The sequence below is a fragment of the Cibotium barometz genome, chromosome 54 (assembly GCF_041138505.1).
Source record: "Cibotium barometz isolate CiBa-2024 chromosome 54, ASM4113850v1, whole genome shotgun sequence".
Taxonomy (NCBI): domain Eukaryota; kingdom Viridiplantae; phylum Streptophyta; class Polypodiopsida; order Cyatheales; family Cibotiaceae; genus Cibotium; species Cibotium barometz.
In genome coordinates, this window is record NC_141099.1 from 40,164,790 (window position 1) to 40,308,968 (window position 144,179).

The following is a 144,179-nucleotide window of genomic DNA, read 5'->3' on the forward strand; positions in this document are numbered from 1 at the left end:
CTCGTCCTCTTCACTTGGTCCTAAAGAATTTGAGTCGTCTGATACGCCATGCTTTTCCATCCATCTTTCTGGTTTCTCAACAAATTCATAGGCCTCATCTCCCTCCATTATGTAAAAGGTGGGATAATCCACTTGTAAAGTGCTAAAGGACATTGCATTGGTCACCTTTTTCTCTTCTTTGTCAGCAACCAAACCTAGCATCCTTGTCTTTGCCCCCTTCACTTTCTCCTATAGAATTTGAGCCATTGACAAGCCATGCTTGTCCATTCATATTTCTAGTTTCTCAACAAATTCATAGGCCTCATCTCCCTCCATTCTGTTAAAGGTGGGATAATCCACCTGTAAAGTGGTAAAGAGCATTGCATTGGTTGCCTTTTTCTCTTCTTTGTCACCAGGCCAAATCCTCTTCTCTTGGATCCATGTCTCTACATGTCCATCATTGCATTTTTCATGGTAGTTGGTTCTATGAATCGGTTAACATCCAAGATTAGTTTATCAACCTATAAATAAGGGATTTTCACAATGGCACACTATGCACAATGATAATTAGACACCATGGGATGGATGTACTGATTATAGGTGTCTGCAAGGTTTTTCTAGGTGATCCCCGTTGAATATCATCATATTTACAAACTGCATGTAGTCTGCCTTGGAACACTCCTGTAAAGTTCTATGAACATAAGTAGATTTAAGGGCTGGTTGAGGGAATATCCCTGAAACATAAGCATTAGGGACACATGCTAGTAAAGTCAAGTGGAGGTACACAACTTGATAAATAAACATTAGGGACATAGCTTGTAAAGTGCATTTCTGCTCACATATCTGTTACGTGGAAATACATGCTTTGTTTGCTTTCCAAATTGGCATGCTTCACATATTTTATGCATACCTTCAACTTTAAACTTTGGCAACCCTGTCTCACAATTCCTTTAGTCTGCATAGACTTCATTCTCTGCACATTCACACGTCCAATTCTTTTATGCCATATGTCTGTGTCTGCAACAATTCCTGAACCATTTGCAAACATTGTAGCACTCACTTCAGGCATGTTTACATTCAATGTAAACCTTCTGCCCACTCTGTTGCCTTTTGCAACCAACCTGCACTTGTCTTAAAAGTCTTCAACATAACAACCATCAAGATTAAACCGAACCTACAAACCCTGCTCAATCATCTGGCCAACTGAAACCAGATTCTTTGTTATATTTGGAACATGAAGTACATCTGCAAGGTACTTCACTTTGCCATCGTGCATAGACAATGGCACATCTCCAACATGGGCAATTGGATGAGTCATCCCCTGTTTCCGCAAAACCTGGTCTTTCAAGGTTTTTCATTTCCTTGAACCACTCCCCATGACTTGTCATGTGGTTCAAAGCACCTGAATCAACGTACCATACATCATCTTTATGTGCTGCTTCAACATTTTCAGACATGGCATTAACAACATGCTACATAACAAACAACCTTTCATTATCCTCATTGTTTCTGCTCGAGGATGCATAGTTGTTTTGCTCCAATTTTCCATTTTGCATGTCAGCCTGCTTCTTATAACAATCTACCTGCACATGTCAGCCTGCTTCTTATAATCTGCCTGCACATGTCCAGGCTTACCACAATAAAAGCATCCACATGTATCATTATATTGCCTTTGCTAATTTCCACGACCTCTTTGACTCCCCCTGCCTCTGAATTGGCCTCTTCCACCTGCATGTTGTTGTTGTTGTGAATTCTGGGACTGTTGTTGTTGCTACTACTACTGACCATAATTATGATTACCTGTTCGGCCACCTCCTTGGTCGCGTCTACGGCCTCCTCTACCTCGTCCTCTTCCTGAACTTGTGTAGAAGGCCTATTGCTCTGGAACTGTTTTTGTTTTGTGAAGACTGTTGGTCTTCACCCAAGCTCTTCTCTTTTATAATTAGCATAGACACACAATCTGTGAAATTGGTAATGTTTTCACGAGTCTAAATAGACGTCTTGAACGCCTTGTATTGTGGCTCGAGACCACGTATACAGACTTTCACCTTATCATCTCATCATCTATTGAAACACCAATAGATTCAAGGGATTCAAGGGATTCCACAATACCCTTTATCTTCAATGCATAGTTATTCACATACATACTCTTTTTCTCGACAGTATGAAGTTTATTCTTCAACTGTATCTTTTGTGCCTTGGTATTTGTTTCATAGAGTTTTACCAAGGTGTCCCACGCCTCCTTGGGGGACTTGGCATCCTGTATGTGCCCAATCATGGTGTCCTGTATACTGATAGAGAGCCAATACATAACTTTTCTGGCTCCTTGGTTCCAATCCTTGAACTCTTTCACATCTGCAGCAATCGGATTGATCTCCGGTGCCTCTTCATGCTCACCTTCTATGTAGTCCCAATAACCCTTTCCCATCAGGAAATTCGTCAACTTGAACCTCCAAGCATGGAAGTTGTTCTTATCAAGCTTCTCAGCAACAATCTGGTTTATGCCCCATCATTTGACATCTTGGCAGGCACACAAATTTACCAGAAACAGCACTCTGGTTTGTCCTGCACAAGCTGTTGTATTTTCTGCAACGGTACTGTACTACACTCAAATGTCACAACCAGTGACAGCACTCTGGTTTGTCCTACACGAGCTGTTGTATTTTCTGCAACGGTACTGTACTACACTCAAATGTCACAACCAGTGACCTCAATGTGCATACATACACCCAATGGTAACTGTTGACCTCCTTGCAGCACACACAATGTCTGCACAACCAATCTGTCTTCCTGCAGTTCTTAAAACAGAGTTCTGCAGAGAATCGATGACTTACCCGTAGTGCTCGAAATCGCCTGCTTTCTGAAAAACGGAGGTCGTAACGCGCCCAAAACACATTTTCGGCCCAAAAATTGAGGTCCTATAGGATAGTATAGTTGCCCTATAGCTTTACTCCCGCGAAGAAAGCTCCTCAATCACAGATCGTTTGTCGGTGCCTCCCGTAGAGCTCTCAACAAGGGTGTAGTCGCCAACACAAATAGGGAAGAGTAGATGAAGCTCTTACCCTCGTACCGCTTCATGTGCTTCTCTTGCTTGCAGCTCAGCCCTTAGCATGAACTAGGCTCTAATACCATGAAAAGATGCAGGGGAGAAGAGAGCTTGAGCTCTTGCAAGCACACACACACTCACAAAACCCTAAAAGAGAACACGCAAGGTGAGAGGCTGAAAATCTTCTTCTTCTTCACTCAACACTCAACACACCATATACAAAGATAAGAGTACACGCATATGAAAAGGTACTCAACCAAATACATACTAGGGTTCTCTATAGTGTAAACCTAACTAAATGAGCTGGCGCTATAACTATGCCAGAGTCTCTAGAATGGCTGTCACACAGCCTGTCATCCCGCTGGCCGCATATCACCTATGATCTCACCAACCATGCCAGTGGTGTAAGTGTGAGGCCTATCCTCCATGCGGGTCATCAGTGTCCACCGCCTCACAAGATGAGCTCGATATCTCAACACCTCAGAGTTAGACCCTGATTCTGCCAAATTCCAATACTTTCCAAAGAAAAGATCTGTACTGCATTTTTCCCTAAGTGAATCGTACAAGTTAAGAGTAATTTTTGTGAAGCTAAGTTCGTTAACTTCACCTACTTCGGCTCAATGCATCAGCAACACAATTTGAGCTACCTTTCTTGTATTTAATCATCATGAAATCAAAGTCTTGCATCAACTCAGCCCATCTGGCCGCCTTTCTACCTTTCAAGTCCAGCTTATCACAAATGCATAAACACACATAATCTAGGCATATACTCATCCACCCGACCACCCCCGAGCGAAAGGGTGCACACATCAAAGTAATGAAGAACCACATACCTATCCTTGGTGTCCCATACCACCAAGAGGTATGTCTTCAATCCAGCAACACGTAGCTCTAGTATGAAATGGCAATAGAGTAGATACTATGCTCTACACAAGAGAACATCCCTTGAGAGTGCCCCATGCTCCTATTATATAGGAGAGCTCTCAAGTGACTCTTGACTCTCCATTTCCATGTGAGACCCTTGGTTTCTTAACCCTAACCCCAACCTTGGTTAGGTCTAACCCTTGTCCCACTAGAGCATGTTCCCATGATCCCATGCTCACATAGGGTGGGTTAGCCTCCTAGTATATGCACATAATATGACATGCACATAACAGAAATGTCGAGCATACCAAGAGGCTCACCAACCTTCTCTTTGCCTTTCCGTGATGTACCAACTGCATTTTTAGGACTGGTATTTTGACGCAGTCTGCCACACTCCATGGTCTATCAATAAACTCAACACAAGAGGACTATCCAGGTCCACTCAATGACTATGTTGCTGACTTGCATTCTATGCAATCACATTTCCAGTTACATCAATCCCAATGGCATCTTTTTCAGCAGCATACCAGCTATTCATTTCATCAAACACAGCATCTCTACTTACCCTCAACTCACGTGTAGAGGTTGTAGCATCTATATCCCTTTTTCTCAAGGGAGTATCCAATAAACACACACTTTTCTACCTTTGTACCTAGCTTCGTACGCAACTCATCTGGCACATGCACATAGGCAATATATCCAAAAACTTCCAAGTGAGACAAATCAAGTTTCTTGTCGTTGAATTTCTTCTTTGGTGGCGTTACATCATGTATGGCTGCAATAGGAGTCTTGTTCATAACATAAAGCTGTAGAAACAGGGTTCAGCCCAATAGTTATGAGGCATATTCTTATCTGTCCTCAATGCTCATGCTATCTCTAAATGTGCCTATTTTTCCACTTAGCAACGCCATTTTATTGCGGAGTGTATCTACATGTAAACTCTCTCTGAATGCCATTCTTCCGCAGCAAGAAATCATAGAACTCATTGGAGAAGTATTGTCCCCCTCCATCTGACCTTAGGCACTTCACATGCTTCCCTATTTACTTTTCAACCATCACTCTAAAATTTTGAAAATGAGTGAAAACTTCACTCTTCTCCTTTATGAAATACACCTACACTCAATGAATGTTACATAATACCTGCAAGCCATCCCCATGGATGTAGTTTTTATAGGACCCCATACATCTAAATGCACAACATCTAGTACATTCCTACTCACATTTTTGTCATGTGAAAATACATGCTTTCTCTACTTTTCAAATTGACATGCTTCACATACTTTGTGTATACCATCAACCTTAAACTTAGGCAGCCCTGTCACAATTTCTTTAGTCTGCATAGACTTCATTCTTTGCACATTTACATGCCCAATTCTCTTATGCCAAATGTATGTATCTGCAACAACTCCTAATCCATTTGCAAACAGTGTAGCACTCACTTCAGGCATATTTACATCTAGTGTAAACATTATGTCCACTCAGTTGCCTTTTGTAACCAACTTGCAATTATCTTTAAAGTCTTCTACATAACAATCGTTAGGGTTACACCGCACTTGCAAACCCTGCTCAATCATCTGGCCAACAGAAACCAAATTCTTTGTAATGTTCGGAACATGAAGTAGATCTACAAGGTACTTCACCTTACCATCCTGCATAGACAATAGCACATCTCCAACATGGGTAATTAGATGAGTAGTATCATCCCCTGTTTCAACAAAACCTAGCTTTTCAAGATTTTTCATATCCTTGAACCACTTGCCATACCATGACTGGTCATATGGTTCAAAGCACCTGAATCCACATAACATACACATCATCATCGTATGCGGATACGTCATTTTTCGACACAGCTAACCACATTTCGCATAACAATCAACCTTTCATTGTCCTCATTACTTCAGCTAGAGAAAGCATAATTATTTTGCTACACTTTTACACTTCTCATGTCATTTTGCTTCTTATAGCAATCTGCCTGCTCATGCCCAGATTTGCCACCCACAATAAAAATAGTCTCGTGTATCATTTTTTTGCCTTTGCCAACTTCCACGACCTCTTTGACTCCCCCTGCCTCTAAACTGGCCTCTTCCACCTATGTGTTGTTGTGATTCATGGGACTGTTGTTGCTGACCATAATTTTGATTACCTATTTGGCCACCACCTTGGCCACGGCCACGGCCTCGGCCTCTACCTCATCCTCTACCTGCACTTATGTAGAAGGCATGTTGCTCTGAACTGCCTTTGTTCTGTGAAGACTGGTTTTCACCCAAACTCTTTTCTTCAATAATCAGCATTGACACCAAATTTATAAAGTTGGGAATGTTCTCCCGAGTCTAAATAAACATCTTGAATGCCTTGTATTGTGGCCTGATACCACATAGAAATACTTCCCTATAGGACAGTATATTTGGCCTGCGGCTCCACTCCTGCTGCCTGCGAAGACAGCTTGTCAATCGGAGTTCATTTGTCGGTGCCTCCCGAAGAGCTCTCGACAAGGGTGTAGTAACCAACCAAAGAAGGAAGAGTAGATGAAGTTGTGTACCGCTTCCTATGCTTCTCTTGCTTGTTGCTCAGCTCCTAGCATGAACCAGGATCTGATACCATGAAAGGATGCAGGGAGAAAGAGAGCTTGAGCTCTTACAAGCACATGCACACACTCTCACAAACCCTAGAAGAGAACACACAAGATGAGAGGCTGAAAATTGTTCTTCTTCTTCTTCACAAAAAAAAGGGTTCTAACAAAAGATAAGGAAAATACAACATAAGTAATAAAGTACTATGTACATGCGATCCATAATGTGAACATGCTAAGTGGAATGGGTAGGTGTGGACTAGTTGGTGTAGTCCAGCTATAGAATCTCTGGCAAAGATATGTCGATGCCAGCTACCAAACCTGCCACAGTGATGTAAATGTCGAACGATCACACAGGTGCCTTGTGAGTGTCAGCTCTCATGTTAAGCTTGACATTTCAATAGATTACACCAGCTACTAGTCCACCATTGAGTTATGGCATACTTATCTTACCAGCTCACTCACTTAGCGTATTCACATTATGGATTGCATCATGTACATAGTACTTTAGTACTTATGTTGTATTTTCCTTATCTTTTGTTAGAACCCTTTTGTTGAGAAGAAGAAGAACAACAATTTTCAACCTCATCTTGTGTGTTCTCTTCTAGGGTTTGTGTAAGTGTGTGTGTGCTTGCAAGAGCTCAAGCTCTCTTTCTCCCTGCATCTTTTCAGGTTGTAAGCTCTAGATTGTTTTATCACTCGATGAGCTGAGGAATTGGAGATGGATGAAACTTGGGATGCTGAGGGTTTAAAATTATTGTTGTTCTTATGATGAATTTCTTTCTATGTGTGTGGAATGACTTGATTGGAAACGAATGTATTCATTAAGGGATAAAGGAATCTATGCACAAGAATAAATAAATGCTCATGTTGCAATCTACATCAGTGAAAACAATGTAATTAGTAACTTAGGGAAAACCTCATAGATAAACGATTCTAGTCACTGGGAAGCGGGTGGTTAGGTGGACCTAATGAGAAACCAAAATGAGATCCTTGACATATTGGGTAGGACCCCCAACCTGTGGAGATCGATTATAAATTAGATCGTCTAAAAGAGGCACCGATGAGATAGCTCTCACAATGGGTTGGAATTAATCTTACCAAGTGGGATGCCTCCGTATCCTTGGTGATAGGACGAGCGGGTATCTTACAATTCCAAGCTATTGGGATCACCCCCAATATTGTTCGGTGTTGATTAAGAAGTCATGCACATATGGTTTTAGAGCATTGGATATGTTTAGTTTTTGGATTTAATTTTGATTTAGAGTTTATTTTACATTAGAGCATTTTATGTTCATCTATTGGTTGGGTAAAACCCTGTTTTTTGGTGATTTGCATAAAATCGGAGCCAAAAGGCTTAGATTTGATTGCTTTGATTCAAGAATCAACTTATCAATTATTATTTAAGAGTGGAATACACTTCAAAAACATGAGCATCGAGATCCATAGTAGAGGAGAAGCATGTTAAACCTTCAAGAAACACTTAATTAGTTGCATCAAAATTAATTAGGATTGCAAACATTAAACACACCCCATCAAGTCCAAAAAATTCACAAAAACTACAAAAAATTAGATGAAACTAGCTCTTGGGTAGGAGACATGAACCCACAGTCCTACACAAAAAGACGTGTGGAAGGCCCAAACACACCACTTGGCAAAGAGGAAACCACGTAGATGCTAGCTAGCACAAGACCCAGCTCCCGTTGTCAATATCACGAGAGTTGACTATGTAGAGCTTAGGAGCCTTAAGAGAGAAGAGACCATGCTAGCCTCTCAAGACACTGATCCTCTCTCACACTCTCTCACACATCCACTCATATGTAAGCTAAACAAGGGCGAGAAGGCAAGTGGATCACACACATATTCACACACTCTCACACAAGCAATAGCATGCGCACAAAGAGGAAGCAAAAACAGACTCTCATTCAACACTCAAGGGATTCTCCTCTTCTCATTAGAGACATTAACTTACATACAAGATAATTTGAAGCTTGGGTGTCCACACCTAATAACTAGTTGGGTGCCCAACTTATTGCCTAACCATATCCAGGCTATTCTAAGCACATATTGGGCTCAATCATCCCTTGAGTACATCATTAAGTATAATCACATAGGAATTACAATGATTGGAAAGAGTTATTAATTCCTGCTTGGGTAAACAACACATTCTTGAGGGTGGAAAAGGTCTTTTAGGCAATGCCCATTTTGTATGTAGGTCCTTTGGTGACTCTCAAGTGTTTCTACCTATATTGTTAGCACGTTCTAGAGGGCTCGTCTTCACTCATGGCCAATAAACAACACATTCTTGAGGGTGGACAAAGGTCTTTTAGGCAATGCCCATTTTGTATGTAGGTCCTTTGGTGACTCTCAAGTGTTTCTACCTATTGTTAGCACTTTCTAGAGACGACTCGTCTTCACTCATGGCTAGTGAACATATCCATTGTGATGGTGTAGAACCATTGTTGATACATGTAGGTGATCCTCATTAATCTTGGGTTAACAACATGAACCTAGACACATGTAAGTCTGTAGAGCCTGGAGACGTGAGCTATGAGCTTGGACACGTGAGCCATGGGCGTGGACATGTGAACCTACATGAGCCTACGAACGTGAGCCTATAGGATGTAAACTTGTAGACATGAACCTGCGGTTGATGTGATTCTAGAGGTAGGTATACCTAATATCATATGGACCAATTATTACAACCATAAAGACTCGTATAAACACACCTATCCATGCTTTTATAGCAAAATGTATGCTCATTAGGCATGTTTGATACACTCCTATCTTTGTAAAATGCAAAGCATAGCCATATGTGGAGCAAATTGTTGAGATGTCAAGCTCAACATGAGCTGACACTCATGAGGTGCCTACATGACCATTCGACATTTACATCACTAGCGGATTTGGTAGTTGGCACCGACGTATCTTCACCAGAGATTCTATAGCTAGACTACACCGACTAGTCCACATCTACCCACTCCTCTTAGCATGTTCACATTATGGACCGCTTGTATATACTCTATTATGTGTGTTAGTCACTTTATCTTCTTTGTAGACCTCTTTCGTTGTGTGAAGAAGAAGAAGAATTTTCAGCCTCTCACCTTGTGTTTTCTCTTCTAGGGTTTATGTGAGTGTGTGCGTGCTTGCAAGAGCTCAAGATATCTCCTCCCCTACATCTTTTCATGGTATCAGAGCCTGGTTCAAGATAAGGGCTGAGCGGCAAGCAAGAGAAGCACAAGAAGTGGTACGAGGGTAAGAGCTTCATCTACTCTTCCCCCTTTGTGTTGGCTACTACACCCCTGTCGAGAGCTCTGAAGGAACCGACAAACGAACTCCAATTAAGGAGCTCTTCGGGAGGCGCTAGGAAACAAATTTTGACAAAAACTTTTGGGCCGAAATCACGTTTCGGGCTCGTCTGGACCTTCGTTTTTCAGTTTGTAGGCGTTCACGGGCATTGCAGGTAAGTTTCAATACTCTATAGAACTCTGTTTTGGGAACTGCATGAAGGGAGATTGGTTGTGTAGACATTGTGTGTACTAGAAAGAGGTCTCAAAGTTGCCATTGGATGTATGTATACAAATTGAGGTCATTGGTTGTGATAGTTTGGGTGCAGTATAGTACCGCTGCAGAGAATAGAGCAGTTTGTGCAGGTCAAACAAGAGTGCTGTTTTTGGTAAATTTGTGTTGCAGAAGACAAGATGTCAAATGATAGAATAAACCAGACAGCTTGACAAGAATAACTTCCATGCTTGGAGGTTTAGATTGAACAATTTCCTGATGGAAAACGTTACTGGGACTATATTGAAAATGAACATGAGGAGGCATCAAAGATACCAGAGATTAATCCAACTGCTACAGATGTAAAAGAGTTCAAGGATTGGAATCAAGGAGCAAGGAAAGTCATGTATTGGCTTTCTACAAGATGCCAAGTCACCTAAGGAGGCATGGGACACCTTGGTGAAGCTGTATGAAACTAACATCAATGCACGAAAGATTCAGTTGTTGAAGAGTGAGCTTCATGCTGTGGAGAAGAAGAATATGTTTGTGAATGACTATGCCTTGAAGATCAAGGGTATTATGGAATCCCTTGTATGAATTGGTGTTTCTGTTGATGATGATGATAAGGTGGAAGTGTGTCTATGTGGTCTCCGGCCACAATACAAGGTGTTCAAGATGTTTATTCTTCAGACTCGAGAGAACATTCCCAACTTCACAGATTTGGTGTCAATGCTGATCATTGAAGAGAAGAAATTAGGTGAAGATCAACAGTAAAACAAAAAACAATTCAGAGCAGCAGGCCTTCTACACAAGTGCAGGTAGAAGTCGTGGACATGGCCAAGGTGGTGGCCGAATAGGTAATCAGAATTATGGTCAGTAGCAGCAACAGTCCCAGGATTCACAACAATAACACATACGTGAAAGAGGCCAGTTTAGAGGTAGGGGGAGTTAACGAGGTCGTGGTAATTGGCAAAGGCAGCATAATGATACACAAGGGTGTTTTTATTGTGGTAAGCCTGGACATGTGCAGGCAGATTGCTATAAGAAGCAGAGTGACATGCAAAATGGAAAAGTGCAGCAAAACAACTATGCATCCTCTAGCAGAAATAATGAGGATAATGAGAGGTTGTTTGTTATGCAACATGAAGTTAATGCTGTGTCTAGAAATGATGTAGCAGTATGTAAGGATGATGTATGGTATGTTGATTTAGGTGCTTTGAACCACATAAAAAGTCATGGTGAGTGGTTCAAGGAAATAAAGAGTCTTGAAAGACCAAGTTTTGTTGAAACAGGGGATGACATTGCTCATTTGATTGCCCATGTTGGAGATGTACCATTTTCTATGTAGGATGGTAAGGTGAAGTACCTTGCAGATATACTTCATGTTCCGAAAATTACAAAGAATCTGGTTTTTGTTAGCTAGATCAGGGTTTGCAGGTCCAGTTTAACCCTGATGGCTATTATGTAGAAGACTTTAAAGATAAGTGCAGGTTAGTCGCAAAAGGCAATAAAGTGGGTAGAATGTTTACATTAAATGTAAATATGCCTGAAGTGAGTGCTATAATGTTTGCAAATGGTTAAGGAGTTGTTGTAGATATAGACATTTGGCATAAGAGAATTGGGCATGTAAATTTGCAAAGAATGAAGTCTATGCAGACTAAAGAAATTGTGACAGGGCTGCCTAAGTTTAAGGTTGATGTTATGCACACCTTGCTTTCTGAACTGTATCCCACAAATGCATATTTAACTACCTTATCGGCAAGCTTAATACCTTGTTGCTTAGGCACAAGAGCATAAGCAAGACAGCCAAAAACATGCAAATGAGCCACAGAAGGCTTCCTACCATGCCAAGCTTCATAAGTAGTTTTAGACTGCAAGGCCGTGGTAGGGCATTTGTTCAACACATAGTTTGCGCACATAGTTGCCTCTAACCAAAAACCATGAGGTAAATCTTGGGCTTTCACCATACATCGTGCCATCTCTATGAGAGACCTATTCTTCCTCTCAACCACACCATTTTGGTGAGGTGTGTATGGCATTGTACATTGATGCCTTATACCTTTTTCAACCTTATATGCATGAAATTCCTTGGACATATACTCCCCCCCTCGATCTGAATCAAGGGTGCCAACTTTACATTCACATGCATTTTCAGCCATGGATACGAAGTGTCTAAAGCACATAAAAACTTTTGACTTCTGCTTTAATGTATACACCCAGCTATATCTGGAGTAATCATCAATAAAAGTGACGAAGTAGAGATATCCCCCAATAGATGGTGTCCTCATAGGACCACAAAGGACCACATACATCACTATGTAATTTCTTAATAGCTCTCATAGATCCATCCTTTGGAAATGATGCTTGATGCATTTTACCAAGAATACACCCCTCACATACATGTCTAGTAGGGGTCTCAAGAGTTGGCAACTCAGACACCATATCATGCCTTTGAAGGCGTAACAAACTGCCATAATTCAGATGGCCAACTCGTGCATGCCATAATTCTGCATCACTCATAGCACGAGTCGTAAAGATTGAGCAAGCATCATGCTGCAACTTCTCAAATACATCCATCTTGTATAGGCCATGAAATAAGGTACCTGAGGCAATGATAGAATAACCATCATTTCTATCTTGAACTGTACATCTGTCATCCACAAATTTCACCGTCAAGCCTCACAAGGCTAAGGCTGAAACTGATAGCAAGTTCTTCTTAATGCCTGGCACATCTAAAACTTTCGAAAGAGTAAATGCGCCCCCATTTGCTGCTGCTGTAGTGACACAACTCTCCCAACTCCTTTGACAGGATATGAGGAACCATTTGCACATGTGATGGTTCCTGCACTTGGGACAGATTCGAGAGATGAGAACAAACCTTTTTGTGAAGTAATGTGCTTACTAGCACCACTGTCAAAGTACCAAGCATCTGATTCTACCACTGACGCATACATCATGACAGAAGGGTCATAACTGCAATGCACAATCCATGCCCAATCATCTTGAGCAAAACTTATAGATTCCTTCTTCTCTATACTTGGTGCAGATGCATCAGCCATAGCCATGCTTGATTCTTTCTTTTTCTCCTTCTCTAGCCTTTTCTTGCACTCATGTATGTAGTGCCTTGGTTTCCTGCAATAGTGACACTTGCCCTTCTTTTTAGGCTTATGACCTTCTTTCTTTGCATCCTTACCTGAGGATTCTGATTTTGGCTTATAGCAACCATGCGAAGAAGCTTTACCTTTGCCTTTCTGATTAGCAACTCGCATATTAGATCTATTTTGCCTAGACTGCTCTTCTTGCAATAGTACTAAAACCAGCTCATTAAATGTAAGGGCATTTGGATTTCCCTTCATCATGCATCTAAGGGTAGAGGCAAAACTCTGATAAGAATCCGACAATGCATTGAGAATTATGGGCACCAATGTACTATCAGGTTATATCTCATCCACACTAGCAAGCTGCTCCTTAAAATCTTTGATCTTGGTCAAGAAGTTGTCCATTGGGTCTCCCTCAGTCATGTGCTCAGACTCCAACTATTTGTGCAGATATGCAACATGTGCTTCATTGCGCACCTGATATAACGCAACAAGTGGATCCCATGCCTGTTTTAAAGTCTTACATGACCGAATATGAGGAATAATGCTTCGCTTCACAGAAAGTGCAAGTAATGCATGTGCATCTCTTCCATCCCATATCGTTTGAGTAGCAGTGGGAGGAACTAGTGGTGCATGTGGAGGAGCCACATTTGTATCAAATTCTACTTCAGATGTACCTACAGCACCTGGTTGCACTAGTAGTTGTGAAACAGGACGAGTTTCACTACCACTGACTACATTCCAAAGGCCTTTAGCAATCAATATGTGCCTCATTATATAGGACCACAATAGGTAGTTAGTCCCATTAAGTTTATCCTCAGCAGACAACATGTTGAATACATCACTACTACTAGCCATGACTTTCTACCAAATGCAAAATCTTTCAACACTACTGCAAGTACTCAGTATTCACTAAATGCAACCTTGGATGACTGCCAAACTGATTAAATCACTTGTAAAGTGTATGAAAATTAACACAGAGTAGAGAATAAAGTGTTACTGGTGAAAGTATGATGGTCGATGTTGTTGAAGACACTGTAGATGGTGCTGCACATCAAATCTTTGCCACTACATAGCCCAAACACCCAAAATTGAGCAGAACCAATCTAAAATGATGCCTCTCTAGAATGTCTGCAGAAACCTTGTGGTGCCCAAAACGTGCCCGAAACGTGTCCGAATCGCACCGTGGACCCCGAAAATGTTGTATACTTTATATACGGCACACTACAGTATACACCTTCTTCTCCTAAGAGGGTATCTCAATTGGAGACAGAAAAATAGGGTTGTGAGGAGGGAGGCAGACTACTAGATCAAGTGTTAAGGAATCTCAGCAGCCTGTAGAAAACGAAAGGGCACCAGCAAATTTAGGGAAGAGAGAAGGTTATTTGGTTTTTTTTTTTCCTTTAGAGATAAGTAATAAAGTTCTAATGTAAAGTGAATCAAATAAGAGGCTTTTCACATTGGATTTCCTTTTGGGCTTAATCATTACCATTCAAATCTTTCACACTGGATTTCTTTTTGGGCTTAATCATTAACAGTCAAATCTGAGCCAAATCGTGTCCAAATTATTGTAAGGGAGTAAACACTAGTAAATGGAGATGAGCTTAATGAAGTGAGTGATGAAGAAGTCAAATCATGGATAAAAAAGAATAGAAAAGGCATGGCCATCATTAGGTTAAGTCTTGGGGATAACATCATTCATCATATCAGCAGGAGCATGCCAAAGAAGCTGGGATAAACGAGAAGGTATTTGGAGCTAGGGCAAAAAATTCAGAAATAAATATGAAAATACAATTCTATGAACTCGATATGGAGTTCAAAGGCTCATTTGTGGAGCATGTAGGAAAGATGAAGAGCATTATGATGCGGCTTGTAGGTATCAAGGCACCTGTGGATTAGAAAGATGCAATTGCAGCCTTAATCAAGAGCATGCCTCAAGAGTTCTCTTCAATGGTAACAACTCTTACTAATCTTCCAAATCTTACTCTTGAAAGTGTTGAATCTTCTTTGTTTGAAGAATATAAAAAACTAAAAGGTCCACAACAAAACTCAACAAATAGCAGGGAGACTACATTCTTTAACAAATACAATATCAAATGTAGCCATTGTGGAAGTATGGGGCATGTAGTGGCCAATGTCATCATCGAAATAAGCCCAAGCTTTGTATGTGATGCATGTGGCAAGGTAGGCCACCTTGAGAAGAATTATTGATCAAAGGAGAAGCAACAATGCAAATTGGTGGAAGCAACTCATGAGGATGCTCCATAAGAGCACCTTTTCTAGGTGTGATGATGATTTATGTCATGTCTTATGTTGATGTCAACCTTGGGATTGGGCAATCCTCAATGAAGATGTGCCCATATGTATGTGGATGTGATGATGTCTCTCTTCATAATGTCATGTCATGTTGATGTAATCACCTCTAGCATAAGTGATGTATGTATTTGTCTCCGTTAAGGGGGGGCAAATGTCATGTCTATGTATGTTACCTTACCTTCTTTGGGGATGAGACCCATTTGGGCACCAAGGGGGGGTGTTGAAATGTAGTGCATGTCATGTCATGTATGAGGCACATGTATGTGGAAGCAAGGTAGATGGAATCTAGGATGCTATGAAATTGAAATGGATGAAGTCTAAGGTTATTAGGAGATGTGAATGGATGAATGTAAAAGGAAATTAATGGTAAAAAAGAAGGCACATGGAAGGTGTAAGGGTGCACAAGACATGTGGGCATTTATGAACACATGGATGGCACAAGGGTGCATGGAGCATATGGATGACAGCTCTATGAGAGCTACAAATAGTTATATGCAAGCTCATTTTCAAATATATGCTAGTTGTGACTTTTTGATTAAACCTGCAATGAGCCCAAATCTGTCATATCAAATGACACGTGTAATTCAGCCTTGAAGGTTAAAGTCTTTTTCTTATTATTCTTATTAGGGCCTATGAGTAGCATGTCATTAACATATAAAATAATGACCAAAAAATAATATTTACTCCTCTTTACATAGAGGGTACTCTTAGTAGGAGTGCTGCAAAAACCATTTGTAGCATTTATCTTCTTAACTTGCATACTTTAGACTCGTATCCCTTCTCAACAAAACCATGTGGCTGAGATACATAAACCTCCTCATGCAAATCACCATTGAAGAAGGTATTTTTGATATCCAACTGATGTACATTCTAACCATGATGCATTGCTAAAGCAATAATACACCTGATCATAGTCATAATCATACGAGGCATGGGAGTGCTAAGGTCTTATCATAATCTATGATACGTTGCTAAGGCAATAATACACCTGATCATAGTCATACAAGACATGGGCGCGCTGTGGTCTTATCATAATCTATGCCCTTCTCCCCTAAGCATAACCCTTTGCAAAACAAGCCTTGCCTTGTAGCATTCAACACTACCATCAGCTTTATGCTTAAGCTTATATAAACCCACTTTGTACGAGTGGCCTTTTTACCATAAGGCAAATTTAATAAGGGGTGTGTTTTTTAGGATTAATCCTACATGGCCTGCATCATCATTTTCCCATGCTTTCTCAAAGGAAACCGGTTCCTCTTTATTGCATATATTGTCAATGAGAGCATGATCCACAAAAGAATAAGATGCATGATAAGAACCTATAGTGTCTTGATAGGTAAAGGAGTAGCTAATTTGTTGTCCCATAATGTCTGCACCAGCCATCTTGGCATACTCTTGAATGCCTATATGGCTACCCTTTCCTTATCCACTACATCATCCACAAATTGCCTCATTAATAGGCTGATCTTTGGGCTGAAATTTGAGATGATTTTTGGCCGGCATGTATTGATTTGCATCAACTTGTTAAGAATTCATTTGTGAAAAGATGTAGAGGAGGAGAGAGCTTGAGCTCTTACAAGCACACACACACTCACACAAACCCTAGAAGAGAACCCACAAGGTGAGGCTAAAAATTCTTATTCTTCTTTACACAACAAAAAGAGGTCTACAAAGAAGATAAAGTGACTAACACACATAATAGAGTATATACCAGCAGTTCATAATGTGAACATCTAAGAGGAGTGGGTAGATGTGGACTAATCGGTGTAGTCCAGTTGTAGAATCTCTAGCGCAGATATGTCAGTGCCAGCTACCAAATCCGATAGTGATGTAAATGTTGAACGGTCATGCAAGCGTCTCGTGTGAGTGTCAGCTCATGTTGAGCTCGACATCTCAACACTCCCCCTCAAGCTTAACTCCATCTCATAAACTCCAAGCATATCTCGAAATCTGCAGAGCTTCTCAGCTCCGAATGCCTTCGTGAAGATATTAGCGACCTAATTCTGTGTGCTAACACGTAGGCCAAGTCGATGTCACCTACCAAGACTCTCTCCCTAATGAAGTGGTAATGTACCTCAATGTGTTTCGTCTATGCATGAAAAATTGGGTTCCTGACCAACTGTATACTGTTAAGATTGTCACAATATATGACAAACTTTCTCTCCACATGCAACCCCAAATCAGCATGTAGCTTGCGTAACCAAGCTACCTCACACGCTGCCACCGCAACTCCTCTGTACTCGACAAGGCATTTGTGGGCTGCTTCTTGTTGCTCCATGTCACAGCAGTGCTCCCCAATGAAAACATAAATCCATTGGTAGATCTCCTGTCTGAGATGCTACCTGCCCAATCTGCATTTGTGTACCCATATAGCTCCATCTGATGTAAAAACCAACCTTTAAATGCAGCCACCACAATCACAACTCTCACAGTTGCCATCTTTGCAACCGGGGTAAATGTCTCCTCATAATCAGTCCCACGTGTCTGCGCATATCCTTTGGCTACCAATCTGTCCTTGTACCTGCTTATGCTACAATCACTATTATGTTTCACCTTATATACCCACTTACAGCCAATAGCTTTCTTGCCTTCAGGCAACGGCACCAAATCCCAAGTCTCATTTCCATACAATGCATCCATCTCCTCATTCATAGCTTTCTCCCAACACACATTTTCCATAGCCTCATCAAAACATGTGGGTTCTACAACGTGCACAACTTTTGCCATATACATAGTGATGTGCCACATAACCATCATAAGTCAACCTCTGCACAGGGTTTTTGACTCTTCCAGATCTTCGTAGCTTTGCATTCATGGATTTCATAGCCTTCTTCACACCATGTGTTCTCATTGCTTGAATCCTAAGCTCCTTGTGTCAAGTCTCATCTCTGAGCCACTAGAATCTCCATCAACAAGAGAATGCCCTGCAGAAATATCAGGCATACCAAGGGGCTCAACCACTTTCTCTTTGACTTTATGTGATATGACTATAAATCTCAATAAGACCCTCCTCATGAGCAATGGCAACCCAAATCTTAGTGGATAAATTTACTGGTGAAGGATTTCATACATGGCAAACAAAGGTTATGTATCTACTTAAGGGCATGTTTGATTGATTTGCTGCTCCTTGCTTAGCACATCTACTGCTGCTCATAGACGACATCCATGATAGTCCTAATTTTACGGTGAAGGTATTCTGTGTAGGTCGTCACAACAACCATGACAGTCATGTTTTGTGTAGGTCACATCAACCCTGATGTGCTTCACGCCACCCCTACAAGTCAGCCTGGATTGGACCTCACAATGCCACTTTGCTGTTGAGAAAGAATAGTGAGATCTTTTTTTTCAAAGAAAAGTGAGATCTTGTTTTTTTTCAAAGAAAAGTGAGATCTTTTTTTTCAAAGAAAAGTGAGATCTTGTTTTTTTTCAAAGAAAAGTGAGATCTATTTTTGAAAAAAAAGGGCAAAAAAGAAAAAGAAAAACATAAGGCGGTCTTGTAATATACAGATATCACGTCAAAAGAAAAACATAAGGCAATATACAAATATCACGCCAAAAACAAGAGGACGTCTCACTGTGTGCACCTAGCAACGCAATCATGTTGCCCACCAGCTCAAACAGGCATCGCCCGCCTGCTGTAGGCTTTCACCAAAACTCGTTGTTGACGCATTACCTCAGGCGAATCGTCAAGGTGTGTGCTCTCTTCCTCTCTTTCTCGCATCAAATTTCCTATCGGAAGTCTCTTGGTTAAAAAACACAATTTTTATGATCACAAAAGGCCATCGTCGGGCAAGTTAATGAAAATCTTTATATCTGAGAGAGGGTCTTTATATCTGAGAGTAACAAGGGCATTAACAATAATAACAAATAGAAAACGTTTTTAGCAGCACCACAAGACACAGATCAGATTGGCATACATAATTTTTGTACAAGGCATATCACAACATGAACACACTAATGCTGGTACACCTGCCTGTGGGAGGGATCATTATTGCCCATCTACTTCTAGCCCATGGTGATCTTAAGTGCTTTTATCTCCGATGCGGGTTGTGCATCCTTGAACTTGATGATGAGGGGTGTTTCCTTTGTAGGGTCTCTAGTGACTCTCCACATTTTGAATTGTGATTTTTGCTCTAGATCCTTGATATTTTCCATAGGAGACGTCCTTCTAGTCTTCATGTTACCCTCGTGTAGGATTTTCTACTTCTTCTCCTTTCCACACAGAGAGAGAGAGAGAGAGAGAGAGAGAGAGAGAGAGAGAGAGAGAGATATTAAGCGTCTACTAAAGACCCAATGGGCCTATGAGACCAAAGTGGTACAATAATGTCCATGGCATATCTCATCATGGAATGGAAAATAAAACAGAATGAAAACATAAATATAGCTATCTCACTGGGGTGATACAAAACTGTCCATGGAAACTCGTCATGGAATACTAAGAACATAAAAACATGGGAGCAACATCAGCTCCGAGTAGATGGTATACCACTCTCCAAAATGTCATGGCCGAGAGGTCTCCCTCAGCTATGTCACGTGGAAGGTTAGCTCGATGGCGGTGGAGCATGTCCTGGATCTGGAGCTGATGAGGTGATCGTGGCCGACGGGGGGGTCGAGGGCGTCGGGCATGTTGGAGTGCAAAGGCTCGGTCCGAGGTAACTCCTCTCGGGCGAGGTAGGTCCAGAGCAGCCCGTGGAGGGTCCACAAGATCCACTATGTCGGTGTCCTCCACCTCCTGGGTCCGGAAGAAACTGGTGATGGTTGGCTGCTGAGGGAAGGGGTGGGGTGGCTGGGGCCTGTGTCTCAACGAGGTGTCCCTGTGTCTGCGGAGCTCAAGCAGGAAGAGGCCCAGGCAACGCTGGTCCTGGAAGTCAATGATCCTAGAGAGTGGACCAAATCCCTCACGAAATAGATAGTGAAACCTCCCGCGGATCTCATAGTATACTGGGCAGTGGCATATGTAATGCTCCTCCGTCTCAACCTCTGTGTGGCATAGTCGGTAGATCCTCTCCTCTCTGGGTGTCGGGCCGCTGTGACATGGTGCTCAAGGTGGTAAAACTGAGCTGGCGCAAGAAGGTCCTGTGATGATGGGAGATGGCCCGGATCTTCCTGTGGTGGCGTGGCCATGGGCAGGGGCCATGGGGTCTGGGGCGTCGAGCTCTGCATAACTCAGTGGCTTTGTCGAGTGTCACACCTCTCGGCCAAGCTCCTACATTAGCTTGTGGTGTGGGTATGATGGGTGGATCGGCCCTTGGAGTGCTGGTATGGAAGAAGTCGGTGAGAGCTCTCTGTGGTGGTCCTCGAGCAAGTTCAGCTGATCTGGATCTCACTTAGGACTCCCTGTGTCTACGGAGCTCTAGAAGAAAAAGTCCCAGGCATCTTTGATCTGGGAAGTCCATGATCCTGGAAAGTGGTCCGAACCCAGCTCGAAAGAGGCAGTGGAACCTCCCCCGAATCTCATAGTATACAGGGCATCGACAGATGTAATGGTCCTTTGTCTTGGGCTCTGTGTGACAGAGTTGGCATATCCTGTCCTCTGGTGCGGCCGCCCTGGGCCCGTATCTGGCAGTCTCCACTCTCAGCTGGTGGGACAAGGTGCGGATATGGCCGATCGCACATCTCACCCCAAAGGATAGGTGTATGACCATGTAGCATGGACGGATGATGAACCCATCCTCTGTTAGGCATAGGAGGTGATCTCTGTAGAAGGCAGTGGACGACTAGGTGAACTCCATGTCCTCTGAGTATCCAGTCTGACAATGTCCTTCCTGATAACCCTGTTCTGCTCTGTGCGGTTGAGAGCAAATGACGGGGCCTCTATGTTGTACTGGAAGGGGGGGAGTGCCTCCATCTGCATACTGTGCATGCCAAACCAAGTGCCTACCTGTGCATACCAGCACTCTGTATCTCCCTCAAGTGTCCACTGTCTCGAGGACTCCAGGGCTAGTCGGGGGTATCTATCAAGTGGAAGCTCCCATAGCCTATGCTAGTATGTCACTGTTTGGAATAGAGCCTCTGTCACTATCAGTGCAGCCCCCATCTCTGCCGGCACAATCTCATGTGGCATTGATGGTTTACTCCTAATCATGTGTGAGATCATCGCCACTAGGGGCCTCTCCATCGGCTTCCACCCATCATATACCTCCTCTGTATCTGTCTCAGCTGGCTCTCTCCTCTTTCTCCTCTTGTGGTATAAGCTAGGACCCTAGATGGGGGCACCATACAGTAGTGCAGGTGTAACTAGAGTATCAAGTAGCGAAAGCTTCGTCCTCAGTTCCTGAAACTGTATCTGTGAGCATTGCCTCTCTAGCGAGCCAAGGGCTGCTACTGAAAAGGTGGCAACCGCTCAATGTCTATCCCATGATGTGAGAACCACTGTAGCATCTGTGCATACCAAGATCCAGTGTGTCCAGCCTCGGCCAGGTGTCTGGCTGCCTCAAAAGCTCGGCGGGATAATCTCTCCGTGGGCATCTCCCTCATCCTGTATATAAAGGAGATCGTTTGGAACAATGCCTCCACTACCATAGGTGGTGCAGCAAACTCAGCTCGAACAATGTCGTGCGGGACGGATGGTTTGCTACGTATCATCCTCGAGAGCATCAAGATCTGTGGTCTCTCCAGCTGTACCCATGTGGAGGTTGCAAGCCCTGGTGCCCAAACCGCTGCTGCATACATCAAGGCTGGCGTCACTAATGTATCAAAGAGCCACCCCTTCGTGCGGGGTTCCTGAAAATGTGCCTGATGACACTGACGCTCAAGGCCAGCAAGAGCTGCATACCCCGGTCCCCCAGGTCACTCTGTCTCGGACTGCCTGAGCCATGGAGAAGCATCCAGCTAAGCTAGTAAATGTGATGCCAAGGTAAACATAAGAGCTCACCACCTCGACCCACCCTCCTGCTAATGTGAGAGTAGTGTGGCTCCTGACTGCGGGTGAAGTGTGGAAGATCATAACCTTGGTTTTCCCAAGGTTCACTGTGAGCCCCTGCTGTGCGCAGAAGTCATCAAGAGCCACAAGGTGTCTTTGAAGCCCAACCTGCGTGTCGGATACCAAGACGATGTCATTAGCATAAAGCATAACATGGACAGTAATACCTGATAGCTCAACCCCAGAGCCTCCTCCCTGTGTGATGTAATCGACCACCTCATCAATATAGAGCCCAAAGAGCGTGGGGGAGAGCGGGCACCCCTGCTTCACACCAATGGTGCTAGCAACTGTGTCGGACAAGCCTCCTGGGCATCGGACTCTCCCAAAGACCTGCTCATATAGCCTGTATATGCCCCACATCATGTCTGAAGGTATGCCTAGTGTCTGTAGTCGCTGAAAGAGGCGCTCTCTGGGCACAGTATCAATTGCCTTGCGGAAATCCACAAAGCAACAATAGAGCCGTTGCCTCCGTGCCTTGGCTTGATCAATCAGGCACCTCAATGTAAAAATGTGGTCGGAAGGCTCGACGGAAGCCTGCCTGGCCTGCTGCTCTCAATCCCCCAACCTCTGCATAAGTGCTCAGCTCTGCCTCCAAAACTACCCTGTATAGTTTGGCCAATATATGGCCAATCATAATGGTCCTGTAGTTCCCGGGGTCTAGTACATCTCCCGCTTTATGGATCGGCACAATATCGTCCACTCAGCCGGAAACCCCTCTGACAGAGCTCTGTTGAAGAGATGAGCAAGAAATGGTGCCAATGTATCAATAGCATAGATGAGATGCTCTCCCTGTAATCCTGTATGATCCGTCGCCCGTCCATGTTGGAGGCCCGTCCATGTTGGAGTCGGCATATGGCCCTCCTAACCATAGGTGGGGTGAAGAAGGTGGAGACTGTGGAGCATGGCTCTGTGGGCTGTGGTATAGGGGGCTGTGTAGGCACATCATAAAGTCTCTCTGCATATGTCTGCCAGGTCTGAGGATCGGCAATAGGTGTGGGAGGACGGGGCTCTTTGAGTCTCCTCCAAGCAGCAGCAGCATCTCTGCTCATGAGCATGTGATATGTGTCCCAGTACTGAACCTCCTCATAAGCTCGCCGCTTACGGCGGGTGAGAGTATGCATCCTCCTACCTGCCTGCCTCTGGGTGATCTCCCCGCGAGCCCTCTGCACTCGGAGACTGCGGTAAAGATTTCTGCACTCATCATCATACCATCGGTTCTGGGGCATGCTCCCAGATGTAGGTGGCCGTCCTGTCTGTATGTGGTATGGGAAACTCCTCGCGGCTGCGGAGTGCAGTACATGTGAGAGCTGGGAGGTGAGCATGGCCATGGGTGCCGATGGATCTAAGGCAAATAGCTGATCATGAACATGATAGTCGTACACCTCGGCTAGGTCTTGAGTGAAGTGAAAAATAGTGCGTGGTGGCTGTATGATGGGTGGGTGGGTCTCCAGTAAGCTCTTGAAAGTGAGGGATAGGTATGTATGATCCGCCCCAATGGGGCATGGTGGTACGGTGAAGTGAGACACCATATCTGTTGCCTCCCGGGATCCCATCACATAATCCACTGTACTACTGCCACCTCCCACTGGAAAGCAAGTCAACCCACCTGAATCTGGCCACTGAGTCATCCCGTTATAAATAACGAGATGGTGTCGGGCCCCAAGCTCCAGCAAATGTTGCCCATATCCAGTGCTGTCAGCTCCTCCATCAGCGGAGATCCGAGTGGTCCTTGTATCCTCTGTAGCTAGCGGCTCTAGTCTCAAGGGATCCTCAAAGTCATAGATCTCGCACTGTCTACTTTCCTCCGAAGGGGTCATGGTTTGCCACCACCGAGGAGCCGGGTGGAGGAGAGGCTAGTGAGTCTCCATACTCTGTCTTATCTAAGGAGATCTTACACTATTCGACACTGGGAGAAGTCTTCTTGACCTATGAGACCAAAAAGGTTACAACAATTGGTGGATCTGATACAATGTCTGTGTAAGAAAAGCTAAAAACAACTAAACAACTAACTGAAACTGAAACAACTATGAGGAAAAGTACGATACTAGGAGCTCCTAATGGATAACATCTGGGAGGAAAACTCCAACAACAAAGGTAAGCATCATACACATCACTATCCAAAGATGTCTCTCATTGGTCGATGGCGGATATCCTCAATGTCCTCCATGGTGAGTACTTTGACTGGACGTCTCCCATGCCGTGCTAGTATGGTCTTGATCCTCTGTTGTAGTCTCCGCCGGTGCCGAGATGGGCCTCTCATCTTGGGGCGCCTGGACCGCCCCAGTTCTATAGCCCGATCAATTAGTGTACCTCTGGTGCGGCTATACTATGGGGCTAGCTGCAATGCCTGTTGGCCTGATTGCTCAATCTCTGGTCGAAAGAAGTCTGTAATCTGCCTCTGTAGGTGTCTCTCCCTCTCTGATCCCCTCCCTCTCAAGAGACCCTCTCTATGTCTACGCAGCTCCAACAAGTATAATCCGAGGCATCTCTGATCTTGGTATCTCATTACTCTAGAAAGTGGTCCAAAACCCTCTCTAAACAGGCAGTGAAAACGGCCTCGTATCGCATAATATACTGGACAGTGATATATGTAATGTAACTCTGTCTCTGGCTCCATCTGGCACAGCTGACAAATCTTGGCCTCAGCTGGTACTCCTTTGAATTTGCCAGTCTCAATCTCTAGCTGGTGTGAGGATGTGCGCATCTGACCAATAGCACACCGTACCCCATGAGAAAGATGAGTATCCATGTAGCTGGGTCTAATCACAAACCCATCCTCCGTGAGCTGGAGAAGATAATCTCTATAGAAAGCCATCTTCGTACCTAGCTCGTGTGTCGGCTGTATCCATGTCCTCCTAGTGTCCAGCTGAGTCAAGTCCTACCTGATAAGTCTGGTAATCTCTACCCGTGTGAGAGAGAGGGAGGGTGCATCCAGGGAGTACTGAAATGGAGGTAGCCTGTCCATACTAAAGCCATGCAGTTGGAACCAAGCTGTCATCTGTGCATACCAACATGATCCGTCTCCCTGTGATGCCAACTGTCGTGAAGACTCCAGGGCTAAGCGAGCATATCTGTCTCTAGGGAGAGCCCAAGTGCTATGTATAAAGGAGACTGATCGAGTGAGTGCCTCTACTACCAATGGGGGGGGTAGCCATCTCTGCACGGATAATATCATGTGGAGGCCTTGGCCCTAATCATCCGGGAAATCATAGAAACCAAAGGCCTCTCCATACGTCTCCATCCATCAGTGCTACCAGCTCGGCTGTGGTGATCCACTGAGGGTCCCCATATCTCCACTCCATACAGCATGGCTGAAGTGACCAAAGTGTCAAAGAGCCAGAGCTTTGTTCGAGGTTCCTGAAACTGAACCTGCGAACACATCCTCTCTAGTCTCCCCAATGCTGCATAAGCTCTGGTCAATCTGGTCTCCGCTGCTCTCCTCAAGGAAAATAGTGGGCCACTAAAAACCACACCAAGGTAAGTATATGCATCTGTATACTCCACTGTCTCCTAACCATATGTAAAGGTGGGTACTGACCTCCTAACCCACTGTGCTGTGGTGTTAAACACCATCACCTTGGTTTTACCAAGGTTAACAGACAATCCAATGTCCTGTGCAAACGTGTGCAATGCATCCAAATGACGCTGCATCCCCTCTGGAGAATGTGAGATCAGCACAATATCATCAGCATACAATAACAGCGGAATCCATGTCCCTGTTAGCTGTGCTCCTCTGTCACCCTCCCACTCTACATAGTCCGAAACCTCATCCACATACATCCCAAATAAGGTGGGAGAAAGGGGGCAGCCCTGTTTCACCCCAATAGTGGAGTGAACCATCTCAGATATACCCTGAGTAGTACGTACCTGCCCCACCTGTATAAAGCCATGATTCCCCAAATCAGCTCTGTGGGCACTCCCATCTCCTGTAGTCTACGCATCAGTCTGGCTCTCGGTTGTCACGATTGTGACGTGTTTATATATCAGATTCTCTCTTCATTGCTGATTACTGTTGCAGATGCAAAGAGTTACCAGCCAAAGGGAACCCCTACCCTCGACTGGTTGCGACTCTTCGTCAAAGGATGTACCTCTTCATCGAATAGCCACATCTCTTCGACGAATAGTTGTACCCCTTAATGAATGGTTGTGCCTCTACATCGACTAGACACATCCCTTAGCCTAAAAGTTGTACCCTTTCGTCTAAGGTCATGTCCTTTCATCAAAGGACATGCCTCTTCAAATGTGTCTCTTCATCTCTTATATAAGAGACCTATTGTACTCAGTTTAATAACAACAAGTCAATTCAATCTTGTCTCAAGTGTTCTCCTGAAGGTTCTTGTTCTAAGTTAATTACTTGAGTAGTAATTAGTACACAATATGCAGGATTAACCACATAATCCTCACAGTGGTATCAGAGCAAATTTTTTTCCTACCCGTGGGTTGTGAAGCCCTCACCCTCTCCGCGGCACTCCCTCATCCACCTCTCCTCTCGGTGTTGTATGGAAGAAGCAGAGCGATGGCGGACTTGGCGTGAATCTTTGCTTGTAGTAATGTAAACAAGTACACAAGGTCTCACACCCGTATACACGTGTTGTGTGTATAGCAGAGAGGGACCCCCTGCAGTATTTCCGGAATGCCCCCCCTCCCTGCTGCCGGTGGCGTTCCCAACATGGCAGGAACTGCCCCCTTCGCTGCTGACTATGGAGCCCCCCTCTCTTCGCCTTGGTTGCTGCCAACCGGCGCTCTTGTTTGCTGAGCGTGGCTGCCTACTATATGCTGAGCGTGGCGACGTGTCACCTCCTACTTTGTGTGCTACTGGTTCAACACTGTTCGCAGCACGTTCAACACTGTTCGCAGCAACCCATTCGACGATTCAGCCTTCGTAGCGCCGCACCCCTACAATCGGCGAAACGGCGAAGCGTCAACTTTTCAACCAAAAAAAAAAACACGCCTTATGAGTTAAGGCTCATACACTTAAGCCTTTTTTAAATCCACGTGGCTTTACCAGCCACGTGAGCAGTCGGGCGCCAGCACCCAACGGCCGCCAGCGCCAGGACACCCGCCGCCAGCTACCAGCGCAAGGAAACCAGCCGACCAGCGCTTATTAAAAAAAAAAAACAAAGGAGTACCCCACGGCCAGCGATCAGCACAAGCTTTTAAAAAAAAAAGAAAAACCAATGGGCGTGCGCTAATGTGAACCGGCACCCCCCTTTCCGTTGGCGATTCGGCAACCCCAGGAAGCAGCCCTCTTCATGTATGCCCCTCTTGTCTTGGCAATGACTTTCTTGGCATGTAGGGCTTCCACCAAACCCTGCAGTGCAGAATTTTGTTGCTGACCAAAAATTACAACAAGCATAAAGTGTTGAAAGTGGCCTCAAATCCTCATTTTCTTCACCGATTTTCCTTCTCGGGCATGAAATGAAGGCATTTCAACCACTCTTGAAGCCTTCTCTGGCTACTTTTTCGTCACACTTGATCCATGGTGAGCCAAAGCCTCCTCAAGCTCCCGACAAGCAACTTCTCGGCGTACAACACCCACAACAGGTTTCTTGTCCTCAGCACAGTTCTGTGGAGACCACCAGACATGAAATACCTTCGTTCGAGCCTCTGCATGCTCGTCGCAAACATTCTCAATATTACAACAGTTATGAGAAAGATCCATCTTTGAATCACTATCAGCAGAAGCCAAAGCAGCAATATGAAGCTTTCAGAAGATCTCCCCTTGAAGAGTCATCAATCTCTTCGAAGTGGGCTCACACAGTGGCACATATTTCCGACCCTAGTCGAGTACTCGGTCGTGAATGCCGCAACGCTGGACAAGTTCCCCCTTGCGAGCCATGCCATGCTCCTCCTACTCTGGAAGCCTTAATACCCGCTGATAAAGCTGACGATTCAAGAGGTTCTGGTTCATGTGTGGCCTCCCAAATGCACACAACTTCTTTGGCTGTGGTCCAGGCAAAAACAAAAGCCTCGTCACCGCTCGTGCAAAACGAAGTCTTTGTCTCTGACCAGATACCGGACGCCGTGGTGAATGATGATTCTTCTTCAAAAATGAAGACTCCAGTTCTTACCTTCAGTGGTGCAAAGGATAAATGAGATGCAGACTCTTGCAGCATGACTTCAGTCGTTACAAATAAATCTTTGGACATAACTTGTCCCGAGAACAACTTTCTGAGCAAAGAAAAGCATATGGAAGATATTTCTTCTCAACCTACGACAACACTTGAAGACTTTTGTGTTCCAGAAAAATCAGTGGAATCCCTTTCAGACATCCAACAGGTGGTTGTCGCCTCTCAGCCGGAAAGCGTGGTGACACAATCAGATAATTTACCAATAGTTTCACTTGAAGCAGATAAAGATTCAGTCTTTTCTTGGACAAAGCTCGAAGTTACCAATGATGTTAATAAAAGAGTTCCAGATATGATTCTCATACTTTCGGTAAAGATGAGACAAGTTGCAGATGCAGTTAATATTCAGTTTGGTATATGCAAGATTGTTATGGTCAACAATAATGCCATGACATGGGATCTAGCAGCTAGAGCTTTGGATGCAGAAGCAATTCAATCATTTCCCTTCTTCCAGAGTCTCAACAACTATCCCTGGGTTTTATTTTAAATGGGAGGGAATGTCACGATTGTGACGTGTTTATATATCAGATTCTCTCTTCATTGCTGATTACTGTTGCAGATGCAAAGAGTTACCAGCCAAAGGGAACCCCTACCCTCGACTGGTTGCGACTCTTCGTCAAAGGATGTACCTCTTCATCGAATAGCCACATCTCTTCGACGAATAGTTGTACCCCTTAATGAATGGTTGTGCCTCTACATCGACTAGACACATCCCTTAGCCTAAAAGTTGTACCCTTTCGTCTAAGGTCATGTCCTTTCATCAAAGGACATGCCTCTTCAAATGTGTCTCTTCATCTCTTATATAAGAGACCTATTGTACTCAGTTTAATAACAACAAGTCAATTCAATCTTGTCTCAAGTGTTCTCCTGAAGGTTCTTGTTCTAAGTTAATTACTTGAGTAGTAATTAGTACACAATATGCAGGATTAACCACATAATCCTCACATCGGTACTGTGCCAAAAGCTTTGCGGAAATCCACAAAGCAACAATAAATCCTCCTGCCATATAATCTGCCCTCGTCAATAATAGCTCTGAGTGTCAAGATATGGTCAAGAGTGGAGAAACCTCTCCTGAACCCTGCCTGCCCTGATGCACCTATGCCCTCTCTCTTTGCCCATCTACTCAACTCTTGCTCAAGAATAGATGCATATAATCTAGCCAATGTGTGACCAATCATGATGGTACGATAATTCCCAGGAAGCATGGGATCCCCTAACTTGAAGATAGGCACAATCGTGGACATATTCCAAGTCTCAGGAAAACCCTCACACATGGCTTGGTTAAACATCATAGCACTAAGCTCTGCAAGCATATCTCTGGCATGAATAAAGTGCTCTGCTACCAAACCATCATGATCATATGCTCTCCCAGTCCTCATCCTGTCAATAGCTTTCCTTACCATCTCAGCAGTAAAGAAAGCACATGTCTTTGGGCATGGCTTTGATGGGTCTGGCAGGGGTGGCTGTCCTGGTGCTGTGTACAGGGATGCTGCATACTCACCCCAAATCTCTGTGGAGGTAATGGCTGGTGATGGTGAATGCTCATGGAATAGTCTCCATGCCTCGCCTGAGTCCTGACTCATAAATAATTGATACAAATCCCTCTCTAACTGAGCAAGATAAGCCCTCTTCTTCCGTCGCACTAGGTGCCGGAAGGTAATCCGTGACTGTCTGTGAGTGGTAACACCCATGAGCACCTCTCTCTGTAATCTGATCCTCGTCTCTCTGCACTCCTCATCATACCAACTGTTCTGGGGCATGTTCCCAGATCGTCTCCGTGTAGGTTGACTATGGGGATATGCCTCTGATGCTGCAGCATGAAGCGTCTCTATCAATATCTGAGTGAGCTCATCTAATGGCCGTCCCGGCTCCTCGGCACATAAGCGTTTGTATATCTCATCCGTGTACACGGTGTCAGTCTCCCTCGTAAAGGTAAAACGAGTGTGTGTGGAGACCTGTCCCAATGGAGCGGTGCTGAACTGAAATGTGAGAGTGAAGGACAAGATAGCATGATCCACTGCTATTCCAACCGGCCTAGTGCCTACCATAAAATCCTGAAAAGAGGGAATGAGACTGGGCTGAGCCATAACATAGTCCACTGTACTAGCACCATGCCGATGTGGAAAGCTAGTGAAACCGCCCGATGTCGGAAATCTCTGTAGGCCATTCAGGATGGCCAATCCATGTGCAGTCCCCATGTCTATCAAATACCGCTCATACATTGTATGTTCCTCATCCTGTGAGAGTCTAGATAGGCCCATATCCCTAACATCAAGCTCCCTCAACATCTCCTCTGAGGTATCATAAAATAGTGTCTGGTTATGGGCGGTCCTGGCATTGAAGTCCCCCAAGAGAATGATGTCACCATCCCTGGAGAATTCCCAAATGTCATCATCCAAAATAGAAAAGGGAGACTGACCGCTAGGTGATGCATACACTGATGTACTAAGAGCAAAATAGCATATAGCAATGTAGAGATATCTGCCCGTCTCTGCCCTCAGACTAACCCACATGTACCTAGCTTGCTCATCTCTGCGGACTATATGTATCAGTGGCTGTAGCTCCTCTCTAAACAATACTGCCACTCCTCCTGAGCCCCGTCCTCTATGCTCTGAACGAGTCTCCTGTCTACAAGCTGTCTCCCATTGGTATCCTCTAACATGTGGCATGGACTGTCCAAGAGCCTGATGCGTCTCACAGTAGAAGATGATGTCCCTCCCAGTGAAACTATCCTCAAAAGCCCCTACATCAAGGCGTAGAGATCCATTACAATTCCAAGTAGCAACTTTGAGTGTAGTCCCATAGGTCTCGTGCCGTCATGAAGAGCGCCTCTCCATAATCACCACTCTACCATCTCTATAGAAGGCCACTTTCCCTTTCTCTCGGGCTGCCCTTATCTCGGGCATAACTTCTTTCATGTGGGCAAGTTGCGAGAGTGTGAGGTCATCTCCAAGAAATATTCCCGTCTTCTTGAGTGTAGGACGTCTATTTCATAGATCCAAAGGGTTTATGAGACCAAAAGTTAAAACATGTGATTCATGGGTAGACTGAAGGCCCAAAAGCATGAAAATAGGACTTGCGTACTGCAAGCCCTGCATGTACAATGAAATTGGTAAATTCAATCATGTGTTATCCTCCCCATAGATAGAGTACATAGTATCAATGTCCACCGCCGTGTTGTTGCCTCTGTATGGCGCTTGAGCATGTCTCCAACCTGGAGCTGATGGGAACAGGGTCTGGATCTTGGCCCTTGGGGTGGGGATGTTTGGCTTTCTAGAGGGACTAAAGGGTTCAGATCTTGGGGTGGGGACGTTTGGTTGTGTGTGTGTGTGTGTGTGTGTCTTGTGACTTCACGCGTATGCAGACCCATGGTAAGATGCACTTTCATGTTGAGATCTAGTTTGCCATCCATGATTTGTCAGCACCTTATGGCACTGCCACAGTTGGGGATTTATAATATTCCTCTAGTGGGGGCCAAAGAAGTCTGAAATGGAGGTTGTAGTATCATGCTGATCCCACCTCCCTGCATATTGTCAGAATATGCAGCGGAGATGATGACCAAATCTGGGAACACAAGAGCAAAAACGCAGGCAGAAAAAACAGCACAAAAAGAGAGAGATGTAGGCGTGTAACTCTGCTCTGATATACACAAGAAGATCCCGAATATGATACAAATGAGGTATGGGGGCTGAGGACATATATATACCTCCCATAGAGGGCAGTCGGCCAGCAACAGAAAAGCCCACGACTGCTGAATATGTCCCACGACTGCATAAATGCAGTCGGCCAGCTATCTGGTGCCAAAACCTGATCAAAATCAGTCGGCCAGCAGCAAGAGTGCCCACGACTGATAAACATCCAGTCGGCCAGCACTGTACTGCTCTTGGCACCCTCTGGCAGCCCTCCCAAGCCTCAGAAAAAATGGGAAAAAATGGGGGAAAAATACGGAGAGTGGGGAAAAATGGAAAAACACCTCATAAGGGCGGGCACACCCACAACAAAGGCCCTGGTGTATAAAACTAGACAGGAGATGACTTCTAACACCCCCTCTCAGCTCCTGGCTGTGTAACCAACCACTGGGAGCTGGGGTGCCGCCTGAGCAAATCCTGAGAGCGACTTCGTGAAGAGGTCCACCGTACTGTCCTCCGTCGAACAGAACTCCAGCAAGATGTCATCAGCAACAATCTGTTCACGAACAAAGTGCCTCTGGATGACCAAGGGTTCCTCCAATGGAAGCCCAAACCTGCCATGCAACCTCCTCCTGCTGCTCCGTAGAACTACTCCTGGGCCTGAAGTAGATCCCCTCGTGTCCGGATCTCCTCCCCAAACCGAGTCACTCCAACCGTGGAGTCGGACTCCATCCAACAATCCCCCTCCTGTGTACAAGAGTCCATGATCCTTCGCATGCCGCAGAAACCACAGGAAACGCGATCCTGCCTCACAAAGAGACATCTGCAACAATGAGCTCAACTGCCTCATCAGGAAGCTCCCGTCCAATCCGGTATCCATCAACCAGATCAATGAACCATCCAGCTTCTGAGTCACAGAGACATCACATTGCTCACAAGGATCAACACCTGTTACGGTGCATAAACAAGTCCTGGAAACCTGATGAAACCTGTCAACCACCCCCTCTGAATCCGGAACCACAAAGCCTGGAGAAACCACCTCCTTCTGCAAGCAAACACCTGTCACCTGCCTGGCTTTCCGAAAGGTCCCCGTGGAAAGAACATCCTGAACTACTGGAAGTTCTATGTCCCGAACACGACGAGACATCAGAGCATAAGTGACCTGTTCAGCTTCCTCTGACTCACGAACACAAGAACTACCAACCTCAGTACTGGAAAGTTCCTGCCAACTGCTGCCATCTACTGGCAAGCTATCCACCATCTGGTCCCGGAAAGCCCGCACCTGCAGCGTATCCACACCTGAGTAGCTATTACCATACTGCCACTCATCACAATCTTGAGGACCTGGGAGAGAGAGTGCTGAAAGCCTGTAGACTCCATTCTCCACTCCACCTTCCCAAACCACTTGGCCTGTTGCTTTGTCCCGGAGAGCAACAAAATGCTCATCAAACTCCACCCGTACGCCAGTCTTGCAAACCTGATGCACTGACAACAGATGAAAACCAAGTGCCGGAACATACAACACCTGGGAGGAATGCTTCCCCCCTCTGCCATCGGGAACTATCTCCATCCTGCCCTCACTGTGAACTGGGATAGTGGACGTATCCCCAGTAAGAATATGACCAGAAAGCCTGCAGAGATCCTGTAAACCGGAACGGGAAGGAGTCATGTGCCTGGAAGCACCACTATCGAGAATCCACTCCCGAGTATCCGTTGCGGAGAGTCCTCCAATCTCCTCCCTGCCTGAAGAAAATGAAGCATCGGTGTCCATCACCTCCAGGTGCACAAAAGCCGGAGTCTTCATGATTGCTGAGGAGTCTTCACCCTTCTCGGTCTTCCGCTTGGGACACTGCCTCCAGTAGTGGCCTTTCTCGCCACAATCATTACAGGTCCTCTCTGCCTTCAGTTTCTCGCGGTCACTAACGGACATCTTCTCAGAAGACTTCTCCGACGAAGCCTTCCCCTTGCCCGTGTTACGGCCTTTCGACCGTTGGCCAGTAAAGGCCTCCGAACCTCCACCCTGAGTAGGGTTCGTGAATCGTTCCTCCTGGTCCAAGACCATGGGCACAAGCTCCTCCCACGTGATGGTGCTGAGCCTGCCACTGGTAATCAACGACGAGTAGAATGCTGAGTACGAAGAGGGCAAATGTGACAGCAACGTTATGGCCATGTCCTCTGACGATATCTCCTTCCCAGCTTGGAGAACTTCCTGCTGAAGAGCCTGCAGCTTGTTAATATGCTCCCGCATCGTCGACGACTTTGCAGGGCTCATAACCCGCATCTGTACTTCCAAAGAAATCCTCTTCATGGGTGATACCCTGTTGTACAGAGAAGCCAAATGCTGCCATATACCTCTGGCCAGCGTCATGTGCTTTACATGATTGATTACCTGTGGTGTGCAGTTGAGGAAAATAAACGAACGGACCCTGGCGTTGACGCGATCCCACATCTGCGTCTGGGCCTCCCGGTCCTTTCGGGTTGACGGTAACTCCCCTTCCTCTACTTCCGGCCGTGGAACACCAACAACGACAAAATCGGCGAGGTCGTAAGACTCCAGAACGGATTCCATCATCACCTTCCATATGCCGTAGTTGCTCCCGTCCAACTGACGGTCCACCGGGAACGTGGGGAGTGTCGGGATCTTCACATGTCTCTCGGCCATCTCTAACAGATCTGCCATAGCGGGGATGTACTCTGAAAAGGGTGGGTGGGTGGGAACAAAGAAGAACTGATACCTGCAAGTGGCTGTCCAGCAAATCAGCCCGCCTTCCTCTTGCTTCTCCTCTTCCCGAACAGTCCAAAACAGTCCACCAATCAGCCACAAAACAGCCCCCTCTTGCTCACACAAATCCCAAGACCTATCTAGAGCCTAGGCTCTGATACCATGTCAGAATATGCAGCGGAGATGATGACCAAATCTGGGAACACAAGAGCAAAAACGCAGGCAGAAAAAACAGCACAAAAAGAGAGAGATGTAGGCGTGTAACTCTGCTCTGATATACACAAGAAGATCCCGAATATGATACAAATGAGGTATGGGGGCTGAGGACATATATATACCTCCCATAGAGGGCAGTCGGCCAGCAACAGAAAAGCCCACGACTGCTGAATATGTCCCACGACTGCATAAATGCAGTCGGCCAGCTATCTGGTGCCAAAACCTGATCAAAATCAGTCGGCCAGCAGCAAGAGTGCCCACGACTGATAAACATCCAGTCGGCCAGCACTGTACTGCTCTTGGCACCCTCTGGCAGCCCTCCCAAGCCTCAGAAAAAATGGGAAAAAATGGGGGAAAAATACGGAGAGTGGGGAAAAATGGAAAAACACCTCATAAGGGCGGGCACACCCACAACAAAGGCCCTGGTGTATAAAACTAGACAGGAGATGACTTCTAACACATATAGCCTCATCAAGGTGCTTGTATGGTGGTGCAGCTCTAGCAAATACATTACATGTGAAAGAGGACAAAACCCCTTTTTGAAGAGGCACTGAAATCTCTCTCTTATCTTGTAATAAACTAGACATCTGAATGATAATTTTCCTCCATCTCTATCTCCCCAGTTGTGCATAGTTGGCATATCTGCGCCTCCCGTGGGATGCCCTCTGCTTTCCTTGCCTCTATCTCAGAGATGATGGGAGAATGCCCTCAGCTGTGACTGATGGCAATCCCCATGTCATGAGATGTGTCTAGAAAGAGTTATTTCATTAACCCGTCCTCTGTACCTCTCAAAATGTAACAGGTGGAAGCTTCGGGGGAGATCGATAACTTCAATGCTCAGAAATCAGCACACTTTTCGCGACGGAATTAACGCACAAAACTGAATAAAGATGTGCAGAAAATAGAGAGAGAGGGAGAGAGGAGAGGACACAGTATTGGGTCCCAAATACCCTCTGTAGGGCCCCCACCACGAACGGTGTATTTGCTTTATTAGAATGATGTAAATCTGAAAGAAAATACAGAAATCTTGACCTTTCTTGGCTGAGAAATCTTTGCCCTTGACATGCAGTCCTTCACCCCTTTGCGTTAGCAACTTCTTGGCTGTCCTGGCCCTTGTTTGCTTGAGCACTTGGTGAATTATGAGATAACACAAATGGTTTATGGCTCTCCTATTTATACTACTCCTATTAAGCAGTCGGCCAGCTCTAAATCCAGGTTGCCAGCAATATTCTGTCCCACGACTGTAAATGCAGCATTAAACGCTAGAAAATTCTCATTAATTGCTGCGCACTCTCTCATGGCTGGCTGGGCATTAGGCGCCTGTGCAAAGTGTTAGAATATGTAGCGGAAATGATAACCAAACTTGGGTAGACAAGAGCAAGTAGACTGTAGAAAATAATCAGCACAAGAAACACAGAGAGGTGTGTGTAAACTCTTCTCTATACACAAGATCCCGGAAATACTGAATGAGAAAGTGGAGGAGGATGAGGGGCAATATATACAAACCCATGAGGGCAGTCGGCCAGCTCTAGAAAGTGCCCACGACTGTGTAAAATGTCCATGACTGCTGAAAATAGCAGTCGGCCAGCTACAGATGCCTACGCCTGAGCAGATTAAGTCGGCCAGCACTCCTACAGCCCACGACTGATGCAGATGCAGTCGGCCAGCTTCAGAGTGCTCCTGGCATCACCTGGCAGCCCTCCAGCCACTAGGAAAAAATGGGAAAAAATAGGGAAAAAATACGGGGAGTGTGGAAAAATGATATACGGGCGGGCACACCTACAACAGAGGCCCTGGTGTATACAAATAGACAGGAGATGACTTCTAACACCCCCTCTCAGCTCCTGGCTGTGTAACCAACCCCAGGGAGCTGGAGTGCCGCCTGAGCGTAGCCTGAGGTAGAGACTTCGTGAAGAGGTCCGCCGCATTGTCCTCCGTCGAACAATAAAGTAGCAAGATGTCACCTGCCAAGATCTTCTCACGTACAAAGTGATACTGTATCTCTATATGCTTGGTCCGGGCATGGAAAACCGGGTTCCGAGCAATAGCTATACAACTCTGGTTATCACATTGGATGACTGTGGGCTCCCTCTGTGGAAACCCCATCTCGCCTAGCAGCCTCCGCAGCCATACAACCTCACAAGCAGCACCACAAGCAGCCCGATACTCTGCCTCTGTCGAAGAAAGGGCAATAGTTGGCTGCTTCTTGCTGCTCCAAGAAACCGCTCCTGAGCCGAGGGTAAAAGTGTATCCTGAAGTAGACCTCCTCGTGTCTGGATCTCCTCCCCAATCTGAGTCACTCCAACCTTGGAGCTTGACTCCATTCTCTCCTGTGTAAAAGAGTCCCAGATCCTTCGTACTCTGCAGATACCGCAAGATCCGCAATCCTGCGTCCCAATGAGTCTTCAATGGCGTCTGCATAAAAGAGCTCAACAGCCCCACGGAGAAGCTCAAGTCCAATCTGGTGTTCAGCAACCAGATCAATGAACCAACCAACTTCCGGTACTGCGAGGCATCAACTAGCTCACAAGGATATGTAACGGTTAACTTTGTGTTCGGGTCCATCGGCGAAGTAATAGGCTTGCAGTTCTCCATCCCAAAGGCCTCAAGCAACTCATGAACATACCGCTGCTGAGAGACGAAAAACCCCCTCTGGGTCTGCCAGATCTCCAATCCCAAGAAGAAGTGGAGTAAGCCTAAGTCGGTCATCTCAAACTCCTTTGACAAGGCAGCCTTCGTCACTCCAATGTGCTCCACATGATGTAACGCGCGGAAGCTCTGGGTAGTCTTCTTTCAGCCCTAAACACTCTTGAAAACCTTCTGATGCAAAAACGCACCATGATGCAAAAACGCAGGTAGAGAGAGAGTAGAGAGAGAGAGTGAGAAGTGCTGGAATTTCAGTATATACTATGTACAAAAAAGGTACAAATCTGTACAGCACTTGGCTGCCCTCTTGAAAAGGTGATAAACCCTAATTCTGGCCCCCTATGGGACCCTCCTACTGACTCACACCCTTAGTGGGTGGAATGAGTAAAACATAGAGCCCTTGATGCCTTTTATAGCTCTCTTGGACAAGTGAGGAGCTGGCCGACTGCTGGTCGGCCAGTTTTAGTTCATTAAATCCACTTTAATCCACTTAAATCCAGCCGACTGGTCCTGTTTTCTGGCGCCTGCTGCTGCCCTCTTCTGCTGGCTCAGCCGACCACTCCAGTGTGCTGCCGACAGCCATCTGGTACTGCTGATGTCAGCCCTCCTGCAGCCGACAGCCTTCTTGATCAAATCTGGGCTCCAAGTCCTGCTCCATGTTCACTTTCAGATGAGTCACCTGAAGCTCCTACTTTCTGGTTCTACTGGTTCATAATCTTTATCTGCTTGCCTCTTCTGGATCTAGCCCTAGAAATGTCCATGGCATCTGTGATGCACATGACATCCCCCTCTGCTAAACTTGATGACGGGAATCCAACCTGCTCTTGGATGACTGTCATCATCCCAATCCTGTTCCGAAGTCATCATCCATCCCTGGCAAACCTTTTTTCTCTGAAAATCCGGTCTGTTCTCCAAACCACTCTGTCTCTGATGAAGTTCTATGCATCTGGTCTTCCTCTAGTCCACAATCCATTCCTGCCCTGGCTCTGAACACCGTCTTGGTCTTCTTTCCTGGAACTGAGTCTGGCACTCTCACATCACCCTTGGAGGATTAACCTCCCTTGGGACCGTTCCCTTAGAACCCATCTGGCTCACGGAACTGCCATCCCCATCTGGCACTGTGGAACACCACCAACAAACCTCCTGGGAGTTCTTCCCGATCTGTGTTCCCGCCTTGGGCTTCGAATCCGTGTACTTTCCTGTACCTTGGACCTGTACACCATCATCTGGGACTGATTCAGCGTTTAGCTTTGCTGAGCCTGATGCTCTGATACCAATGTAACGCGCGGAAGCTCTGGGTAGTCTTCTTTCAGCCCTAAACACTTTTGAAAACCTTCTGATGCAAAAACGCACCATGATGCAAAAACGCAGGTAGAGAGAGAGTAGAGAGAGAGAGTGAGAAGTGCTGGAATTTCAGTATATACTATGTACAAAAAAGGTACAAATCTGTACAGCACTTGGCTGCCCTCTTGAAAAGGTGATAAACCCTAATTCTGGCCCCCTATGGGACCCTCCTACTGACTCACACCCTTAGTGGGTGGAATGAGTAAAACATAGAGCCCTTGATGCCTTTTATAGCTCTCTTGGACAAGTGAGGAGCTGGCCGACTGCTGGTCGGCCAGTTTTAGTTCATTAAATCCACTTTAATCCACTTAAATCCAGCCGACTGGTCCTGTTTTCTGGCGCCTGCTGCTGCCCTCTTCTGCTGGCTCAGCCGACCACTCCAGTGTGCTGCCGACAGCCATCTGGTACTGCTGATGTCAGCCCTCCTGCAGCCGACAGCCTTCTTGATCAAATCTGGGCTCCAAGTCCTGCTCCATGTTCACTTTCAGATGAGTCACCTGAAGCTCCTACTTTCTGGTTCTACTGGTTCATAATCTTTATCTGCTTGCCTCTTCTGGATCTAGCCCTAGAAATGTCCATGGCATCTGTGATGCACATGACACATGACCGCCGGTGAGAATGAGATCATCCACATAAAGGATGATAAGTGTGACCATGCCGCGTTCCCGAAAGAGATACAGGTTCGGATCTGCAACCGATCTCTGGAATCCAGTCCGAATAAAGAAGGAATCAATCTTCTGATTCCAAGCCCTCGAAGCCTGCTTAAGACCATACAAGGCCTTACGTAACCTGTAAACCATCCCTTCCGATCCTGGAACAATAAAGCCTGGAGGCTGCTCAACGTACACCTCCTCCTGCAGGTCACCATTAAGGAACGCCGATTTTACATCCATCTGGTACACGGGCCACCTCTGAGAAGAAGCAAGAGCAAGAATGGTCCGAATCGTGGTCATCCGCGCTGTCGGTGCAAAGGTATCCTCGTAGTCGATGCCTGGCCGCTGAGCATAACCCTTAGCCACGAGCCTGGCTTTGTGTTTGTCCACCGACCCATCAGCGGCGTACTTGGTCTTAAAGACCCATTTGACACCAATGACTGACCGCTTCGACGGCCTCGGTACCAACTCCCAAGTGTTGTTCTTCTCGATGGCATCAAGTTCCATCTGCATGGCTTCCCTCCAAGTATCTTGTGAAAGGGCTTCCTTTACGGAAGTGGGCTCTTTATCCCGCATGATACGAGACATAAGAGCATAGTTCACCTGAAGAAGCTCCGTGTTGCTTTTATCTCGGACTCGATGTGATCTTCGAGGGCCGTCCTCTGTGGTCCACTCGGAGGGTAGCTCCGTGACACCTGACTCCCGAAGGGTGTCCAACAACCACCTAGGTACTCGAACAGATCGTGGAGCCTCCTGTGATCGCGGGGGCTCAACTCCAGCTGCGGGCTCAACCTCCTGTGATGACTGAGGTGGATCAACTGGAGTAGTATACTGGGAATCATCATCAGACTCCTCTGGATCTCCAAGAAGTGGCGGCTCCTCGATAGTGGATGCTGGAACATGCTCGTCAAAGACCACATCCCGGCTGACAACAATCTCGTTCCTCTCTGGATCATACAACCTGTATCCCTTGGAAAGAGAGTTATACTCCACAAATACCAGCTTGCGGGACTTGGAGTCAAGCTTCCCCCTCTGCTTCTTCGGAATATGTACATACGCGTCACTCCCAAAGACACGGAAGTGCGAGACATCGGGTTTCCTACCAAAATATGCCTCAAACGGAGTCATATGGGGTACAGAAGTCGTCGGAGAGCGGTTAATGGTATGGACAGCTGTTGCCACAGCTTCACCCCAAAGGGGACGAGGAAGATCACGATGCTCCAGCATGGTCCTCGCCATCTCCACCACAGTCCTGTTCTTACGTTCAACAACTCCATTCTCTGAAGGCGATCCGGTATTGGCCAATTCCCTCTTGATGCCATGATCTGCACAAAACCGGAAAAATACAGTCGAGGAGAATTCACCTCCTTTGTCAGCCCTGAGAGTCTTGACCTGAAATCCAGACTCTTTCTCCACCATCACGTGCCAATCCTTGAACCGAGCAAAAGCTTGGTCCTTCTGGGAAAGAAAGTAGACCCACGTGAATCTGGTACAATCATCAACAAGCAGCATGAAGTAGAGAGATCCTCCCAAGGATGGTATCTGCTGTGGTCCACACAAGTCAGTGTGAATCAACTCCAAAGGTTTCGAAGCCCGCCTGGAAGCCTGCTTCGGAAAGGATTCCCTGTGCTGCTTACCACGTATGCAAGAACTGCAGCGTCCTTGCCTACTACCAACATCTGGCAAGCCAACCACCATCTGGTCCCGGAAGGCGCGCCGCAAAGCATCCACATTTAAGTGGCCAAAACGAAAGTGCCACAAATCTCCGACCTGAGAGCCTGTCAATGAGGAGAGTGCAAAGAGCTTATAGATGCCGTTCTCCACATCGCCTTCCCAAACAACTTTGCCTGTCTCACGGTCCCTTAGAGCAACTGAATGCTCCTCAAATTCCACCCGAAAGCCAGTCTTGCATACCTCATGCACTGACAAAAGATGAAAGCCCAGAGCAGGGACATAAAGAACACGGGAAGCATGCTTGCCTCCCTTGCCGTCGGGAATAATCTCCATCCGGCCCTCACTATCGGAATAGTGGAGTTATCGCCAATAAAGATACGACCTGACTGCCGTTTCAGATCCAGAAAGAAGTCACGGGATGGAGTCATGTGCCTGGAAGCACCACTGTCGAGAATCCATTCCCGGGTATCCTTCGCGGTGAAGCCAACTGCCTCCTCGCTCGAAGATGATGAAGCATCGGAGTCCATCATCTCCAAGTGCACAAATGCCGGAGTCTTCGCAGCTGAGGCTGAGGAATCAGCACTCTTCCCTGTCCGCTTAGGGCACTTTCTCCAGTAGTGGCCTTTCTCGCCACAATCATTACACGATCTTTCGGCCTTCAGCTTCTCTCGTTCTGGATCAGGCTTCTTCTCGGAAGACTTATCTGGTGAAGCCTTCCCTTTGCCCTTGTTGGTATTACGGCCTTTCGACCGTTGGCCAGTTAAGGTCTCCGAACCTCCACCATGAGGAGGGTTCGTGAAACGTTCCTCCTGGTCCAAGACCATTGGCACAAGCTCCTCCCAAGTAATGGTGCTGAGCCTGCCACTCGTGATCAACGAGGAATAGAAAGCGGAATACTGACCAGGCAAGTGGGAAAGTAACGTGATGGCCATATCTTCGGACGATATCTCTTTCCCAGCTTGAAGGACTTCCTGCTGAAGGGCCTGCAGCTTGTTAATGTGTTCCCGCATCATCGAAGACTTTGCAGGGTTCATAACCCGCATCTGCACTTCCAAGGATATCCGCTTCATGGGTGACACCCTGTTGTACAAAGAAGCCAAGTGCTCCCATATGCCTCTCGCCAGTGTCATGTGCTTCACATGGTTGATCACCTGTGGTGTGCAATTGAGGAATATAAACGACCGGACCCTGGCGTTGACACGGTCCCACATTTGTGCGTGTGCCTCTCGGTCCTTCCTCGTCGAGAATAACTCCCCTTCCTCAGCTTCCGGCCTTGGCACCCCTTTGATAATAAAATCAGCAAGATCATATGACTCCAAAACTGACTCCATCATGACGTTCCAGATGCCATAATTGGACCCGTCCAACTGACGATCCACTGGGAACGTGGGGAGAGTCGGAATCTTCACGTGCTTCTCAGCCATCTCGAGTAAATCTGCCATCTCGGAGAGTAACTTGAAAGGGTGGGTGGGTGGGAAAAAAAAATCAGAAAATCAGAAAATATGCAAGTGGCTGTCCAGCCCCTTTGCCCGCCTTCCTCTTGCACCTTCTCTTCCCGTTCAGCCCGGAACAGTCCACCGATCAGCAACCTGTTGCTCCCCCTCTTGCTCAGAAAAACGCCCAAGATCTCCTAGAGCCTAGGGCTCTGATACCATGTCAGAATATGCAGCGGAAATGATAACCAAACTTGGGTAGACAAGAGCAAGTAGACTGCAGAAAATAATCAGCACAAGAAACACAGAGAGGTGTGTAAACTCTTCTCTATACACAAGATCCCGGAAATACTGAATGAGAAAGTGGAGGAGGATGAGGGGCAATATATACAAACCCATGAGGGCAGTCGGCCAGCTCTAGAAAGTGCCCACGACTGTGTAAAATGTCCACGACTGCTGAAAATAGCAGTCGGCCAGCTACAGATGCCTACGCCTGAGCAGATCAAGTCGGCCAGCACTCCTACAGCCCACGATTGATGCAGATGCAGTCGGCCAGCTTCAGAGTGCTCCTGGCATCACCTGGGAGCCTTCCAGCCACTAGGAAAAAATGGGAAAAAATAGGGAAAAAATACGGGGAGTGTGGAAAAATGATATACGGGCGGGCAACAGAGGCCCTGGTGTATACAAATAGACAGGAGATGACTTCTAACACAAAGTGGGGCTGGGCACTGTTTCTAGGCTGTTTGGGAACTGGGCAGCCTGTATGGGCTGCCCTTACAGCCATAACTAGGCTGTATAGCCTGTATGCTTCCCTTAGCCTGCTCCTAGGGCTGCCGTACAGCCCCTCCATGGCTGGTGGGTTCAGCCAGGGCCTTCCTGGCCCTCATGGGGGTGGTTTCACACTATCCCCATGCCCACACAAAGACTCGGGTTAGCCCTATGGGCTGGCCCCTTTTCCTAAAAGCAAACCCTAACTACCTACACAATGATGTGGCATCCAGTACCATACCAGATACACAGAATCACTGTCATCATTCCAAAGGGAGACTCACAGCGTGGACTGGCATTGTTTCATGTGCAGGACAGTGCACACCTGACCTTGGACTCCTGCGCAAGAAAATGCACACTTGACCTCGGACGACTGGGATGGATCCCTGGCTGACTCGTCCCGGACGGGGCTCACATGGGACCAGTTTACCATCCTAGGCCGTGCACCTTCTGTACAGATATGTCTATGTGGCATCCAAGTGCAGGATTCACGTGACATTCTCTTCTGCTTAACTTGACGGAAGGTGTATAGCCTCCAAATAATCCGTCAATAATGCCGGATAGTCTTCGAAAAACTCTTTGTCAAGCCATACCGCTTCGTGGGTCCCTCGGTCCTGAAACTTCGTGAGGAACTGTCTTTGTCTTCGGCCTGAGCCATGCTTGAAACAGTGCAGAAGAATCTGTTCTGGAACCATAACTTCTGCTCCATTAATAATATCTCGTTCCGCCTCATCTTTGACTTCTGAAGGGATTGGACTTGCATATGTCTTTAACCAACTGACGTGAAACACATCGTGCATAGTCCAACTCGGAGGTAGCTTTAACTGCATAGACACCTCGTTAATCTTCTTCTTGATGGGAAAAGGTCGAAAGCTCCTAAAAGACAACTTTGGGCATCGCTTGCCCACCTGTTTCAATCTTTGCTTCATAATCCAAAGATAAACCCAATCCCCTTCCGAAAACTTCATATCCCTTCGGTCTTTATTGGCCTGTCGAGTATAGGCCTCTTGTGCTTTAGCCAACCTGTCTTTTACTGACTCTAAAATCTCTTGGTAAGACTCTGTCACTCTGTTCGCTTCAGGTATTGAAGACGAGGTCCTGGTCAACAATGACTGGAAAGGTCTTCCAAACGCTGCCTCATATGGAGTCGTGCCAATAGCTGAAGAAAAAGAATCATTCAAAACAGCTTGAACTAAAGGCAAATAAGATTCCCACTTATCTTGCTGATCGTGGACATAACACTTCAGCACATCAAAGGCCAACTGGTTGTATATCTCTGTCTGGCCGTCCATTTGTGGGTGGAACGCAGTGGAAATATTCAATTTAGTACCAAAGTTATCAAACAATGCCCTCCAAAAATGACTGGTAAACTTGGCATCTTGGTCTGACATTATGGTCCTAGGAATCCCGCCAATCGGGTACCAATGCCGAATGAACAACTGGGCAACATCCTTGGCGGTCACATTGGCCCTGCAAGGAATAAGCATAACAAATTTGCTAAATCTATTAACAATAGTTAAGCATTGCGTATTACGCTTACTTGGATTGGGAGGTAGATTCGTGACAAAGTCCATGGAAATATCTTGGAAAGGACCCTCAGGAATTGGCAAGGGCTGTAACAACCCTATCTTCTTTCCATGAGGAGCTTTCACCTTTTGACAAATATCACAGTGTTGTACATATGTAAACACATCTCGCCTCATCTTTGGCCAATAATATTGCCGTTCCAATTTCTCCAGAGTCGAATTCATGCCCTTATGACCACCTGCAATGGCGTCATGGGCATCATGGAGAAGAGCTGCCCTGAACGACTTCATGACACACAGTCGGCCTTTGTAGAAAAGCCAACCATCGCGTATCAGAAAGTGGCATGGTCCTGTGGCATTCAATGCCTGTTCCCACTGTGTACCGAATTCCTTGGCATCCGCGTATGTGTGCTTCATGTCATCTAGTCCTGTACCAACAAGATCGAGTCTAGTGGTCTGAATCGAAGTCACTTGTCCCTTCTCGCTCAAAGCATCGGCCACTAGATTGGCCTTTCTTGGAAGGTACTCAATCATACCACCGAATTGGTGGAATATCTGACTCCAGTGGTGTTGTTGATCACTCCACTGTGCACTTGGCATTGTTTGAATCCAGCGTAATGCCTGATGGTCAGTGCGAACCTCAAAGTCACGGCTATACAAAAAATGTTTCCAATGTTTCAAGGCCTGTATAACTGCTAGGAGTTCACGATCGTAGATTGACTAATTTCTCTCTGCTAGGAGTTCACGATCGTAGATTGACTAATTTCATTTTCTGGGTTTTTTTATCCAGACATTGTATCAGATCCACCATGATGTAACTTTTGGTCTCATAGGTCATTATGGCCTTTTGAAGACGTTAATATAACATTTCATTTCATTTCATTTCATTTCTGCGGGCAGTAACTTACGAGACATGTAAGCTACTGGATGACCATTCTGTTGTACCACAACTCCAATTGCGATGTTACTCGAATCGGTGATCACCTGAAATGGCTTGTCCCACGAGGCAAGAGCTAAACAAGGCGCTTCTGATAAAGCCACCTTGAGGTTCTTGAATGCCTCCAACGCTCGTGGAGTCATTCGAATCCGTAGCCTTCTTGTCTTCACTCCCTTTAGCAGATCGGTGAGATCTGCGTAGAGGTCAGAAAACTTGTCTATGTGGGTGGAGTATGCCTGGCATATACGCACAAAGGATCTGATGTCATAGGCTGTCTAAGGTATTTCTCAATTGACAATCTCAGCTACTTTATCCGGATCAAGTCGAATGCCTTCGGCACTAATTATGTATCCCAAGTAATGCACATGGAACAGATAAAATTCCGACTTCTTTTCATTGACGTAAAGCTCGTTGCTTTCCAGCAACTTAAGGACTTTCTCCACATCAATGTCATGTTGCTCAACCGTAGCTGAAAATACGAGTATGTCGTTCAGAAAAATGAACACACTTTCCAATCAAATCTCAGAAAACACGCATCATCATGCGGTTAAATGTAGCTGGGGCGTTCACCAAGCCAAATGGCATGACCACAAATTCATAGTGGGCCCGTTCCATGCGGAAGGCTGTCTTGGGGATGTCCCCCTCCACAATCCGCACCTGGTGGTATCCACTCTTTAAATCAAGTTTCGAGAACACCTTTGCTCCGTTTAGCCTCTCGAGAATATAATCAATTTGAGGCATCGGGAATCTACTCTTGATAGTTAGCTTATTGAGTGCACGATAATCGACGCACAAATGGGAAGACCCATCTTTCTTCTTGACAAATAAGATTGGTGCTGCAAATGGCGACACCCTTGGGCGGATGAAGCCAGATTGCTCCAATTCTTGGAGTTGGTAGTCCAACTCCGATTCCATTGCCTTGGAAAGGCGATACGGAAACTTGCTTGGGGGTTACGAGCGTGGGAGGAGGTTAATCTTGTGGTCCTCCGGTCTGGACGGGAGGAGCTGGGGAGGGAGACTGTCCCGAAGAAAAATCCTCCGGAACTTTTCATGGAGAGCCGAGTACTTCTCACAAGCACTGGCCACCGTCTGGGCTGTCTGAATGTATATCATCGCACAATGTGCGCCTTTCCTGACTGCTCGCTTAGCCTGCAAGTGGCTTATGAGCGGAAAGTTTGGAATTCCTGGCTCACACTTAACGGTCACTGGGGCGTTTGACACATTCCGATTGATCTGGAACGTGTGCTTGTCCCACTCGACATCAGGAAGAAACTTGTGAAACCACTGAATACCCAAAATCATGTCTGCTCTAACAAGATAGGCAACCATAAAATCACGCACAAATTCTATGTCCCGAATAACTAATTTAGCACCAAGAGCTTCATACTTGACGCTCGTTGTCATGTCTGTGCTAAAACCCTCAACCTGTTTGTCCACCGAAGTTAGGACGAAACGGCCACGCCTAGCGGCTTGTTTCGTGACCACGTCCTTCGTGCTGCCGCTATCAAACAAGACAACGACTCTCTGGCCACCTATGTAGCGAAAGGACTTGAGCAATTCGTTGCGCTCATACTCCTGGTCATGGGCGCCCTTTTGCTTATCTTTGAGCTCCCGGCTAATAATTGCTCCAACTGAAGCACCGGGATTTGAAGAACTAGGGACAGCCATTGGGGTCTGTGTGGGAGCTGAGCTCACCACGGAAGTTGTTGAGGCAGCGGCGGCGGGCTTTGGAGGCTTCTTAGGACACTCCCGAGAAGTATGTCCTTTTGTATGACAAAAGAAACATCTACCCTCCTTCTTGTACTGAGAAAGCTCCTCAGCACTCAACTTGCCACTTATCTTGCCTGCCTCCGCTTTCTGGTTTGGAGTAAGCTTAGACGCATTGTTCGAGTTCTTGGAGCCAGAGGCTCTTGGGCTCTGTCCTGGGGAAGACCCCGTTTGGTTCTGGCCTTTTCCCCCCGAGGCGGTAGCTTTGGGAGAAGCCGGGTGGGAAGTCTTGGGCTTGCTACCATTATGCTTCATTTCTGCACTCTGCTCAAGCGAGAGTGCGTCTTCAAGGGTGGCTGGCCTAAACATACGCACCTTCCACTGGATTTGCGTGTCAAGGCCATACAAAAATTGCCCTTTCTTGTCCGAATCAGATTAGAGGCGGCTGCACGTGCAGCAGGCGGCTGCGCTTGTTTTCCCATCAGGCTGCGTGAGCTCTCTATCAGGCGGCTGCATACCCACAGGCTGCACTGCCTTGCTCTCTTGCAGGCAGACGTTGGCCATCTTCAGCAGCTGTTGTGTTCCTACATCTAGGCGGCTGGCGGCTATACTCTGCAAACTGGCGGCTGTTTCTCCATCTCCAGTGGACTGTTCAATCTATCCATAGGCGGCTACTACACCTTTTTCTTCCTCCACAAGAAGGTGGCTGTGACCTGCACAGCGGGTGGCTGATCTCCTTGGTAGGTGGTTGTGCCTCCTTCCCAAAGGCGGCGTCTTCCTTCTTCAAGAGATTACATCTGGTGTCCCACTTAAGTAGCTACCGATACCTCGGGTATTGGTCCTCCATCTACTATCCACAAGTAAGTGAATTTTCAGATTTAAGTAAAGTATTTTGTGATAAATCTGATAAGGGATTCTCTCCACGGCAACACCCGTTCGGTGCCGGGTAGTCCAAGCTCTATTGGAGAACCTCGGTCCAAAGGTGCTGAGATCAGGAGAGCCAGGCGTTAGTATGGGAGCGCCTGTTTGTGCGTGGTCCTGGAACACCAGTTGGGCGCTCTCCGCGGAGTCCAGTGAAAGCACAGGACGGTAGAGACTGGACCACGCTAGTGGTCGTTCTGCTTCGAATATCTACTTCGAGCCTATTTGTTTGGTACTGTATTCATATGTACATGGACATCATCTGGTTCTTGGAACCCATGGAGCATTGTATTTGTTAAATACTCCCAATAAATATATCATATATTAGGGGGGGGTCGGCCCGTTCCGGCCCCAGTGCTGGTGTCCATTTATCTCATTTTATTTCATTTCAATTTCAAGTTGTATTAAGTTGTCTATCTCAAATTGTGGTTTAAAGTTGTGCTATTACGCATGTGGGTGTCCAACGGAGTCTCTTCCCACTTGACGGGATTGGTCTCATTGGTATCAGAGCACGGTTGTTTCCCTCTTCCTAGTGGGGAAACGAATGTGTGTATTGGATACCCCGCTTCTAGCATACTTAAACACAATGGACAGCCAAGGCAACCCTTTGGAAGTGCCTAATTCGAGGGGTCCATCTAGTGCCTCTCGTGGTTCTGATGCACTACGAGGAAGGCACAAGCCCCTTGAAAGGGTTAATGATAGTGAATCAAAGGAACAACTGTCTCGAGGAAAGACAGTCATGCTTGAACAAGAGCCTGATGCAATGAGGGCTGAAATGGAACATATGAGAAAACTTTTGTAGGCTCAAGAGCAAGAGTTAAAATTTTTGCATGAAGATCCCCATGTACAAAGTGCCATTGAAGCTAGGAAAGCTGATGCAATGGTAGATGTAACTTTTGAGTCCATGGCACGGGAAGTGGGCAAGAAGCCAAGGGAGTTGGCACTTGCCTACCTCCTCCGCAAAGGTGATATCAAAGAGGGGGACGACGGAGAGCTGAAATTCAGAAATCCACCTCGTTTGAAGCATGGAGATCCCGCATCTCAAAGGCTGAAATCTTTTATGCAAAAGGAAGAGGTGACAGTCACCTCTCGTCATGCGTCTTCCCCGCAAGGCACAAAGCCTGACAGATATATGTATGCTAGTCACATGCATGCAAGACATGTATCCCATGGTAAGGGTGACAGGTCTGCTAGAAAAATTTTGCCTTTTGAGTTGTCTCATGGAGAGACAATGCCTTATGCAGGTAAGTCACATGCATCTGAGTTTCAAGTTCGTGGAATTTCTATGACGGCCCATGGAGCCCATGCAGATAGGGCTGCCCCGTTGGATAAGGAGAAAAGAAATAGAGAAGACCATGAGCCTCATGCCAGAAAGCTCAAGGAATTTAAAGCAGGTGACAAATCTGTTAAGTTTGATGTCTTTCATGGAGAACATGATGCTTCTAAAGTGTTAGTATTTGTGGCACAGTTCGACATTGCTTTTAGCGATGAGGACTTCACCGAAAAGTCTAAAGTACGCCATGCTAGTATGTTTTTGAAAGGGACTGCTGCTCATTGGTGGATCACTGAAAAGATCACCAAGGATCCCATTAGCACCTGGAAGGAATTTAAGGACAGATTCTATGCTCAGTTTTTGCCACCAAATGCGGAGCAAACTCTCACTCAAAAGTGGGACAGGCTGGAGCAAAGAGATAATGAAAGCGTGCAACAGTATGTCAACAAGTTCTGGAAAGTGTTGCTGGAAGTAACTCCCTTTATGCAAATCACTGAGGATGAAAGAAAAAGGAAGTTTCGTTCTGGACTGCAACGAGCATATCGTTCGGGCATTGAATTGCACCCGAAACATACTTTGCAACAGCTCACAGCTTCTGCTCTTGCTACGGAGCAATTGGTGCTCAAGATTAAACAGGATCAAGGAGGTTCAAAGGGGAAAGACAAGGCTGTCCCAAATCTGCAAAAGGGTGGACAGCCACCTAAAAAGAACTTCCGGGAGACCTACAAGGGTGGTAAAGCTGAAAATAACACATCTAAAGATCAGGGCCCAAGGAAGAACAAATTCGGCTTAACCCCGGAGCAAAGAGAGCAATATGCCAAGGATGGAAAATGCTTTTCTTGTGGTAGCAAAGACCATATGTTTTGACAATGCCCAGATCGCAAACCTAAGCACGAGGACAAGCAGACCAAGGCTAATGTACATGCAGTTCCTGATGTGCAAGGAAATACAAGTCATGATGCAAAAGAGCGAATGGTTTGCAAGGCTTGGGGACAAATCAAGGATCAGTCCGCACTATTCATGTTTGATGATTGTGCAACCGATAACTTCATCTCTATGCAAATGGCAGCTGCATTGGGTATTGAGGTTGAGAATATGGGACCTCAGATTGAAGCCGAAGTTGCATTTATTGGTAAAGAGGTGTAGGTTACCCCATTGATAGGGAAGTTGCGCATCCATATCCAGGGCTACCTTGATAATGAACATTTCCTAGTTGCTCCACTAAATGGATGTGATATATTGTTGGGCAAGCCGTGGTACCATAGGCTTAAGCCCCGCAAAGACTACAAGTCTAATATGATTTCTTTTATGCATAAAGGCCGCATGCATTTTGTTGATGCTGGCAAAGAAGGGGATCCCATCCCACTTGTATCACACATCCAAATTAATAAAGCATTGAAAAAGAGTCTTTCTGCGTACTTGGTTTTTGTTCGTGATAGCCTTGTGTCAAATCATTAAAATGTGGATGCTATGTCTAATGATAGGCTGAATTTTCTTTATGCATTCAATGATTGTTTTGCTGATACTTTGCCAGGAGAATTACCTTCCCAAAGGCCCGAAGATCACCGCATAGATCTTGTGCCAGGTAGTTTTCCACCCAACAAACCCGCATATCGAGTGAGTGTTGCACAACAAGAAGAGATCATGAAGCAGGTAAATGAGCTTTTAGAGAAAGGTTTGGTTCAGCCCAGTTCCTCACCTTACTGCTCTCTTGTGCTTCTTGTTCAAAAGAAGGACGGATCATTCCGCATGTGTGTGGACTATAGAGCTTTGAACAAGCTTATCATCAAGAACAGATTCCCAATTCCGCGTATTGATGATATTTTGGATAAGCTTAATGGCTCGGCTTGTTTCAGCCGACTTGACCTGAAGAGTGGTTATCACCAGATACGAGTGGTGCCACAAGATGTCCATAAAACTGCATTCAGGACAGCCTTCGGATTATATGAATTTTTGGTAATGCCTTTTGGTCTCACCAATGCTCCTGCTACGTTTAATCGTATGATGGATAGGATATTCCGACCCCATCGAAAATTTACAGGAGTATTCTTTGATGATATCTTGGTTTTCTCCAAGAATGAGCAGGAACACATGACTCATTTGGTCATAGTGTTCGAAGAGTTGCGGAAGCATAAACTTTCCATTAATGCCAAGAAAAGTGAGTTCTTCCTTTCATAGATTCATTATCTGGGTCATATTGTATCCAAAGATGGAGTTACAATGGATTCTGCAAAGATAGAGACCATTCGGAATTGGCCCGAATTGCAAAACGTACATCAAGTACGTAGTTTTCTGGGATTATGTTCATATTACAGGCGTTTCATAAGGCATTTTGCCATGATTTCCACTCCTCTATATGATCTCACAAAGAAGAAAATCACTTTCAAATGGACTTCAAAAGAATAGGATGCTTTCTTGCAGCTCAAGCATGCTATCATATGTGGACTCGTTTTGATTCTTCCTGACTTGCACAAGTCATTTGTAGTTGAATGTGATGCTTGTGGTGATTGTATAGGAGCTATCTTAAATCAAGAAGGGCATGCAGTTGCATACGAGAGCCGTCCTTTGCATGATGTCGAGCTTCATATGGATATCTATGAGAAAGAGCTCTTGGCTGTAATTCATGCCTTAAAGATATGGAAACATTATCTTCTGGGGCTGAAATTGTAGTCAAGACAGATCATCAAAGCTTGAGATACTTTTTATCTCAAACAAAGCTTTCAGAAAAGGAGATAAGAATGGCAAATTTTCTTTCCATGTTTCATTTTCAGATTGTGCATACTCCAGGAAAGAAAAATGTGGTGGCCGATGCATTATCCAGGAGGCCTTATGTAGCTGCAGTCTCAGTGGCCTCTCATGGAGACTTATCTGCTATGCCCATTTGGATGCTGATTTTTGCCATAGATGGACTGATTTGATGGCTGGTCATTCTCATGCCTCTTATGTTATCAACGAGGATTATCTTATGAAGGATAATTGCCTGTGTGGTGAAGGATTTGCGTCCAAAGGTTATGGACGAATGTCACGCTCCACCTTATGCTGGTCATAGAGGTATCATGCCTACTACACGCATGATTCAGAGATATTTCTTTTGGCCAACCATGCGTAAAGACATTGAGGCTTATGTACGTGCATGTATTACTTGCCAAAAGGTGAAATTTGATAGGCAAAAACCTCCAGGTTTGCTTCAGTCATTGCCTATTCCCTCGCAACCTTGGGAAAGTATTACTATGGATTTTATTATGGATTTGCCTAAATCCCAGCATGGGAATGATGCTATTTGGACCATTGTGGACAGATTTAGCAAGCAAGCTCATTTCTTGCCTGTCAAGAAAACCATTAAAGCTGATCATATGGTAAAGCTTTTTCTTGCTAATATTTTCAAGCATCATGGTATGCCTAAATCCATTGTTGGGGATAGAGATCCCAGGACTACAAGCCTCTTTTGAAGGGCTTTATTTGATAATATGGGTACTAAACTTGAGTTTTCATCAGCTTATCATCCCCAAACGGATGGCCAAAGTGAAGCTGCAAATTCAGCCGTGTTGGATTTGTTGAAATGTTATGTGGCAGATCAAAAGACTGCATGGGAGAAGTATCTTCCACTTGTTGAGTTTGCCTACAACAATACGATCCATGCCTCCACGGGCAAGGCTCCCTTTGAGATTATCTATGGCAAAGTGGTATTGCCACCCATCCTTCGTACAAAGGATGAGATTTTTGCAGTTGATGAATATGTTCGTGACTTGGATGTATCCTTTGCTCAGGTGCGGACAGCCATTGCAAGGTCACAAGATAAGCATAAAATGGCTGCTGACAAGCATAGAAGGGATATGGAAGTCAAAGAAGGTGATTGGGTTTTGCTGAAATTTGAGAAGGCTAGGCTTCGGAAGAGGCCAGGACGACAAGGATCATATCCTAAGCTTTCTCCTCGCTATTATGGACCCTTCAAGGTGATTCAAAAGATCAATGAAGTGTCCTACAGGCTTGCTTTACCTAGTCATTGGAAGATTCACAATGCTTTTCATGTGAGTCTATTTCGGAAATATGTGGGGCCAGATCCTGATGAGCCTGTCACAGAAGATCCGCCAGAGATTGAAGAGCTTGAGGAGATCCTCCAGCCAGAACAGATTGTTTTTCACAAGGAGCGAAAGCTACCAGCAGGAAAGCTTTCCAGGAGATACCTTGTGAAGTTTAAGAATTATTTGCCCCATGCATCTTGCCATCTCCATGAGAGATCTATTTTTCCTTTCAGCTACACCATTTTGCTGCGGTGCATAAGGCACAGTACATTGGTGTTTGATATCCTTTTGAAGCATATAACCATTCTCCACCTCTATTTGAGCGGAGTGTTTGGACTTTACATCCACACATATTTTCAGCCATTGCTACAAAGTGTCGAAAGCATGTAAACACATCTGCTTTCGCTTTCAAGGGGTAAGCCCAAGCAAACCTGGAGTAGTCATCAATGAATGTGACGAAGTAAAGATGCCCCCCTATGGATGGTGTCCGCATTGGACCACATACATCACTATGTATGAGCTGTAATTTACTTTCAGCTCTAATAGCTCCATCTTTGGGGAATGGTTTTCGTTGCATCTTTCCCAAAATACACCTCTCACATACATGTCTTGGTGGAGACTCAAGAGGCGGCATATTATCAACCATATGATGCTTCTGCAAAAGCATCAAACTCTGAAAATTTACATGCCCAAAACGAGCATGCCATAGCTCTGCATCATGCATAGCAGGAGTGTGGGCTATTTGCATCATAAGTACGCTTGTCAATGCTGTCCAGCTTATACAAGCCTTTGTATCGTGTTCGAGAAGTGACTATTTCATAACCCTTTGATGGGTCTTTTACCAAACACTTCCCATCTTCAAATTCAACCTTTAAACCTTGGTTGTTTATGGCTGAGATGGAGAGCAGATTTTTCTTTATCCTTGGAATATACAATACATTTTTCATACAAATATTTGCACCATTGGCTGCAATAAGTATGACATTGCCAATTCCCTTTACTGGATATGTGGTATGATCTGCACATGATACAGTGCGGCCATTTGAAGCATAAACCAAGTGCTGAAATACATCTTTGCATGAAGTGATGTGGCTCGAAGCACCACTATCAAAATACCATGATGCATTCTGTATGTCGGATGCAATGCAAGACATATCAGTGTCTGAAGCACTTGGTGTTCCACTAGTGCATGTGACCAAAAAAGTGTACTCTTCCTGGATTACATTAGCTGATTGCTGTGCTTTGTCATCAGAAGAGTCTGCTACTGCATTGCCTGCTTCTTTCCTTTTCTCTTTTGCAATCTGCTTTCTACATTCACTGATGTAGTGTCCAGGCTTATGGCAGTAGTGACATTTGCCCTTCTTTTTGGGCTTGTTTGCATCCCCTTTGTCAGACTTTTCACCACCAAAAGAGGGCTGTCCATGACCAGCCTTGCTAGACTGTTGTCCCCCATGCTTAAAGCTCTTTGCTTTACCCTTATCCTTGGCTGTAAATGCCTTGTCTCCACCACGGTTGCTCGATAAGTTTGCTCTTGTTTGCTCTTCCTGCAAGAGTAAACCCACTAGCTCTTCAAAAGTGACGGGATCACCACCTCCTCTCATTGAGAGGTTGAGAGAGAGGTGAAAGCCCAAGTAGGAAGGTGGTATTGAGCACCTCCCCTTTGAGGCGTGGCTGGTTGTATGGTAAGTGGGCGTGTGTCATCACCACACACGATGCCCCAAAGCCCTTTGGCTACCAGCAAATTACGGATCATGAAACTCCAGAGGGAGTAGTTAGATCCATCCAACTTGTCCTCCTGGGTGAGCACACCAAATACATCTGTAGCATTCTGTGCCATGTCAACAAAATATACCTGCAAGCAAACCAAGCACCAATGTGCACTGCCAGGCAACCAAATGTCCTGTGCAAATGTATGCCTGCAAACCAAAGCATGTGTAAACCTGCACCAAATTGTCCAATTACACACAATGTGTATACATACACGACAAATCACAGTTGTAATGCCCAATTACATGCTCCAATCTGAAAATCCCCAATTTATATGCACTCCAATCGCTTCAATGTGCATTTAACGGGCCAACTTTCACAAAAGCCCCAAATTTTTGTTCAATTTGCTGATTTTGACCTCAATTTGGAAAACCCCCAAATTCCAAACCAAACAAATTGAATGGCACCACCTGCAATTTTTCTGGCAGAGGGCAACTTCTGGCAAATCCCCAGAATTTTGTTTGAATTTGACCTGCCCTGAAATGGCTGCAAAATTTGTATTTGTATGTGAATAAAAATGTGTACAAAGAATACGTGTAGGCGAGGGTAGCACGTTTAAAGCAGGTGTCAGGCGGGGAGCACACAACAGCGATGAAGAGTGGCGTAGGCGCATACGTTGACGTGCAAGCAGCAGCAGCCAGGCGCAGGTGTGCAGAGGGTGAAGATGGCCGTTGCAGGTCCACGTACGTGGCGGCCAGGCGGAGGCGGTGCGCAGAGCAGACGGGCTAGGCAGAGGCGGTAGGCGCATGGCGAGCACGGAGGTCGCAGGCAAGCCGCCGGGAGGCCGGAACGGGCTGGAGTCGTCAGCTAGGCACATGCGGAGCTCTGGGCGTTTGAGGCGAAAAGTGTCGATGACTCTGGGCAGCCGGAACGGAGCAGTGACGGCGGCGGCTATTGCCAGCCAGAATGGAGCACCGACCGACGACGGCGGCTCTGGGCGGCCGGGACGGAGCTGTGACGGCGGCGGCGGCGGCTCTGGGTGGCCGGAACGGAACAGCGACGGTGGCTCTGAGCGGCCAGAATGGAGCACTGATGGGCGGCGGCGGTTCTGTCTGCACTATCGCCGCCGGATGGAGAGGGAGGTGCCGCCCGTGGGCTGAGCGGCGGCGGTGGGCTCCCCACTAGTGCCACCGGCCGTTGGTGGCCGGAACTGGCGGATGGAAGCAAGTGTCGACGGAGCCGTCGACCGGAAGCAGCAGCGACGGAATTCTGCAATTTGCTGTAGCTTTTCCAGGGCCAGCTCCCAGCTCTGATACCAATTGTTGGTGTTGGACTCACACACTCACTCACACACACAAACCTGCACATTAGGGTTAGGTGCAGGATAGAGAAGCTCACACACAGAAATGAGAGAGAGAGAAAGAAAGAAAGAAAGAAAGAAAGATTTTATTAACGTCTTCCAAAAGACCGAACTCGGCCTATGAGACAAATTGGAGTACCTGTATGGGGTATCGTCTGTCATCCCAACAAAATGAAAAAGTACTGAATAAAAAAGCTGAATCTGGGTGAGAGAGAGAGAGAGAGAGAGAGAGAGAGAGAGAGAGAGAGAGCCAAAAGTGTGGTATCCACAAAATGCAAGTCAACCCTTGCATGCGTGCCACATCCATATAATATAGAAGTACAAAATATTATATGTTAGAGTGTCCTTTCACACTTGATATCCAAGGGGAAAAACCACATGGGAAAAAGTGCCCTTGGTTAAGCCCTGTTCACACAGCACTACCATAAGTGAGCATATGCCTACAGTGTGATCCATAACTTGTGTTGTCAGCACCGCGGTCAGATGATACTCTCCCCAACCCGAGTGCATCCATATCAAGAGCATCTAGTAGTATAGGATCTGCAAAGTCAAAAATCTCACACTGCCTGCTCTGGGTTCGGGAATTGAAGTCCCCCACAAGGAAGACTTCACCCTGCTGTGAGAAATGAATGATGTCCTCATATAAGATCGAATAGGGTGACTGCTCCGTCAAGGAACTCTCCTCCACTGCCTCCTCATATCTGCTGTCTAACTCCTTCCCCATCTCACCAGCATCATCTGTGTCCTCAGCCTGTCTCTGAGTCCTCTGTCTGGCAGGTGCGTATGTGGACCCCTTGGGTGGAAAATAGCATAATGCGAAGAAAGCCGCCCTCGTATCTGAGAGCTGTATCCGTATCCTCATGTATCTAGCCTCCTCATCCACCTGCTCTTCCTTCACCAAGTGCTGTAAGCCACTCCTCACAAGTACTGCTACTCCTCCAGACCCCCTGGTGGAAGTACCCTGTTGTCTAGTCCTCCCATATGCAGACTCCCATTGATAGCCTTGTACTTGTGGTAGTCCCCTCTCCGGGCTTTGATGCGTCTCTGTGATCATGATGATGTCTCGGCCCTCCATCACCTCCTCCAATCTCCCCGGTGTGTCCACAAGGAACCGTCACAGTTCCATATGGCAGTATGTATCCTCGAAGTGATGTCCTCCGTCGATGTCTTATAGGCCGCGAGAGAGAGATGATTGTATATTCGGTATATTCATAGAGTGAAAAAGGTACTTGGTTTGTTGCCTTTGGCCTTCCCAAAAGGATAACAAAAAGCCTAATCTATGACCCTACTCCACCGATGTCTTATAGGCCGCGAGAGAGAGATGATTGTATATTCGGTATATTCATAGAGTGAAAAAGGCACATGGTTTGTTGCCTTTGGCCTTCCCAAAAGGATAACAAAAAGCCTAATCTATGACCCTACTCCATAGGGGAGTGAGATGAATTGTCTGAAACTTGGCCTTGCCTTTTTATAGGCCTTGGAACACGTAATGCTGCAGTCGGCCAGGTCCTTTGGACAAAGAAATGCTAAAAGCTGCCGACCACTAGTATACGACTCCTCACACCTGGCCGACTTGATAATTGTCCTCTTGGATCTATTCCGGTTCTTCCCAAGACCCTAATCATGTCCACAATCTGTGTTTATCTGCTGTCCATTAGGGATTAGCCTTGGATTAGGCATGTCCATGTGCATGCACATGACAAGGTAGGACCTAAAGCTCATAGTGGCCATACGCCTCTAAAACTACACTAGCTAGGTGTGAATGTCCTTGGGCACCATCTCGTGAACAATACGCACGTCACTGGTAATATGTAAAAGCCACATTGCACATAACAACTGAATGATGCATCATTGCACAAGTCTCAAGATAATCTTTAAAAGAGACGAGGACTGCAGAGTACACCATCATTGGGGCCGTGAATGGGCTGCGACCCTCCCCTTAGTATTGAAGTATATTATTGGAGTATTTAAATTTGTACAAAGTTCCAAGGGCTTGCTAGCCAGATAATCCAATGCAATGCGAGTATGAAGACAAGTTACTCAATCACAAGTGTATTGGAGTAGTTTGTTGATGCCGGACTCGTCGAATGAGTCTAAATAGCTTGGGCCCTAGCCTTATACACCTGGAGGGAATTTAATGCGAAACTATCGTTCTGAGACCACACACAAACACGAGCTCTCGTACTAGAGCCTGGCTCACACCCTCGCAAACAACTGTGGTTCAAGCCTCCTTGGTATGTAGGAGTACACAAACAGGTACTGATATGCGGTGTCAATAGTAGGTACTTAAACAAGTACACTTGGTGCCGGTTCATAGCACGTACATCTAGTATTGTAAATGTAGGATGGTATTCAGTACGTACTTGCAGGTACAGTTAGAGTTTCAGCATGTACTTGCGAGTACATGTAGGTTTTTAGCTTATATTTGTAGGTACAGTTTACCGATGATAAATATGCTAATATCATGATTCATCTTATAACTATTGGCCAGTACCTTCACATTTTATGTTTATGATCATTTCGGTCCAACGTTTCATTGTTCACCTACCTACTGTTGAAACGTTTTGTTCCAAAATAAATCGTTTTAGCATCGTTTCGTTTCGATAGTGAAACGTTTCGTGGTGACCTTGTTTCGGTCCAACGTTTCATTGTCCACCTACCTGGTGTTGAAACTTTTTGTTCCAAAATAAATCGTTTCAGCATCGTTTCGTTTTGATAGTGAAACGTTTCGCGGTGACCTTGGGAGAGATGATGATCTGAGATGCTGGACTGAATGGCCTATTTATATGAGTGAATGTTGCTGGTCGGGTACTGTACATTAGTCGGCCAGTAGTCAACCTCCTCACGACTTCATTAAATGTTATATATCTGCTGTCGGTTGCTATGAACTGCTATCGGCTGCCATAAACTGTTGTCGGCTGCCAGAAATGCCCACGACCTGATGCTATTAAATGCTTTGATGACTCATGTGCTGAGGATGGGGCTGAAACAGTCCCATACATGCTATGATAAATGCTTGAATACCTGAATAAATGGATAAATGCCTGCTAAATGCTTATGGATGCTCTGATATGCCATGTCACTTGTACACCTTCTGGGTGTTCATGTGACATTCCGGGTCCTTGATTTTGCTGACACTTTCACTCCAATTGGCCGCTCTATGAGGAGAAGGCTATCTCATACAGGGGGAGGGGGGATATAAACCACACGTGGTTTGTAATGCCAAGTGGGATCACCACCTCTATCGGTGAGAAAAGGGCTAGGTTGCCAGAGCCTCAAGAAAGCTTGTGTCGCTTTCACATGCGGTCAGAGCCACCCTGCAACTTTTCCCACTGACCGTGGAGAGTATGGATGATATCGAGCCAAATGCTCTTGATGGACTCCGCAGGCGGAGTGTGGATACCCTCAATGGCTTCGCTGCATCTAGCTCGCCAATGTGCTAGGCTGCAATGCTATTGCAAATCTCCCATCTCTGATATGAGCCCGGTGTCCAGTGGTCAGTAGATGGGGTTGTGATTGGAATTGCCGAAATGGAGAGGTGAGATGTACGTGCTATCACCATTTGGCCACCCAATTGGTCCACCCGTGCTCTCTCATCATGTATGTACATTGGATTGGTGTCCATGGCGGTTGTATATGCCGGGGATTGATGCCACTCATGTGATACTGTGGACTTGGCTTTCCGTTGGGACTTGTGTCTGTGTACATGCCCGGAAATGCCTGGTGGATTGGTGTTCCATTGGGTTTGGTATCCTGTGTACTTGCCTGGAGCACGTCTATTTTGGTAAAGTCTCACGAATGGGGATTGTCCATACCAATGCTGCATTGCATAGCATCTTTATGTGCTTGCTTGCAATTGAAATTGCATGCTGTTTTCATGCTTGCTTGACCAATGTGTAGTTCCGGGTAAGGGGACGCCCGCCCGCGAACCGTGCGTGTGAAACTGTCTGCTGACATGCTTATGTGGCATGTGACAGGTGGTAAGTATTGGTCATAAACCTAGCCTTGGGAGTTAGCACTAATTTATAAGTGAGTGTGTACACACTTCATTAAGTTTTGGGCGACCAAAACTCACTTATAAATTATGACCAGCTCGGTGTTCACACACACTGATATCCCGAGGTGGACAAAACCCAATGTCCACCGCCCAGACCTTATCCCCTTTGTACAAAGGGAGTAACCAACCATGTGTCCACTCTAGCTTGCTCCACAAAGCACCTGCCTGCCACCTACACTGGACAACTCACCACCTCACTCTTCTTTCTCTCTTTAGAGATGGGCGCCTCCTTCATGAGGGCTGTTGGGCTGCATTTTCTGCACTTTCTCCTTCCCAACTCCATATCCAAGCTTGCTAAGGTGTTTTTCAAGCTTCCAAGAGTGTTTCCGGATACTAATCACTCTCCTACTCACTCCCAATGACTGAAATTCAGCAAAACAGCTCTCTTTATTGCTGTAATTTCTGGTCTTTTTGTTGAAAACCCTAATTTCAGCCCTCCTTTCTCAAGTTGAACCATAGGGGAAGCTTTCCCAAGGTTCCCTTCATCCTCTTGAAGACTTTTGTCGCGAAGAAATGCGACAAATCGAAGATCTCTTCACTCCAAGGACTTCCATCGCGTAGACTTCCGCTGTCATCGACTCTACTTGCAATTGGTAAGCGTTAATGCTTAAATATGGATGCAAGTAGCAAGACAGGATCACATACCGTGTGTAGTGTTCTCTTGTCCTACGTGCTTTCTTGCAGATTGTTGCTACCATGTGTTGGTGGAACAATAGAGAGCAGATGGTAGGGAACATGGACACTTGAGAGGGTAGTTTTGGATTGCAACTCTACATCCACAACCACTTGTTTGCAATACTGTATTCATATGCATTGGTATGGAAATCTGGTCAGAAATGCCCATGACACTATGTACTTGATTCTTCCAAGATCAATATACTTTATTTGAGGGAGGGGTCGGCCGTTCCGGCTCATTGACAAGGGCTAGCCTTGCTTCACCCCGATAGTGCTGTGTATGATCTCTGAGTCACCTCCTGGAGCCCGTACTCTGCCTGTGACTGACTCATAGAGTGTAATGATCCCCCACAGCATCTCTGCTGGCACTCCCATATCCTGTAGTCTCCTGATCAGTCTGGCCCGTGGGACAGTATCAAAAGCTTTGTGGAAATCCACATAGCTGCAGTATATCCGATGCTCGTGAGCTCTTCCCTCCTCAATGATCTCCTGTAGTGTAAAGATATGATCTAGTGTGGAGTGTCCTCTCCTCTTGTCAATTTAGCAATTTACTTCTTGTATTTGAGCAAGTGTCCATCAAATCTTAGTGTATTTAAGTGTATTGATTAGCATTGTGCTCAACCAAGCTACATTGGTATCAGAGCATATGGTTCTCTTTCACTTCTATCGTGAGAGACGATCACCGTGAACACTAGCTATCTCTACACTTAGAAGGACAGCCATACAATGAATGTTGGAGATGCTAATACAAGAGGTAGGGACAATGAAATGCATGCCTCCAATGCTTTACAGGATGAGCAAACTCATGTGGTGCAGAATAGGGAACATGAATATGTGGGACAGCCGTCTTGTGGCAAAGAGAAGATACAGGAAGAAGAGTCCATAGTCTTGAGGGTTGAACTTACTCGTATGCAGGCTCTTCTCCATGCACAACAAGAAGAACTGAATCTCTATCGCCGCGAGGATCCATTGGTACATGACCGTTTGAAGGCCAAGAAAGCTGAATATTATATGGATCATGCAATGGCAATGACTGCTCAAGAGTTGCACATGCAACCAAGGGATGTAGCACGTGCATACTTGGCTCGTACTGAGGATGCCTATGCAGAAAAGGCAACCATCCCACATGTCTTGGAATCTCCACAGGTGCCCGAACAAGAACTTATGTCTAAGAGGATGAATCTCCATGCTATGGGAGAGGAACAATCAGTGACTTCACGCCATGCAGAATACCTTATGTAGCCCGTGAAGGATACAATGTTTATGGCAGTGGTCAAAATGTATGTCAAATGCTATTGTCGGCTGAAAACGTGCATGCACAACACATGCAACATGGGCTGCAATTTTTTGTTGGTGCAGGTATTCTGCGTATCTCTCATGCCACTCATGCCTTCGAGTGTGCTCGTGAGGGAGAAGCTATGGCTGAAAATGTATCAATGCATGTTGAGGGGCCAGCCATGCCTCATGCTTACAGGGCACATGTATCTATGCCTTATGCATCACCTTTTGGTCCTGAAATGATGCCAGTCACAAGGTCTGTTCCCAATGGACAAACATGGGGGAAAACATGCTGAGATGTAGGCACATGCATCAAAGTCTCGTGACTTCAAAGCCGGAGACAAATCTGTGAAGTTTGACACATATCATGGGGAATATGATGCATCAAAGGCACTTGCTTTTATTGCCCAGTTTGATATTGCTTTCAGTGATGAGGATTTCACTCAGAAATCCATGATCCGGCATGTAAGCATGTTCATGAAAGGCACTGCTGCCCATTGGTGGCTCACCGAGAAGGTCTCAACGAATCTAGTTAGATCATGGGAAGAGTTTAAGGAGAGGTTCTATGCTCAATTCTTGCCTCCCAATGCATTGAATGAGATAACAATGAAGTGGGATTGGGTGAAGCAAAATGAGGGGGAATCGGTAAATGCATATATACAAAAGTTTTGGAAAGTGTTTTTGGAGGTGTCTTCATTTATCCATGTCACCGAGACGGAAAGGAACAGAAGTTTTTAATCGGGATTGCAACCCGTGTACAAAGCGGGACTACAAATGTATCTTGGTCACACCTTACACCAAATAATTGCAGCCGCCACCGCCACCGAGCAATTGGAACTGAAATTGAGTTGATTCAATAAGGCTAAACTCTCGTTTCGGGGCAAAGAGAGGGCTATCCAAAACCTGCAAAATGATGGACAGCCACCTAAAAAGGACCAAAACCAAGATAAAAATGGTTCAAAGGCTGAAAATAACACTACCAAGAAGCGTCTCTTTAAACTGAGAGACTATGGTCTCACTCCGGAACAGAAAAAGCAATATATGAGCGAGGGGAAATGCTTTACTTATGGTAGCATCGAGCATATTGCAAAGGCATGCCCAAACAAGAAGAAGCGTGATAATGCAAATGCATCAAAGCCTAATGTCCATATGGTTCCGGATGTGCAGGGCAACACTTTACATGATAGCAAAGACAGGGTTGTATGTAAAGCTTGGGGACACAGATAGCAGCTGCTTTGGGTATTGACGTGGAGGACATGGGTCCTCAAATTGAAGCAGGGGTTGCCTTTGTTGGTAGAAAAAGTGCAGGTCATGCCTATTATTGGCAAGTTATGCATACACATTCAAGGCTATGTGGATCATGAGGATTTTCTTGTGGCGCCGTTGAATGGCTGTGATGTATTGCTTGGAAAGCCTTGGCATACACGTATTGATCCGTGCAAGGCTTACAAGACCAATAGGATCACCTTTATGCATAAAGGCCGAGAGCATGTAATTGATGCTGGTGAAGAGGGTGATACTATTCCCCTTGTATCTCATGTACAAATTAAGAAAGTGATGAAAAAGAGTGCTTTTGCGTACTTGATTTTTGTACGAGATCATGTTAAGGAAAATAATGTACATGTAAGCAATCTTAGTAATAATGATAGGCTGAAATATTTGCAAGAGCAAAATGATTGTTACCAAATGAGTTGCCACTCGTATGACCGGAAGATCATCACATTGATCTCATGCCGGGTAGCTCACCACCTAATAGGCCAGCCTATCGTGTAAGGCATCCCAAAAAGCGGAGATCATGAAGTAGGTGAATGAGATTCTTGAGAAGGGTTTGGTTCAGCCAAGCTCTTCTCCATATTGTTCACCCGTCCTCTTGGTTCAAAAGAAGGATGGATCCTTTCGTATGTGTGTGGATTATAGAGCTTTGAATAAGCTTATTATCAAGAATCGGTTTCCGATTCCACGCATAGACGACATCCTTGACAAGTTGGATGGATCGGCATGCTTTAGCCGAATTGATCTCAAGAGTGGATATCAAGTGCGTGTAGTGCTTGAGGATGTACACAAAACTGCCTTCAGGACAGCATTTGGGCTTTATGAGTATCTTGTTATGCCTTTTGGTCTTACAAATGCCTCGGCTACATTCAATAGAATGATGGATCGCATATTCCGTGGGTATAGGAAATTTACAGATGTCTTCTTTGATGACATCCTAGTCTTCTCGAAGACCGAAGAAGAGCATAGAGCTCATTTGGCCATTGTTTTTGAAGAACTCCGTAAGCATAAACGCACTCGGCTCCAAGTTTAGCAAGAGGGAATGCCATGTGCACACCTTAATCCGGTGCCATGCAGACATGATTATTCCTTACAGCCGCCTTAAGGTGAAAGTTAGAGGTCGTATATGGGCAGTTCGGAGCCAATTTGGTGGTCCTATAGGTGCCCGGAGATGCCCAGGACATGCACCAATGGTTGGGACATATTATGGGTACAATATGAACACATTTTATGACATTTTTGATGACTTTTTATGGCCTGAAAAGTGAAAACCGACCTGATTACGACCTGCCATCACTTTCCTATATAAAGGCAAGTCATGGGTCTTTCACGATCATTCAAAGACAGAGATTACGGAGCCAAGACCAAGGACATGCAGTCTAACAGTTTGGATTAGCCAAGTACATCTCCAAATCAGCGTTTTCCATTCACGCACAGTGGAGGACAGTAAGCATAAGTTCATTCATAGCATAGTCTAGATCTACATTGGATTTATGACAATCATTGTAATTACTCATTTATTCAGTAACATATAGTAGGAGTAGGTTAGGTAAAGAGTCTCTCTCTTCTCCTTCTCTCTACTTCTCTATGTCATGAGCATGTGATAAGCATTAATCTTTATTGCTTTGCGTTAATCATCATTAAGCACGCTTCCACATAGTAGTCATGTTACATGAGAAACCTAAAGGGCTAGCCCCCCACCATCCTCCTCATAAGCCCTGACAACCTCAACCTCAGTGGCCCCAAGCGGCGGTGCCCCACATAATGATCTGGGTCGAGGCCCTATCCATCGTGAAGATGCAGAGAATCCGTTGCCAAACCTGCTGAGTCTTTTGGCAATCCCAAAGACAATGTCGCTGAGACTCCTGAGGGTGGCCGCACCTCGTGCTAGCTGCTGGTCGACCTCCAATGGCCAACCACGTGCCAACTGCCAAACTTTTGTGTGCCATCAGCCAAAGAAAGAGGGTGATCTTTCGAGGCCAAAAACTGTACTAGAGCCTCTTCCAAAACTCTGAGAGGAAACACTGGGAGAGGCCCTGTGACTACCAATGTACTGCTACTACCGGGGTGCCATCAATCTCTGGCATCTGAATCCTGCGGCCTATCCATCATGAAGATGTGGAGAATCCATTGCCAAACTTGCTGAGCCTTCGGGCAATCCCAAAGATAAACTAATGACACCATTGTGGGCTGGCCACCAAAAGTATCCACCTGAAGTTGCTTGTTGTTCTGCCATGAAATAGAGGATGAAGAAATCTCAGCAACGGTGTAGGGAATCAAAGAGTATTGAAAGCTAAAGATGTTCACTTAGAGTGGGTAGAGCACTTGCGCTTCAGCTTTTAGTATAGGCACAACTCATAGAGGTCGACTTTCAGCCCACGCTTCAAGCATGTAGGCTTTTGTGAGCTTGTACCAAGAATGATCCTTGGGTGCACATGTGCACATAAGTGTGTGCACCTGCAATTAATATAGGTCAAAAGGAAAAATGATAAAAGTTATTTGGGAAAAAGAGAATAAAGATTATTAAGTCAAGAGTCAGTATTTAATTAAAAATATTAGGGTGAAAATTGCAAGCCTCCCCTTGGAAAAATTAAATGGTATGCACCATTATGTGTGTATGCACACTAATTTAATTAAATTGGGCTAAGGGTAATTCTCCTAAGGTTCAGAAAACCATGGTTTGGCCAAATCAAGGTGGGTGGTTAATCTACCCATGGACTTACGAAAATTGTCAATGAGAGCTCTTCATTCATGATAGACTTCCCAGTTGTCTTCTTTCCGAGCTGCTCTAACTTTGGCTAATTTTACTTGAGTTGTATTGGGGTTAGTTCCTTTGCAGTTCATAACTTTGTGCCTTCAAGTTTGTTTGACTGTTTTAGGACCTTAATCTTACCGAAATTGGTATGATAAATTAGAACTGCACGATTCTTGTTTTTGGGATCTTGACCTCATCAAAAAGTTATAATGCATCTAACATGTTTTTATTAAATCTTGTTTTTAGTGGAGGGAACTGAATATCGAGGACAAATATTGGCAAGTGTTGCATCTTTGCACCACCCCAAAAGCTGTGTAAGTTCCTATACTCAAAAGATTGTGATTTTTTGCTTTAATTCTTGAATTTGTTTGTTCCTAGTAAATTTTGCTTTTCCAAGCAAAATTGAAATTGTCATCTGGTGGTACTCCGTGGGACTGAACCTCCTCTCATAGTGGGGGTGGGGCTGGCCATGTGTATTCATCTTGCTACACATGCTGCAATGAGCTCAATGATTGTGTTTCGGGGACTCCCTATATGCACAGATTGTTCCTCTTCAAAGCCGTAGGTGTACCATGCTAGAACAATGGTGTCCTAGCATTTGTCAATCGCATCAGTTTTAACCACAATGGCTTACTTAGTTCACATGATTTGCTACGCAGTAGGCATACTTCATGCTTGACTTTCTCAAAATGGTATTCTTGGTACATAATACAAAAATATACTTATTTAGCTCTTTGATTCATCCATTAGATGCTGAGATTCAAGTTCTTTTTTAATACTATGAGATGATGAATTGTTGTGTGGTTTGGTTTGTGATGTTACAGCTTGACTGATAAGGCATTCCCGGGGTTGAAGGGAGGATTAAATTACATCGTGAACAAGCGGACTTGTTTGACTGTCCAGTCAGGGACGACAAATGGTGCTGCCACCAGCAACTCTTATGAAAATAGTGATGTTAGTGATCCCGTGAGTTCTGGTACTTTCCAAGTCTCTTTGTCAGGGGAGGAGTCATCTGATGTCAGTGCTGTGGAAGCTACTCTTGAAATTTTGACAGCAACAATAACACAACAGACAGAGCAATTTTTCACGAGTGAAACTGATGGAGATCCTGATCGGCCTTCAGAAGGATTTTCTTCAGTAGCAGAGGCAGTTGATGCTATCCGTGATGGAAAGGCAAGTTGTCTTCTATTGCATTTTGTTTTCCTCTAAGAAGGTACAAAAAATTTGAGGCGTGCATGTTATGCTAGGGTAGGTTTTAATTTTTGACGTAATAGATCCGAGTGTTGAAATGAAGAAACCTATTTGTTACACGAGAGAGACAGCTCATAATGGCTATCCTTCTTAATGCTAGACTTCGGAATTCTCTAATTCTCAATGATGAACTTGGCGGCTGCATCCAATGGGGCACTCTCTTCTTTGTTACTTTTCAACAAAAACTTTCAATGCTTTCCATGTGTAAGGAATGTTGGCAAGCATTTCTTTGCATTTGGTATCTGTATCATTTGCCAATCAGTGCATCAATTTGAGAAAGAAATTTATGTTAAGTGTTCAAAAGACGCAAAGGGTCTGTGAGCCCAAACAAAGAGTTACAATAGTTCCATGAGATAACTCGATCATGGAAAAGAAAAACATAGACAACTAGCTGCATGTACAATGATGATGACAATATGCATCTTTGGATACATGTTGAAAAAATGTATATCTCCATATCATGGCAGTACATGAAGCAACTCGTGTGTGTGGGGTATCATCGTCATCCATCTAGGATATCCAGCTTAGAGGAGTTGACGACTGTAAAGGCTCCCCTTGTCCACTGGGAGTGGGAAACTCTCCGTGATGCTGGAGGATCTCCCTGGTACTGGAGCTGCCATGTGAAGGGCCTTGTGAACCAGGGGCCCATGGATGTCGGGTGCAGTGTAACTGTTGGGTGTGGTCCAGTGTGATTCCAGGAGGCCGAGAAAAGTAAAACAGGGCCAGCTCACTAGGCGGACCCTGTGTATACAATGGAGTAGGCATAAAAACCTCATGTGTCTGGATTTGTCATGTGTAAGCCCAGCGGGGCATGCTGTGACAGATTCTACCACGTATCCGAGAGGTAGAAATATAGAGAGAGAAGATAGAAAGAAAGAAAGAAAGAAAGATATATTAACGTCTACGAGAGGCCAAAGTCGGCCTATGAGACAAAAAATAATACAACTGTGTTCTTCCGGTCAGAGGGAGAGAAAGAGAAGGGCTTAGGGAACTTTGCATAGGACACACACACTGAGTGGAAACAGGCCCTGCCCCCTTTCATGAATTTATTCAGGAACAATCCACACGCTTAGCAAACCAGGATCAATACATCAATGAAGACAATAGCAAACAAATATGCCGATGTAGAAACCCAAGTTGGAGTCGATATTGAGGCACGAGATTTCTGATGAAGAGCACACCACGGGGATGGCCCACAAGAATCTCTTACCGGGCTAGTACCCAAATCCAAGTCCAAGTCCAAATCCAAATCCAAATCCAATGAACTCCAAGCTCGTAAACAAGACACACAGTAAATACGTGTAGTTGACGCCGGCGGTGACTGGCGCAAGCAGGCGGAGGAGGTGCTGCGCAGGTGGCGCAAACAGGCTGTGTGGCGGTGGCTGTAGCAAGCGCTGGCTGGCGCTGGTGGTAGTAGGCGGCAGCCAACAGAGGCGCAGACAGCACAGTGGTGGCCAGATGGCAACGCCCAAATGGCGGCAGCAAAGAAGCGCACAAAAATATGGTCGGCGATGGAAGTTTCGGCGGTACGGCAATGATGGGAGCTCCCATGCTTTGGAGATGGCGTTGATAGGCTCCAAACCTTGATTGATGATGGGAAGGGAGAGATTCATGCTGGTTTTATACCTGAGGGAGTCTTACTTTTTGCTACCTTTTTCACTTTGCTTTCCTCTTTTTACTTTTAATAATAAAATATTACGTAACTTTATCAAAGTTCTTGTGCTTTGCTTTCTGGCTTTAGGGCCCTCTTTGGCCCTAGAGCTGCTTTTTGGTCCGGTTCAATCTCCTCTTGCCAGTGGTGCTCTTGGCTTGTGGTCAACTCAGTTTAACTTTTTGCTTTTCTTTGCTTTTTGACCAAAACTGGCGCTTTCCAATTTGCAAACTTTATGGTCCCTGTTCCCATGTCTTCTTCTACCTGTCAAGTGTCCGGGCAAGGGTTCCATCATGTGAATAGTGCTAGGAGAACCAAATAGTTACATTCCCTTCCTCTTATATCGCAGTTGTCCTCAACTGCGGAATAGAAATGTTCCAAGCATATTCATATGTTCCAAGTACTAGTCCTATTTGGTGAGCTTGTGCATCTAGTCATCCCCATATTTGTGGTGTCATCTGCTCATTTGGCAACACCTCTATGTCTTTTCTTTAACCAATGGCTTTGTCCTTCATGATACTTCTTCATGGCTTGTCACATGTATTAGATAAAATAAATGCATACTTACCTCCTACAAAAACTAGACATAATCTAGTCAACAAACAGGTATGCATCATTCGCGTCTAGTGGATATTCTAGGTACTGGCCAGGTAGTTTGGAGCCCAGTGGACTATCACGTACCATACATCCAAGCATTGTCCACACATCAAAAACAGCACACAAAGTCAAAGAAGTTTAAACATACATCAGTATGCAATGCACAAGTAATGATCCTCCTGTTCATGCATTGTCCTATCTAGTCTCATCTGTCTTGCCTAGTCTCATCGGAAATCGGTTTTGAGCTATCTGGCTCCACAAGGAAACCACTCAGTCAATCATTAGGACCATCTGGTCACTATGACCGCCCAAGTGTTCATTAGTAGTCATCTGGGCCATCTGGTCAGATTGACCGCTCGATTATGAAATCCAATACGCTATCTGGTCACTATGACCGCCCGACTGTTCATCAATAGTCATCTGGGCCATCTGGTCACATTGACCACCTGACTATGCAATCCCAAAGGCCGCCAAAATACAAATCTCGTTCCTTGGATCATCTGGTATGCAACCGACCCAAACTAGAGTATATCCAATTAACCATTACATAAGCAAAATAATGATCAATTAGATTCCAAAATATATATACAATGAAGAGGGCTAGAGGTACAATCTCTCTCTTAAATTTGTCTTGTTTGCAAGACATCTATGCCTGTACTTCTAATACATCTAGACCAACGGCTTCCTCATAAGCTCGAAGTATCTCTGGATAGTCCTTGAAGTACTCCTTTGGCATCCATTTCGCATCCAAAGACAAATAATTCTTGAATTTCAAAAGGAACTTTTTGACCACTATCTTTTCTCTTTTTCTCCTAGAATGGAATACAATCTGTTCTGGTTGCAAAATCTCTTCTTGCTCTTCCACCTCTGGTGGATTCTCCAATATAGGCTCCTCTGGGGTAGTTTCGTATATGGTTTCAATAAACTGACATGGAAGGCATTATGTATTCTCCAATGATCTTGGAAGGTCCAAGCGATAATATACATCGATGATCTTCTTTGTAATCTGAAAAGGTCCATAATACTTAGGAGCAAGCTTTGGGTCCTTATGCTGGCTTTAGACTTCTTGAGTCTTGCTTTATCGAATTTCAACAAGACCCAATTCCCTTCTTCAAATGAGACCTTCGTAAAATGCTTATCTACAACTTTCTTTTGCTTGGCTTGAGATGTCTCAATAGCCCTTCGAACTTGTGCAAAAGTTGTATCCAAGTCTCTAATAAATTCATCTGCATGGAAGATCTCTTCCTTGGTTCTAATTATGGGTAACAACAATGGTTTGCCATAGATAATCTCAAAAGGAGCTTTGCTTGTTGATGAATGAATGGTAGTATTGTAAGCATACTCTGAAGGAGAAAGCACATGCGGAAGCATAAACAGTAAACATATGAGAGAGTGCAAAGGAGATTGAGAGAGTTGGATAAGATCACCTTTTATAACAGCAGTAAAGCTTTACAATGGCAATGGCCAGCAACTGAAAGTTAAACTATGTGCAAGGGAAATGGATGAAAGAGTGAATAATGGGGAACTCCTTATATAGTGCAGGAGGAAACTAGTCGACTGCCACTAGGGCTGGCTGACTACCCCTGGACAAATAAATAGGAGAAAAATCCAATAAAATACTAGATAAATGGTAAAGCCCCAGAACACTGAGATGCACAATTCTAACACCTCCTCTGCAGCTCATAGTGTGCAAGAGTCGGAAGAAGGTAAGTTGATGAAGATGCAACCATGGACCCTCCAGCATCGCGAATACTAGAATCACCTCGGAGAGAGCACCTTGGAGTGAACTTCAAAAAATAGATGATGAGTTGCTAGACACACCACACCAATAATCCCCAATAGTGGACAGAACACATCACGTCCCAAAAGCCTCGAACAATGAACTTGGAACAGATCCAATTCATAATCTCTGCTGAACCAAAGATAACCATGTCTTGCCATATGTCTAATGCTTGGAACTCCGAATCACGGTCCCCATGCACCAGTAAGTGGAGCTGTTATCAGCCCCTTCTCCCGTCCACAAGTCTCTTCTAGCTAGAAGCACATGGGGGGAAACTGCATGTGTACTAGAGAAGCACACCATCTGGGGTCTCCTGAGTTGGAAGCGCCTTGGGAGCCCTAGAAGTGGTACTAGAATCTGTATCACTATCCTGTGTCGTGTCTTTGCCTTTTCTTTGAGATGAAGCCTTGCCCTTGGTCTTGTCCTTCTTCTTGGACAAACAATCCTTGGACAGATGTCCTCTTTTCCCACAAGAGAAACAGCGACTCCGACATTTCTTCTGAACTGAGGAAAGTGCCTGGTCAGAACTGTTGATTGACACCTTCAATTTACCTTGTGAGATGAGAACGGACTCCTCCTTCAAAAGTAGGGAGCTAAGATCATCAAAATCCAACTGAGTGGATGTGACCTGGCACCACAAAGATTGAGAAATCACATCATAGTTCGGAGGAAGCTTGGTGAGGATAAGAGCAGCTAGTTGAGAAGAGGACATAGCAGCACCCATAGCTAGTAACTGGTCATGGATAATCTTAGCCTTCATGAGAAAAGCCTGCATTGAATTGCCTTCAGGAAATAACAAGCCGTAGAGCTACCCTTGCAAGGTAACTGCCCTCATCGATGAATCTCGTGCAAAGAGATCCTCCAATTTTGACTATACCTGATGACTACTGGTGAGAGTTTGCACTGGCGGTGAGACCTCCTCGGTGATGGCCCGCACAAGCACAGAATGCGCTTTCGAGTCCCGATTCTCCCAGTCTTGTAATTCCACAGCAAATTCATTCTCCTGATCTTGAGTCCACCGCCTAGAGTTTTGAGGACGCTCGGGCTTCCTTTCAATGCCCTGAACAATGTCCCACAAACCCTTGTGGATGAACCAGATCCGCATCTGAAGCTTCCAATGAGCATAGTTGGGTCCTTTCAACTTGTCATCCTTGTTCGTACAAGGGGGAGCCATATCCACAGCAGCAAAGAACAAATCTGAGCTCTCAAACACTTCTTACAAGTGCTTTCCAACGAAGTGAGGCACCATGTGTCACCTTTTGGTCCATCTCCATTTCTGGAGCCACTTCTATGGGACTGTCACTCCATAGAGCGACCAGATTTGTGCCATGTTCACATGGAGCCAGGTCAGTGTCCCATGTGAAAGGGCTAGTTTTATGGTGTTACATGGACGGGAGCCAAATGTGCCACCCGTATGCAACCAGTGCTGCGTCACATGGGCGGGAACCAGTTTCGTGCCACCCATGTGTGATTTGTTTCGTGCTGTATGGACGGGAGCCTGTTGGTGCCACTCGTGTATTGCCAGGATGGTGTCTTACCTATGGGATTGTCACTCCATAGGAAGACCAGGACATATTTATTTATATTTGTCGCGCGAGTTTTGTGCCCGACAGGAACCTCTTGTACAAGTTTCATGAAAGGGAGATTTCGTCCATTATTTGTGCACATGCATTTATGCCTGCATGCATAAATTTGTTTTTGCATGACTTATTTGCGTGTGTCTGCCTATTATGGCGTGCCAGTACACTACACTGGACGGGGACGCCCCCAGTGTACCGTGGAGTGCTGTTTGCTGACTTGGTGGTGTGGCGTGTGAACAGGTGGTAAGTATTTTTGTTTTGGCCTTTTAAAATGGTAAAATCCATAAACTAGAGTGAACCTTAATATTTATAAGGTATTGTGTTCACACTCAATTTAAATAAGGGCTGGATACTTGCTTATGTGGGGAGGGCCCAAAGTAATAAGATGAACTAAGGTTTTATAACCTTAAAAAAAAGGCTTGCATGGAGATTCCCACGTGTGGGTTGGTGGATTGACTTGCCATCTTCATCACTTGTTGTACCCGCCTGCCTCTCCACGCCTGGTTTTCACCCGTTTCTCTCCACGCTTGGCTGCATCTATCATCTCCTCACCTGTGTGCTACCCACGTGTACCTGCAGTACTTGCCTGTGTGCTGCCTTTGTATGCCTGCTGTACCACCTGCAGATTGCTATAGCCCATGTATTGTTGCTGCCTTGTGTGTACCTGCTGTACCATCTTCAGTACCTGCTGGCTGCCCACGTACACCTGACAGTACCACCTGCTGTACCTGCTGGCTGTCCACATGTACTTGTGTGTACCTGCTGTACCATCTTTAGTACCTGCTGGCTGCCCACGTATACCTAACAGTACCACCTGCTGTACTTGTTGGCTGCCCATCAGTTCCTGCTGGCTGCCCACGTGTACTTGACAGTATCTGCTATATTTGCAGGTTGCCCATAAGTACCTGCTGCTGTACTTGTCTTGTGTACCTGCTGGTTGTTTTGTTGAAGCTTCCATTTTGGAGTACAATACAAGGGAAATAGTCTTCACTACTGAGATTTGAATTAAAATCCATGCCAGGTATTTATTTCAGTATTTTATCTCAAATTCAGATAATAATTCAAGTTAAATGCTGTTATTCCAAGCTTTGTGTAGGTAAGTTCTTCTCCGGTTGCATACACTCTAGAGGATCATTGGAAAGAGGTTTCTCCCATGACTGCCCTGACCGCGCCCTCATTTATAGAGGAGCCAATGAAGGTCAAGAGGGTATGAGGAAAAACCTAGTACAAAGCTTAATTGGGAGAACCGGGAAACGTTTCCTCCGTAGTGTACACTGTTGCCTGCGTTAGTACGGGCGTGCCCGTTTGTGCATGGTCCCGGAAGACCAGTGAAAGGCAAGTGTACACTCAATGAAGGTGGGAACGAGTCTATGATTTGGGGCTACTCCGACCAACACTTTCTTCATCAGTTTGGACCAGAACTATTTGGTTGTTTGCACTCCCTAGTGGAGGAATCTGGCCTTTTCAGGCCCATGACACTTGTACAAATATAAATACTCCAAGAAATACAATAAGTATTGAGGGGGGGGGGGGGGGGGGGCGGCTCTTTCCGGCCCCAGTGTTGGTGTCATTTGTATTTTTTTAGTATTTCTAGTGTTTGTGTTGTTGATGCTGTTTCCATTGATTTTTAATAATAATAATAATTAGATTAAGTGTTCTGAATATGTGTATATTGTCTTCCGAACTGTAGGCCTCCTGTAAGGAGCGGTCCATTTGGTATCAGAGCCTGGTCGTCTCTCTTTCTCGAGAGGAGACACGGAGTTTTGAGATTGAAAGCAAGCACGAACACTTAATTCAATGGACAGCCAGGGCAACCCATTGGAAGTGCCGAATTCGAGGGGCCAATCAAGTGCTTCACGGGATTCCGATGCCTTGCATGGAAGGCATAAGCCTCTTGAGAGAGTCTATGACAATGCATACATGGGACAGCCATCACGTGGTAAAGAACCCATGCACGAGGAAGACCCCAATGCATTGAGGGCTGAGTTGGAGCACATGAGGAGGCTCTTGCAGGCAAAAGAGCAAGAGCTGAAATTCTTGCATGAGGACCCCCATGTACAAAGTGTCACAGAAGCCAAGAAAGCTGATGCAATGGTGGACATGACTTTTGAGTCTATGGCTCGAGAAGTGGGCAAGAAGCCAAGGGAGCTGGCACTCTCTTATCTTTTCCGCAAGGGTGACCTTAAAGAGGGAGAGGATGGACAACTTATGTTCAAGAATCCACCTCGTTTGCAGCATGGAGACCCAGCCTCTCAAAGGTTGAGATCATACTTGCATAAAGAAGAAGTATCGGTCACCTCTCGCCATGCATCCACTCCTCATGGCACATGAGGAAACAGATTTATGCATGTTGAAGGCCATTTGGATTCTAGGTATGTACATCATGATGGGGACAGTGGTCGGCATGCAAGCCAAAAGACCTTGCCTATTGAGTTGTCTCGTGGTGAGACAAGGCATCTTTCAGCGAGGTCACATGTAGTGGGGCCACAAGAATCAAAGACCCATGTCACTTTGGCTAGTGGAACACCTATCATTGCCCATGAAGCTGATGCAGAGAGAACTGCCCCGTTGGATAGGGGCAAAAGGAGGAGGCAAGAGCTTGAGCCTCATGCCAAAAAGCTCAAGGAGTTGAAGGCCGGGGACAAATTAGTGAAATTTGATGCCTATCATGGGGAGTTTGATGCTTCCAAGGTGCTTGCTTTTGTTGCCCAGTTTGATATTGCTTTTAGTGAAGAGGACTTCATTGGAGTCCAAGATCCGTCATGCAAGCATGTTTTTGAAGGGGACAACTGTCCATTGGCGGATCACTAAAAAGACCACCAAAGACCCCATTTGCACTTGGAAAGAGTTTAAGGACAGATTTTATGTCCAATTTTTGCCACCAAATGCAGAGCATACACTCACATTAAAGTGGGATAGACTTGATTAAAAGGATAATGAGAGTGTGTAGTAGTATGTGAGCGAATTTTGGAAAGTTTTGCTCGAGGTTATTCCTTTCATGCAACTCTCTGAGGATGAAAAGAAAAGAAAGTTCCGTTCTGGGTTGCAACCAGCCTATCGTTCAGGCATTGAATTGAAAGGGAGCAAGGAAGGTGGCAGGTGATGCACAGGTGCAAGAGCTACAGGCTTGAGGCTTGAAGTGAAGGCAATAGGCAAGGAGAAGCAGAAACGATGAGCCACACAGAGGGAGAGAGAGAGTGAACTCGTTGAAATTGGGGAATACCCACGTTTCCTCTTCTTGGGCCTTCCTTTATTAATAAGTGACCTTTTTAAAGTATTTGGCCATGTTCAATGTGAACATGGCCAAGGCTTTTAAACTTTAATAAAAGCCTTGTACAAAGTATATACAAATATACATGGGTCATTTAGGGCTTTAACCCCAACAACCTCCCACTTAAAGGCATAAATGGCGCCTTTAAGCTAAGTCACTCCCACCATCTGTATGCATAGCTGATGTTGTGCTTTGGGTAAGCACTTAGTGAGAGCATCTGCAGGATTTTGTGACGTATGAACCTTAACAACTGTGATAAGGCCATCCTCAAGCACTTCCCTAATGAAGTGATACCGCACGTCAATATGCTTTGTGCGCGCATGGAACATGGCATTCTTTGCCAGACATATGGCACTCTGGCTATCACAACCAAGCATAGGTGCCTTGTCAGGCAAACCAAACTCACTCCATAAACGTGCCAACCATATGGCTTCTTTGGAAGCCTCAGTGGCTGAAATATATTCAGCCTCTGTAGTAGACAGTGCAACTATCTTTTGTAGTCTAGAGCACCATGAGACAGCACCTCCTGCAAGAGTATATACATAACCACTTGTGGATTTGCGTGTATCCACATCACCAGCCATGTCAGAGTCACAAAATCCCTTCAATTCCAAAGGACCCTTACCATAACAAAGGCATTTGTTTTTAGTCCCTTTTAAATACCTCATAATGGACTTTACTGCATCCCAATGCAATTTGCCTGGATTAGCCATAAATCGGCTCACAACTCCCACTGCATGGGCTATGTCAGGCCTAGTAGCAACCATAGCATACATAAGTGAACCACAAGCTGATGCATAAGGAACACCTTGCATATCATTGGTTGCCTGATCAGATTTGGGGCAATCATCCTTGGAGAACTTAACATATGGCTGTAATGGCACACCAAGAGGCTTTGCATTAGCCATGTTAAACCTGTCCAGCACCTTTTCAATGTATTTTTCTTGAGACAAATACAATATGCGCTGGTCCCTTTGCCTTCTAATCCTTACTCCAAGAACATGTTCAGCTGCCCCAAGGTCTTTCATGGAAAACGCAGATTTCAGCTGCTGTTTAAGAGCATCAACAGTGCTTCTTTTCTTCCCAGCAATCAACATATCATCTACATAGAGCACAAGAATGATAGGGCTGCCATCCTCATCAAATTTTGTGTACAAACAGTGATCTGCATGGCTCCTTTTGTACCCATGTTTGAGCATGAAAGCATCAAACTTTTTGTACCATTGTCTAGAGGCTTGTTTCAGCCCATACAAGCTTCTTTTAAGCCTACATACCAAATGTTCCTTTCCAGGAATAACAAAGCCCTCGGGCTGCTTCATGTAAAGTTCCTCATCAACATCGCCATGCAAGAAAGCTGTATGCACATCCATTTGGTCTAATTCCAAATCAAGGGCAGCCGCTATGGCAAACAATACACGCAAAGTGGTCATCTTCACTACAGGAGAGAACACTTCCTAAAAGTCTATGCCCTTCGTTTGGGCATATCCCTTTGCAACCAGCCTTGCTTTATACTTGGGTTTTGCATCAACTGTCTTGATTTTATACACCCATTTGTTAGGAATGGCTTTCCTTCCCTTGGGCAATTCCACCAAGTCCCAAGTATCATTCGAATGCAAAGCTTTGATCTCTTCCTGCATAGCAAGCTCCCACTTCTTACTGTGCTCACATGTCTTTGCCTCTTTATAAGTGAGAGGCTCCCCCTCATCTGTCAGCATAATATAATGCAAAGAGGGATCATATCTACTCACATTCCGCCTAGGACGAGTAGATCGTCTCACCCAATGATCCACATTATCTGGTAATGGGTCTACATCAGGTGGCACAACAATATCATCAGCAAAGGGCTGTTGTACATCATTTTCAGCCCCATTTTCAGCATTGTTATGTGGCTGCACATGCCCTTCAGGAGCCTCATTTTGCTGTCCAACATCATCTGGCTCAAACACCACTGGTTCATCAACATTTTCAGTCATATGTGGTGCATCCTGAGGGTCAAAATCAGGCCTAATAGGTGGCTGTACATGCTGAAATTTGACCTTTTTATGGTCATCCTTAGAGGCACAATTGTTTTTAAGCAGCTTTGCCTCATTAAAAACAACATCCCGGCTGCGCACAACCTTTTTGAGTTGAGGTAACCAAATCCTGTAGCCCATTTCACCTTCTTCACCATATCCCATGAAGAGGCCTTTAATGGACTTTGCATCCAACTTACTCCTCAACTCAGGTCTTATATGCACAAACGCTTCGCAACCAAAGACGCGTAAGTGATCATATGAAGCAGGTTTGCCAGACCAAACCTCCTCAGGGATGTCACCTTTCAAAGACATGTGAGGGGATCGATTACATATATGCACTGCAGTTTTTAGAGCTTCTCCCCAAAATCCATGAGGGAGATTAGCTGTGGACAGCATGCATCTCACCCTCTCACATAGAGTCCTATTATATCTTTCAGCCACACCATTAGAAGAGGGGCTGTATGGAACAGTAAGCTCCCTCTTAATGCCCAAATTTTCACAAAATTTATTAAATTCACCACTTGTGAACTCACCCCCATTATCCATACGCAAGCATTTCAGCTTTCTACCTGTTTGGGTGGTCACAAATGCATGAAACTTCTTAAACGCAGCAAAGGCTTCATCCTTAGATCTGAGCAAATGAACCCAAATTTTTCTAGAATGATCATCAACAAAGGAAACAAAGTAGTGTGCACCCCCCATAGATTTGGTAGGCATGCTACAAACATCAGAATGTACAAGATCAAGCACATTAGATTTGCGAGAGACACCGGAGTAATAAGAACTTTTCACTTGCTTGCCATATTGACATTCATTACAAAAGTCAAGCTTTGTGCCTTTAGCATCAAGCTTATTCAAATTACAAAGCTTAGTAAGGCCTTTGTGGCTCATATGGCCAAGCCTCTTATGCCACAACTCCATATGTGAGTTAATTTCAGCCAAAGCAATAAATTTGCCCGACAAGGCCTTTCCATGCAAGCAGTAAAGTGTCCCTTTCTTTGTACCTTTCACAATCAGCCTTGAGCCTTTAGTCATTTTCCATGATCCTCTCTCAAACAAAATGCTGTAACCATGCATATCCATCTGTCCAACAGAAAGCAGACTCTTCTTGATTCCTGGCACATATCTAACATCATGTAAGACAAGCTCATTTGTGCCATCTGTGGAAAGATGCACAGTGCCAATACCCTCAATGGAACATGCATGATTGTTTCCCAGGTATACATGGCCATGGCTGCCTGCAACAAAAGTAGAAAAACACTCCTTGATAGGAGTCACATGAAATGAAGCACCGGAATCGACTATCCAAGTCTGGGATAATGCATCATTAACAGTCAATAAAGCATCAATTAGATCACACTTGGTGATCTGCATATCCTGTGTATGAACATTGAGAGAGGCATAAAGCTCATGAGCATCATCGGCTGACAAAGTGGCACATAAGATGTCTTCTACATCTGACAACTCCTCAATAACAACACTAGAGGCCACATTGGCCTTCTCCTTGTTCTTTGGGTTGTCCTGTGCATCTGTCTTGATCTCCTTCTTCTCTTTCTTTTTGTCTCCACCACTCTTCTTCCTTTCCAACTCTGCCTTATAGTACCTGCAGTCAGGTTTCTTGTGACCTTTCCTGCCACATTGATAGCATGTCACATCACTCTTGCCTTTGCTGGCATTTCCCCTTTCTCTACTCTTACTCTTACTCCTTTGTGCATAATCAGTCTTCTTTTCTGTCCTGCCTCTAACCATGTTGGCTGAACTGCCACCCTCTCCACTTGCTTTCCTCCTGATTTCTTCGTTCAATATAGAACCCCTAACACCATGAAAGGTCAAATTGGGATTGTTTGACAATGAGACCACCAAAGTCTCCCAAGAATCAGGTAGAGTCATCAGCAAGAAGATAGCCTTGAGCTTATCTTCAAAAGGGGGCAAACCTGAGTCCTGTAACTGAGATAAAGTAACTGTAAACAACGACAAGTGCTCTGCAGCGCTCTTGGACTCATCTAACTGCATGCCAACAAGTTTCCGCATCAAATGCACCTGATTAACTGGGGTCGTATTCTCATACGTTGCCTTCAATTTCTCCCACAACTCAAACGCATTGACAAGACCCTTGAGGTCTACCAAGATCTCGTCAGAGACGGCCATTTTAATGTAGGTAATGGCTTTCTTGTTCAATGTAAGCCATGCTGCATCTGACATATCTTCTGGCTTCTCTGCTTCAAGTGCCCTGTCACAATCTTTAAGGAAGAGGATTCCTTGAATCCTATCCTTCCAAAGATCAAAACCTGTTCCCTCAAACCGCTTGATCTCAAAGAGATTCTTGACGTCAGAGGAAGTCGATGCCATAGTTGCACAAACGAGAGGGCTTAAGTGCTAAAATTTTTTGGGCAAACTGCACCAAAACCGAACTGTAGCCTCACCGCAATGTGCACAGCAACTCCAAAGGGTCACAGGAGCAAATCGAGCCAAAATATGCAAGTTTAGGCAAGAATAATCAATTCTGAATTTTCTGCGCAGAAAATTCAGCAAGCTGATTTTTGCCCAAAAACAACAAAAATTGTTGTTTTCTACCTCACAAAGCGTACATAATGCAGAAGCACAGCCTTTGGGAGCACATGTAGGCAAAAGCCCCAATTTTTAGCATAAATGTGCAGCAAATTGACTCGAAATAGGCATTTCGCATCCAAAACTTGCTTAATGTTGGCAAATTACATCAATTAATACATTCCCCAATCGAAATACATCACATGTACATTTGCATAAACCTGCGCAAATCTGTAATTTGCTGTAAAAAACCCTGTTTTTGACCTGTTTTTCAGCAAATTTGGCCGATGTAGGGTAGTAGGGACCATGTACAAGTGTTCCCACAACTTAATACATCAAGATAAAACCTGCACTTCGCTGTAATAACCTGTTTTTGACCTGTTTTTGACCTAAAAACAGCCTGTTTTGGGCTGTTTTGTCGATGCCGGCACCTGTAGGGACCCGGGAAACAAGGGGCTTCACGATGGAAAGCAATTTTGTCGCGATAGAAACCCTTTTTACTTGCTGTCCAGCCACCTGCTCAGAAATTTGGGAAACCCTAGAGGCTCTGATACCAGTTGAAAGGGAGCAAGGAAGGTGGCAGGTGATGCACAGGTGCAAGAGCTACAGGCTTGAGGCTTGAAGTGAAGGCAATAGGCAAGGAGAAGCAGAAACGATGAGCCACACAGAGGGAGAGAGAGAGTGAACTCGTTGAAATTGGGGAATACCCACGTTTCCTCTTCTTGGGCCTTCCTTTATTAATAAGTGACCTTTTTAAAGTATTTGGCCATGTTCAATGTGAACATGGCCAAGGCTTTTAAACTTTAATAAAAGCCTTGTACAAAGTATATACAAATATACATGGGTCATTTAGGGCTTTAACCCCAACATGAATTGCACCCGAAACACACTCTTCAGCAGCTTATAGCATCCGCTCTTGCTACGGAGCAATTGGTGCTCAAAATCAAGCAAGATCAAGGTGGTTCCAAGGGCAAAGAGAAGGCTGTCCCAAACCTACAAATGACCTCATCAATATTGAGCAGCTGCTCCCGAAGATCCTGGATCTTTGAAGATGATGAGCCATACTATCACCATCATTCATGTCCAAGTTCTCAAGCTCTTTCTTGAGAAATGCAACCTTGGCGTCATTCTTTGCCTGATACATGGTTTCAAGTACATCCCAAGCTCACCGTGAGGTCCTGCAAGAACGAATATGCGGTATGATTGATCGCATTACTAACAAAGCAATCAAAGCCATCGCTTGGACATCACGAGTATCCCATCTCTTCTTCTGCTCTTGCGAGGGAGGAAACTCCGAATCACGGTCCCCATGCACCAGTAAGTGGAGCTGTTATCAGCCCCTTCTTCCGTCCACAAGTCTCTTCTAGCTAGAAGCACATGGGGGGAAACTGCATGTGTACTAGAGAAGCACACCATCTGGGGTCTCCTGAGCTGGAAGCGCCTTGGGAGCCCTAGAAGTGGTACTAGAATCTGTATCACTATCCTGTGTCGTGTCTTTGCCTTTTCTTTGAGATGAAGCCTTGCCCTTGGTCTTGTCCTTCTTCTTGGACAAACAATCCTTGGACAGATGTCCTCTTTTCCCACAAGAGAAACAGCGACTCCGACATTTCTTCTGAACTGAGGAAAGTGCCTGGTCAGAACTGTTGATTGACACCTTCAATTTACCTTGTGAGATGAGAACGGACTCCTCCTTCAAAAGTAGGGAGCTAAGATCATCAAAATCCAACTGAGTGGATGTGACCTGGCACCACAAAGATTGAGAAATCACATCATAGTCCGGAGGAAGCTTGGTGAGGATAAGAGCAGCTAGTTGAGAAGAGGACATAGCAGCACCCATAGCTAGTAATTGGTCATGGATAACCTTAGCCTTCATGAGAAAAGCCTGCATTGAATTGCCTTCAGGAAATAACAAGCCGTAGAGCTACCCCTGCAAGGTAACTGCCCTCATCGATGAATCTCGTGCAAAGAGATCCTCCAATTTTGACTATACTTGATGACTACTCATTTCAAGGGCTTCTTGAATTTTTTCGACATCAACTCTACTTTCTGATATAAACTTTTCGACAACATCACGTTTCACCCTTTTGAACTTTTTTTCATCTATCAAGCTCTGCACGACAACTTTAGAGAGACTAAACTTTTTATTTGCTTTACTGGAACAAGATTGGAATTTTCATTTACTTCACCAAGCCTTAAAATTTCCCTTCAACAAGAGGTGAGAGTTTGCACTGGCGGTGAGACCTCCTCGGTGATGGCCCGCACAAGCACAGAATGCGCTTTCGAGTCCCGATTCTCCCAGTCTTGTAATTCCACAGCAAATTCATCCTCCTGATCTTGAGTCCACCGCCTAGAGTTTTGAGGACGCTCGGGCTTCCTTTCAATGCCCTGAACAATGTCCCACAAACCCTTGTGGATGAACCAGATCCGCATCTGAAGCTTCCAATGAGCATAGTTGGGTCCTTTTAACTTGTCATCCTTGTTCGTACAGGGGGGGAGCCATATCCACAGCAGCAAAGAACAAATCTGAGCTCTCAAACACTTCTTACAAGTGCTTTCCAATGAAGTGAGGCACCATGTGTCACCTTTTGGTCCATCTCCATTTCTGGAGCCACTTCTATGGGACTGTCACTCCATAGAGCGACCAGATTTGTGCCATGTTCACATGGGGCCAGGTCAGTGTCCCATGTGAAAGGGCTAGTTTTATGGTGTTACATGGACGGGAGCCAAATGTGCCACCCGTGTGCAACCAGTGCTGCGTCACATGGACGGGAACCAGTTTCGTGCCACCCATGTGTGATTTGTTTCGTGCTGTATGGACGGGAGCCTGTTGGTGCCACTCGTGTATGGCCAGGATGGTGTCTTACCTATGGGATTGTCACTCCATAGGAAGACCAGGACATATTTATTTATATTTGTCGCGCGAGTTTTGTGCCCGACAGGAACCTCTTGTACAAGTTTCATGAAAGGGAGATTTCGTCCATTATTTGTGCACATGCATTTATGCCTGCATGCATAAATTTGTTTTTGCATGACTTATTTGCGTGTGTCTGCCTATTATGGCGTGCCAGTACACTGGACGGGGACGCCCCGAGTGTACCGTGGAGTGCTGTTTGCTGACTTGGTGGTGTGGCGTGTGAACAGGTGGTAAGTATTTTTGTTTTGGCCTTTTAAAATGGTAAAATCCATAAACTAGAGTGAACCTTAATATTTATAAGGTATTGTGTTCACACTCAATTTATTCAACGAGGGAGATTCAATGGATGCTTACTTGACAAAGATCAAGGATTTAAGAGAGCAATTGGCCACCCGTGATGAGGCTTATCCAAATAGTTCACTTGTTCTCACAGGCCTGAATGCATTGCGTGATTCCTATTGGAGTTGTGCCTCGATCATAAGGCTCTTGATGAAGGGTAATCCAAACGCTTACTTTTGATGAGTTGGTCTTTGTGCTCTTGCAAGAAGAGCTATCAAGGCAGAATGGGAATGTCATGGACATTGGGAATCAAGCTTATATCACGAATTAGTGAGGCAAGGGTAAGGCCTCCTCATAAGGGGGTTCTAAGCCCAAGGTTGATTCTGGAGAAGGGGGGTGAAAAGAAGAAGGGAAAGTGCAGGGAGCTTGGGCACTACATCAATGAGTGCTGAAAGAGGTTGGAAAAAGAGAAGAAGAAGGATGCCGGAATGTCTGTGGTGGCTGATGCTTTAGCACCAATTGTAACATGCAGCGGAAGTATTCGTATTGGAGGATCCTGTCACACAAATGCTCACACCGTCTTCTGTATCTTGAGTTTCGCGAGTTTAGCAATCCACTTTAAGACTTCAAACTTTTAAGAGAGATGAGAGAGAAAGATGAGAATTGTACACAGTACATCGTATATGGGGTCCCGAATTACCCACTGAAGGCCCCCCTATCCCGTTACCGAGATAGTATTTGCTTTATTATCTTTAAAGAGACTGACGGTGTGACTGACGATAAGCCAAACGCAAGACCTCTGAAGACCAAGTGTTGGGCTGAACTGTACACTACTGTAGAAGCACCAAAGATGTCCAATCTCGAGCCTATGCACTCTTCCCAATGGAATGAGAAGGGGATGCAAAGCTGAGGCTGAGAGGGGTTGTTTGGGACTGTTCTAGATTGAGTATGAATGCTACAGAAAACGCAAGGTGAACTGTTGGCTGAATGCTGAACTGATGCGTTTTGCTGATGTAGAAGTGCTGAATGCTCATGCGTTTGAGGCGCCTAGGGTTGTAGGAGACAAACGTTGAGGGATGGTGGCTGAAAGTGCAATCGCTTATGCTCCTTGTGCTGAAGATGCCAAGCGCTTGAATTCTTATGCTGAAATATGATTGAATGAATGGCTGAATATGCTAGGGCTCTATTTATATGGACCACAAGAGCCAGTCGGCTGGCTACAGAGCTGGCCGACTGCTCATGTCCACATTAAATGCATAAAATATGTATAAAATGCTGAAAATGATGGAAAAATTACTAGGAAAATCCTAGTAAATATCTTGATAAATACTAGATGATATCTTGGGTGTTTGCCATGGTCTAGATGCAATGTATGAATGATGTGCAATATGCAGAATGCTTTCTAATGCAAACCCTGAGGTTTCTACTGACTGTATATGCATGAATGCGTCTCTTTAAGTGGGTTAAGGGACTTAGACTGACTGACTGACTTGCTATGGCTGAGAATGACCTACGTAGCTCTCGTGCTTGACTTATCTTGGACTGAGGATTACAATAGGGTCATGGCGTACGACAAATATCATCCTGAATGGAACTAATACTGTACAATGTTGCATTGATGATGATGAGCCAGTTTGTTACCATGCACTACAGTGCAGAGTGCATGTGACACCAATTGCTGAGAAGAAAGATGCTACAAATTATGCACATGATGAGTGGTCTTTTGTGGTGGAGTGCAGCTATGATCCATCACTGGATGTATGCATGTATGATGTTAGTATTTGACTTTGATCTTTGGACAATGGTGCTAGCAAGCACATCACGTCACAACGTAAGCTGGTCACTTGTCTTGGGATTGCTCCCCAAGGTGGTAGTGTGACGTGCAAATAACTCTTTATATCCAGTAAAAGGTGTTGGCCAGGTTGTACTTACCGTTGCCGATGGTGGCACAATTACACTCAAGGATGTACTCTATGTACTAGGCATCAAGAAGAACTTGCTGTCGGTTTTGGCCATTACTAGTGCAAGCCTAGTGGTCAGATTTAAGGATGACACGTGTATTGTGCATGACACAAGTGATGGTGATGTTATTGTTGCTTTTGGCACACTATGCCATGGTTTGTATAGGTTTTATTCTCATGAAAGAGTTATGCATAATGCATATTTAGTGGTTGCTACTTGTGCATTTAGTATGCTGTTCGATGAGGACACCGTCTATTGGTAGTTACCTTTACTTTGTTACTTTCAGTGATGACTACTCCAAGCATACCTAGGTGTATCCTTTGAAGGGTGAAGATGAGGTATTTATGTGCTTCAGACACTTCATCTCAATGGCGGAAAATGTGTCTGGTCAAAAGCTTGGTAGATTACGTACAGACAGAGATGGAGAGTATATGTCAAAGGATTTTGTTGCATTTATGGCTTAAAGAGGCATAAAAGATCAGTGCACAATGCCTTACACACCTCAAAAACGGTGTGGCTGAGAAGAAGAAAATGACTCTCATGGAGATGACACGATGCATGGTCAAGGATTAGGATTTGTCTCATGGTTTTTGGTTGGAGGCTATTGTGTGTGCTACATCTGTACTCAACTGTTGCCCAACAAAAGCCTTGCAGTCTATCATGCCTTATGAGGCCTGCTTTGGTGTTGGAAAGCCCTTAGTGGCTCACATGTGAGTTTTTGGTTGTTTGGCTTATGCTCTTGTGCTTGAGCAAAGCTCAAGGGTAAGGCTGTGAAATGTATTCATGTGGGATATAGCTCAAAGAGCAAGGGTTATAGACTCTACCATCCGGCTAGCAAAGCAGATTTTGGTGAGTAGAGATGTTCTTTTTGTGGAAAACTCAGTTCAGCCCATGCTCACATGTACAAACAGTAAGATGTAGGATCATAGGACTTGTATGGTACACTCTTGCCTTTGTTCAGTTCGGGATAGCCTTTTGTGGAACAATCGAATGCTCATCAGAGAGCGGAAAATCAGCCCCCAATGGCTGAAAATCAGCATATGGATCAGCCCATAGATCAACCCATAGATGAGGGCATAGTGGATGATTCAGTGGATGAGGAACGGACAATCATATAGGAGTCTAGAGACGGGTGCCTAGATGGTTGTTGGATACATTACATGTGACAACAAATTGGATGTTCCATTGCCTTGTTGGACACGTGTAGATTCCATCATGTATCTAGTTCATTTGTGGATCACTCTCTTATTGCCAGTACATGTAATGCAGAGGAACTTGTTTCTTTTGAAGAAGCATAGAAATGTGCTCATTGGTTGCAGGCCATGCAAGATGAGTATGATTTCATACTCAAGAATGACACTTGGGATTTGCCAGATTTGCCATGTGGCAAGATCCATGCGTACAAAGTGGGTTTACAAGCTTAAACGGAAATTGATGGTAGTATTGATTTGCCATATGGCAAGAAGGCCATAGGTACGAAGTGGGTTTACAAGCTTAAACGGAAATTGATGGCAATATTGATCGCTACAAAGCCAGGCTTGTTGCAAAGGGTTATGCCCAACGAAAGGAGATTTATTTTGATGAGACCTTTGCCCCCATGTCTCGTATGACTACCATCAGGTGCATTATTGCTTTGGCTGCACATCATGGATGGATTGTACATTAGTTGGACATCAAAACTGCCTTTGCAACAGAGCACATTGGCTATTGCGAGGAACCCCTTCTTTCATGCTCGCACTAAGCATATTGAGGTGCATTATCACTATGTCAGGGAAAGACTCTTTGCAGGAGAGATTTTTTTCCTATGGTAGGAATGTTGCCTGACGTGCCTACACATGATAACTTTGCAGATTTGTTCATGAAGGCACCTCCTTGTGGAAAGTTCGAAGCTTTTTCGCAAAGCTTTGGGCTTGTTGCATTTCGGGGATTCCTGTACATGTTCACTTCATCACTCCAGTGCGGTTTGTTGCCAGATGCAGGGGTAGTGATGTGGGTTTTTTTCCTCTGAGCTCTTATGCATGTGAACCTGCCCTTATTTCACTTATAAGGTTCACTTATATTATACTTTGGCACTTTATCCAATACATTGCAGTTTGTGCCTTTCCTTCTACTCTTTCACGACTGAACTTCTCTGTGTGTGTATATGTGGGTTCTTGTGCTTGGCAGTGTGCAGCTAGCCTGACGATGAGGATGGGGATTGGTGGTAGACGACTGAGCGGAGGCATTGCAAATGCCCAAGCCAGAGCAGCATGCGCCGTTGCTAGGCGAGACAACTTGAATCCTGAAGGGGCCAGTCGTGTCAAAGAACCGTTTCGAGCATTTATCGTAGGAACATGTCTGGAGCAGAGGCCTTATCCACCTCCCAGAGGGTAGCAGCGATTTTGGATACTGGGCTCAGTGAGATCAACGCCATTTTGCAGGAACCAGCTCAGACCACGTTAGCGGAGTTTAGAAAGCAGGAGAGGAGTCTCCATCGGATCCTTGCTTCCCTCCAGCACCTGCAGGAGCGCACCTCGGACAGCATGTGGACTGAGGCTCAGATGGCCACAACCCGCACTGAGATCAGCTCCTTAGAGGAGAGGAGACTGGAGTACAGACTCTATGCGCACACGTCTATCTGGACTCAGACTGGAGACAGAGGCACAAGGGACTTCTTCGAGCGGTCAGGGCCTCACCACCAGAGGGATGGCATGTAGAGGCTTAGAGGATTGGATGACACCATTGTTTTCGAACCGCCCAAGGTTCGAGCCATAGCCACAGGCTTCTTCAATTCCCTCCTCACTATAGAGCCCCACTTCCTGCACGTACAGGATGCGCAAGAGAGGGTCTGGTAGGACTCGGTGAGGTGGTCCCATCGGCTCTCCAAAGCTTCTTGTTGACGCCCTTCTTTGCAAGGAGATTGCAGAGGCTTTGCAGGCGCTCCCTGGGAGTGGGTGTCTAGGTGAGGATGGGCTTCCGGCTCCCTTGTTTCTTCGACACTAGGAGCTCATGGAGCTCGGACTTCAATGAGATTATGAGCTCCGGATCTATGCCAGAGAGACTAGTGAAGGGTTTGATTCACTTGATCCTCAAGGAGGGAGGTGATAGGTTGGAGATTCGCCGGTGGAGACCTATCACCTGCTTGGGGACAGCCTAGCCAAAATCATCACCCGTCAACTGCAGCCCCACGTCCCAGATTTGATCCATGGCACGCAGACATGTTTTATCCAGGATAGGAGCATTCTGGATAACATCTTCACCTTTTGGGAGGAATGTGCCACCGCCCGTCTACGGTGGATTGGCGCTTTCTCAAGGGAACTATTTGCAGGATGGGTTTCCCCGCCATCTGGATCCGAGGTGTCTCCATCCTCTACTCGGCCTCTCATAGCTAGATCCTGATACAAGGCGCTCGGGGCAACAGGTTCCCACTTTCTCCTTCAGTTCGCCAGGGATGTTCCTTTGTGTCCTTCCTCTTCCTTAAGAGTTTGTAGATGACACAGTGTCCTACCTCTTTGGAGATGTGGAGAACCTCCAGAGGTTTGCGGATGGAGTCCTGATCTTTTGCCGGGCCTCAGGAGCACTGACACAAGTCGTTGGAGGTATGGCAGAGGATCCTCTGTATCTTCACCATGGACCAGGCATCTGCCCACACCATTACCTGGGGGCGGTAGCTTGGGCCTCTGAGTCAACACCAGCCCTAGCATATGAGGAGATGGGACAGGTCTTCGCCCTTCTCCTTGTTGCTCACTGCAGTATCACGACAACTGCGTTTTCAGCAGCCCTAAGAGGGGAGGAGTTACCACACGCACCTGCCAGAGGTGGGAGATCTTTAATAGTATTGCAGCTCGCTGCAGCGAGGCCATAGAGGGCACTACTACGCCACCCGCCGAGTCCATTCAGAACATATGGACAAACACCATACACACCCTCCGTGGCCAGTGGGAGAAGTTGTGAGGCGGCTCTGAGCCTTTGTGGAAACATCAAGAGGCTTTTCTGTGGATCTGGAGCAGTGGTCCTTTCCTCTGGGTGAGAGACAGCAAGGGCATTACATGCCACCTGTTTGTTTCCCCCCTCCCCCTCCCCCTCCCCCTCTTCCCCCCCCCCTCTCCCCCCCCCCCCCCCCCCACCCTCTTTCAACCAAACGTACGAGATAGCCTTCCTTTGAGAGTGGCCAGCCAGCGAGGAAGAGCCTCTCTCTATCCCCATCTGCTTTTTCTTCTTGTCTCCCTTGATTGAGACGGGGTCATGTACTTAGCCGTTTCGGCTGTGTTTTGGTAACTAATGGAAAGATCTTTTCTTGGAAAAAAGAAAAAGGAAAAAAAGAGGGTGTTGATACCTTAAGAGAGTGTTCACACACATTGAGCCCCGAATCCTAACAAGGGCCAATCTGGGGAGGCATTCACTGTGAAGTGTGTATACATGATGGTCTGAAAGAGGGCATCTATGACCAAAGGGGTGGCTCCAAACTCTGGTAGCACGATCTCATGTGGCACAAATGGCTTACTCTTGATCATATGTGAGAGCATTATCACCTGGAGTCTCTCTATGCTCTTCCAGGTGACCTCGAGATCCGTTCCCCAAAAGCGATTGTTGCTGGGCTCACGAAGGTATCAAATAGCCAACATTTACTCTTGATCATATGTGAGAGCATTATCTCCTGGAGTCTCTCTATGCTCTTCCAAGTGGTCTCATTGAGATCCGTTCCCCAAAAGGGGGCCCATACATTGTTGCTGGACGCACTAAGGTATCAAATAGCCAACATTTAGTGCGGGGTTCTTAGAAATGGGCCTGGAAACACGGCCTCTTAGGCGAGCTGGAGATTCATATCCTCTCGCCAAACGTGCATTGGCAGCTGGTCTCATGGAAAAGAGCGGGTTTGTAAAAGTAACCCTGAGGTATGTATGATGGAACTATTTGCACTAGGGTTAATATATGATGCCCATATGCGAAATGCTCCCCACATAGATCTTCATGATTTTTTGCCCTTCCATTATGCAGCTTCACTAGAGCCTTTTTGACATTGGTAGTGTTGAAAAGGATAGATGATGTGGGACGTGGGGGGTGTGAGAGAGAGAGAGAGAGAGAGAGAGAGAGAGAGAGACTTTATTTTTGTTTAATTGCAGCTTGTAGTTGTTGTGGATGATGAAGATAGGGAAAATGAGGGCGACTTGATAATGGCTGGTTCTATGGCTACTCCCAATGCACTTGCTTTTCTCGTAAGACATGGTACTGGTATAGTCTGTGCGGCCATGAAAGGGGAAGATTTAGACAGATTAAAACTTCCTCTGATGGTGGAGGATAAGGAGAATGAAGAGGCTCTGCGCACAGCATTCACATTATCTGTTGTAAGTAATTATGTATGCTTGTTTATCACATTTTCTCTCTGTATGTGGAAGTGTCTCTCTTTATAAGTTTCATGTAATGGCACTATCTTTTAGTAGTATTCAGGAGTTTTTCCCTTCACCAGGATGCCAAATTAGGGACTACCACTGGAGTGTCAGCCAGTGATAGAGCTGCTACAATTCTTGCCCTTGCTTCTCCAGACTCCAAGCCTGAACATTTCAGAAAGCCAGGCCATATCTTTCCGTTGAGGTATCGAGAAGGTGGTGTTCTTAAGAGAGCCGGGCATACAGAAGCTTCTGTTGATCTAGCATGTATGGCAGGTCTAGCTCCAATTGGTGTTTTGTGTGAGATAGTGGATGAGCGTGATGGATCAATGGCGCGCTTGCCTTGGTTACATGAATTTGCTGCAACGCATAAGCTGCCTATTATATCTATAGCCGATCTAATAAGGTGTGTGGTCGTTGGCTATGCATCAGAGGTGTGCCAAATGTTTTTTGAGCTTTGGAGGTGTTGCCTACAGTAGTCCTCACATTCACCTGTTTTTTTGGTGCAACAGGTACAAACGCAAGCGTGAGAAGCTAGTCGAACGGACAGCAGTTGCACGGTTGCCCACGAAGTGGGGGACCTTCACTGCTTTTAGTTATAGATCAAAGCTGGATGGTATTGAGCACATTGCAATGGTGAAGGTAAGTTTGATGGGAATGGGTTAGTCTCTATTTAAATGCATTCTTTCCATTCCACTCACAATGCCTTTTTTGGATGCAGGGGGAGATGGGAGATGGCCTTGATGTGCTTGTGCGAGTCCACTCGGAGTGTCTAACAGGGGACATCTTTGGATCTGCAAGGTGTGATTGTGGAATTCAGCTTTCTTTAGCGATGCAAAAAATAGAGAAAGCCGGGAGAGGGGTGGTAGTGTACCTGCGTGGGCATGAAGGCAGAGGCATTGGATTAGGCCATAAGCTGCGGGCTTACAATCTGCAAGACAAAGGTCGTGATACCGTAGAAGCGAATGTTGAACTTGGTCTGCCTGTTGACTCACGAGAGTATGGTATAGGGGCACAGGTAACTGTGTTATGGTTATGTTCAAGCACAGGAATAGCAGAATATTTACAGCTTCTTCAATGAGTTTCTAATGATTTTTTTAAATCTTGTTGCTAGATCTTGCGGGATGTCGGTGTGCAGACCATGAAGCTGATGACAAACAATCCGGCTAAGTATATGGGACTAAAAGGTTATGGTCTTGCAGTTACAGGGCGCGTGCCTGTCATCTCTCCAATAACGAAGGAGAACCAAAGATATTTAGAAACAAAGAGGTCTAAGATGGGTCATATATATGGATCTGATTTGCCTGGAGTTATGTACTGATGCTGTGCCCCCTTTTTAAAACCATCATTGAAGTACGACTGATGAGGGCAGCATTGAGGTACCCATTCTTCTTTTCTGAAAGTGGAGTTCCAGGAGCTTCGTTCTTGTGAAGTACACTGGCAGGAACTTCGTTCTTGTGAAGTACACTGGTGCACTGTCAGTTCCACACAAGCTTTAAGTGAACATCACTTGCAATGATGTGCTCCCCATTCAATAGGCATGAACATTTCTTCAGGAGTCCAAGCTATTCACTTCCTGTTCAGCAAGTCCAGAGCTTCTGGCTTTTCCTGAACTAGGCATTTAAAGAATCTTATGCTTCAGTTTTGAAGGGAAGTAGGAAACTACACGTGGAAACACCGACATGATTTTCAGTACAAATAAGCATTGAGATTCAACTTAAGACGAGTATTTGCGTGTAACAATTTGAACACAAGCGCCCACTTAAGCTCAATCATGCTTGATAAATTCAAGCTTCCAGGCTTTGCCTGATGCTTACACACAAACCCAGAGGTTGCAGTGGAAGTCTTTGCATCATCCTTAATAGAGCTATCTTAAAGGTGCATCGTCTTGACACATCTCTTTGCCACGATAGTCAGTGCATAAGGATGTCTACGCTGTATCTCTGCTTGTACTCAGCTCTTGAATGTGTACAACACAGCAAATATGGGCCACAGCCTCTGATTGTTTGTCCTAGCTTCCTGTATCTATCAAGATGCAACTCCACCATGTTAAACTCCCCAAGAATAATGACTGTGGAATTGATGCTATACCATAGCCCAGGTCTAGATCCTGCAGGACCCGAAGCATACAGAGACACCACTGTAAATGCATCCTCACTAGTGTCTACATGTGTTGTAATCCATCGATGGAGAGGATCAATTTGTACCCCCTTTATGCAAGGAGCCAAGTTTACATCAATTCCCAGGGCAGTTCCTCCACTTCCCTTTTGCTAGCCCCGCCAGCCCCCCTTTTGCTGCCCTGCCTGCCCTTCAGCTGCCCTCGTCTGCCCCCGTCAGCCCCTCTGCTGTCCCCCGCCTGCCTTCGCCTGCCCCCTTTTGCTGCCCCCGCGCCGCCAGCCCCCCTTTTGCTGCCCCGCCTCCCCCTTTGCTGCCCACCCCCTGCCTTCTTCAATCCCCGCCTGCCCCTCTACTGCCCCCACCTGCCCCTTTGCCCTTGCTTCCCCAGTTGCTCCCCGCCTTTGCCCCCCTTCCTCTGCTCCCGTTTTCCCAGCAGCTATTTTATCTGGATTCAAGTCGGCAGCCCACTTTCTTGATTGGTCTTATGGCTTTTTCTGTCGCAGCCAATCTCTCATCACCCCCACTGGCCGAGAGAATCATCAATTTTTCACAAGATGAACTCACCTCTTTTCAGCACGACATTGACCTTGAGGTCCAGACTACCCTGAATGGCTTCTAGCAGCTCTCCCTTCGGAGCTGATTGTGCACTTTCGGGATACTCGTTTACTTGGTCGAGGCTTCTTCCAGGTGGACTTTCATTCTTCAGAAGCTACTTCTCAGGCTTTGGCTAGCAGCCCCTTTCCTCTTGGTCCTAGGAAGATTTTCTTCTTTCCATACCAGGTGGGCTTTGATCCAGTGGTGGAGGATTTACCCTGGTCTCACTACGGTTCCTTGCTCTTCCTCGGTCCTATTGGAAGCTTTTAGCTTCCATAGGGGCATCCTTTGGCCAAGTTCTAGAGGTACCAATCCTCCCGAGCTCTCCCACCTTAGCTTCCGCGGCTGTTACCGCTACTCTTGATGGTGTACCCCGGGTCCTTGTGCTTGTTCTTGATCCATCGATTATTGTTGATCATGCTATGCTTCAGAGACCTGACGGATCTCATTTCTGCCAGAGGATGGAGATTGCAGGCAGACCTGACCAGTGTCGGATTTGTCGTCAAGACAGGGTCACATTGCTAGAGATTGTCCCAGATCGAGGAGCCATGCTAGGAGGCGGCGTGGTCCTGCCCATCAGAGGCCTTCTGCAGATGCCGAGACTCCAGCTGCTCCTTTGCCACAGCAGACCACACAGCGTTGGGTTGTGGTTAGGGATGGCAGGCACCCTCGGACTCCCGTACCTGCCCCTTCACCCACACTCCTTGTGGAGCACCCTAACCCTTACGCAGCTCTTGCCTCACAGGATGTTGCTCCTTTTTTGGAGGATGAGGCCTTGCAGGCACATGATCTGGATCCCTCACAGGAGGATGCTGCGTTACAGTTACAGGATGATTGCACCCTTGAGGATGATGTTGCACATTCGCATTGTCATGGTACCTCTCCAGTTTTGAGGACTAGCCCTGGCTTTTCCCCGGAGTAGTGGGAGAGAGAGAGAAGGTTTACATCGTCAGATTTTCCCTCCCTTACCTATGCGAGACGTACTTCCGCCTCTAAAGGGGGTCCTTCGTCGACCACGAGATCTGGTCATTCCTACTCTGAGTCTTTATGAGGATTGTCTCTTGGAACATTCAGGGTCTTGGGGGTTTTTTTCCACGTCGACGGAAACAAATTGTAAAAACCGAGCTTCATTGTGCAGTCACAGGTGGACCTATGGATATATTGCTCTTGCAAGAGCATGCTAGTCAGTGTGGGAGATCAGGCAAGCTTCTCTCGGGACACACATTTTGGTCACCGGCTGTTGGTACCAAGGGTGGTGTTTGTATCTCTGTTTTAGCTTTGATCTTGCCTTGCATCATTGGACATGGTGTCATTTTCCCTACGAGAGCGCAGTGGATCCTTCTTATGCAGGGTACTACTCGCATTGGTATTCTCAACCTCTATGCTCCTAACCATAGAGGTGAGAGGATTGCCTTTTGGAAATCTCTCACTACATTGATGCCTCTTGTCGACCATTGGATTATTGGTGGGGATTTTAACATGGTTGAGATGCCAACGGATAAAAGAGGTGGACATGAGGGCTTGGTGCATCCTCTTGAAAGAGCGTCTTGGGAGAGGTTTATACTCTCCATTCATGGTAGAGATTGTTGGCATGAGGATGACATTTTGAGGAGTCCATCCACTCTTCTTTATTCATGGTCTAATAGGAGAAGAGATGTAGGATGTATCTATGCACGGTTAGACAGATTTTATGTGGATGATTGGGTGCTTGACAAAGGTGGACATACTTTGATTGCTACAGGCACCTTCAAATCGGATCATTGCCCAGTGGTTTTATGTGTTAGAGATCCGAATTGCCATGGATCAGCACCCCATGTACGCATCCCTGATCATTTGTTTTCAGATGCAGAACTATCGCGTCGTATGCTTGATATTTGGAGATCTCATGACTTCTTACAGGCCTCTCAAAGCCTGGCCTCTGCTCTCTGTGATAGTAGTGACTTTTATCACACATGTGCCGTGTCTAAGAGGCAAGAGGCCTTGGACTTAGAAAGGGCTATTAGACGTAGATTGGCTGCCTTGCAGAAAGAGCACGAGAAACATCCTCATGCTCAATGGGTTGCAGATTCTTTATGTACTATTAGAGCAAAACTTCATCACTCTCTTGAGCAGCGCGCGGAGTATTGTTTCCATGCCCAGGAATCCTTTTGGACATAGATGGGTGGCAGATATAACAAACATTTCTTTGCTTCTCACGGCCCATCTCATGCCAGAGATAGTGTTAGGCAGTTGTAACATTCACATGGCACTCTTCACTCAGATCCTCTCATGGTTAGACAGTTTGCCACCGATTTCTATTGCTAGCTTCTTAGTGCTGAGCCGCATTCTGATCTGAGACACAGGGCACAGAGGAAGGTTTGGAATGCATTGCCACATTTGATCACCGAGGAGATGTGTGCCGCTCTGGATGCCCCTTTTTCTATGCAGGAGTTCAGTCATGCTCTTCATGCCTTACCTCATGGTAAGTGTCCAGGGGAGGATGGTCTCTCCCCTGTTTTTTTTCACTACTTTTTGGGATGAGATAACATCGGCTTTGTAGGAGATGTGGGACACAGGTTCTATGCCTTCCTCTCTCACTGAGGGACTTATTTATCTTATTCCTAAGAGTGGGGATAAGACATTGATTGGCGAGTGGAGACCTATCACCTTACTTGGGACTGCCTATAAGATTCTTGCTAAGGCAGTGAGCATCAGAATGTAGCCAATTTTGCAGGATGTTATTCATGATACCCAGAATGGATTCTTACACGCCAGGAGCATCTTTGATAACATTTTCTCGTTTTGGGAGGCCGTCGAATGGGCTAAAGCGAGCAATCAACCCTTAGCCATTCTGCTCTTGGATTTTGAGAAGGCCTATGATAGAGTGGATTGGGACTTTCTTGAGGGTACTCTTAGTCATATGGGCTTCTCTCAGAGATGGATCAAGGGAGTTTCATGCATGTATCGTGATGCCCACAGTAGAGTTCTTGCTTGCGGTGATAGAGGAGAGCGGTTTCAGATTTCTCGCTCAGTACGACAGGGCTGCCCATTAGCCCCTTTATTATATATCATAGTTGCAGAGGCCATGAGCATCTTTCTCCGCTCCATTGCTGGTATTTCAGGATTGAGGTTGGCTCTTCGTAGTCATGAGGAGTTGGTTGACTCTGAGTTAGCTGATGACACAGCCCTGTTTTTGGAGGCTTCACATATATTCTTATGTTCCTTCCGGGTAGCACTAGAGGAGTTCTGTTTGTTATCCACAGGGACTACACCCCTCAATCTGTCTTCACTCGCTTCTTGAGTATCCGGAAGAAGATCCTCCATTGGAGCTTCAGGAGATTAGATTTAGCCTCCAGAGCTTTGGAGTTGGCTAATCAAAATTGCTTACCTCAGCTTGGTTTATTGCCTCTTGTTGGTGCTTCTCTTGTGCGTGCATTGGCCAATTGAGGAGATTGATCTGTAATTTTCTCTGGTCGGTGGGCTTGGATGGCACCTCAGACACTCGTGTGCCAGGGTAGCTTGGCTCACAGTTATTAAGCCCAAAAGAGAGGAGGGCTTGAATATTATCGATCCGGATGTTCAATGAAGGGCGCTGCTTTGCAAACTTGTGGTGAGAGGTTTCTTACCAGGCACTGAGTCTTGAAAGGATTTTTTCTTGTCTCAGATTTTTAGATGTACACCCAGGGTCGGGAGAGACTGGATGCCCAACACACGTTTTTTGTTCACAGAGAGGCTGATATTAGGGCACCATCTTCCCCTCTTATTGCAGCCATTGTCAGAGCATGGAGAAGCATGAGATATTTTTTGCGACAAAGGCTTTCTAGGTCTTTGGACGAGGCTGGCCGACAACCTATTATGTGAAACGAGTTCATTAGGGATGAGGCTGGTCGGCCACTTGGTGCATCTCGTTATATGCAATGGTCAGGATGGGAGAGATGCGCATACACAGTTCTTGCTTGGAAGACCTTTAAGAGTCTTCCGAAGGATCGTATAGTTGCATCCACTCAGCATCTTAGGGGCTCTCGCATTTGTATTGATCAGATTGATGCAGCTATTCCGCACGAGTGGCTTTCTAGGACCTTTCACGGAGACTATCATCCGAGTTGGCTGGGAGTTTTTTTGAGGATAGGCATACCTCTGTAGGTCATTGCTTTGCCAGGCCAGGAGGATACAGATTTCCTCATGTATTCTATCATGCCTGGTGGGAGATTGAGGAGATGTAGTATGGAGGAGATCATACCAAACACTAGGCTTACTCCAGTGAGGATTGTTGGTCGCTCGGGGAAGCACTGGTTCATTGACCCTTCTCAGATAGTGACTCGTGGCTCTTGGTGTTTGTGGCTATATGGTGGCAGTCCTATCAAATATCTTCAGTGGGAGATCTAGGAGAGTGGGAGTGGATTGATGCCTTCGATCCTTTGAAAAGTCTTCCTTTTTTCAGTTTTATTGTTCGGAATGCCAGGCTTCTCCTCACTCGCGACAGATGCATAGGATCCCTACTCTCAAGCCTCATTGGGAGAGCTATGATATTTCTCCAGTGATACAGCGCAGATATTGGCATAGACTTTGGCACTCATACAGAAGGAACCAGATCTCTCATTTCTTTTGGTTATTCTTACATGGTGGTCTCCCTATCAATTAGTGTAGATCAGTTTTCGGTGTAGCACCTTCCTGTCCTAGATGTGCGATAGATTCTGAGTCCGTACAACATTGTCTATGGGGGTGCAGCATTGCACAACAGATTTGGGGTCTGTAGCCCAACTTATGGGCAGATTGAGTGGCCGCGCCATGCATGTGACTTCTTGGGGGGCAGTTGCTTGGCTCTCCCAGTCCGGTCCGTAACTTTTTTATGAGCGTAGTGGTACAGATTCTGTTTTTTTCATTCGTAGAGGTATTGCCTAGCATGGTCTATTGCAAAATGTTCCTCACTCTGATTATACACCCCCTAGACAAAGGATTGACACTAGTTGGGAGATTATTGCCAGTATTACATGGCAGATCTGTAGAGCTAGATGCACGGAGGCTATTGAGGGTGTCCAGATTTTTGGGTCTCAGTGCATTAGTACTATATGGGGTGATATCATCCACACTCTTATGGCTACTTGGGCTCGCATTCAGGGGCCCTCTTGTTCTGCATAGGCAAAGCGTGTGATATTTATGCGAGAATGGGACCATGGCATCTTCTTTTCCTCTAGTACCACATGTCTTACATGGCATCGTGATGCTCTTCAGTGGTTGAAATCACCTTACATATTGGGGTGATTCTATTCTCTTCCGGCTTATAGCTGTGATTGTTGTATGTTTTTCTCATACTTAATAGAAGTCTCTTTCTGAAAAAAAAAGCGAGTCTATAAGTTTGTCTTGTTCTTGAAGCACGGGTACTGGATGCAATGGTTGCATCATTTCCATAATGACTCTCCAAATCGACCTATGATGCAATCTCGAATGATAATGTTTAATTGCTTGAGGAAACGAAAAAACCATACCATGCTCATCAATAACATTTTGTATGTGGCCATTTCCAAGTACCGAAAGGTTATAGGAACCGTCTTTCCAGGAATATGGCAACTATCCAATAGACTAGCAATAATTGACCATTAAGAGGATGGACTCTTTTAGAGCATCCCAAAATCCAAGAAAAAACTCCACTGTAAGTCCATCCCATCTTGGGGTCTTTCATTTACCCAAAATTTTGAGAGCATCCTTTGTAAAAAGATGCATCCATACTAGCTGCATCATGTGGTGTAACTATAGGTTGAACATAATGCAGAGTTCATGGCGTGCATGGAATACTTCCTCAAAAGGGAGTAAGGGGCAGCAAACATGTTTGCAAAATAGTGATGACAAACATTAGCAAGTTGTGCTTTGTTACATGTCCAAGTTCCATTAGATAATTTCACTCTTGCAATAGAGTGCTTTTGTTTGGATGTGTGTAAATCTTTTAAAAATGATTTTGGAAGAACAACCTTTGTCAAGAAGTGGCTTTTGTCGAGTTTGAGTTTGCCACTTGTTCACTTGCAAGCATCATTTTGGTCAAGATAATGTTTGGTCTATCAACTGTTAAAGGTCGCAATTGGCTAATTTCAGTATATTCTTGCAAGGCTAATTTTGCATGAGCCACCCGCATCCTAGTTTCCCCCATATACCATCTACCATAATCCTGAATGACAGCCTACATGCGCACCATCACAACATACATATACCAAGCAACATCCAAATCCTCTCTCATGTGAAGTATAAGAGGATGGATAGGAGCATGTACCATCTGTATAAAGTGAACATGTGATAGATAATTGTTATTTAGCGTCAACAAACCTTCTGTCATGCAAAGCATGGCTCAACATAACAAAATATAACCCAAGCCATATAAGTGCATGATCCAAAAGCCTCAATTTATGATCAATCCACATTTTGCAGGTATATACATCAAATTGGGTAGTATATAAAAGATACCATCTATCCAAACGTGTCCGTCTGTAAGTGCATTATGATGAAAAGTAACGCTCGGCTGTTGAGGCATGAGATGTGTCCACAAATTGCATGCATCCAAAAGAGTCAGGGTTTGATCCCCCATTTGTTTCTCAATGCGCATAATATAAGAACGATGAGATGAATTGTCAGCATAAGTAGGTGAATTGTCAGCATAAGTAGGTGAATTGTTAAAATGTCATGTAATAAAAGCATTTGATAGCCATGGATATGTTTGAAAACATTGCCACATTGTAGCCCTTCTTGCTGAAGTTTGTGAGGCATGAACAATCACAAATTCATACAGCTCCCTAGCAATCATATATTGCACAACAATCCCTCTACCATTGGGATCATTGTATGCTGATTGAGGTTGAGGATCATGTCTAACCACCATGATAAGAGCACTAGAAAAGGCTTGCTTTCTTGCATAGAAGGAGAAACCTCCCCTCCCCCCTCCCCACACACACACACACATACTCACATACTCTCTCTCTCTCTCTCTCTCACACACACACACACACACACACACACACACACACACGCACGCACATGCAGGTGCACACACGCATTGATCCTATCACTTCCACCTTGGGTATGCGTTCCTTGAAGTTGGCGCCTTTTTGTATAGTTTGGAATGCAGTTGGGGAGTATAGTATAAGTAATTGTATTTTGCATGCTTAAGCAAATGTACGACTACAATTGTTATATATTTTTTGGGTTTATGAGCAAATCTATATGGCTATTATTTTTCTCGAATGTGCTTAGTCTCAACAAAGGAGTTGTGAATTTAATTAAAACTCTGTCATATTTGGCATCTAATCCTAAAATATTTTATTTTTTTTATAAAAATAATATTTGCATCAATCTTTGAAAAAAGAAAATCCATTTCCTAGATACCCTCTCTTTCTTTCTCCCCCCCCTCCCCCGTCCACTTGGATTGGGCTTAGTTCCAAAATTCTCCCATAGTTATCGTTTTTTTCACCACCTGGTAGGCGCATTTCATTGCTCGTAGGCGCTTTTTTTTCGCCTGTAGGTGATGCTGCCAAGGGAGAACCTAACCTAGGACCTCTGGGTCCCAAGATAAACACTTCACCACTTAAGCTACCACCTTATTGGCATACCCTCTCTTTCTTAATTAACTCGTCTTGTAAAAAAAACCAATTTTGTGGCTTATAGATATTTTACAAACAATTTATTTCTTTTGAATTGTAACAATTCGAATGAAATTTCTTTACGGAAGTACTTGAAAAATTAACAAGATAGTAGTTGAGAAAATATCAAATATTTTCTTTAATGGTCATCATTTGGGTACTTCTTGCCCAAAAAAATAAAAAATCAATATATGAGTTTTGCTTTCGAAACATCTCATTATTCTTTAATCAAAGTATTAATTTAATGAAAATATTATTTTATATTTACGTTCTTTTACATTACGCTTTATCTTTGGCACATATTTTTCATCTATTAACAAAATGATTCTTTTCATCACTGTTAACCACATTGCTTAACATCATTTTTCAAGCGTGGTTACGCTTCTTGTAATCCATTGTTATGTAAGCGCTTAATGTGAAAAAGATGACTGAGCTTACAACTTGTGTAATGCCGCTCACATAGGAATGAGCCTAGATGTACATAGAGCTAGGAAGTTATTTTTGGGCCCCCAATTGTAAATGGGCGTGGCTGGCCATTGTAAAAAGAGAGCTCATGTATATAAGTGATTTATGAAATATGAAAAGGGGCAATCCCATTATCACAATTGAGTCTTGCCTTCTCTCACTCATTTACTCTCATGTGGGCTATGGTGGTAAGCTTATAATGGTTAATGCATGCTTGTTGGATTGTGGTGTGTGCATGTAGGATATAATTCTTGCTTTGTCTTCTCTCTCCATTCTTCTTGTCTCTTGCTCAAGATCCCTCTTGCATACCCAAAGGCATGGAGTAGAGGTAGAGATTTCCATAGCTCCCTTCCTCTTTGCTCTCTACCTAGCTTGTGGAAGCTCTATTTAAGTGACACAAGTGGAGGTGGAGTGAGCTCCTAGCGGCCTCACATCGAGGAGTTAACCCTCATTAGGGTTGGCTAAGTGCTAGTCTCTAAACTGACACTTGCATGGCACCTTTCTCTTATTCTCTCTCTCTCTCTCTCTCTCTCTCTCTCTCTCTCTCTCTCTCGTGCAAGGTAACATGATAATTTGGATAACATCTTTGGCGCCGCTGTCGAAGATGGGCATTTAGCTTAGGGTCATCCATATTCTTTCACTTGCTAGAGTTATTGCATAGCCCGGTTGGAGTGCAAATCCACCAGTGGTTGTATGTTTGATATGTTTGTGGGTTGTTTGATCTTGTCTACTTCAACCATGGAGTCCAATGGAGCAATGGAGCATATGGAGCTTGGGAGTTTTCATCAGAAGCGGGAGACACAAGTAGGTGCCTAAACTTCGCTTGTGAAGTTCATGAATTTTTGTTTCTTTAACATTTGTCAAACTTTGTACAATTAGCTTAATCTCTTATTTAATCTCAAGCAATTAGGTTTTCTTAAGCTTTCTAGGCATCATTGGGTAGCTGGAGACTAGCTCTAGTCACCCACAAAAAGAAAAACACAAAACACCATCAAAGGAGGACCCAAAACCTCAAAAATCAGAGGAGGAGAGGTGCATTATCGACTCTGTTTGTTTTCTGAGGTGTACGGCGATACCCTTCTCAGTGCCACAGTCGTGTCTTTCTTTGCCATACTCGTGTCTTCCTCCTGAGAAAATCCTTTAGAATATGTTCCATTAATATGTGTTGAGGGAAATTAAAGGAAATAAATTACATTTATAAGGTATAAATGGCATTAAAAAGGGGTACAAATTGGGTATTGTTGTACTTTCAGGGAAATTTCAGAGGGTGGCTATGAGAAGACACGTCTACCTTGCATAATTAAAAAATCAACCTGACTCGTACCTTCAAAAAAGAGTACGTCCATGTCCTCAACATAGGCTCGTGTCTTCCTCAAGACACGCCGTTCCTTTTGTCCTTCCACGGTCGTTATTTTGACAAGTGCATGCCTGTGTCTTCCTCCTTCCCAGTGTATGCTCATACCCTTCTATTAGCCACGTCCGTTCCATCTTTTCAATCATACACTCGTGTCCAAACCAGCATATGACTGTACCTTCTAAAAAAAATAGAAGCTCTCAAGAGGGAGATCCAGCACTACCACTTCCCACCTGCATGCACTTACGCTTGGGAAAATTAGTGAAAAATGTCGATGACATAGATTTTCCTTATGCCCCCTCGTTTGTATGATTAGACCCTTTGGTCAACACAGCATGGAGCCAAACGGTGTTGGTCTTTGATAGCACTAGTGAGACTGAGGAGAATCCTGGCAGAGGGTGCGCTACCCTCAACTTAGAGACAGGAGGACTGATGGCTTAGTGCATGGACATACCACTTACCTTGGAGTAAGAGCCAGAGTCCCCTACACATTCATAGAGAAGTCTCGCTTCGAGACTCCAAAACTTTATCTTGGGAAATGCACAATCAGACAAACTTCAACCTAGGGAAAGAGGAATGGAATGCCAACCTGAAAGAGAGCCCACGCTGCCTCTAGACCATAGAATGAAAATGGGGCAAATGAAAGTAACCCAACCAAGATTAATCCACCAGTCTGGGGGGCCATGCCCTGCCATTGGGATGGCCAGTTCATACCAAGATCATAGGCCAGTGCTAAACCTTGGTCAGGGGCCTGAAAAGCTCTATCGAAGAGAGAGAGCCTACCTGGACCAATCATATCAACCCATGGCACCAATGTACCAACAATACCCGCCTCGTGCGGGGACACACCCTGGATACCATATGGGACCTTATGAAGCACAAACCAGTCCTACCTTGAGACAAGGACCCCCAATGGTATATTACCCACCCACATGGCCTAGCTCCCCCACCTATATTACCCCACACGGCCTAGCTCCCCCACCTATCTTACCCCAACCAGCACCTGTTTCCATCCATGGCAGGACTAACTCCTGAAATGTTGAGGATAGCCCTGGAAATAGGGAGGGGGTAGCTGTCGAGATCACACTGCCAACACCGGTTCCATTGGTACAAGGGCCAAGACAAGAGTGAAACAAAACAGCCAACATCTAAAAGTGTCGACTCACTCCTCAACAATTATCAAGCGAGGCGCCTCATTAAAAAGGTGACTTTGTATCAATTGATTGCGGGACAATCCACAAGTAGGGGAAAGACATAATTGTAAGACGCTCAGTATGTCTTCCTTTTAGAATAGACCCGCTCTGCCTGTGCAGGAGGACACTTTGCAGAAGCAGACGTCACTGCTCACAAAGTCCTCACAACAGGGCTATGGTGACCCACCTTGATGGCAAATATAGTAGAATATGTCAAATGCTGCGAGATGAATGCTAACGAGTGGTGATCCCACGCTTTAAGGACAGTATGTCCCTGAACCCCGTGGTGTCCTTATAACCATTTAAAAAATAGGGCATTGATTCATATGACCCATTATTCCAGAGTTACTGAATACACTCAAGCTCGATACATTATAACGTCCATGGACTATTGCACTAAATGGGTCAAAGCCAGGGCCACTTGCTGCTCTGTAGGGCGGCTGACACGAGATCCACTTGCTGCTGCTGCAAGGCGGCTGACGCGAGATCCACTACTAAGTTCCTTTACGAATCAGCAATCACTCACTTTGGATGCCCTCTTGAGATCGTGAGTGACGATGGCACACCCTTTGTTAATCAAGTGATACAATTCTTATTACAAGAATTCCTAGTCACCCACCACAGAAAATCTTCCCCTTACTATCCCCAAGCCAATGGCCAAGACGAGAGCACAAATAAATTCCTTTGTGCCATCTTGACCAAAATAGTGAGGTTAGCTGCAGTGATTGGGAACAAAAATTACCCACTGCACTTTGGGCTTATCGTGCATCCTATAGGACAACTACTAATGCAACACCCTTCAGTTTAACCTATGGTATTGAAGTGGTCATGCCTATGGAGTTCCTGGTACCCAACTTGAGAATTGCAGTAGAAGAAAAACTCATAGGCAATGTCCTCGGCTGTTTGCATGTTTGAGCTAGAAAAGCTCGGTGAAACACGCCTCCTCATTCACTGTATATAGCATGATTGTAGAAAAATCGAGGCATAAAGAGTGGTTTGACGACCAACTCAAAGACAAAAAAATGAACTAGGGCGACATGGTCCTCCTCTACAGAACAAAAAACCACAAAAAGAAACTCAAATTTAGAGGCTTAGGACCTTTCCTAGTCGTCGCTGAGATAACCCTACAAGAGGCGCAATGTGCATAGTTGTGCATAGAAACGCTCGATGACGTTGAGATGGTGGGATACCTCAATGGTAGCAAATTGAACCACTACTATGGCCCACTCACTAAAACCACACTAAGGGCCATTCATGCCAAAAAACAATGAAAACAATAGCATGAAGAGATGAAAGAAATAGCCTAACGGGAAGCCAAAGAGAGGGAAGGAAAACTCCGGGGAAAAAACATCATGGTCAACATGGCCCAAGTAGTAGACCTTGAAGAAGAAGACTGTGAAGTGATACACGCCCACTTGTGGTTAGGAATGACCACCCCCGACAAGTTTCACCCAAAATATATCTCTTGTTGATACAGGAGTGTTAAAACCCCTTAGATCTCTCTAGCTAATCATTATGTATAAACACGCATAATCCAGGCATATACTCATCCACCTGACCACCCCCGGGCCCAAGGGTGCACACATCAAAATAATGAAGAACCACATACCTAGCCTTGATGTCCCATACCACCAAGAGGTATGTCTTCAGTCCAGCAGCACATAGCTATAGTATGAAATAGCAAGAGAGTAGATACCATGCTCTACACAAGAGAACATCCCTTGAGAGTGGCCCATGCTCCTATTTAGAGGAGAGCTCTCAAGTGACTCTTGACCTTCCATTTCCATGTGTGACCCTTGGTTGCCTGACCCAAACCCAAAACCAAGGTTAGGTCTAACCCTTGTCCCACTAGAGCATGTTCCCATGCTCCCATGCTCACATGCCTAGGGTGGGTTAGCCTCCTAGTATATGCACATGATGTGCACATAACATACTTTCCCTCTCTCAAAAAATTACACTCTTGTAACGAAAAGAAGGAAACCTGTGCTGAACGTTCTCAACTGACTCCCAAGTCGAATCCTCGATTCCCTTATCTTTCCACCTAATTTTAACCTCAGCGAAGTTTTGTTTCCTTGAATTCAAGTATCTTTTCAGGTTCATGTGGAACATAGGATAAATCCTCGACATCAATAAGTTCTTAAGGAGTAACTATGTTATCCTCAGCTCTCCCAGCTTCTCTTTCAGTCTGCTGACATGAAAGACTGGATGAACTCTGACATGTGGAGGTAGTTTTAGCTCATACGCAACCGTGCCAATCCGACCTATAACATGGAATGGACCACAATATCTAGGAGACAATTTTGAGCACTTTCCTGTTAACAAAGTCTGAGAATATGTAGGAACTTTAAAATAAACCAACGCTCCTGGCTCAAAAGACCGAGGTGAGCGTCCCCTATCAACATAAATCTGCTTTATCTTGAGCACTGCTAATAGAATCCTGAGCTAGGGTTAGCATTTCTTACATATCACGCAAGAAATCCCTTGATGCATCAGACTCAATGTCCTTAAGACTGACATCAACAACATGTGCCTTGGGTTGACACCCATATATAGGCATAAACTGACTATAACCAGTACCCGTATGCTTAGAACTGTTATAGGTAAATTCCATCATTGGAAGATACTTTTTCCAAATTGATGGTTTTCCAGAGATATATGCACGAAGCATATCCTCTAAAATCTGATTCACACACTCTGTTTGCCCATCAGACTACTGCGGGTGATTAGAGGAACTCATACTCAAAGTAGTTTCCAATTTCTTAAAAACTTGTTGTAAACCATTCGGAATAAAGTAGGAAGACATGGCATTATAACGGTAGGAACCAGGGATCCATCGGCGGCCCAATGTACTCACATCTGCACAGGGAATTATCAGTGTTCCGAGTTACCCATATCAACATAGGGGGTCATCAACGTCTTGATGAGTCACATAAGTATATCCGTAAACCATCAAGTGGGCCGTATAAATCACGTAAAGGACAAAACTAGAGAAAGAAATGCCAACAAAGGAAGAATCCAAAATTCCTTAATCTGAACGCAACAAGATAAACTCGTTGAACTCTAAAGAAAGAGATTTCAACAAGTGAAAATGCCGATGAGATTACATCCATCAAAACATGCAAGCTATAAATAAAAGAAGTTTATTTCGAGAACGCCTACACTACAACTTCAAGTGAAGTCAAAAAATGAGATAGAGAGTTGTCTTTGAATGTTGGGGTTAACATGCCAAGAGATGTAAGCAAGGCAACAATCCTGAGCCCAAATTATCTGATAAGACAATATATGCGAGGGATCGCTAGCATCCCATACCACCATGATACTAGCCATACATACCTTACTAATTTAAAACTCCCTAGTATGCCGTCTAGGAAATATGAACAAAATCTTGCATAAAAGGAATGTCATGGTCTTATCCCCGACTTTCACATGCTAAAACCTGTCTCTATATACCTGAGACCACATCAAGGAATAACTTTTTTCGAGTACATCATTAGAAGACAATTTGAACTATTGGCACCTTTCTAATGATAACTACTCAATAAACACAATAAAGCTGGGGTAGAAAAATAACAACTCACCTAGATACATAAACAACTAGGTATCTAAGTTGGAATATATACAAGAGTACAAGGAACATACTCCAAAATTATGTGCAAAAACGAAGGAAAACGCTACCTTCAAAGCACATGATATTATCCAAAAGATCCTCATAAAACCATGAATAGAAGCATAGAATCGCCTCGAATCCATGAAAACCATAGTTGATCATAAAAATCAATGCATGCCATCTAATGGTCATTGATCATGCCAAAAGAAGCATTAAAACTGGTGGCCAACTCATCGATTCAGAGTATATGAACGTGGTGTCATTCAAGCAGAACTCCCAAACAAGCAAGTAAAACACATGTGTGTAGCACTCATTAAAAACCCCTAGACGCAAGTGATCTAGGCAGAAGCTGATGAGTCCATATAAAACTTGGAATCCATTTAGTAAAATTCACCAAAACAACTAGATCAACTAACCCATGATAGAATTTATCTTAAAGGCTTAGGAAATTAAGCATAGACCCACACTTAAATAAGTAAAAAATAAACTATCATAGACAAGTGTCAAAGGCGAGACACACTTGGAACGTAGATCATTAGGAATTTTTTGGACCCAAAGAGGGCCTCTTGGATTAACTTTTGATTAGGAATGGACCAATAGGAAGAGGGCTGGGTGCACATTTCTGATTTCTTTGACCCTAGGGGGCCTAGGCTTTGGTTTGCTAATGGGGCCTAATTACTACTCTTATCCCCCTACCTCTTGGGCCCAAACTTAGAGGTTCCCCCACCTACAATCGTGCAGATTAAAAACCCTAAAAATTAGAAATTTTTAATTTTTTCCCAAGAGTGTGTTTTCCCTCTCAAACTTCCCCCCAACATACTCTAGGTTTGGAAAGCTCATTTTGAACCTCTTTCTTCCTCTTCTAAGCTCTCCATTGCTGCAGAAACTCCATACCTCTCAAGCTCTCCCTCCTTGTCAAGCTTCCTCAGTCTCAAGCTCCCTCTCTCTCTTTATTCCTTTTCTAAGCTCTCCATTGCTATTGAAACTCCATCCCTCTCAAGCTCTCCATTGCTGTTGAAACTCCATCCCTCTCAAGCTCTCCCTCCTTCTCAAGCTCCCTCCCTCTCAATCTCTCTCTCTCTCTCTCTCTCTCTCTCAAGCTCCCTCCCTCTCCATTACTGCAGAAACTCTATCTCTCTTTAGTCTACTCTAGGTTCAGGAAGCCTATTCTCAAACTCTAACCCTCTTTTAAGCTTTCCATTGCTGCACTGAAAACCCTGAACTTTCTCTCCTCTCCACTCCTCTGTTGTAAAGCAAGCTTTTCTTTTCCCTTCTTCTCTTTTCTTACCACCATGGCCTCTTCCAGTAATGTGAGAAGTCCTAGGGAGAAGGTGGAAGAGCTTGTGTTGTATAACACAAGAGATGAGAATGGAGTTTGGGCTCCAACAAGATTCAGGGTTGGGGCTTGGGTCTACATGCAGCCAAGCTCTAAGGGACCACATCGAGTGCGTTAACTGGGGAATATGCTACATCATTGGAAGAGGTGGCTACAAGGCTTCAAGCATACTAAGAAGGAAGGACTGGTTGCCATAGTGCAACATGTGTATACCCTTGGAGACCTGTACATTCAAGGCCAACGACCAAGGTTTCCTTCAAATTGTCAGCGTAACATAAACACAGCTTTAACAACATACTAATTTTGATTTTTTGTTTCAAATTTTCTTATGATTCTCCATTTTCTTATGTCTCTCTGCATATATTTTTCCCTCTAATTATGTTGAGGAGGAACAACCACTCCAAAGCCTCACTGGAGTTTTCTATGCTATGCATGCATCCATTGGAGAGGCAATGTTTGTATCTCAAAGCCCAAGTGATCTTGTACAGAACAATATCCTTTTCTTTTCTCACTCATATTTTGTAGATAAAAAACCAGGTTTATTTGGCAAGCTAGAAGAGATCCCCAACCCTCCTCTTAACAATCCCGAATGGCCCAAACCTGATGCCTGGACCATCTTATGCTTAAAGTTTAAGATGGTAAGTGAAATCAAGACATCACTCAAGTTTTCAAAGGCATCTAGGTCAGTAAGGCTGAATTGGTTTTGTCCTTTATATGTTCTTGTGCACATGTTCAATTCCATGCCAATGCACCAAACAAAAACAATGTATATTTGTAAGGAGGTACGGTTTGACCTCATTCAAGGATTACTAGGAGAGGGTTGGGAGGTTAATGAGAGGTCACATCAAGGTGATGTGTACAAGTGCAATGTAGTAGATTCTACAGTGTCTTTCAAGTTCTTGAAGGCATGCTCTATTTTGTACATGCGTCTGCAGTACTACCAAAGATGGATGCAAAAGCACGGGCCATGGATCCCACTTCAAGCCTCAGAAGAAGAAATTATACCTATTGAGGTAGCTGTGATAATGCAAAATGGATGGATTGAGCGAGTGGTAGCAAGCAAGCATTGGAGCCTAGCAGACCTGCGTCAACACTTTAGTATCATGGGCTTTGACAATGTGAAAGAGTCAAGTTTCAAGTTGATGAGAAGGTATATCTGATTCCACTACATGTCTAGAATTAACCCTTACACTTTCTGGTTATCGTGCCACTTTCTATATTTTTACAGATTGGGAAGCGTAAGGAGGGGACAACCATGGTCTTAGAATCATGGCAAATGGGGGACCTTGAATTTTCAGCAAAACAAGGTGCATAGCCCTACCAACACATAGTAGGCATGTGGAAGAGCTTGAAGATGAACTGAGTATATGGAAAAATAGCCTCTGTTTTGATGCACGTAAGGGGCAAGAGTTTTAGGATCGAGGTGAAGGCAATGACAAGCTTTCAAGTCAACAAGGACATGGAGATCAACATGAAGTAAATGTCACAAGAGGGGTAAAAAATGAAGACATTATAACAATTTTAGATTAGATGACATGCTTGTAATTTTATAGCAGGCTCTTTTTTAACCAATCTTTATTTAATTGAAATCTTAATATTTTTGCAAACTGTAATTTTTTTGTCTAGCGGTCTAGTGTGAAAAGGCCAAACTTTAAATTTTAACTATAAATAGCCAAAGGTGCCTTCTTTCTCATTTTCACGCGATAGAAACCAAGCACGAGCTCACACTATCTCTTTGCATTCACATGGCTACCCACTTTGACAACTTCTGTGAGTTCCTCTCCACCACCCCGTGGGCGGGCAAGAGTGAGCTCTTTGTCATGTTCTCTCATGAAGTCGACTTTGAAAAGTCGCTCGCCTTTGCGTCCCAACATTATGAGACGCAGATTGCATACATGGAGCAATACTTGGCTCCCCATTCGCACTGTTCTGGCATAGCTTCCCCAACTCTCCAGGAGAAATTCTGATGCATTGGATGACAAATAATGTATTTTTACACATGATTAAAGGTATTTTTATTTTTTAAATTACTATTTTTATAATTAATGTACCCAACTTCATTATAAATGCATCAGAAATGATAAATGCATTTATAATTAATGTACTCAACTTCATTATGAATGCATCAGAAATGATCCTGAGTGGTTGGGGGAGCAGTGCGCCAGAACATTGCGAATTTTGAGCCTGCACCGTCGCTGCAGAGCCTAAATTGGCATTGTTCTGGCATAGCTTTCCCAGTCCTCCAGGAGCAATTCTGATGCATTGGATGACAAACAATGTAATTTTACACATGATTAAAGCTGTTTTTATCTTATAAACTATTGTTTCTCACAATTAGTGTACTCAACTTTATTATAAATGCATCAGAAATGATCCTAAGTGGCTGGGGGAGTAGTGCCAGAACAGTGTGAATTTTGAGCCTGCACGGTCGCTGTAGATCCTATATTCGCACTGTTCTGGTATAGGTTCCCCAGTCCTCCAAGAGTAATTCTGATGTATTGGATGACAAACAATGTAATTTTACACATGATTAAAGTTATTTTTATCTTATAAACTATTGTTTCTCACAATTAGTGTACTTAACTTCATTATAAATGCATCAGAAATGATCCTGAGTGGCTAGAAGAGCAGTGCTAGAACAGTGCGAATTTTGAGCCTGCATCGTCGCTGCAGAGCTTAAATTCGCATTGTTCTGGCATAGCTTCCCCAGTCCTCCAGGAGCAATTCCGATGCATTGGATGATAGCCCTATGCCCTTGGCGCATCCTTCTTCTTGGAGCTCTCTGTGTTGTGTTAGTGCGTTGGCGATGTTGGGACTTCCTTGGCTTGAAGAGCTTGACCTTTCTACACTTGCGCGCACTTGCAAGAACCTTCTCTTGGTCTCTCTCATAGTCTGAATCCTCCTCCTCCTGTTGCTGTGGTACCTGTGTATGAAGTTCCTCCCGGGTAGGTAGGGGACCCTGTCCTGGTAGTAGGGTCTTGCCTATTGGAATATGTTAGAATTTATGATCAATGTCATGGTCTAAGGTTAAAGCACTCAATAAAATGTAAAAGGACCATGTAATGTGAAGAGAATCCAGGTGAATGTAAGGGTCAAACCCCACTTGAAGTAGGCGAGTTTCAGAAGATTCCATGGAGGCTATATTCTAGGGAGCCATGTGGGGGGAGATGGCCTTGGATGCTCTTGATGAGATGTAAGCAATGATGTCATTCAAGCATGTACACTTTGGCTATAAAATGGTGGCCCTCCTAATGAGAAAAACACGAATTTTATATGCTATGTGATGCTCCTTATTGTGTTGTCATTATGCTCTCTTAATCTTGGATTAAGTACTAGTTAATTACACTTTTGTTCATGTGACCACCATGGCTTATCTTGAACCACCATAGCTCTTTCATCACTCCATGATCTCATTAAGCTTTTATTATCACTCATTATGCTTTTCCCAACATGGTATCAGAGCCATGATTATCCCTAGGCATAGTAATTAACCACATTGATTAGTTTTTCATTTTTTCAAGCTTTCCATTAAAGCTTCACTGCACCCCTTGCTGGTCTTTTGCTTCATGTGAGCTCTATACTCCACCAAATCTCAAGCTTTTTGATTCAAAAGAGAGCTAACAACCGGCGCATTCTACACCTAGCTCCATTTGAGCTCCCACGAAGTACACGCGGCGAATTTTGCTCTGCAGCAGCTCGCCTCTGCACTGCGAAATTCATCAAATTGGAGCTGTACAAAGAATGGTTTGCAAATTCCTCTTATGAGCATAACATTGATGCTATGAAGCTCCTCCTTGTTGATTTTCATGAGCAATGGTCCACTGTAGCTGCTGTTTGAACTAATTTCTCAGTGACAGTACATGCTGTGTTGCAGAGCAGATTTACAGAGATTGAAGCAACATCTTGGCATGTTTGAGTGCTGAGCTTAGAGCCAATACCTTGGTTCTCACTTGGTTTAAAGCATTTTATGTTTCTCATTTGGGAAGAGCCTCATTCAATTACTCAAAGCTCACTCTATTTTTGGGGGCAGTTTTTTCCTCTTTAATTAATCATCTCCACTAATCATCATATAATTATCTATTGAGATGACATTCTAATATGCATATTGAGTTGAATATCTCTTTGTAGTCATGCATTCGGATGCTGAATCATCTAATGAAGATTATTTAAAAAAATCATTGAAACCCAAAATCAAAACTAGAAAACCTAGGATCAAGTCTAGGCCCCGTTATTATCACTATGCAAAGGCTTATGGGTTTGGGGAATTCTTGAGTAATTTCATGCATCTATATGGTGAAGGGGGATTCTAGCTTTTAATCTATTGCATTGTTCAGTTCCAATCATGGAGTCAACTTACATGTCATCCTCTTTCATCAAGAAATTCAACGGTCATGACTTCCACACTTGGCAAGTCAAAATGAGATTTTTACTAATGAAAGAAGGAGTTTGGAGCATAGTCAATGGCACTATACCTAAACCTGCCACACGAGAAGGAGAAATCTCTTGGCAAACCAAGGATGAGAAAGCATTAGCTCTCATTGCCCTTGGAGTTGAAGATAGTTATATACATTACATTGGTAATGGAACATCTTCACAAATTGCGTGGAATTCACTGGATAAATCTTTTGGTGCTCAAGGCCTCCACAGCAAAATCAGTCTCAAAGTAGACTTTTACAGTCTAGAGTACAAGATTGATGAGACACTTGCATCTCACATCAACACCATGGAGAGCTTGATGGCCCAGCTCGAAGCCATCAATGAACCAGTCAAGGAGAGTGATGCCATAGCCATCCTCCTAAAGTCAATGCCATCCGAGTATGATACACTCATGCCGACCTTAAAGTACATGCAGGATCCCACTTTGGAGAGAATAGAGAGTGTTCTCTTGGAAGAAGAAAAGAAGCTGAAAGGTAGAGCCATTGATCTTGTCTCAAACCAGGCATACCTTGTTCAAAAGCAAACCGGCAAATCACTCCAATGTACACATTGTGGAAGGACATGACACCTTGCCAAGAATTGCTACCACAAAGACAAGCCAAAGCGAATATGCACCAAATGTGGAAAGCCAGGTCACCTCGCCGACAAATGTTACACCAACCAGGCAAATATGGTAAGCACTTCGAATGATTCCGCAGAAGCAATCCAAGAATGCAACAATGTTACTACCTCTTTTGATGAAGCGGTAGATGCAGAATGGGCTTTCTAAAGCCAACAATGTTTATGCCCTCTCTTACCCAAATATTTATGTATGGACACCTCTAACCACCGATGATGTAGGTTATGTGTTTTTATGATGCTCACAATATCTCTCAGTAGGCCATGTAGCCCTCAAGGGGGGATTGATGGGGAGTTGGGTCTCCATGATCAACAAATGATGACAGATGATGATGATGCCCATGGATATGATGATGATGATGCTATGATGATGATGGGGTATGGGAGAGGAATGTTTTTCATGTCATGTCACTTTCTTTTCGCAATGTAGAAGCTATGCTCCCTATGAGCGATGCTAATTTCTTTTATGTACTGTAGAGCTATACTTCTTATGAGTTAAGCTTTTTCTTTCATGTAATGTTTGGATCAAGGGAGGGCAATATACCATGCCATGATCAAGGGAGGGTATTGGAATATGTTGGAATTTATGATCAATGTCATGGTCTAAGGTTAAAGCACTCAATAAAATGTAAAAGGACCATGTAATGTGAAGAGAATCCAGGTGAATGTAAGGGTCAAACCCCACTTGAAGTAGGCGAGTTTCAGAAGATTCCATGGAGGCTATATTCTAGGGAGCCATGTGGGGGGAGATGGCCTTGGATGCTCTTGATGAGATGTAAGCAATGATGTCATTCAAGCATGTACACTTTGGCTATAAAATGGTGGCCCTCCTAATGAGAAAAACACGAATTTTATATGCTATGTGATGCTCCTTATTGTGCTGTCATTATGCTCTCTTAATCTTGGATTAAGTACTAGTTAATTACACTTTTGTTCATGTGACCACCATGGCTTATCTTGAACCACCATAGCTCTTTCATCACTCCATGATCTCATTAAGCTTTTATTATCACTCATTATGCTTTTCCCAACATGCCACCTATGGTGCTGCGCAATGTAGGAATGTTTTCACCAACCCAGTCAAACTGCTCATCATCGGCCTCTCTGTCTTGATCTCTGGGGTGGCTGCATTGTGGGGTCTTCTTCACACGCTTGCTCCCACTAGAAGGGCCTGCATGTGTGTGCGTTGGTGTTGCTATTATTAAAAGACTAAGGTTATGTAGAAGGAGAAGAGAAGGGTGTGTGTGTGAAGGGACTTAAGGTCCACTAGCTCACCTATTTAAAGGTGAAGCTAGGAGGCATTTTGTATGGAGCAAGGCCTAGTTGTATTCATAAACAACTTAATAAGCAAGATATCTTTCTTGTATTTTGTGAGTCCCTCTCTTCCACGCACTTGATCTAGCATGAGCACCGCGTCTTCTTAACATGGTATCAGAGCTTTGGTTGAGTAGGTCTTTTTTTTGTGGTGTAGAATAGGTCATTTATCCTTATCTTTTCATGTGTAGAGCTCAACCTGCTGGTGTTTGTGGAGGCCACATCTTGGCTTGAATCCAACTAGGGAGTTGTAGAAGACACCCGGGCGCTCAGGAACGTACCATCGATTCGTGGATCTCACCCCTCTCCGCTGCCGCGGCATTCTGACTGGTTCAGCCCGGTGCAGTTTCTCTGTAGCACAGCAGTCCGTACAACATTTCGCCGCCTACAGCTGACTCTAGGCTGCATTGCCTTAGGATTTTTGAAGCCCACACTCTCACGGGTCTACAGCTCGATTTTCAGCAACACTAATGGTGAATTTAATCACCAATACAAGTGTCATTAGATGCTAGAAAGGTGCTCTTAAGCACTAATCGTGTTTTTAAACACTAATGGTGATTTTAATCATCAAACAAAGTGTTGCTTAACACTAATGTGGTCTTAACCATCAAAGGAGAAGGTCTTTAACACTAAGGAGGCTCTTCTTCATCAACATTGGAGGCCGGGCACACCATAAGTGTCACACTATAAATCTTCATCGTCAACCCGCTTCTATGCTTACCTTGGCAAGCTTCCAAGGAGAAATGGTGCAACCATGAACCATTGTCTTCATCCCATAAGCCAAAGAGGTTGAAGATTTCTGGTTTTTCATCAACAAACTCAGTTTGTGAGTGGTTCAAAGTTGGACACATGTACACTAAGTGCGCATCTTTAATGTTGTTGTGTATCACCCTTGAGGCTCTTATTTGTAAGAGGCATAGGCATGTCATAAGCCATATGCTCTCATTTCCCAAGCCCAAGGCATGTTATTCCGCTGCATATTCAACATTTTCATCTTCTAAGATGAGTTGTAAGGTTGAGCATAGCATCTCTAAGTGCTCTACCTTGTTGTTTGTCATGTTTTAAAGCATCTCTTGGCATTGTCTTTGTAAGAGGCATAGGCAACATTATGAGCCATGCCCTCTCCTTCTTGAGCCAAGGATGATGTACCTTATTGGTTTGAGCATTTACCTCAACCACTTACTCACTTTCATTAAGCTTGTACCTTCAAACCCTAATGGGTATCATGTAACCAACATGCACAAAAGCTTTTGTTGTAATTATGGAGTAGACACTGCCCTTGACCAATCCATAAGGCAAGTGGTAAGACCCTCCCTTTCCCTTTCCTATATAAATCTACCTCATAACCATTACTCTAAGAAGGAAGGTCCTCATTGCCCATGGAGGAGGTATGGTATTCAAGGAAGCATCAAGCATGTTGAAGGAACATCTATGTGCAAACCACTTAAGCAAGGGTGGCAGCCTTGTTTTGATCATTGTGTGAGAATGGAAACCACCCCCCACAAGTCATAGCTGACCACCTGGCTGGTGAGGATCCTGCCCATCATTTAGCAAGCAAAATCCACCTTCTTCACCCTTTGCACTAGCCACGTGGCCTCCATTCACGCTCATGGAGCTAGTCCAACCTTCACAAATATGCGCCACATCAGATGGATGGCATGGCGCTTCAACGTTCTCAATCCACCAACAGTCACGCCCCGAAAGGCTACGTGGCGGTCTATGGAGGCCAGAGCAGCATTTGCCGATGATCAGCCGGCGAATGCCAAAAATAGGAGGTAAGCTTTTTCGATATGCTAGCTGCCTTGAGCTCCTCTAGAGTAAGCGTATGATTTTCATATTCTACTTAGAGTATCTAAGAGTGAACTATTATTACAGAGTGAAGCCGTCTACTAAGTTGGTTGCGGACAATCTTCTTTTGGGAGAAAACTAGGCGTGAGGTGATGCGTAAGGGCAGAGGCTAGTGCGATCAGCACGTTACGGTGGACCGAGTTGGCGTGCACGTGGTGGTTTTGCATTGCTAGCAAGGTGGATTACGGGGCAGATACGAGCAAGGTGGCAAGCCAGCACACGTGGCCGGAGAGCGGCTAACCAGGAGGGTTGCTGGGAGGCCAACGAAAGCCTGCTGGCCGGTGCCTTGGCCGGGCCCTACATAGAGTTGAAGGGGGCCTACCCACCCTAAAATGCAGGCCAAAACAAAAAAAATAAAAAAATCCTGGTGCTAAATTGCAACCACAAAAAAAATAAAAAAATCCTGGTGCTAAATTGCAACCGCTCCAAAATAGCCAGGTTGGGCCAAAATCGACTGGGCTTTTCTGATGCTCGCCCCTGCACACTCACTCTCGACTAGCCTCCTAGGGTGGGTTAGCCTCCTATTATATGCACATGATGTGCATATAAAAAGGAGCTAATCAAAACTTGATGTCCTATGGCACATGGCTCTCCCTCGGGGGACACATGATGTGCACATAACAAGGAGCTAATCAAAACTTGATGTCCTGTGGTCACCACATTGGCCTCACAATCGGTTCAACGTTTTTAGGCACAATCACAACTTTATTCCACATTGGAATAAACCCTTGGAAGGGAAGTTTTATGTGATGTCTGCAGGAACCATGAGTAAAGAAATTCTTCTAGGGAGCTGATGTGGATAGGACACAACCGCTACCAAATCGATTGGCATGCAAGGACTGCCACCCTGCAGCTGGGCCTCTGGCCAAGTTACTATCCCAATGATAGATGAAGAACCCTTGCCCTTCGTTAATCCACCCCAAGTTACTGAAGAACCCTTGCCCTTCGATAATCCACCACTCCTCTAACCGCTATCACTCTGCTCTTTGGCGAATATAGAACCATGTCTCTTAAGAGGAGGCCTCTCCCCCCGGTGAATAACCAATTTGCGTCGCACACCCTCATCAACACCCAGCTCAAAGCTGCTCGAAGCTGCCTAAAAAATGCCACCACTACCCCTAACCCCGTTCACAGGACTAACCCCACTAACAAGCCTAACCCTCCTCAGGAACACCTTCAACCCCTCGAGGCACGCAAGGCCGAAGCTCTCACCCCTGGGTACCCAAGAAGCTCCTCGCTGTAGCCCAAGGATGTTATGAAGGTGTACTACAACTCTGTGGATCCTTGCCGATCCACTTCCCCAACTCACACACTAGAAAAACCAGCTCCTCGTACCTCTTGATGACCCCCAATTCGACTACCACAAGCCCAAAAGGAATAGGAAAACCACCGGCAAAAACTCTCCCTAAGGCCGAACCATCATTGACCATAGCCTCGGCCTTGCCCAATGAATAGGTGGATCCCTAAGACTCTAATCCAACCTCAGAAGTTCTATGAAGGTAATCGGAAAATTTGGGTCCCTTGACAACCAAGGTACACCATTCCAACCCTAGTCATCCCAAAGTTACCCACTTTTCAATGGAAGCCCAAGATAGCCTCCACCACCACTACTACACAAAACAGAGGGAAAGAAAAGCTTCAAGAAGACCAACTGCAGTTCACTGTTCATGACAATGATATATCCTCGACGTTGGCATACTCCCTCAGCATACTCCCACTCAACCACTTGCATCTCCTACCCTAGTTGCTCCCTCCATGGAAGCCTCCACACTTCCGATGGAGCTACCAACCTCGCCAACACCAAATTGGAGCTACCTTTTCACTCTAGAAAATTGGGCAAGGAGTTAGTACAAAACTCGCAATGGGGTGCTGGTGGCTACATGGACTTAGGGTACAAAACCTATTTACAAATTGCCCCCTATTAAAAAAAAATAGCAAAACTCCATGAAGACATGGTCATACCATCTTAAAGCCATGACCGTACCTTCTTCCTCTATTGAAGACATGGTCGTTTCCTTGTCAATAATCAGAGCCACACCTGTACTCTTCTGACGACACGGCCATTCCATTGTGAAGACACGGCTGTACCATCCTAAAGCCTTGGCCATACCCTTCTCAGGAGCTCAAGCCACGGCCATTCCATTTTGAAGACATGGCCGTTCCATTGTGAAGACACGGCCATACCATCTTGAAGCCATGGCCGCACCCTTCTCAACTGCTCAGCTGAAGACACGGCCATACCCTTGTGAGGACACGGCCATAACATCCTGAAGACATGGCTGTGCCCTTCCTGGAAATCTATGAAAAGGGGCACCACACGGTACCCTCTACATCAACAGCCCCTTCACCCCCCTCACAATCACCCCCCAACTTCCCTTCCTAGATCCACCCCTTAACCCCCTCAATTATCTCAATCCCTTGCATCACACGGAGTTCGAGCAAGCAATCAACATCCTGCTTGGTCGACAACTCCAAGAAGCCCCCATCACCAGGGTAACCAACTGTATGGACATCCATGTCCTATGGCTCTACTTGGATGCCAACACACTGCATGGAAGCGCCAGCACCCCCATCATCAAACAAGGAGGTTACGAGCGACCCCCCTCCACTACTCTCCCCATCATGTTTGAACTTATGGGCGAGTCACCTGCATGGCATTGGCCCTTTCTACTCAAGCCTTTTTTCTAAGAATCGTATTGCAAGGCACCACGTCACCTTCGAATCGATATGCCTATTTTCCCATCTGTCGACACACTGGTGGGCTTGGGACCTCTTCTATAAAGAGCAAGCCCCTAAAATTCGCTACAACTTTCCATGGTTTACCCCCCCCGACGTCCCAAAGTCCCTACACTGAGGCCACCATGCTCAAGAAGATCCACGCCTTCATCAACATATATGAGCACGTGCCCAATCCCGCAATTGTGGCTACCATCCTCTTTTTCCATCTCATCATTACCCTTTTGGAAGCCTTCTCGGATTGGAACCACTACCACGACGGCAGCCAAGGCCTTGCCTTCGACCTCAACAAAGGCCCCACTCTAAAGCAGTTATTCAGCTACTACGAGCACATCCAATGGAATCTTGTCTGGCACCTACTATAGACCTTTGAAGACATGATGGAGACCAATTTTTGGACAAGCTTGGTCTTCAATCGATCCTCCCCACATCCCAAGTTATGGCTCAATGTCATCTGCAGCTACTCTATCTACTACTGTTAAGAACTCTCACCAACTCCAAGGACGGATCTGAATTAGGGAGGGGGGTTATGTTAGCCACACTGGTTAACATCATTTTTCAAGCGTGGTTATGCTTCTTATAATCCATTGTTATGTAACATTGCTAAGCGCTTAATGAAAAAGATATATGGGATGACTGAGCTTACGACTTGTGTAATTTTGCTCACATAGGAATGAGCCTACATGTACATAGAGCTAGGAAGTTAGTTTTGGGCCCCCAATTGTAAATGGGTGTGGCCGACCTTTGTAAAAAGAGAGCTCATATATATAAGTGATTTATGAAATATGAAAAGGGACAATTCCATTATCACAATTGAGTCTTGCCTTCTCTCTCTCTATCACTCTCTTATGGTTATGGTCGGAGGCTTGGAATGGTTGAGGCATGGTTGCTGGATTGTGGTGTGTGCAAGTAGGAGATGATTCTTGCTTTGTATTGTCTCCCCCTTCTTTTTGTCTCTTGCTCAAGATCCCTCTTGCATACACAAAGGCATGGAGTAGAGGTAGAGATTTCCATAGCTCCCTTCCTCTTTGCTCTCTACCTAGCTTGTAGAAGCTCCATTTGAGTGACACAAGTGGAGGTGGAGTGAGCCCCTAGTGGCCTCACATAGAGGATTTAACCCTCATTAGGTTTGGCTAAGTGGTGCTAGTCTCCAAAACAACCCTTACATGGCACATTTATCTTCTTCTCTCCCTCTCTTGTGCAGGTAGCATGTTGATTTGGTTAACAATCATACTTCTCTTCAAAAGTGAGGCTATTCCATCATTTTAAAGTCATTTTTACTATTTCTTAAAATAAAAAGTGTTAGGTATATGATTTTATAGATGTACGCCGAAAGTAATTTCATGTCTCTAAGTTTGAATTTATATTTCTTCAAAATTTCTAAATCAACCGTAAACCTTTTTTGTTTTGTTTTTCACGGAAGTTGCTTTAATGGCTATAGATGTATTGCTAAAAGTAATTCCATGTCTCTCTAAGTTTGATTTTGTATTTCTTCAAAATTTATGAATTAGTAAACCTTTTTGTTTTGTTTTTTGTGGGAGTTTCTTTAATGGCTCAATTACAAAACCAATGTAAAAAAGTTCGAAAGACATACTTCTATGTGTTATATCTCCCCCTTGGAAAAAGGTCCATACATGCACATACAAATGATATCTTATTTTGGTGTTTAAATTATTAGTTCTAATTTCTATAACCAATATCTTTGGAACTTTTTTTCTAGTTCAAGCACTTATTAATTTGCACTTATTAATTTTTTTCATTACTTCATGGAAACTTTACGTATAAAATTAGGGCAAAATTCAAAGTTCTTTTTACATATAGAAAAACATATACAAATGTTGATATTGAAAATAGATATGCAAAACAAATGCTATATATTCTATTTATTTTGTTTCTAGCAACTTCGTATGTTTGTTATACCAGTTATCTTTTACTAGTTCACATCTTATATACATTGTATCCTTTGTGGGAGTAAATTAGATTACATGTATAACCTAGTGTAAAAACAAGTTACGTGGTATTTATATAATGTTGAAACTCAAGAAACAACCGTAGATGCATTATAACCATAAATATAAATAATAGTATAAATTGTACACATAAATAATATGCAACTTATATTGGACATAGATGCACAAAGGCATTTCAGATTCAAGGTAGAAGCATTTCTTCCAAATGTTATCAAAACTCAAGGGATTAAACTCAATATGAATGGTGGGTATTCATATTGTGTTTAATATGATAAAGTAAACTCAAATTACGTGCATGCAAGCCATACTACATTGAAAGACCATTGGATAACATGTCTCGAATGCATGATAGTTCCTTGAAAGCTTAAATCACTTGTCGGTGGATATATATATATATATATATATATATGTATATATATATATATATACACATATATATATATATGTATATATATATACACATACATACATACATACATACATACATACATACATACATACATACATACATATATATATATATATATATATATATATATATATATATATATGTACACACACACACACACACACACACATGTATGTATATGTATATGTATACGTATATATATATATATATATATATGTATATGTATATGTATATATATGTATGTATATGTATATGTATATGTATATATATGTATGTATATGTATATGTATATATAGATATACATATATATATATATACACACACACACACACACACACACACACACACACACATATATATATATGTATGTATGTATACACATATACACGCATACACACACACATGCACATATATGTATATATATTTATGTTGTTAATACACCAAGAAAGGTGCTCTCTCTAGCTAAAGCATTCACAGGTTAATCGAATACCAAGGGAGGCCACCCAAGAGCTTGTCACTGACCCAAACCCTTGAGAGAACGAATAATGAATAAAGAATGGGCTAACCTAATGGAAATGGAAAAAGAGAGGAAGTGCGTAAAAGGGAATGAACCTAATCTAAAAGGAAATGGAAAAGCAACACCATCACACTCACATGAACTTACCACACTCTCTCCTCCACATAAGGGTTCACACACACATATATAAAATATATGTACATATATTTTATATGTATATGTATATGTACATAAACATAAACGTATGCATATGCATATACATATACATATACATATGTATGTATATACATATGTATGTATATATAATGTATATATACATACATACATACATACATATATATATATATATATATATATACATACATATATATATATATATATATATTAGATAACGTTGTTGTCCCCTTGGAGAATATGTTTCTAGGCTCAATCACCTTTGTTTATATCTAATTTATATGTGAGATTTGTACATCAAAATCCTTACCATTGTTTCAGATTGTTTGGTTCCTAATGCTAACTTTAGTTTATATAGTGAACCCCTGAGATGAATAAGTCATTTTTCTTGCTTTATCTTTAAGAAAAGAAAATTGTGGACTCAAAGTTTACTAGCAAATTTTCTATAAAAAGAAGTGTTATGTGATGATCTCCTCTTGACTCTAATCTAGAAAATCATGAGTCTTCCCTAACATAATCTTGGACCCATTAATTTGAGGAACCACTCGATAATGCCAATAAGGAGGCACTTCAAAAGTCTCCAAGTCCATTCAAAGGCAATGGGAATAATCTAGGGAGTCAGTAGGAACCCCTTGATAATGCCAATAAGGAGGCACTCCCATTAGGAAAATTCTGGACTCAAAAGAGGGCTGTTTCAACAATAATATAATAATAGACACATAGATTGAGTGACATGTAATCTACGAACGATATTCACCGGTGGTGGGACCTCTGTACAAACCCACCCAAAATGTGGAGAAACTCTTATCTTCATGAAATATTAAAAAAAACCATCACCTTGTCTTAAAATATTTAAAACCGTTTTTTTGTCAGCACCTAACACAATAAAAGAATGTTTTCCACATTCCTGTGTTAGACGTGGAGCACTAAAAAATTCTTTCCACCACCCCTAGAACTAATGAAGCTTGAATGCTTGGAATAGATAGATACACATTCTCCTGGTTATTCCCTCAACTTGGTTCCACTTTTGAATCTCGAAACATCTTTGGCGCCCAAAAGAACACACCGTCCCTCATTTCTTCTTCCCTCCTTGATCCACAAAAGTGGTTAGCTTAGTCATCCACTTTCTGCTACTTCTTCTTTCTCATACGTCTGTTAATCTATCATGGCACCCGAAAGTGGACTGAAACGAGCAAGGAGCAGTATCTCATCTATTGTGTTGTATAACATAAAAGACGAGAACGAAGAATGGATTCCCCAAGTATACAGGAAGTACTCTTGGGTCACTATGCAGCCAGGAAAACGAGGCCACTACCGAGTGTGAAGGGAAAGGCATCTGAAGACTTGGCCAAACATTGGAAAGGAAGGATCCTTGACTTTAAGATGGCACTAGGAGGGAAAACTGTCAAAGAAGTGTTGATCCAGCATGTATTCATGCAAAAAGAGATCAACGTGGAACCATTGGAAGGACTTCCAAGACACAAACCACATTGTAAGTGCTTGTGTTTTGTATTTCAATGTTGCAAATAAGGTGATTGATATACATTTTTCTGCCTTGCACAGATTTGTACCCATCCAATCTTTAGGAGTGGGAGCCTGCACAATGCTTGACGGGATTCTTGAATGTCGTACATGGTGAGGTGGGGGAACTTCAATATGAAGGTCGTGCACCAAGTGATCTCGCAAGAAGTAGAACATATTTCTATGACTCATTTTATACCTTGCCCACTCAATCGAGTCGACATGGAAAGTTGGAACGTATTCCATTGCCCGCACTTCCCAATTGAATTTTTATGTACACAAAAAAGGCTTAAAGTAAGAAAACAAGCAGTGAAGGAACACAGTAGCAAATTTGATCCTTTGATTTTCAAATTAAAAGTGCATTTACAATTGATGTTCTCTCTCCACTAACACTAGATATGTGCAAAAAAATATAAATGTACATGTATAGCTGCATATTTACAAACGTACATTTGTTAGAAGAAGGGAAAAACTATTTATTACTGGAACCCATAGGTATCGGCTTCAGGATGGAGCCATGGCTCTTCTCCCAAGTATGGAGCCCATGTAAGAGGCTCAGGGGGGCCTATCCCCCCTCCTGGATTGGGCGGGATGAAGTCCACTGGGCCATTTGGAGGCATAACTTCAGCGACCTCGATCAATTTCGCAATCGTTTCCTCCCTAAACGTTTGGACGTCTAGGTCCACGTAGCGAGACATTGATGGAAACTGCCATCACAATTCATCAAGGCATAAATAAGATCAACATGACAATATACAAGAAGATAAACAAGAGTACGTAATGCGCATGCGTATGGGAGCTGAAAAATGCTTACATCCTCTGAAGGGAGCTGAAAAATGCTCCGAAGCAGCAACATTGCATTAAGTGCAACCCTCCACCCACAGCTGTAGCCATCTTCTTGTTTGGGGACACTAACCCTTCGGATGGTCGATCGATCCACGGTGTCGATGTCCATGCTGAGTCTCTCGTAAGCTGCCATTAGTTTCCTGACACCACTGTAAACAAAGACCAATCATTATCCTGATAAATATGGACTTCTAACTCAAACAATAATATGTATCTTAATGATTTTTACTTACAGCAAAACATTGCCATGGACACCAGATGTCGAATTTGCAAGGTAAATGACATTTTCTTGCACGTCGACTAGTACAAGACTCCAATGGGAACTGCATCACATCCAAATAGATTTCTATTAGTTTCAATCCAAAGGAAGAACTATATAACTCATGTACGGTGATTCCTATAAACATCATGCAAGAGAGATAGAGAGACAAACTCACTTTTCATGATATGCCAAAAAAAATACTCGAGCATCGTCCAGCTGGACCTCCCGAAACCAGTTCAGCACATCGAGGTACGGAACTGACTCTACTAGCAACAGTGTTGAAACCAGTGAATCAATCTGGAACACTTGTTGCTGTACATCCTCGGGCAATTGCAAAATAACAAAACTTCACAAGGAAACATATCAAGAGTGAGGCATAAACTTTAAGAGCCAAGAATGAAAAATTGTGGGAGGACAGAGAAAAGAGTATACCTTAAAACACATCTGAGCACTTTGTCGTTGACTTCAGTTTTAGGATCAAACAAAATGTTGATTTCTTCAGCATGAATTGGGAAATAACATCTATGCCCTCTAATATTAAAGGGTACATCTATTAAATTGTGGGAGGACAGAGAAAAGATTATACCTTAAAACACATCTGAGCACTTTATCGTTGACTTCAATTTTAGGATCAAACAAAATGTTGATTTCTTCAGCATGAATCAGGAAATAACATCTATGCCCTCTAATATTAAAGGGTACATAGAACTCCGGCAACAAAAATTGCAGCGCCTCCCGATTCATGGCGTGGAGTGCGCGAACATTTTCCCTTTTTGTTTGCAATGCAAGCATTGCAGCTTGATGTTCCCTTTGAGCGCTTGTCATTAAATTTGCCCGAGTCTGATGTTCATGATCTGGACCTCCCTCGGTCACCTCTTCAATTCTCACTTTTTGTACAGGACAGACATCCAAAATTTGTAACATTCATTAGTAAACGTAACTGGTCTAAGTAACTTATCGTATCTGAAACGAAGTGCTCCTAGGCTAAAAAAATCTTTGTTCATTACTGTCACCATGTGTGCATGGGCAGCAAGAACGTAACTATCTAAAAAAAATTCGATCATCCAATCTTCTGTGGCCTCCTGCAAGCAAAACAGGGCCGATGCCTTCCACCTAAACAAAATTCCATTCTAATCACAAATTCTCCTGGCAAGCCTCTGGAAAGGCAATCTGGGAATAGCAGTTGTCGGGTGCTTCATAAACTTTGTGATTTCTCGCAGAGCTGACGAATGCTCTGTGAAACGCCTTAGTCTAGGCTGCATTTTGGATAATCGAGAAGGACTGCTTGATTTCCTGGATCTTGAGGCTTTCAGAACGCCCATCTTCTTCCCAGTAGATGAGGGAGCTGCATTGTCAATGGGTCTAGCTGTATGCCTTACACGAGCCATCTGAAAACGCAAGAAAGAGCAGAAAACATAGCTATTCAGTAGTACACGATTAACAATTCACCATAAAGCGAGAGAGGGTGGCCAAGAAAGCAATATGCACTTCCTCGCGTTATGGTGAATCCATTCACCATAACGCAAGATGAAGGCCCACAGAAACACAATAATCCTTCTCGCATTATGGTGAATTAATTGACACCAATAAGAGGCGGATTATCGTGCATCCTTTGAGCTTTGATCTTGCGTTATAGTGATTTGATTCACCATAACGCGAGACTAAGAGCTAGTCAAAGCAAAACAATCCTCCTCGCGTTATAGTGAATCGATTTACTACAACAGGAGGAGGATTCTCGCGAATCTCTTACCATTCCGTCTTGCATTTTGGTGATTCGATTCACCATAACACATAGAGCAGTATTGAGATTCTAATGACTCGTCATCTGCTTTATGGTGAATCGAATCACCATGATAGAGGGCAAACAGTCGAAGAGAAAACAATGGCAGAGGGCAAACAGTCGAAGGAAAAACAAAACAATCAAGGATTATACAAGAAACTCACAAAACAATCAAGTAATACACTTTCATCACATTCTATGAGTGGGAATGGATGGAGACTGTCGTGTTGGAGGTGAATTAATTGACACCAATAAGAGGTGGATTATCGTGAATCCTTTGCCCTTTGGTCTAGCATTATAGTGAATCGATTCACCATAACGCGAGACTAAGGGCCAGTCTCAGCAAAACAATCCTCCTCGCGTTATAGTGAATCGATTTACTACAACGGGAGGAGGATTATCGCGAATCTCTTACGTTTGCCTTCTGCCCCATGGTGATTCGATTCACCATAAGACATGGAGCGTATTGAGATTCTAATGGGCCGTCCTGTGCTTTAAGGTGAATCGAATCACCATGGCAGAAGGCAAACAGTCGAAGAAAAAATAAAACAAACAAGCAATATACAAGAAACTTACAAAACAATCAAGTAATATACAAAAACTTACATTTCTTCCGTGAGAATGGATGGAGACTATCGTGTAGGAGGTGGAATATTGGTTCAGTACTGTAGCGGTAGTCAGAAGTCACCTGGAGGCAAGCAGGAGGACGGACAAGGCAAAATCGATAAGAGGAAGAAAAGGTGGTGTGATTAACGGCTTTGATTAGTCTTTAGAGCGAACACACGTGCTGGCGGGCTGGCAGGGCGACTAGGCGGCGCTGACATGTCGCATAGCATTAAAAAGGGCTTTGATTAAACTTTATAGCTTGTACACGTGCTAGGTACACGGTGGGCTGCCATGTGGCATTCATGGAATGGCGTGAAAACACGACGCTGACGTGTCGCATGGCATTAAAAACGGATTTTCTAGGATACTCGTCTCATTTATTGCCTCTCTTGGAGTTCGTATTCTCATTTATCTCCCCACCAACGGCCTTCATCTCCATCAACGACTGACTATCTCCTCCAACCCTCCTTCATCAATCATCCTCCTTCATCCTCCTGTATCAAATGTCAAAGACAAACCTCCAACCTCCATCTCTCCATCTCCTGCGACGTTTGTATACAATTCGTTTTCCTGGTATTTTGATCTCTTTTGTGCTTCCTTCTTCTTTTGTTATTTCGTTCTTTTGGTTTCATTCGTGCAGAACTCCTTGCTTTGTCTTTTCATCGCGTTAAGGTGAATTGAAAACCTATGACTCCTCGCCTTATGGTGAATTGACTGCGAAGAAGAGTATTTTAATTCGTTTGACACCTCCTCTCTCAGTATGGGTACTTGAGAACTATCTTTATTTGTAATTCACCATAACGTAAGAGGCGTTGCCAAAGGATGATAAAGTCATCATGTTGCGGTGAATCAATTCACCATAACGCAAGCGAAGGTCCCATAGGAAGCACAATATTCCTCCTCGCATTATGGTGAATCGATTCACCATAACGCGAGAAGAGGTCCTTGACTAAGCTGTAATTTTATTTGCGTTAGGGAAAATAGATTCACTACAACGCGAGGAGGAATACCTGGATTCCTCTGGCATCTCCTCTCGCGTTATGTTGAATCCATTCACACCACACAGAGATTTGTTGTTTAAGACCGTTGATTCATTGCTTGAACTAATATTTTCCATGTCTTATCTACACCCTTGAATTCAGCCATGGCACAAGTTCAAGTCGAGTTTGATGTGGACGAAGAAATTAAAGAAACACCTGCAACTCTGTTGTATGACTTCCTCTACAAATGTCGACGTCATGATTTGCACCCTGCAATTTCGTTGATGTTCAATTGCGATTTTTCTCTGGAGGATACATTTTCTAGCCATCATGGATACTTTGAAGAGGCAAAGCAAGAGTTTGACGAGCTCTCAAATGAAGAACCAATGATGATTGATGGAAAAAATTACATTCATTTTAATCTCAAGGTGTCGTCGGAGAAGAAGCAGAGGTTAAACAGGGATTGGCACAAGGTACCATGTGATAAGAAGAGAGCTTTGCTATGCCCTTTTCACAAAAGAAAATGCCGCTTGATCGAATACTCTTATGCCTTCTTATGCTTCTTGCACATGAACGTGCAATTAACAGATGAAGAATGTACAGAGCCGCATGCAACAAATGAAAGTGAAGACACGATTTCTCGTCAGGCTAGTCCCACCGTTGAGGATGTTGCTGAAGAGGAGGACACTCCTCATGTGATTGAGGAGTTCAATGTTGAAGAAGAGAGGAAGCTCAGTTCGGCGGTTGATATTGAGGCAGTTAGAGAACAAAACAATGATATAGGTCAGCTTGTGATTGAATCAGATGACTCCTCTCCCATTCCAATGCCATTACTCCCCTCCTACCAAGTAGGAGATTCAGAGTATATATTGCTGACAGACATACAACATGTATTTAACTTAAGGGAGGACCATTGCATAGCTTTCATAGCCCAAAATCTGGAGGTCGATGACAATTTTGTAGATAATGATGGGATAGATAAGTACTTACTAGTGGATAGCCATGTGAAAGACACCGAGTTCCTATCTGCTGCAGCAACACTAAAGATGATCTATGCTGATGCCCGTAAATATGAAGGAAAAGATGCCACAGAGGAAGAGCTACAAGAAGCAAGGGAAAGACTGAATATTACCAACATGGGAGGGTTTAGGGATGTGCCAAGTAAGTCAGCGGAAACCGTTCCTAGTTCGAGCACTAATTTATGGCAAGACGCCTTGTTTGAAGCAGATGAGAACCAAGAGGTTAGTTTTTTTTTGTTGTGTTTTCGTACTTTTGTTGCGGATTTGGCTTTATCAACTTTGTCCTGAAATGTTTGGTGATGTTGTTTCTGGCTAATGCTACTTTATTTTTTCAGTTGGAAATATATGAAGACACATTCCTCAAACGTGCTTCAGGCAAGCGTATGGCGGAATTGGGCCACGATTCGACACTACAAACATATATACATCGCCTAAAATTCCCTCAAATTGTGATATTTCACGCTAGCTTCTCCAAGGACAATGCAAGTTTTCCTCTGATGGCGATAAAGACTCTATCCAGGTATTTAGGTGGCTATCACTTAAGGTTGAATGCAAACAAGGCAATACTTCTGGAGCGGCAGGCAGCTGTTCGAATTTTTGGAGAGGGACCTTGAGTATATTCGTTGAGATGTAAATATTATTTAACATATGCTGCTTACGGGTTGGCATGTGGAATCACAGATCCTAATCTGTTGAGTGATTACGGGAAGAAGCATCTTCTTAGAACAGCAAGGTTAAAGGTCCCTATTGTGCCATTGATAGAGGATGAAGAAGATGATGCAGAAACTTCATCAAAAAAGGCTCGGCTGGGGGAAGTCTCTGCTCCAGATTAACAGATTTAGATTGTTCCAGTTGCTAAGAAGTTTCTTCATATTTCTCAATACTCTTCTTGCTTACCATTAAAAACTATGAAATGTATATATATTGAAAACATTTATATGGGACATAGATGAAAGCTCTTGTTCTTTTAAAATCTTTCACAGTTACATCATTGTTTTATAATATGTATTTCAATGATCAATTTTCTTCCACACTCTGCCCTGTCTTTGTCGTTGTCTTAGCCATTCAGCATGATTCTGCTTTCCCTGTGAGGAGACATATATTGAACGTCTCCGTTCAGCCTGAACCTTTCTTATTGCACATGACACAGCTGATTCAGACTGTTTGATCTTCACACGAGCCCTCACTTGAATCCGCCTATACCACCACTGACATAGTTGCTTCATGGGATTACTTTTCTCATTCCTCCTCCAGTGGTCCTTTGATAGGCACAACGTGCTTGCCAATGAGATCTTTCCATGCCTTGGGTAGACCAAATCCCAAGGCTTCCAAACTCTTCCGCAAAAAAGGTTCCATGTGCATGCAAAATGCGCTACAAATGCTCAACAACAACAAGACATTTAGTATCGTACAATATTTTTTGAACAACAAAAAAAACTCAAAGCTGTAGGTTTTCAAGTAATAACCATGTATTGTGTCAAGTTTGTCGCACCCCATGCCTTTTCATAGCTAGTGTAGAACTCTGTCACAACTGCCTCAAATTTCTCAACATCCCCATCTTCAAACCTTGCTTTTTGCAACAAAGGTGCTAGGCGATCAAGTGCCAACCACGCTTTGGCCTTTGCCACCCTTGCTTGTCCTGAAGAGCCTCGATCAGGTACAGCTGCATGAAGCTTCCTCCACACCTCAAAATCTATACCCAGATGACCTCTCTGGGTATGATTAGATAAGAACTTTCTAGCTTTTGCACCTCCAAAACATGGTTTACTAGGAACATTTCCGGTCTTCCCTGATCTTCTCAAGTCCTTCTCAATCTTCACTTGACCACAATGTAAACCTGCATCTGAAAGCACTTGCTCTATTTTTTTAATAGTTCTTTCACTCTCTATTGCTGGTTTCATATTCCATGAAAATTCGATGTACATGTAGACTAGTTTCTCAATTATTCTAACCAGCGCATGCAAAACACAAATATGAACTCTGATCAAAGGGATAGGAAGAATTGGATCCCAATTAGGATCCACTCCTGGAGCATCACGATTTGGGGCTTCACGCCTATTACTGATTGCATTTAGGCATTTCCATTCTCTCTCTTTTCCTCCTTTGGAGACACCTCGTTCGGTCATGCAATACAGGCAAGGATACTTGGCCATTGTTCCTTGGGAAATACCAAACATGCATTTCAAGGTTTTAAGATCTGCAGCCAGGTGCCATTCAACCTCATATTCACCATATCCTTCTACATAAAGCTTTTCGCCATTCGACTGCTGCTGCTGGATAGTGGAAGGAAGCTCAGTCTGGTTGAAGTACCACTTTAGAATTTCATGGGTCTCTGTTGGAACCTGTTAACAACAACAGTTAAATTGTCTACAACATCATAACAAGAGGATACCAATAAAATATTATTTTTTTAAAAATGGATAGCACGTCACCTCAAATGCAGCTAGCCACCAAATCTCATTTTTGGATTGTACACTAAAGTGCTTCTCATCAGCATTACTGATACTTGCATCCAAAGCTCTATTCATTAAAGTAATGCTAACCCTTTCCAGCTTCTGTCCTTTGATCACCTCACTCTCATCAAGTTTTAAAACAAATTTCAGCCTTCCATTGCACTCATGTACACTGATGTCATAAAATTTCACCATAGCCATTTGTAATTTTCGAACATCCATAATGAAATTGTTGAACTCTGTAAGCTCTATGATTTTCTGTTCCCCGCTCTTTTTAGTCACTATCAATGTACTAGACATGTGACAAGGCTCTCCAACAAGTTCGACCATTCCCAAGTTGAGAATATTTCGAGCTTTGTTCACGTGAAATGGTTTTGGAATGGGAATTACTGTTTTTTTTCCAAGCGTACAATTGAAACCCTCTTTAACTTTATTAAACAACATCCTGTAAGACTTTGTGCTTATACCAGCCATGTTACATATACCTTGTGCATCTGCAGGCGTGAATGCTTCACTCACCTCCTGCAAGGATTGCTTTGCTATGTCTGATCAAAGTCTTGCAAACTTAGGATGCTGTATTGCTGACTCCACGATGTCTTTTGTCAGAACTTTGCCAAATATATCAGAACCTTGCTCTTTTGGACCCACAACATCTGTGACCATCCTGAAGCAACAACGATAGCTATTTCAGTCCATCATTCATCTAACTATACCACCCCCACACCCAATCCCCCATCTCCAAAAAAGGAACTAAAGATGAAAATGAAAAGTGAGTGCTCAAAGAAATTTAAGCTCAAAGAAATTATAGATCCCAATACCTGCAAGCTTTTACACGACGCTTCCATTAGCCACCTCCAACATTGAGTTCTTCCAATGGTTTGATCTGTCTCTTGCGTAATCGAGCACCCAATGGCATGTCTTTCAAATATTGTAATTTTTTGTTGAACTTTTCAAGTTGTTTTTGAAGGTGTGCATTCTCACTCTCCAAAGTGGGGTGAGTAGAAAAGGATATGCTTCAATTTTTAACATCGTTTCTTCTACTCTCAAAGATCAACGGATAAAACGTGTATTGTTACCCACCCCAGCAGAAGTGTGGGGCCAAAGAGGTCTTCTAAATCAGGAAATAGATGACTTCATTGGACAATATTTACATATCAAAAATGTATATGAAGGGGCCAAAGGAAGGACTGTATATGATCCTTTGAATAATATTTTTGTGGAGCTGCAACAATTACAGAGAAGAATGGTGGAGTTTTATAACATCACACTTGAGGAATGTAAAGGAGTTTTAAAGTTTGTTGTTAAGCTTGACGAATGTGAAATTGTAAAGGAAAAGAAGATAGAAAGAGTGATTATTACCTTGATGAATCGAGCACTTGATCCATCAATCACAAAGACCAGTTCAAAGTACTTTAGCGTCCAATCAGAAAAACATGTATGGTGGTTGGGATCATTTGATGTATGGTTTTTCTTATTTTGGTGTTAGTATTTGTTGAATATACATGTATATTTTTTAATAAACTTCTACCATATCATTCTATTGTAATGGCAGGTGAAGACAGAGGACCATGAAACACTTAACTGGGTTTTTCACCAGACAGATATACCCTCAATTGTAAGGAGTCAAATTTTAGGGGATCATCTTCATGTTCCAGGCAAAGGTGATTTTCAAGTAGAATGGCATATGGCAGGTGATCTTAAGACATTGAAGTGTATGTACAATATCAGTAAAGGGGGTAACTCCAAATCTCCTTGCTTGTATTGTAAACAACCAGCCCATGTCTTGGATTTCAAATGGTGGAGAAGAGCACCCAATAGGGACAAGGAAGATCCAAATTTTAAGGCAGTTCTTGATATTCCATTATGCAATGTTCACATTTGCACATTGCATGCATTGTGTAGAATTATTGAGAAACTTGTTTTTCTATATATTGGATTTGCCTTGGAAACTTCGGCCTGAGGTGAAAAGAAAAGAGGCAATACAATCATTGGAAGCGATATTATTAGAAATTGGTCTACATGGTGGAGATGTTCATATAACAAAAGATCTTAAGAAATCTACAAATAGTAAAGAGGTACCTATCAAGCCATCCATTGGTGGAGTAAAGGCCCGAAGGTTTTTATCATGTCCACAAAATACAACAAGAAAATAGGGTAGACAATCACAATATGTATCCAGAATAAAATACAATGTGTCGAAGCAAGTCCACAATGCAGTAAAAGATCATCAGGTAGATGGGATGGCACGAGATGTGAAGGCTGAGGTGTAGAAATCGTTGGACAAGCTATTTGTTTATTGTGACAAAGTTTCTTGGAACAAAAATGATCAATAGGCATTTGAGAAAGAGGTTAAGAATTTCGGAAAGGCAATAAAGGAAGCATGGACAACCTGCAACATAACCCATTACATGGTGATAGCACTAACTTCCACCCAATTGTTCAATTTTGAGAACAAAATGATTTGTATTTTCTGTGTTTTCTAATGCTAGACTCTTTTTGTGTCCAAACAACATATTATCTACAACCATCTTCCATTCTTTGTAAAAAAGTATGGATGCCCTGCAATCTGGTCTACACAAGGAATGGAAAAATCACACTACATGGCCCGTAATGCTTTCTTTAGACATACACAACATTTTGGAGGAAAACAAAAAGGCAATAGCTTAAAGGAAGTGTTTCAATGGTTTTATCGAGGCGTACTTCAAAAGATCGAAACAAAGAGAAAGGTCAATGCATCTCAAGTCAAGATAGCCTTTCAAGTAGCTCAGAAGCAGAGAAGACAAAAAATTTTAGAGAGTTCGAATGCAGCAGAGAGACATGCTGAATGGAGAAAATCAAAGGTCTTTGTAGATCACAAATGGGTGGATAGAATACAAGTGTAAATATTGTGTATCTCATAATCTCATAATTGAAAACACTTCTCAAATTTTGATGCATAGAAATACAGAATGTGTGTTTACAATTCTTTTGTGGTGGGGGATACAGAAGAATACAAGTGTAAAAATTGTGTACCTCATAATTGAAAACACTTCTCAAATTTTGATGCATAGAAAATACAGAATACAAAAGATACAGCAGAAATAAATTGTTGTTCTAAAGCTAAATATACAATGACAATCATCTTATAGCTAATGGCCTTAGGGCTTCTCCCAAGGTCTACCAATGGGAACCCTCCCTTTCACTTTACTTGGAGACTTCTTTTTCTTCAATGACACTAGAGTGCTCTGAGATCTTCCTTGTTCTGGTGAGGTTGGTTCTCGAGCACTTTCTCCTTCCTCCAATTTCTTTGGTGATCCCAATAGTGCTGGCTCTTGGTTCCGTATAAGTTTGTGCTTTTGCCAACATAAGGCTCGAGACAGTGAGAGGATTCTTTACACCAGCAGAGCAAGCGCATAGGCAGTATATGACAAAAAATATCCTGCTCTAGAGCACTATTTTTCAGAATAATAACCAAAAATATGTAAGGCAGACCTCTTCTCTATCAATATCACTTTGTCTGCAGACCATGAAAGGGAATGGCCACCCAGGGCCTCTGACATACACTTGAAAAAAAGAGTTATTACTTCCCCATTGTTGCTCATTGTCCCATGGTATATTAACAATTTAGCATTACATAAGTCTGCAATGAAATGGGAAAGACTTAACAGTTTACCCAAGCCAGCAACTCTGCTTCCTTTGGGGACCTCAAGAGGAAGGCTTCATCTTCAATATCCAACTGCATGTAGACAATATTGTTAGATTACCTAACTGGTCACTAGAACTCAAAAGAAGGGATTGAAATCCTTCCATCAGCTGTCATCTGTCTAAACACCTCAAACTCGTCCTCCAAAAAGTGTTTGTGCTGAGCCACAATGTCAGTCAATTTGAAAGGAGTGTTGAACATCCTGTGAAATGTTGGATACTCCTTTTGGGCATTGGACTTTTGGAGAAACTCAAAAAGCTGTAGGTCTGGTGACTTTTGCTCTTCCAGAGGCTTCCTTGGCTCACCAGATTTAATTACTCCTTTGCTACTGGTACTCTGCCTCTTAGCTGTAATGAAAAATATCATAGCAGAAATAAAAAATAATTCATATTTTCTCATAAAAAGAAGAGTAAATTCAAATATTTCTCACCTGGACCTTCCTCATCTTTGATAAAGTATCTTGACAGGTCCAATGTTCTCTTGGCAGGAGCATTATCCAAAACTGTACATGCACATAAAGATACACAGAGAGATGAGAAGAAAATCATTACAAAATATATCGGTAAAGGCCAGAAAATACGAGATGCATTGATTCTCATCACAAAATACTTTTTGTCGAAAAACACGATTTTGATATGTCTTTGCAGCCAGAATCTTGAAATCACGTTTCATTGTGAATATTCTTTGTATGCTTTAGAACTCATATACTAGCCTATGTAATTTAGGGAGAGGATATACAAGAAAGTGTAACGAAATCTGCTAGAAAATGCAATATTGTGTTCCCCTCATGCAAAACCACCTTATATCGCGTTTTCCATCAAAACCACCTTTATATCGTGTTTTTGATATTGGAACTACTACACCTCGGGGGCCGACAACATCGACAAGCACATGTTTGTGGACTGTCATCAGTGAAGTCTCAGATGACATTATAGAATATAACATTGTAGTATAAAATTGAGATCGCTTTGAACAGTACCTCTTTTTCCTCTGTCCATGCTTTCTGAACAAAAGTGTCTGTAGGACCTTGAATAGGTGTATCAAGATTGCCTACAAGGAATAACAAGACGGCAGGAAGGTGGTTTAGGGTTGAAGCAAATGAACTGTGTCTATTTGGTATTGCAGGGTACGAGGGTAACGCTTGATGAGGAAAGCATGGCTGGGTGCTTGATGTGAAGGAGATGGTGAACATGGTCACTAGATGGTTTGCGTGGAGGAAAACGCAAAAGGACACGATTAAATAATCTGCACAAAAACCGAGGACACATCATCATGACGCACATGGCAGGTACCGTTGATCACACGTGTGACATTTATAGTGGCACGTGCCACGTGGGCATGAATTCTGAGGCATAAAGTATACAATGTATGTGCTAGAATACTTGCCCTCCTCACATGTCTGTTCAGCACAACAACAAAGATCTGTTCAGCACAACAACAAAGATCTCCTCCACAAAAAGTCGTCTGTTGAAGAGAGCAAATTACAACAAAGCTATGGCAAGGAGGGATGCTTGTCGAAGATGGAATAGTCCCTCGAAAGTCTGAGAAGAAAGGAAATTGGATTGTCGAGCGGGAAGTTTCAAACAGACTCTTACACCCAAAGATGGACTAAAATCTCATATGATAGAGACATGCTGGAGAAGAGAATCAAAAACAAATCTCCCTATTCAACTCGCACGCTTCTGCCACCATAAAGTACTGTTCTATTTTCTATTTTTCACTCTTTTTTTTGTGGATTTTCTACGTTATGTTGGCCTTCTCGTGATTGGTTGCGAGACATTTTCTCCAAACCCTAAAAGGCCCCAAAATGAGCTCCCCTTTTTCCTAATGTGTCCCACTAAGAATCAAGCTGATATCCATTTCCATAAAGAAACTATCTCTTTCATGGATCTTTAGGGGAACAAGGTCCAAGGGATTGGAACCCTAGGGTCTCTGCCATTACAACTAGTAAAAGCTTCCAATCCATTGAAAGGGCTTAGGAAGAGACATGCAATGTATGTTGTCACGTTGAATCTAGTAAATAAGGAGATAGACTCTAAGGAACATAATAGCTAATTGAGTATATCCTCCTACTCGAGAAGTGTGGATCATGAGATAGAATTGATACCCCCTAGAGTTGATAAGATCTTGGATCGATTATATCATGCCCACATTGTATAAAGATCAATCTACAACAATCAAGATACTATGAGATTAGACTCAAGGAGCATGATGTTTCAAAAATAACTTTCAATACTTGATATGGGAATTAGGAGTTCACAGTTGTGCCATTCGGATTAACAAATTCTCTTGGTACCTTTAACCACCTCGTGTAAAACGTTTCCAGAGATCGTTTGGATAATTACGTCCTTGTCTTCTTTGATGGAATATTCAAGTGTATTCCAAGAATGCTTTTGATCATGAGATGAATGTCCAAAGAGGCATGGAAATTATAAGGAAGCATAATCTCTTTGCTAAAAAGAGTAAGTGCAAGAGAAAGGATTTTTTAGACCCAAACCCTTATAAAATTAGCATGCATAGCTTCAAAAGTATCAGTGACTCCACTAGCTACTTGAGAATGGGTAGTGTTTAACCACTCTATAGGTTAACATGCATAGCTTCAAAAGTATCAGTGACTCCACTAGCTACTTGAGAATGGGTAGTGTTTAACCACTCTATAGGTTAACATGGTTTTATATGCTTGACCTACCACATAAGGTGCTTTTCCATCCTACCCACACAAACATACACTTATCTAAGATTGCTCTTCGGAACATATAAAGCGGCCTAATTTTGAGTTTACTACTGTCAGGGAAAGTCTATGAACACAGTGTACATACTGGCTTAAGACTAGTAATAGAGGCTAGACCATTTTTAAGTGTTAGGAGAGTTACTCTTGTTTACTGGGAATTATATTTCTTATTTTATATCACGAATGCCCGTGTGTGTCGTGCCTGTTGGTACATGTAATTTGATATTATGGTTGCCTACATTCTAATGAAGACATTGGGATTAATTGATTGATGTGTTCAATTGATTATTTAACTAACATGGATTGTGTCTATGGGTATAGGTATCGAGATGTGCGAGGGTACCGATCTAGGTGTCGCACTATATGAGGGTACCGTATGGCATGAGATGCCTGAGGGAACTACCGATTGAGGTGTTATATGGCATGAGATGCGCAAGGGTACCGATTGAGGTGTTGTATGGATGGTGGATTGAGTGGTGGTGTGAAGATGGAGATCATTTGCTAATCATATATTAGAATTTCATTAATCATTTATAGCCTTTCATGTGGCTAGGTTATTTTATGTGCGAGTGTGCAAGGTTATTTTATGTGCGAGTGTGCACAAGGTTATTTTATGTATAAAGGCCCATTAGTATTTATATTTAGGCAAAGGTTTTGATATGCACAAACCTTAGGAACCTTGATATAGTTATTAATATGTAAAGAAAAGCCTAAAAGTGGGAAAGCAAGCCCAAATTATATGCACAACTATTATTAGCTCCTTGGGCTATTTTTATTGAATACAACTCTAAAAAATACTCAAGTTGTGGAAGTGGGAGCTACACGCTTGAGGGGGGGAGATTGCACCTAGTATTGTTCTCTTGTGTGGTGAATTACTTTCTACTCTATCTCTTGTTGCTATTTTATTTTATGCACAATCTAGTCAGTTTGTTTGTTGTCAATTGTATGGTTATATTTTTTTAATGTTATTTGAGTTTTGTATTATTCTTCATCAAGTATTTAAAGATCCCGTGAGTGGTATCAGAGCTTAGGATACTTGGAATTGAATGGGGAAACTCACTAAAATCCAAAGGGGAGTGCTAAAAACCCTTGGACATAAGGAATTATAGAATTTGTCTTTTGGGCAAAGGGTTTAAAAGCCTTGGAATTTTAAAATTTTTAACCATGACTTTCTACATAATGGGGGAAGATTGCATAATGGTGAAAATCTTACTATAAAATGATGCTACACTCAACCATAACAAAAAATACTAGGAGTCCCTAAAGGTAGATCTGACCGTATATCGATGTAATCAACATGGAACAAAGCTTCAAGTTTCAATTTTGTTTTTGTTAGATTGCTGAAGAGCATGAAAATCTATAATGGACGGATATGGAATTCCTAGTCTTCCTTCCAATATGCACAGGCTAGGTCTTGTCCATTCTTCTCCAATTTGAGCTGCCCACCTTCTCCATTTACGCTACTGGAAAGCTCTCCTTCCAGGTTGTGGTACACCAATTATTATCCGAGGTGCACTGATTTTCAGCTCAAAAGCGTTGTGCGCTATTTCCTATTAAGCTTTTGAAAAGATTGTGTTAAAAAAATAAATAAATTAAAACCTTTAAGGTTTTCGATATATCAACAATTTATTGGGTGTGAGTTTTTTTTTCTCACTTCACTGCGCGCTATTAGAGACTTGGAGAGGTTTGTTAAGCTTTGTAATAAATATTTGATTAAAAATTTAGAAACTTTGGGTCTCATGTCTTTATTCTTATGTGAATTGCTACTATGGAGAAACTTGCTTGTGCTAGTTGTCAGAGGGTTGAACGTGTAGTCTATTGAAGCTTTTACAAAGCTTTAATTTAGATAAGCTCAATATATTATAAGCTTTAAAAATCTTATAATTTATCTACTATATAAGCTTTAAAAAGCTTATGTTTACTCAAGCTTCAAAGCTTTCTCACCCTTCCAAATTTCTTTTATATTGGGAATTGAAACTTTGTCCTTATACAAAAATTAGTAGAAGTGTGCATAGACTTATATTACAAACCATAGTTTCTTGTAGATACATGCATATATTTATGCATAAAATATTAGACCATATTAATGTAGGTTTTTATTTCTTTTAAGGTCATAGTTTAATACGGCCTTAGTTAGGTTTAGAAGAATTCATAAATAAATAGCCTTAGTCGGGTTACGTTTACAAGTTGAAATTATATTTTTAGTCTTAGTTTAAAGTTTTCAAATACAAGGTTGGAGTCATTTAAAAAGGAACCATTCAAAGATACTTCATAGCTTAGTTATATATATAAAATTCTTATATATGTTTGTAACCTCATGCTCTCTCTTATGGATCCTACAAGGAGACTTTTATTTAAAAGCTTCTAAAAAGACTTAATTAAAAATTTAGTTAAGCTTTAGTTTTCTTTGAGCCAAAGCTTCAGTTTAAGTCTTCTCTCTTTGTATTTTCGTAAAAGCTTAAATATTAAACCTATAATATAGCTATAAAGTTTGTTCTCTAAAGTAGATAAGTCTAAGCCTAAAGCGTACAATATAAGCTTTTCAACCCTCATAATAAACTTAGAAGCCTTTACAAGCTTCAAATACCTACCCTCACCTTCGCACCTTACTAAAAAGGCTTGGAAGAAGAAAAAGAAAACAAAATATAGTTTTACTTTAAAGCTTAAAACGTGATTCACCATGGATAACTTTTGATTAGGAGGCTTTATATTAAAAGCTTAAAGGTAACTCTTGTTCGAGTCTTGTTCTAAGTTCTAAAACTGGCAAAACCTCTTTTGGGTTTTATTTTTTCTTTGTCCTCTCTACATGTTTCAACCACCCATAAATTTTGACCCAAATTAGTTAAAGCTTAAAGCATATCATAAAGATTCAAAGAGTTTAAGTTTAATTTATGCTTTTTATCTACTTATTATTATTATTATGCAATCTTTTAAAATGTTTCTCGTTTTTGTCATTGATTTTTTTAAAGAATATTGCCTTAACTTTTCCACAAAATACCTTTTGTTCACAAGCTAAATTGCCAAGACCTTGAGACGACGCTCCTCTTACTTGAGCTTGGACTCTATTTCGACAATGGCCAATCAACCTTCGATATGGCCACTCCTTTTGGCCCTAATTTAGAGACACATTAGGACCTCATATTTATCTCTTGGTGGAGATGCTCATCGACCATGAACCTCCTCCTTGGACTTTCCTTGCTTGGACGGGGACCTCTTATCTTATGGATACGTGGAATCGCTTGGGATTTGGCTATAAAAGTTGTGGATTTTAACATCACATCCGTGACCCATAGTGCTTTCCCAGATGCCTTATCCAAATTACATATTTTATTCTTTAATATGGTATCTGAAATACGCATCCACATCCCCAATTATTTGGCAGCATTCTTGATAATAGCCATTACCAATCTTATGTGGACACTTTTTTCCATCACCTTTTTAGATGGATTGTACGAACATGGCTGTTGGCACACTTGGCCCTATCCAAAAAATGTGTACAAGGTATTTTATTTAACCTAGTTTGAATTAAAAACCCTAGGAAATATGTTTCATTCTTTATCAATCACGATTGTTAGAATTGCCACTAGTTATTCATGTTTATATTTATGCTTAAATTTTGGATGTATTGAAAACTCAAATTTTGTATATTTTTTATTTACAATCTCATACCCACTCAAAAACCTTCCGAATGAGATCAAAAATAGTTGTAAAACAGTACACCAACCAAACTGTAGATCCCCATAGATTATTCTAAAAATTAAGAATTTCTCACTGCTAAAATGTTTGTGTCTAGTATT

The 144,179-nt window shown here is 43.9% G+C and overlaps 1 protein-coding gene across 1 annotated transcript; it reads left to right on the plus strand.

The window, feature by feature from the left end:
• Positions 1 to 18,851: 18,851 nt before the first annotated feature.
• LOC147608155 (bifunctional riboflavin biosynthesis protein RIBA 1, chloroplastic-like) lies at positions 18,852 to 94,091 on the plus strand. The gene is made up of 9 exons (XM_086789596.1): positions 18,852 to 18,869; positions 18,907 to 19,064; positions 67,245 to 67,312; positions 67,823 to 68,171; positions 91,948 to 92,169; positions 92,292 to 92,617; positions 92,724 to 92,853; positions 92,933 to 93,229; positions 93,326 to 94,091. The coding sequence occupies exons 2-9, from the start codon at positions 18,972 to 18,974 to the stop codon at positions 93,530 to 93,532; spliced, it is 1,692 nt and encodes a 563-aa protein (XP_086645722.1). The 5' UTR covers positions 18,852 to 18,869; positions 18,907 to 18,971; the 3' UTR covers positions 93,533 to 94,091.
• The last annotated feature ends 50,088 nt before the right edge of the window (positions 94,092 to 144,179 follow it).

What these genes read in the sequence shown, in the direction of transcription:
- LOC147608155 (XM_086789596.1), top strand. Translation starts at nt 18,972, where the DNA reads ATGTTGCCCACCAGCTCAAACAGGCATCGCCCGCCTGCTGTAGGCTTT. An exon ending in TGCACCACCCCAAAAGCTGT is followed by an intron (nt 67,313 to 67,822) that starts GTAAGTTCCTAT and finishes GTGATGTTACAG; the next exon opens with CTTGACTGATAAGGCATTCC. An exon ending in ATGCTATCCGTGATGGAAAG is followed by an intron (nt 68,172 to 91,947) that starts GCAAGTTGTCTT and finishes GTTTAATTGCAG; the next exon opens with CTTGTAGTTGTTGTGGATGA.